Genomic DNA, 143,724 nt, shown 5'->3' on the forward strand with positions numbered 1-143,724 from the left:
TTGAGGCTGCAGACACTGGATGAAGAGAGCCTGCATACACTTCTGTGTGAGGCAGAGGCCATTATTAATAGTCGGCCAATAACCAAAGCGTCCAGCGATCCAAATGATCTGGAAGTACTCACTCCCAATCACCTGTTGCTTCTCAGGAACAAACCATCTCTTCCTCCCGGACTGTTCGACAGGCAAGATCTCTACGCAAGAAGAAGATGGAAGCAAGTGCAATACATGGCGGAAATATTCTGGAAACGATGGGCAAGGGAATATTTGCCGCAACTTCAAGAGAGGCAAAGGTGGACCCGTCCATCTCGCAACTTTTTGGTTGGAGACATTGTGCTTATTGTTGACGATACAGCCCCACGCAACTCTTGGATTACAGGGAAGGTAATCCATACCATCTCGGACAAGGCAGGAATGGTGCGGCAGGTTAGGCTCAAAACCAAAACGGGTGTACTGGACAGGCCCATTACGAAGATTTGCCTTCTGCAGGAATCGGACTGAAGTAATCAGCTGCAGAGACTGAAGTTTGTGTACTTTGGCTCCACAAGTTTAATTTGGTAATTGTGTAATAGAGTCACAATTAGGGGCCGGTATGTGGGAGCCAAGTTAAGATAGTTCATATGTTTAGTAGTTATATTTCGCTGTTGTTAAGCTTGCTTGTGTAATTAATAATTTAGGAAGTAAATGCATGTTTATGGTGGAACTAAAATTATTTTATTGCTGTGTTGGTTTGGTTACGTAGTACCATGAATACATGTGCCTTAAGGACTCGTGTTTATAGTAAAATCCGGGCTTCACGGCTGTATGCAAATTAGCGCATGCGGTGCGGGAGGGGGGAGAGAGAAAAAGGAGTTAATACGGTATAAGCTATACGCGGCAGCACGGTAGAACAGAGCCACACGGTTTTCCTACCGTAGTAGGTTATTTTGTTGAGGAAGTTTGAAGTTAAACCTGACCACTCCTGTAAGACGCAAACTGTGGAATAAATTTTTGTTACAAGTTTTTACATCGGAGTCCTGTGGAGTTCTTTTTCCTCTTCAAACTGACCTACGCGAGTGAAGCACGGGAAAACTGGTCTCACGGCTTGTACATTTTGTATTTCAGGAGATGAAGATATGATAGCTATGAAAAGAATTATAACTTAACTATACAAGTCAGATGTCTTGATGCGTGCTCAATCATCCAGGTAACAAAATCCCAAAAAGTTATTTCTGTTCATCTGGACGTTGCCATGAGAGAAATGTTTCATCACTCACCCACTTGACCTCTTCAGTCTCAGCTGACTGCAGATTTTCTCAACCGTAAAAACAGTACATTTGAATAATGACTGAAACTGGCACCACTGACTAACAATGACATCAGTTTCATGATCTGTTTATAAAGTTCGGGAAACCTGCAGTCAGCTGAAACTGAAAAGGTCACTTGGCTAGCTGTCAACAGTCTGGTTAACAGCTAGCTGGTCTGGAGTGCACTTGCAACATATGGCAACATGTTATTATAGCAACCAAATTATTTCCATTATTTCCTTCACGCAAGATCTCACCCCATGGGGTCAAAATAATCACAAGAACAGTGAGCAAAAATCTCAGAACCACACGGGGGGACCTTGTGAGTGACGCGCCGAGAGCTGAGACCAAAGTAACAAAAGCTACTATCAGTAACACGCTACGCCGCCAGGGACTCAAATCCTGCAGTGCCAGTTGTGTCCCCCAGCTTAAGCCAGTACATGCCCAGGCCTGTCTGAAGTTTGCTGTAGAGCATTTGGATGATCAAACTCTACATGCCGTGTTTGGAGGACAAAGAATGCTGAGTTGCATCCAAAGAGCACCATACACCATACCTACTGTAAAGCATGGGGGTGGAAACATCATGCTTTGGGGCTGTTTTTCTGTAAAGGGACCGGGACGACTGATCTGTGTAAAGGAAAGAATGAATGGGGCCATGTATCATCAGATTTTGAGTGAAAACCTCCTTTCATCAGCAAGAGCATTGAAGATGAAACATGGCTGGGTCTTTCAGCATGACAGTGATCCCAAACACACCGCACGGGTAACAAAGGAGTCGCTTCATAAGAAGCATTTCAAGGTCCTGGAGTTGCCTAGTCAGTCTCCAGATCTCTCCATAGTAAATCTTTGGAGGGAGTTGAAAGTCCGTCTAGCCCAGCGACAGCCCCAAAACATTACTGCTCTAGAGGAGATCTGCATGGAGGAATGGGCCAATATACCAGCAACAATGTGTGAAAACCTTCTGAAGACTTAAAGAAAACATTTAACCATTTGAAGGGTATGTAATAAAGTACTGACATTAAGTTTTGTTATTGAGCAAATACTTATTTTCCACCCTGATTTGCAAATAAATTCTTTAAAAATCAGACAATGTGATTTTCTGAGGGTTTTTTTCTAATTCTGTCTCTCATAGTTGAGGTATATCTATGATGAAAATTACAGGCCTTGCTCATCTTTTTAAGTGGGAGAACTCGCACAATTGATGGCTGACTAAGCACTCTTATGCCCCACTGTAGCAGTGTGGAAGATCTAATGCAATTTTACAAAGTTTTGACCATCTTAAAATAAAACCAAAACAGCATGAAATGCAGTGGTGAAAGTATTTTTCAACTACACCTTAAATGTAGTTTGGTGAAGTGTGAACAGGAGTAAATGTGTGAAAACAGTCACCCACGACCACTGGAGGCTTTACACTTTGCAAAAGTTATGACACAACACAAAGAAATTAGTGTACAGTTTGTTTACTACAGTTAAAAAAAGCAAAACCAAACAAAACCACTGAGTAGAAACAATGTAATGTAATGGTGAGAAATAGATGCTGACACAGTCAAACACAAAAATCCCCTCTGATCTATTAATACTCTCCTGTAACCAGTGACTTGAGTGGAGGGTGCAACCTTTAAAGTAGCCAGCTCACAGCAGTTGACTTTTGTTTTGAGTCCTGTGGTGAATAAGGTGAGAACAGGTTTCCACTGGTGGAAACTTGAGACCTAGCTTGTATACAGGAAGACTGGCCTGCGGCTTCTAGGCCACAGTGTGCTCAAGTTCAGAGAGAAGCAAAGAGTCAAGAGAAGCCATTTTGTGTATCGCGTGTTACCTCATTAGTGGCAACAACCCTGTTTAGAAAATGTCTGAACGGAGTAGCACGTTCATGTTTAATGCAGTGGGAGATGCAGTATTGAAGTAAATACCATGTTACATTTAGCTTTCCATGAGCTGAAGCATTCCTTTATTTACTTCGGCAAACACTTAACAGTGTTTTAATCACTAAATGTACTAGATACTGTTTAACATTATTTATAGTGAAGTGGTTTATAAAGTGATGAAATAAAACCAAGAGATGGACATCATAGACATCATACTGTTGATGTCTATCGACCAGTGAACAGTCTTAGGCGTTCCTTTACCAAGGCAATCACTTATAGCAGTTAGTTATAAGTGGTTGCTATGTTGCTTGAATTGTGCACTGGCTTCTTGAGATTATCCAAATGGGTCAGATGTCAGTTGCCTCATTTCAATCATGTGTACCCATAACCAACTCAAATGTGTCCATTGCAAAACGACAGGTGACTATTTTTTTGAAAACAGACATTTACGTCCTAAACTACTTCAGAAATTTGCTCTTGAATCATCAACATTTCTGATGCTGCTAAGCTAATCAAACCAACAAGACTCCTACTCCCACCCTCGCTATGGGCCACTGTGAGATTTTGGTATATTGTGTGGTATGTGGTATATTATTTCTATGTGATTCTTATTCTAGTGCAGAGCTGTCAAACATATTGCCTGACCTGAAGGTTTAATCTAATCCACCAAATAACTTTACAAAGTGTAAAAATTAAAGTTACACTGCTAACAATGCCAATTCAGTGAAAACACAGCTTGTCCCGCTGCTAGACCGTACCAACATTACCAAGCAGGGATGTAATTTTTTTAATTTCCTCATTTCTTCTTCATTTGTGGGTTATAACAAAGTTAAATGCTATGTTTGTTTGTTTTTTAATTACAAAAATTTACCTTTTGAAACTTTTGTGAAGTTGGATATAACTTTATAAAGTTTTATATTTTATACATGTAATCATAGTTAATTGACTTGATTGAATTGATAGAAATATTGTTGGAATTGCAAATAGAAATTGAATTGTATAAATATATATATATATATATGAACCATGCAATCTATTGCTAAGGAGAGAGTTTATTTTGACTGTTTCCAAAATAGGACCTTCAGACTGACTGGCCAATCAGACACAGTCTTCTCTGTGAAGAGTGGAAAACGTATACAGATTGTGTTCATTCCTCACAGCATTTGTTGCACGATGACACCTCCAACCTGTGCTTTGTATTTCATCTGTCTGTTCGTGGCAAATATGGGTAAGTTGTGCTTTGTACCTTGTTGTTGTTCATTTTAACCTAAAACCAACATGTTTGCTTGCCTCATTCTTATGGTGGAAGATGCATATTTTGGATATTTATTACATTTATTTTCACATTTATGTGATTTGTCTCCTCATTTTCTCCTCAGCTCATACAGCGCTCTTGAAAAATACAGTGTTACATTTTAAACCAGCCCATGTTGGGGAAACTCTGACTTTGGAATGCCAATGTGAAGACAAATCAGCAGTGATGCTTTACTGGTATAAGCAAACTTTAGGAAATAGACCAAGGCTGATGTCTACATACTACAAGCACAGTCATGATGGTACTTTTCACCATCCCTTTAACAATTCACGTTTTTCACTGGGTACTGGAAACCTACTGAAGATATCAGATTTGAGAACTTCAGACTCAGCTACTTACTACTGTGTAATGAGCAATTTGTATGACTTTAAATTTTGTGAAGGCACAATTGTCAGTGTAAAGAGTTCAGATCAGAACATCCGAGCTTTAGTCTACCAGTTGTCATCTGAAACCCTACAGCCAGTGCACTCTATGGTTCTGAACTGTACAGTACAACCTGGGACCTGCGATGGAGAACAAAGTGTTTACTGGTTCAGAAAGTCTGAAGCAACTCTTCCAGGAATCATTTACACCAATGGAAGCAGGAATGATCCCTGTGAGAGGAAACCCAACACACAAAGTAACACCTGTGTCTACAACTTGCCGATGAAGAGCCTGAATCTTTCTCAGCACTATTGTGCTGTGGCCTCATGTGGACACATACTGTATGGAAGTGGGACTGCAGTGAAGGGTAAGTAACTTTGTAGGATTAGTTCCTTAAAGCATAAAAGTAGATCTAGATATAATACATACAAGCCATCAATAATAATGATTCTTCAAAAACAGATTTTCCAACTAGCGCTGCTGGGAGCCTTTCTTATCTGACTCGCTGTCAAATCATCCCAGCTAAAAACAATGACAGCTCCCCGAAAAGTGGACAACTGAATAACCATTAAAAATGAATTGCCTGAGGATGCTGGAGAAACCAAAGGAAAACATGCAGGTTCAGGGAGAACATGTAAACCTTTCTGTTGCAGACAGAAAGGTTCCTGTTTTTCAGCAGGTTTAAATTTCTTGCTGTGAGGCATAACTGCTGACCACTTCACCGACTTGCTGCATCCATATTAGCTGGAGATAATTGTAAAATGCATTTTCATGGATACTTTGGAGTTCTGTCCTATATCAGCCTGAAGTAAATTTCTTTAATTTGGTATCTTTTTGTGATAATCATGATTAAGACCAACAATTTGCAACAACCACTATCAACCAGTAGAAACAGGCATGTTAGTACTGTTTGAACGTAGGTATTGTTTAAGTCTTTTTTTCCTAAACCAGAAAAAAAAAACTAAAAGCACGGTCATATTTGTTGCTCTCTGCAGAAAAAGCAGAATCTCTTCTCTTGGTGCATTTCTTCAGTGGAGCCTTGGCATTAACTGCCATCCTGACTGGTTTTCTGGCATTCACGTTGTACAAACTGAGCAAACAGCACAGGTGGTGCGCAGGTAAGTGTTACTCTTTTAAGGCAACATTAAGTTTTCATCATCCTGTTCCATTGAAATCAAAATAATGTTTTAATTTCTTTTGTAACACCTTCAGAAACTTCTACAACTAGCACAGAGGTAAGAATCGTTTTCTACTATAAAAATTAATAATAGCATAGCATCTTTATTCTTTCTCTCCTGTAAGCTGCCGCAGCCTAGCTCGTTATTTGTGTTTCCTGTCTCATCTTATACAATGATGGTGGACCATTTTTTCTTTTTTTTTATCACCAGTTACATCAAGACAGTGAATACAAAGAAAACCTTCATTACGCTGCTTTGCGCAACCACAAGACTAACAGATCAAGAAAAAAAACAGATCAAACCCAGAGTGAGTGTGTATACTCCAGTGTGAAGGAACAGAGGTGAAGAAGTGGACCAAAACTGTCTTTATTTAAGTTGCTCTGGAGGTTTCAGAAGAATGTACTTTAAATTTGTTTGAAATTGTATAAATTAAAGGTTTGCCTTTTATTAATAAAAGCTCTTTGAAAATGTATTTGGGGGATTTTGCATGAAGTGACCAATGCTGTTTCAACACAGAATGATGATGGTGCATGTCAACAACCAAGCTCAACATTTGAAAGAGAAGATTCACATTCACAGCTGTGCATTCTGCCCCCTCAACACACTGCATGCAAAATTAGCCAACGATGCTTCAGTGCTGCTTAACTGGCATAACATCTACTAAATACCAGGTCAAAGTCATTATGAGCAACTCTTGGTGGGCTATTTTTCAGTTTGCTACACAGAGAAGCATCTTTCCTCTTGCTGATGTGTACCATCAAAAAGAAGAGATGCTGTTCTTTCGTCTCTTTGGAGTTAACAGTAAAAAATACTCTGTGGTTTCACCAGGATGTTGTAGCATCAGTAGTTCACAGAACCCCGAGGTTGACTTGTTGTCTCATGTAAAAACAAACAAAAAAAAGCACTCTGATGTGTGGTTTATGAGAGCCATGCAAGAGAAGCACTTCAACATAATGTTATACTGGCCTAACATTGTATTGTAATGACAAATGAACTCCACAAGGCAGGCGGCAAATATAAGACATGATTTAAAAATAACCTTTTAAGTAAAGTGTACAAACAACCAGGGGGTACTGAGGATAAGTATCTTCTCTAAGGACACTTCAACATGCAGACAAGAGGAGGTGCAAATTAGTGGTCTATATACAACCACACTTAGACAAGCATCTTGAAATGGCTGGTTTCACAGAGTCCTGGGTAGTAGTGGCTAATGGGCAACAGACGTTATCATAAAAGATTATATTATGGTACAATATCAGTACACTGGTGAAAGTTTCCTTGGAATTTTAAGTAACCTGTTACAATTATGAAAGCAGATTAGCAAAAGATGCAGTGCATGTTAAACTTTCTTTGTAAAATAGACCTTAAAAGGGAACCCAAAGAACAAAGCCAGGAAGTAAAAACACAAGAAACAAACCCTCAAAAAAGAAAAAAGAAAAAAAGGAGGGTTTGTAACAGGGAACCACAGAAGAAGATACAAGGATGGTGACAGCTGTTTGCACAATCTCCATGATTTCTACATGTGTAGAAACACGTGTTTCTACATGTGTATCCAGTGATTGTGTTTTGGGTTGGCGTTTAATTATAGGTTTCAGGAGGGTTACTTTTGATATGCAATATGTTACAGATTACTATTTATCCTATTAAGAACTTTTAAAAGACAAGGGTTCATCAAAGTAATGTAACTCATGACATTTGATTCATTGCTTATTGAAAGAGTTTCTAACAAATTCTAGGTGCAGTGGAGCATATATTTAAGCACTTACCACAAATGGGTGGACCTTTTCTAAGAAAAAGAAATCACCTAAACCTCTGTGCGCTGGTGAGGTTAGCCAACAGGTCCTGTCACACAGATATTACGTGTAAGGTGTGAACATACATTAGGTCAAGTCTTCTAAATATTTCTTGACATGTTTTTTCTACTTGTTGACTCTAACTATAGAAGCAGGATACTTTTATAGACTCTTTGCTGTTAACAGTAAAAATGCCTTGTGGTTTAAGCAGGATGTCTCAGCATCTGTGGCTCTCAGTATGCTGAGGTTGATTTGTTGTCTGTGCTAAAAGTCAGGTGAATGCAGTATATAGTCATTAGAGTAAAAAAAGCCTTTTACAATTCTGGCTTATGAGAACCATGCATTTAAACCATTTAGCCATAATGTCATTCTGTTTTCTCCTGGCCTGTTCTGCAGTATCCTAAATGACCTTAGATAGCAACACTATGACAACATTATGGCGCATGGCAAGCCAGCATTTCATAGATGTGTCAAACTAGCTTCTATATAATGTGCAAAACACAAAAATGGAAAATTTCAGTAAAAGTATTTGGATCCATTGTAACATGATGTAATTGGTTAGTTACCAGCGTAATCTGACTTTCCAACCTTTAAGTGTTCTTCAGAGTTGGCTTTGAGGTAGTTCTTCTTACAGTTTGTTTTTTCAGCTGCTTCCCCTTGATAGGAGGTGTACAGTGGGTAAGTTTGGAGTGGACGTTTCTATGTGTACCTAATGGTCCTTTAGTAACTGGCTTGTTCGTGGTATAGATATTCCAGAAAGTTAGTCTTTCAGTTTTGGTGAGTGGAGTTCTGTTTTTGTTTCATTCAATCTTACTTTTTTAAATTTCCTAAAGTGATAGACACAACTTGCTATCCAAACTTGTTAGTATAACATCAACATCAGCATACAGAACCTTTTGGTTTCTTTCCCCAAAACACTAACTTGGTGGCTGCCAAAATGCTAACACTGAAGCTTTTCATGATAAATACAATGAAAATGTTTTCAGTTTGTTCATCGGACACCGGACACATCTGGCTTGGTTTCGCACTGGTTAGCCCTGCGAGGCTGAATCTGTTATAAGTGCTGTCACTGACATTTCAGTAAGTCAGATCTGCTGTGTGGAAGATGAAGCTTGAAGCAGTGAAAATGATGGTTTACATTCTTAATGTATTCCAACTCTGGTCTCTGTGTAAGTTACAAAAGTCCACTCATAATATCTTTTTATTTGGCACTATATACATAAAACTGATTGGTATGCTACTTATTCCTCTGCTTATTTCGGGTGAAGCACTGTTAAGTGACATCTCTCAGCCTATTTCCTTTCAAGCAGTAAAACTAGGAGACAGAGTGACCATCACGTGTCACATTCAGCATGATGCACCAAGAATGAGAGTGTGGTACAAACTGACCACTGGCAAAAGACTGCAGCTAGTGGCTTCAACAGATACTCTGTATAATCTGACAATATTCAAAGAACCGTCTCAGAATTTTTTTGTAAAATCTGAAAGCTTCAAGAGTCATCTGACCATATCCAAGACTATACAGGGGGACACTGGTACATACTACTGTGGAGTGTTAACACTAAATAAGTCTGAATTTGGACAAGGAACCTTTCTCCTGATTAAAGGTATAAGTGTTTACATTTCAAAAGTTTTTAGTGATTCATTTATCTTTTTTTCTTTCTCTCAAATTGACTACAAAGCTAATAACTGGGTCAACTGTTTCTTTTCCAAGGTACAAACCTGATCAGTGAGTCTGTCATCCATCAGTCAGAGTCCCAGACAGTGCAGTTAGCAGACTCTGTGACTCTCAGCTGTTCAGTTCACTCTGCTCAGTGTGCACCAGAACATACTAGTATCACATGGATGAAAAATTCTGAGAATTCTGCTCCAGAGATGATTTATTCATCTAGAAATGAGAACACATGTCAGATGGCTGAAAGTGGAGAATTGATCTGCGTGCATAACCTCTTCATATGGAACCTCACCTTGGACGATGCTGGAACCTACTATTGTGCTGTGACTTCATGTTTGGAAATGGAACCACAATCAAAATTCGCAGTAAGACGTGCATGTTTGTATCAGTAAATCTAACATACCTAAGCTGATGTAATGTAAATATAATTATTTATTTCTTCTTTATTCTTCTCTCATTAATGAGATGCTCGTGTCAGGGCTGATATCAAATTACATGATATCAGCCCTGCTTTTATTGCATTGATGCTTTCAAATATTATCCTTGGGATAGCCACTCTTCAACTTGCATGGGCACATTGGAAGAATCACGGAAAAGACCTGTAAAGTATGTAAAATTATACTTTATACTGAACGCTCTCTCTCTCTCTTTATCTATCCAGCTGAAAGGCTAAATGTTACTTTATAGTACATAATGCTTTCATTCTATATGTTCACATTTCAAATATATACAGTAACTACCACTGATTGTCTACATCTTTGTTTACAGTACCATCCAAATCTGATGGATCTCCACAAGACAGCCAAGTATTGCATGAATGTTTTTTGTATCTTTTGTCATTTGTTTATTCTGCAAGTTTTATACCCTAAAGTTTTCTTAAAAAGCTCGTATTATTCTTTCCACATTAGTTAGATACCTTACAACCTAAATGCAAACTGCATATACCAATGATTAGATCCAAAATATACTATACTCAGTATAAATGTGTTAGATTTAGCCTTTAAATAAGAGGTCCAAGTGCATTTACCAAAACGCTTAACTAAAAACTATAGTTAGTCTCCAAAATCCCTGAAATCACTCAAAATCTTTAATTCAGTGATGATGAATAAATCATCAGCAGTAACAAACATGATTCCTTGACATCATGGAAACTGGAGTCATCAGTTTTTAGAAACTTTCTCAGAATAGTGGACTTTTGTGTGTCTGTTAAATGTCTTTACAGACTCTGTCAATCAAGTTAATCTCTTGAGATTGAGATTTTCAGAGCATAAAGCTTTAAATTTCTTGTCAGGAAGACAGAGCTTATATTTCCTGCTTTGTTAGGTGGAAGATTATTCCCTAGTAGACAGTGTATTATAATCATTGCAATGGTTTATTCTCATACAAAGAAAATTGGCATTTTGAAACATGAATTAAAGGTTGTGAGAGAGGTACACCTCTTTGCACGTTATTATCTCAAGATCATTCTGGCACTAGGTGTCTCTCTTTTCTTTTCTTTTGTGCTATATTTTGTCATGCAGGAGCTAACTGAAGATTCACTGGCTGCACGAGCTTCGCTGGTTTGGTGTGGGCTTGGTGTGTTCAGCTCCCTCCTTCCTGCTGCTTGTCTCTATGACTCTCAAACACACCTACAGCATGCTCTTTGGCTTTCTTGATTTTGCTTTCTACATACACTGCCACCTATCTATACATGCATATGCATTACACTGCTGACTTTATTTAGTGTTACTGCTGTAAAGAAATTCCTGTTTGCTCCTGTTTGCATGCATAAGCTATTTTGGGAAATGCAACCTCAGAGTTAAGAATTTGAAAAATGTTGTGAGCATTGTGCCAGATTTGTGGCCATAGTTTTCAGTCCTTTTACATAATCAAAAACAACGTAAATACTGGCTTTATAGTGCAATATGTTAGCTATTTGGGAATAAATCGACTTACTGCTATGCTATTACAGACAGGGGATTTCAAGCATAAAAGTGTTGACATTTTATTTGAACTATAACTACATGAGAACCAATGGCGCTTTACCTCATAGCTCATAAAATAAAATGTGAGCTGTTGTTTCTCTTTGTCCAAGCAGTCAGAACATGTGTGACGTATCTATATAAATTTCATGTTTTTTCAGAGTAGATCTGGAGTCATCTATGCTTCAGTGTCTTCTGCTCCCAGAATTTCCACCTGCAGATCTCCAGTGAAAAACAGTCAGGACACAGTGGTTTATTCTGATGTCATGGTCTGCCAAAGAGACTGAAAGACCTGAATCGAAATAAACCAGGAAAAAAAAAGGTTGGATTTGTACCACTGTGACTTGGAAAGCTTCTTACAGAAGTATCAGCAAGATTATATTTTACATTATGCTTGCATCTGAAAATATAAGGTGCTACTGCACTTTGTTTATGCATTTACGATGTATAATGAATTTAGGTATCAGTCTCATTTCTATATGTTATGTCGTCATCAATTTTTTGTGCGCTACATATAAAAAATAATGGTAGTACTATAGTGATCTTATCATAGTCCTAGTCAAACGTTATGTGCCTGTTTCAAACTCCACATTCACTCTATTCTTACATATCGGTGGTTTTAAGCATGATATGCAATACAATGACATCTCCCCTTCTTAGACAATGAGTAAAGACAAGTAAGCTATGTATTTGCTTAGAAACTTACTGATTACTAATTAACTATTACTGTTTGCAAAGGATTCTCAGTCTTAAAAATTTAGCTCTTTGCATTATTTTGCTGTGTGTGTGTGTGCGTGCTTATGGTTTGTGAATTAGGAATGAAGGAGGTTAAATTCATTTACTAAAAGAAACAAGTCAAACAAGAAATTTCAAGTTTCTTGATACTTCTTTATTTTTAACAATTATTAAACAACAAACATATTATCACTCCAGTTACAACTATATGTGTATACACAGGGATGGTCAACAAACTAACTACACACTGTAGAGCACTTATACAGTCATGTAAAAAATGAATATAAATGAAACATGAGCAAACTCTAACACAATGTGAAAATGTAATCAATCTTTATGACAAAGAATGTATGAAATCTATAATACAGATTTTAAAATGCCCTATGTCTGGGTGGGTGTTACTAATTGCATCCAATTTTTAAAAAGGCTTTACAGTAATAAACTTATATTCTAAAATTAAAAATTTACAACAGCTTTATTAGTTTGTTCTGAGAGGAAGAAACATGTTTATGGGAACTCTGTTTCACTTTTTTCATGTTATTTTACACAAAATGTGGATAATTTAGATTTTCTTGCATCTTATTCAGAATTAATCTCTGTAAACATGTAATTTCTTTTAAATTATAGTCTTTTGTTTTATTTTGTTTGTTTGTTTATTTTTATGGCATCGTATTACAAGAATTAAATACCACTGAATGGTAAAAATATTAAAATGTGAAATTTGATTTTGCTACTCTTTCAAATTCAGGATTACATAAAAAACAGCAACAAAAGAAATATTATCTTTTAAAAAAGTATTAAAACAAATATTGTGACTGGATGAGTACATGAACATGCTGACACCCGTTCATCTCTTAATCTATTTTCTTCTTGAACAAATAAACTTGTGTTTAAATTTTGCATAACACAAGTTTGCTGAATTAACAGCGTTTTCTGACAAATACACAAATACACGAGGGTAGAAAGAACAAGAGAATCCCGGCTCTAATGATAGAGAGCCACACCAAAATTTTTACCTCAGCATCTCGGTCTTTAACATCATTTCTGATGATAAGCTTGCTTCCATTACCAAACAGTATCTCCCCACAGGAGGACACCGCACAGTAATAGGTTCCAGTATCAAAGGAGCTAAGGTTCATTTTATGCAAATGGTACACACAGCTCTGTGAAGGAGACTTCACAGAGACTGGTTTACTTGTATTTATATGTGTGTGAACAATTCCTGGGTGGGATCCGCGTCTAAACCAGTAGACACTATGTTGTTCGTCACAGGTTCCAGTGTGTACTGTACAGTTGAACATCACTGAGTCGCCAACCTGGATGGTCTTAGATGCTGGTTCTTGGTCAATTGTCTGGTGATTAGCTCCTGAAAAGAAGAGAAAGTAGTTGTCTGTGGCATTTTTTGTAGGTCTTGAATGTATATGCATGTAATAATGATCATACTGTTGATGATCTTCCCAATCTACCCCCCCCCCCCCCCCCCCCCCCCCCAAAAAAAAAAAAAAATTAGCAGGGTTTCAAAGAAAAGGACACTGCAAAATAAAACAAACAAACAAACAAAAAAAAGCACAAATAACGGCAGGTAAAAAATATACTCGCTAACTGGCTAGATGAAAAGATAAAAAATAAACCAAATGCACATTAGGCTAGACTGAATAGAAAAGGGTGATAAGGCAAAGGTGAACCCAAATAAAAAAATAATAAGCGGAGAGGACAAAAAACAAAGGAGGTAAGTAGAAATATAAAAATCCACATCAGTGACTAGATTTGAAAATTAAGCAGTAAGTAAACAGAAAGGTAGGTGAAGAATAAACAAAGGAGAAGTAAATATTTGAACGACTGTTTTTTAGGGTAAATGCAGAATGATTGTCAGCCATTCACACTCACATTCATATAAGGTGATAAATAAGATGAAATATCCCATGTTTATATACCTGAAAATAAAAACTCTTTATAATAATCATTATTAATCATTATTCAATATTAACCAACATCTAATCTGGTTTATATTACAGTTGCTTTCTGATGGAGCAAATGTTAGATAGAATGCGCTTACAGCAAAAATTGCGCATTTGTGAATTTCTGAATGAGGCAAGTTGTTTGAAGCAGCAGTCCCCAACCCCCGGGGTTGAGAGTTGAGGCTCGTGTGTGAAATTTATGGTTTTCAGGTTTTTTTTGGTTTTTATCATTAACTTGGTTTTCCTGGTTCTTTTCCCGTGTGTTATGAATAAATATTCTTTTTTTTTGTACCGGTACTGGTTTTATTTTGTTGTATTTATCTGCAACACCTTAAAGGCCAGTCTGTGAAAACATTGTCGGACACAAACCGGTCCGTGCGCAAAAAAGGTTGGGGACTGGTGATTTAAAGCGATTTGAGTGCTCAGTTACAGTAGAAAAGCTCCATATAAGAACCAGTCCATTTACCAGTTATAATATTTAGACAATAAAACATGAATCTTTTTGGATGGCAAGGATTTTCAAAAAAGAAAATAAAAAATGCAGCCAGTTGAGGTCATTCAGATAAGGCAGACCAAAGACTCAATGGAAAGAGTAAATCTTTTGTCTGGTTTGTGAAGGCCCCAGTGTCCCCTTGGAAGAGCTGGAGGGAGTGACTGGGCGGACCTGGCACATCGGCCCTAGACTCTAAGCATGGGAACGCTAAAGGAACATGGAATAAAAGGTGTTCATGAAAAATAGAAGCAAAATACCTCGGACACTCAGAAAGATCCCTTCTCCAAATTCCACCATGTTAGAGTGTGAGCTCCCGCAGTAGTATGTAGCTGAATCTGAGAGGCGGACACCAGAGATTTGCAGATGATTGGTCCCTTCCTTCCTTTCCACAGAGAAACGAGGGTTCTTCTCCAATGTGTGGAGGATTTCAGATGGCTTATCATATTTGTAAATTGTAGAGAGGAGCTTAGGTTGGCTTCCTAAGAATTGTCGGTACCAGGAGAAGTGCATCGCCACTTGGCTTTCATAAAAGCACTGCAAAGTCACGTTGTCCCCAATAGCAGCAAATCTCACTCCAGTGTCCTGCTTGACTGTAGCTGACTGGATCACAGCTGACAGATGAACTGTGTCAGAAAAATACACATTGTTAAAAAAGCATAATCAGGTATGAAAATATAACCCTATACATGAATCTTCTACCCAGACACTTACATATCCCACAGAGGATGATACAGAGATGCATCTTTTAAGAGGTCTTGTCAACTGAAGATTTGGAGGAAAAGAGCAGCCAACAGCATAAAAACTGGGTTACTCTTGATTGGTTCTTAAAAGGGTCACCCCGTGTGTTGTTTTAAACTTCCGTCTCAGTGTCATAGAAAAATAAATCCGTTTTACAGCAATGCCACACATGTCAAATACAGAATATTCTACATTTCTCCACTTTTTAAATAGTCATGCAGTTATATTATCTATTTAAAAAAATAAAAAATAAAATAAAATAAATATGTGGAAGTCTTTTTTGTAATACCTGACTGTAACTATGTATATGAGACAAAACACCTATATTTGAGAAACAAATTTATATTTAAGTCCTCGTGAAGTCATTTGTATACTAAACATTTAATATTGTTTGTCAGTTATATGTAGTTATATGCAGTTTAATTGAACTTGACACAGAGAGCAAATTCAAAGTTCTTTTCAGACCAAAAAGAATGATGTCCTAGTGAAAAGTTGTTCAAACTGTTCAAAACATCAGTAAAACTGGCTAAATATTTACTGCAGTGGAATTCAGCTCTTCTTAAGTATACAGAGATCTGGAGTGCCTCCTAGAGCTAACAAGCTGAAATGTGTGGTGAGTCAGGTGGTCGTGTTGCTGAGATTGACTCATAGAGGCAGACTATGATCTCAAAGGATCAGCTGACAAAGAAGACTCTTGGAGGTCTTATAGAGTATTAGAAGCTGCATCCACAAACAGAGCTATTTGTGATATAAACGGTCTGATTTTCTAACAGACCTAAATTTGCATATATTCAACTAGGCCTATAAACCCTTTTCCCATTTTCTTCCATGTATATAGCATTATATGTTTGATATGAATGCTCATATCAAACATATTTCAAACATAAGTTTCATAAAATGAGATTATTGAATGTAAAAATGCTCCTTCCACTCCAGTGTTTTCTACCTGTGAGCAAGAACTGATCTCCCTAAAAGAACAGAAGCCCCACATTCAGGTCAGTTTTCTGATTAGAAAAGGCAGCCACTCCCAAGAAAATTTGCAGACTCATTTCAGACGGTGGATGAACCAAGGGCCTATCAGATAAATACAGATTATTTGGTATTAAAGAATAAAATACCAGAGCTAGAAGTGAGCATAATAATTTGTTTTTAATATAACTGATAATAAATTTGTCATTTTTTCATGAAAGCGTGTAACGTAACTTACTGGCCCCATTAACATGCAATTCCTGGTCAGTCTCCCATTCAAACACACACATCAGCTAAAGGGTTCAGTGTTTTTTATACATCCACTGTTTAGTTAAGTGATATAACTTAGACATGACAAGGAAACAGAGGTTGTGATAACTACATTAAAAAAGAGCTGAAAAAAAGAACATGTTGGAAGACTTTGAGTTCATGAAACACGAGATAGAACAGAATGAACTATTAAAAAGCGTTCTTACTAACAAATATTGAATAAACATTAGTGCCTCAGAGCGTTTGTGGCTGTACACCTTTGACCCCCTCCATACTGGGCACTGGTATCCCAAAAGGCTACATAGCTGACTGAGTACTATTGACACTATGCAGCTTTGGTAAGTTTGATAATGATCAGTAGTAAACAGAAAGAGGAAGTATTATCATCTACTTGTGTAGCAAAGAATGGATAACCTGAATCTTTATGAGGACAAATGAGACGCTCATGGGCTGCAATAAGAAGCAGAAGCAACTATTTGCAGTTGGACATAAGTGGAATCAGCTGGTTTCTTAGCGCGTGGGGGGAGTACCTAAATAAGAGTCTTACATATCTTCAAAACAACTTCTCTTGCCAATAAAGCACAGCACCAGATTCATGTTTATTGTCTCACTTTCTGGTGTGCTGTTACTTGCACACAAGGCGTCGATAACTCTTCTATAAACCTGCACGAGTGTGAATGAATTGCTGCCTGACATTTTGAACGGTACTGATGAAAATAGGCTGTGTAGATTCAAATCTTCTGGCATGATGTATTCAATACCACACCCCTTTCTAATGAAATGAAACCCCCCTACAGAACATAAAGTTTCCTGACTGTAAGACGGTTACACGCAGAATGAGGAGGTTCACTTTAATAACAGCAGTGGTTTTCTGCAGCCGCAGTAAGTACAGTATATCATTATCATATATCATTATTCTCTACATGTGAAGAAAAATCTCATTTAATGTTAAACTAATGTAATTCTCTCTGTCCGGTACATAAATAAGTGTTATGTTGTATCTGTTTTTTGTTTCAGGCTGGATCTCAGCTTCTGAGTTTCAGACTGTGGAGGTCCAGCACGGGGACGAGGTCACACTGCAATGTTCCAACATTTCTGCCTATCCAACGCAGACAGACTGGTTCAGAGTGGTCAATAAAACTAAGCCCAGCTGTGTTTCTTCTATGTATGGATCTGACAGCGAAGCGTCATTCTGTCATGGATTTAGAAACAGAAATTTTAATATGAGTTCCAACGTCTCTTTTGTCTTCCTTCAAATCAAGCGAGTGGATTTATCTGATGCCGGGCTGTATTTCTGTGGATTTTACATCAATGGGCACACAGTCATTTCCAATGCAGTTGAGTTAAGAATTGAAGGTAAGCTTTTGTTCATGATTTAGATATTTTTGTTTCGTTTCTTCATCATGTTTAACATGAAAACATGTCATGCAATCACAAAATGTTATGATAACGATGATTCTTTACAGGCAGTGAAACCATTGAACAAGAGGATTTTAATAAGACTGATCGTAAGATTGATTTTTTTGTTTCAAAAGACGTTTTTCAGTTTCCATTTAGTTACTTCACTATCATTAATAGTACATCTAAAGCAATCAGGATGATTTGAAAATTATGTTTTTATCTAATTATTTTTGTAGAAGAGCCCAGTGGAACGACAAACCTCATAATCATCGCCCTTGGAGGTCTGACAGGTCTGCTCACTTTAGTCGTTGTTATTCTGGTTCTAAAAATCTGGAAATCGCAAAAAGGTGAGGTTACTTACAAATTATTTCACTCATCTTCTAAACTGATTAACCTGTCCAAAACAATGTATTTGGTTGTTAATAACAAGCAATAATTTTCGGTATTTCCATTTAGCTGCTGGAGAGCAAAAAGAAAATAACAAGGTAAACTCACTTTTTGAGTTTTTCTTCTTTTTTTTCAACTGACAACTGTTTTCTGTGATTCAAAAGCTTCATTGAAATGCATAATTACTCTGTGAATAGCCTCGACCTGTTGCATCATAGAGTAAACTCAAGCAAGCAATTGTAATCTTTTATTTTCTTTAACTTTAAGTAATATCAGAAACATAGAAAAACTTAATAACTCCAACAGGAAAATTATTTAGTAACAGTTCATCTAGACTAAATAAAAAGTTATTTTTTTTTGTTTGTTTTTTTTTAAACAGGCAAAACCTATAGTTTGCAAAACTCAAATTATAACTCTAAAATGTAATGTGGGTAAAATGCTAGCTGAAGCGTTCACTGTGAAGAGTTGGTCCTTATGACATATTTCCTGTCTGGGAAGCTTTTTAAACACGCTTATTTTTCCAAAAGGACTTTTTTTTTTACTTTTTCTATCAAAACCTGAGTGTCTGCTGTGTGTGATAGTTTTTGAATTATAATTGCAAACTGTAGAATGCTTCAAAAAAAAAGAAAGACAATAATTTGTACTGTATATGTGGTTTCTCATTTATATTTATATTTACCTCTAAAAATCTCACTCTGAAACTCACATAACCCACAAATCCACCTTGATTGTCTCATGTAGTGTTTAACTAAATATCCTGATTTTCAGAACATGACTTCAGACAACCTGAACTACGCAGCACTGAATTTCCAGAAAAAAGCCAAAAGAAGCTGCAGGCCTGTGGCGCAGAGAGAGCTGGAGCCTCATGTTGTGTATGCTGCTACAAGATAGACTGAGGAAGCGCCTGGAGCTCCAGCTCTGAACAGAATATTCCTTATTCCTGTTAATTTTCTGATGATTTTTTTCTTTTTGTTTGTATGTGTTGTGGTTCACATAAATGTCTTACAAAGTAACTAAATAAATGTGCATCCAGTCCATGTTTGCATCCCTCTGCTTTTTTGTTATTTTCAGGTGATTTTTTGAGATAAAAAAATACAATTACAAAAAAGCTTTAAGTGATTATAGTGAGTGAGTCAGAAATGAGAGTGATGTCTGTTGACTTCCTCGTGGGAGAATCTAATGGTCTGCTGTGGGTGGAGTGACATACATATGTCAGTCTGACGTCTGACAGGAAGAAACAGCAACGTGTGGTCTGGGCGCAACTGAGGTGACAATCATGAGGCTTCGATAGTAAAAAATGCATTAAAAAAGTATAAAAGCAACATAAATGTGATCTATTAAAACCAGTGGCTATATTTATACATCTTAAATACTATAAAATAATCACAGAATATTCCAGTGCCCAGAAGTGACTATGTGCGAATACTATGTGAGCCAAAAATAACATATTCACCCGAAACCACAAACACACAGTTCCCTTTAAAGGATATGCCAGTCTCATCTGACAATGTTAAATCACTTCACTCATTGTCACATTACTTCTGTGAAGGTAAACATGTAAAGTATCTATGCTTCGAAATTATGCAAAGCGAAGACCTTTGTCCATAGTCTGGTCAAGAGCCGAATATTATCAGGTATTCACTGAAATTGTTTAGCTTGTCGTAGTGAAGTAGATTTTGGGTAGGCTTTTACATGAGGTGGCTGTAGCTCAGGTGGCAGAGCAGGTCAGCTACTAACCAGAAGGTTGGTGGTTCGATCCCAGGCTGCTCCTGTCTGCAAGATACTAACCCCAAGTTGCTCTCCGATGCGTTCATCGGAATGTGTATGAGCGGTAAATACTTAGCACCGAAGAGTTCAGGAAAAAAAAGTGCTTGTGTAAATGGGTGTGATTTGGTGAATGAATTAGTTGTATAAAGTGTTTTGAGTGCTCAGAAAGTAAGTAAAGTTTATTTATTAAGCGCTTTTCATAGACATGTAGTCACAAAGCGCTTCACACAGAGATTAAAATAAACAGAACAATAAATAGCAAAATGCACAATATACACAATATAGAATTTAAATGTAAATTAAAAAATATAAAAATATAAAAGGCATTGGTCAACAGAAAGCTTGTTTAAACAGTAAAGTTTTTAACTGTTTTTTCAAGGATTCCACAGAGTCAACCAAACGTAGTTGTAGAGGTAGACTGTTCCACAGCCTTGGTGCCACAGCCTGAAAGGCTCTGTCCCCTTTCGTCTTCAGACGTGTTCTGAAGTAGAGTAGAAAAGCGCTATATAAGAACCAGTCCATTTGCCATGATGTCCGCGAATGCAGCGCTAACATCCACACCTTCCCAGCTGATAATTATAAGAAACAGTTGCACTTCACTACCACACGGAGCACTTGGCATTCTTTTCACATCCAAGGTGGCCGAGAGCGTAAGATGGCTAAGCACTGCAGAGCGGTTTGATTTCTTCAGGAAAGCTGCTCATTTTAATATAGAGTATTTAATAGAGAGTGGATTGTGCCACTGCTGCTGTCTTTTGTAGTCTTGTTGTCATTTTATAAACTTTTATGGATTGGCCTTGACTGACTCCTGGTTTCATTGTCTTTTACTCTGAATTGTTTGATATATTTTAATCATGCTTTTATAAAGAACTGTATCTTAGGGTGTATTTGTTTCGTTTATCTCTTTTACTGACTTGTTTAATGTTTTATATGTTTTGTTGTTTTGTTGCTTTAGTGGAGGTACGGCCGCTTGCTGTGGGGCTAGCCACGTGAAGTGGAATACCCCCCTGATGCATGAGAGTGTACACACCGGGAATAGGTAGATTTCACCATTTAGATTGCAGTGTGAGTGACAGTGAGGTTTGCAGTGGAACACGGGTGAGTAATTGGTGGCACCCTTGGGCACCCACTCTCTGTAGGTTGCCTCCTCAAGTAGCCGGTCTCCACCATTTTGTTTAGTTATTCTATCGAGCTTCTATTTTACTAGGGTAGCACTGTGGCAGCGAGCCTTGTCGTTTTAATCATTGTTTGTTAATAAAGTGTTTTAATTAACAGTCTTGCATTCTCAGCCTTGCTACCTTAAGAATTTCTCTGATTTTACAGTTCTATGCTTTTAGTAGTTTTTCCTAATGAATTTTGATTTGTAAAATTGATCTGCCTCACCTCTGCTTGCTAATACAAGCCTGTGGGCTTTGGTAGCTAGTATAACATCCACATTGGCTATAGAAATCTCTCGTGGGGTGTAACTCCGTCCCCAGGTGGCGTTGTCAACATGCCTTAGTCACCTTCACTGGTTATCCTCCTTCGCGCCACCACAATGTGAACAAAAAACGACATAGAATAAAGGACTGGTATTCTTATAACTAAGAGCTCAAACAGCAGGTTAAGGACCTACTGGAACCACAAAAGTCATGGTAATAGAGTAAAAAGGTCATATCTGTACAAAATGCAAAGCAATATTTTCAAGACTGCCCATCACTGAACAGAGGTGGTGGCTTACAACACCAGCTGTCAGCCACTTACAATGCACTCTTATGATCCCTTCAAATTCAATCTCTTCTTCATATCTTGCCTCCAGTAACTTTAACAGGTGACATGATGAGGTGGGGCAAGGTCTCACAGACGTTTCACCCTTGACCATGAGTGATGGTAATTGCCTTTTTTCTCATCTTGGCTTATATGATGCTTCACATGACCAATATTGGGTCAAGGATTACGTATACATAAGAATTTATAGCCTTTGCTCCATACTTTGTTGAAGGACCTTTGACAGCAAAAGTCTTTCTGAGAATAATGCTACAAGGATGCTTGGCTCCATCCTGTTTCCACCGATTCTATCAGATATTGCCAACATGAGAGAAGAAAAGGTTATTACTCAGGGAGGTGACCAAGAACCTGATGGTCACTCTGGGATTTCTCTGTAAAGAGAGAACTTTCCAGAAGAAAAACTATTTCTGTAGCACTCCAGCAATTAGGCCTGTATGATAGTGACCAGATGGAAGCCACTCCTCAGGAAAAAGCACGTGACAGCCTGCCAAATGTTTGCCAACAGACACCTGAAGGACTCCCATAGCCTGAGAAACAAAATTCTCTGGTCTGATGAAACAAGGACTGAACTCTTTGGCCTGAATGCTAAGCGTTATATCAGGAGGAAACCAGGCACAGCTGAGCAATACTATCCCTGCAATGAAGCATGGTGGTGGCAAAATTATGTTGTGGGAACTGGGAGACTTGTCAAGGTCGAGGGAAAGATAAATGCAGCAATGTACAAATTCATCATTGATATTAACTTGCTCCAGAGCGCTGTGGTCCTCGGACTGGAGCAAAGGCTCATCTTCCAACAGGCCAAAAAACTTAAGCAGAAATCCAAGACAAGAAAGCAGTGGCTTCTGGACCACTCTCTGAATGTCTTTGAGTAGCCCAGCCAGAGCCCAGACTTGAACTCCACCGAATGTCTTTGGAGAGATGTGAAAATAGCTGTGCACAATCCTCCCCGTCCAATCTGATGCAGCTTGAGCTTGCCAAAAGCGCTTCAAGTATTGAGTATTGAGGAATACTTGTGTACATTTCATATTTTCTATTTTGAATACTTATGTACATTTTGTAGTGTCCAGTGTAAGTTTTGGACTGATAGGCAATGGCTCCTCACCATTACATAAGCTCATTTGTCATTAATCAGATGAAAGGAGCGGCATGTAGAAGAGAAATGTGAAAATGTCCTGTGTCACTAGATCAAAGACCACTACTGACGATAAAACTCTAAGACAATTTAGAGCTGAAGTTTGGATTATAATACGTTATAATACATGATAAATGGGATCCTTAATAAATGCACCAAGCATAAAACTAATGCAGCCTCTTCTTGCTTTCTTTTAGACCTTTAAGGACTAGAAACGCATAAATACTTCTAACTGCAGAAGCTGCTGACTGGATTTTTAAGTATTTGTAAAACTTTCTGAAAATCTTAACTCAAGCAGACATAATGTAAAATGATAAAGTGGAACTTTTATGTTACTGGATATTTGCTTAAGCTAAAACATGCAAAGCTATTGCATTGTATAGGGCGGCACTGGCAAGATGAAACACAAAATATAAAACCAACACACACACACACACACACACAAACAAAAGACTCCCCGCCCCTCTTAACCCCCATATAAGAGCTGTGTGATACAAACTATCCATGCAGTTACAGGATTAAACGCATGATGAGGAGCTTCGTCTTGAGCACAGCTTTATTTCTCTCCAGCCTCAGTAAGTACTGGCACCTCAGTACTCTCAAATAATGGAATGAGTAAAGCCGGTAAACAGATGTAATTGATGTTGTTGACCTGTAACACTGTAGGCTCAGACATAAACATTATGTTCTTTCATTACAGGCTGGATCTCTGCTTCAGGTTCTGAGTTTCAGACTGTGGAGGTCCAACTTGGTGAAGAAGTCACGTTGAAGTGCTCCAACATTTCGAGTCATCCAACACAGACAGACTGGCTTAAAATTATCAACAGGACTAAGCCCAGCTGTATTGCTGCTATGTATGGATCTCAGGGCAAAGCTTCATTCTGTGATGGATTTCGAAATGGAAAATTCAATATGAGTTCCAACAACACCTCTGTGTTTCTTAAAATCACACAAGTGGATTTATCTGATGTTGGGCTGTATTTCTGTGGATTTTACGTGAATAAGCATACGGTCATTTCCAATGCAGTCGAGTTAAGAATTCAAGGTAAGCTTGTAGGGAGGACTTTTGTCTTCCAGGTTAGTTTTATGTTCATACGTAATCCAAAATCAGCTCACAGACAAAAAGGAAATCACAAAATATTATAATAGGCATTTTTCTTTACAGGCGGTGAAACCAATGAAGAAGAGGATTTTAAGACTGAAAGTAAAATTATTTTATGGCTTCTAAAATTTTGCTTTTCATTGTGCTCATAGTTATTATCAATATTATGTTTCAATCAACCCGACTAAAGTGGATTGATGGGTTTTTGTTTTGATTTGTTTTTTGCAGAAGAGTCTGAGAGAATCACAGACCTGATAAGCATCATCCTGGGTAGTCTGGCTGGTTTACTCACTATAGTGATCATTATTCTGGTTTTAAAAATCTGGAAACTTCAAAAAGGTACATATGACTTTAATTTGTTTCACCTCCTTTTGGCAGGTAAATCTTGTACCTCCTCTTGTACGCTGGCAATAATGAACTAATGACACTTTTGTATTTGGTATTTAGTGGCAGAACAAGAACCAAAAAGCAACAAGGTAAATGTTTATTTATTTTTTTGTTTTTACTGTTGTTTTCTTTTTCCTTAGAATGCCAAACCAATATGTCATGATATATTAATGTTGGAAAGAGAAGTGTCTAAGAGTTTGTTAAGGCCCTGGTAACTGTAGAATTAATAATGTATACTTTATTGATCCCCGTGGGGAAATTGCTTGTTTTTCTCTGCATTTGACCCATTCACTCAGTGAAGCAGTGGGCAGCCACCAAGCAGGCGCCCGGGGAGCAGTGTGTAGGGACGGTACCTTGCTCAAGGGTATTGCAGGGTAGCCGTTCAGTGGATTTGAACCCCCAACCTCCCAATTATGGGGCAACCACTCTATCTACTGAGCTATCCCTGCTCAGTAGTTTCCTTCTTCTGAAGATTTTTGTTTTCTTCTCTGAAAATGTTTTTTTTAAAAGACATCTTTACCTAGTTAGATAGCCACATTAGTTCCAATTTCTGACCTATGTTACTGAAGCTAAACTCTTTTTTTACTGTATAATCTAACTGAATTGTGTTTAACACTGAACAGCACAGATGTTCTTCCAGTATGGTGTTTTAGTATTAAACTCTAAAAATCACATTTTATGTAAAATCATTTTTGGTTTAACCTACATATCAGCAAATGCATGATATATATGTAGCAAACTCAGCTGTGTACATTTCTGGTTTTCAGAATGTGAGCTCAGACGATCTGAACTACGCAGCTCTGAACTTCCAGAAAAAAGTCCAAAGAAGCCGGAGGCCTGTGACACAGAGAGAGCCGGAGCCACATGTTGTGTACGCTGCCACCAGATAGACTCGTGCTTTGTGATAACCTGCAGATAAGGTTTTGTTTTGTGGAGGATATGGCAAAAAATAAAACAAATAAAATTTGCATTCAAGTTGTGTTTGTATCTTTACTTTTGTGTCATTGTCTTTTTTATTTGTCCACCTTTTGTTGGAGAGGTAAATCACTACACTTAACGTATGTTGATGAAGGAGAAGTCAATGGTCTTACACCGATTGTGAAACTTTCTTTTGGGGAGAGTCTAATGCTCTGTTGTGGGAGAATAGAAATACATTTTAACAGGAAGAGACAGCACTGTGTGGTCTGAGCCCAACTGAGGTTAAAATCACAAGGTTTCCAAGCCCTTCAGGAAGTGTAAAGGTGACATAGTTCTAATTTAAACCGGTTGTTATGTTTAGACATTTTGAGAACATCAGAATTTAATTCAGTAACATTTGTCGCATGTAATTTACTGGATATTACAATGAATTTCCAGTTGCAGAGAATTTAATCCTGAAAAAGCTGCCTGATGTGGCGGGAACAGCTGCTACTAGGAGTTTTAGTGGCTCAAAGCAGAGATCCTGTAACTCTTCACTGTCTCTCTCTCACTGCCATACTTTATCCTAAATGTTTAGGGCAGAGTGCCACATATTTCCTGTGCTCTACTTGTATTTTTATTAAAAAGAGGAAGAACACTGTACAGTTTCTTTTTTTACATGCAGTCAAATAAATTTTTACAGTAGGAATTTGCAGTCTTTTAGACTTTTAGCTACATTTTTACACAATAATTGACAGAGTAATGAAAACCTCTCTGCCTGTTTGCTCTGTTGGGGTAAAAGACCCGGGTTTGACTTTTTTGTTGTTTTTGTTCTGTTGTTGGTTTTCCTGCTGGTGGTGTAATAGCATTTCTGCTTACCAGGTGTATGATTGTCAGCCTCTACTGCACATCCAATGTTGAACTGCTCTTTCAGTTTTGTCCTTATATCCCAATGTATCTGATCCATCTGACACTACTAGACATTATTGGACCTCTGTCATAGTGTGGGTCTGGTTGAACCCACAAATCAGATTCAATAAACAGCGACTGTTGGACATAGCTGAGGTCTAGTTGAGGACAGTTTTTAGGAGTAGTTGATGGTTTTTGCAACTGCACACATTGACAATTGGCAATTTTCTGGACCAAATGACCTTTAAGTCTTAAATGGACTGTTGTTTTTCTTTTACTCAGCTGATTGGTTCTTGCTATAATATGAATTCTAACAGTTGTCAAATAGTGCTGTCAGCTGTGTACCAACCTGACTTGTGCACCACAGAAAAAGAGAAAACTATTTCAGGTGACTACATCATGAAGCTCACTGAGAGAAGGCCAAGGGTTTGCAATGTTATCGACAAAGCAAAAGGTGGCTACTTTCAGGAATCTAAAATAAAGCATATTTATTTATTCATGAGATATTTATCAATTGTTTCTTTGCTACATAATTCCAAATTTCCTGTTTCATTTGATGTCTTCAGGTTGTATCTACAATGTAGAAAAGAGGTAAAAATAAAGAAAAAACATTAAATGAGAAGGCGTGTCCAAACTTTTGACTGGTAGTATACTATACTGTGTATAGTAAGCCATTCAACTGGTCCAAACTTTTTATTTCTGAAAGAACTGTTTCTTTTGTTTTTTCAATCTTTCTCTCTTTTTACGTTCCTTCTTTGTTATTAAAATCCAGCATGCCAGAGTCAGCATTACTCCTCTTTCCTCTCCTGACAAAGCCTTAACTGGCTGTCTAATGTGATGCCAGCCCACAATTTGCACCTTCTGGGAAGGCTTTTACAAGGTTTAGGTGTGTATTTATGGGAAGTTTTGACCATTCTTCCTGAAGTACATTTGTTAGATTAAGAATTGAACAAAGACAATCGGAAGCACAAGAGTCCAAAAAGACCCCCAAAGGCAGTTCAGGTGGTCTGCAGGCCACAGAGCAACATTCAGAGGCTGAGGCCTCTGAGGCCTGATCTTCGGGTTTGGCAAGTCGCCATCATCAGAAACATGAAGCCTCGTGTGGCTTGACAGGAGAATGTTGACAACAGAGCCACAGGTAGCTTAGCAGTAGGGTGGGTTTTGATTATCGATTTATCGATTAAAATCAATTCTAGCTTGGATAACGTGATATCGATTCATTAAAATCCTGAATCGATTTTTTTATATAAATTTATTTTGCCCGAAATGCCAGAATTTCAGGTTAAACCTCACAAAATTTCAACAACCACCAAAAAGCTAAAACAGTGAATGAGAGCAGGTACACGGATTCTGCACAAAGACGTAAACACAAAGCGCGGACCCGCCGACGCATCAGAATCAGTGCGATATCGCCTTTCTCATCCGACGGCACGGACATGGTTGGGGCTGAAAGCCAACAGCTCGCTGATTCTGATGTTTCGGCGGGTCCGCGCTTTGTGTTTACGCCCTTTTTACGCTAGATTCTGAAGCTGTGGGTTTTATCTCTCTCCAACCAGCAGCAAAAGAAGATCCAAACTACGCTTCACATAAACATCATCATGAATTCCCTCTTACTTTTACTGTTTTGCTTCCACCATGATCAAATCACACTTCATGCACAACTCTCTCTCTCTCTCTGTACTTCAAGAACAGTTTCCCATCTAAAAATCTGTTGCCTGCATTATTCGCTTGCTTGTTATGCACAAGCCTACCATTGTTTACAGCGCTGTCGGACGCTGTTTTTTGTTTCCTTTTACTTACTTCCGAAAAGAAAGCCTCATTTCTGCTGTTTAATACTGAACAAATTTAAACTTTTTAAAATTATGCAAAATTGCAAAATGCTTAGCTGTGTCTCTAATAAAAGCTCTGTAACTTTGCTCTGCTTCACGTCAGCAGCATCAGGTAACGTTCATATGTTGATTAATGGTTTTCTTTCATTTTTGATCTACTGCAGAATATTTTTATAAAATCCCAGGCCAGGAAAATCACCTTCATGTTTTTCTGTGTTTTATCCTCAGCTACTTTGACACAAAGGCATCTGCTGTGATGCTCACACCTTTGATAAAGTTTTACAAGTGTCAGCTTTCTTTTTATTGATATAAAAATATGGAAATGTACTGATGCATGATCTGAATTATAATATTTCTTACTGTCTGAGGCAAAATTTCCAAGAATCGAATCGAATCAAATCGAATTGAATCGAATCGTGGATCAAATCGATTCGGGACCTTGTGAATCGGAATTGAATCGATTCTAGAAATCAGTGACGATACCCAGCCCTACGTAGCAGGAGGCCGGTGTCAGTGGGATATAGAATTGTTCCTGGACTGCTAGGACTACCCCTTGTCACTGATTTTTTAAATATTTTTTTATGGACAGAATTTCTAGGCATAGCCAAGTGGTAGAAAGATTCTGCTTGGGTAGTTTCAGAATCTTGTTTCTGCTTTGCGCAGATGATGTGGTTCTGTTGGTTTCAGCAGGTGGTGGCCTCCATGTCCCGCTGCAGAAGTTGCGGGTGGATCTTGCTGCTATATCATCTTAAATTGGTCATGTGATTTGCATGAATCTTCTGTCACCTTTGCAGGGTTATTTGCATAATTCTGATTGCAAAAGCTGACAGAAAGTATGGGAAAACAACTACAGGGTTAAACAGCTTTAAATAATTTCACAACTTTAGGATATATAAAATAAAATTAGCTTTAACTTAGGTCTAATGAATGCAAACATCATATGTGAAAAGTATATTAAATTTTAAAAACACTATTGAGCCCCATTTTTGTTTTCCTTTATATGCTGCACCAGATCATAAGAGACTAAAATAGGATACTTGATCAAAAAATAGATAAAACACTGGATCCTAAGAGTGTGAATATCCTAGCACAAAATAATAAATAAACAAACAAATAAACAAACTACAGTAATGTTGTTTGATATTAGCCAATGCTAAAACATATGTAAATGCATTGCATTGCCTTTGTAGTTCATTGGCAAGATGACAAACTAAATCACTCCGCCCCTCTAAACCCCTTTATAAGAGCTGTGTGGTTCACTAACTGTCCGAGCAGTGACAGGATTAAACAACGATGAGGAGCTTCGTCTTGATAACAGCTTTGATTTTCTGCAGCCTCAGTAAGTACTGGCACATTACTACTCCCAGCTTAAAATAAGTAATGGAGTGAGGAGCACAACAGAATTTAAATGTGATTGTTAGAAAGCAGTGACGTAATTAAATCAAATGAAAAGTTGTTGCCCTGTTACAGCGTCTGTTGTACCGTACACTTTGAGTTGAATCTCATTTTGTCTTTGTTGTTTGATTCAGGATGGATCTTTGTCTCTGGCTCTGAGGTTCACACTGTGAAGGTCCAGCGTGGCGAAGAAGTCACACTGCAGTGCTCCAACATTTCCACAAGTCCAACACATACAGAGTGGTTCAGAGTGGTCAACATGACTAAAACGAGCTGCATCTCCTCTATGTTTGGGTCTCATGGCCAAGCTTCTTTCTGTGATGGATTTCAAAATGGAAAATTCAATATGAGTTCGAATGTCACTTCTGTCTTTCTTAAAATAACAGAAGTGAGTTTATCTGATGCAGGGCTGTATTTCTGTGGATTTTACGTGGATGTGCATATTATTATTTCCAATGCAGTAGAGTTAAGATTTGAAGGTAAGCTTTCCTTAGTAGCAGAACAGCCTGATGAGACTTTCAATAAGAACTGGAAGTCACAAATTATTATAATACCCATGTTTCTTTACAGGTGGTGAAACATATGATGAAGATTTTAAGGCTGAAAGTAAGATTATTTTCCTGTCTCTAAGCATTTTGATTGTTGTTGAGCTCATACTTCACCCAGACTGAAATATTCCACTCCATTTATGTTTGTAGAAGAGCCTGAAAGATGCATAAACCTGATGAGCATCGTGCTGGGTGGTCTGACTGTTTTACTTACTATGGTGGTCATTGTTCTGGTTCTAAAAGTCAGGAACCTACAAACAGGTAAACTTGGCTGTAATTGTTTCACCTGCTATAGAAAACTGAAACAAGAAGATAAAAAATATGTTTGTGAAAATTAACTCATCTCAATTTTGTATTTGCTGTTTAGCTACAGAACCTAAGGATGAAGAACACAAGGTAAATGTGTTTTTACTCATATTGTGTGAACTGAATGTCATGATTTAAAAAGATGCATTTAAACATGTAGTTATTCTATGACTAATATCAACCTATGGCATCCATATGTCTTTTCTTCTCATTAACCACATTCATCAGTATCTGACAGAAATTTTAAAAAGTAAAAAAATAATCCCAGCAGAAAAAAATCTTGATGATAGCTGCAAATAAGTAATAGTTTAGTTTAAAAAATTATACACAAAAATACAAGGAGTACATACACCATTATGATACATTGTCTGCAAAATTAGATTTCTAACACCAATTGTAACTTTAAAAGTTAGTGTAGAAAAAATTATAAATATATTATAAATATATTATCTTATTATTATAAATTATTCTTCTAAAGTATGTCTCAAAATAAATGCTTCTGGTTGGTTAGAAGTTATTTTGTTGAGGAGGATAAAAATGTCTGTTTCTGCTCTGCTTTTCTTTACATTACAGCTAGTTGTGTGTAGTTTGTGAAATCCACATGTAACCAGTAAATCAGTTGCAAAACAGTGTTTTAAAGAAAATTAATGCAACCACTGTAAGACGTTAGAATCATTATTGATTGGGATTCTTGTTTAATTCAACTAATAAAATCTTACTGAAATATATGTCATGTAACTCACAAATCCAAAAGCCTTTCATATTTTGTTGAACTCATCTGTTTAAAAAAGTATTTTAATTTTCAGAACATGAACTCAGATGATCTGAACTACGCAGCTCTGAGTTTCCAGACAAAAGCTAAAAGAAGCCGCAGGCCTGCGACACAGAGAGAGCCGGAGCCTAACGTTGTGTATGCTGCCACACGATAGACTTAGGAAGAAGAATTAGTTCTTATTAATATAACCTGCTGATATATTTCTGTGTGTGTGTTGTGGGTGACATGAATCTTGGAAAAAAAATAAAACTGTGAATAAAATTTGCATTCAAGGTTGGTTTTTTTTTCTAAATCTCTGCTTTGTGCCTCTTTGTTTTTCCTATTTGTTTACATGTTGTCTGAGAAGAAAAACGTAGACATGATAAAGAAGTTTCATATAAGAAGATTCAGAAATAACTGATTAATGCAATTTTCTCAGAGTCTAATGGTCTGGAGGAGTCAGATAGTAAGAAAAGCACAGTGTGGTGTGAGCAGAGCTGAGGTGAAAACCACAAGGGCTCTAAAATCAGAGCTCGTGGACGATATAACAGCAACAGAATAATGATCGATCGATTCAAACTAGCTTTCTGTGTTTACATGTCTTAAATATATCTTCAATGTCTTTTAAATTTCTTAGACTACTAGTCAAACTTATTGGGCAATAATAACAACTTCCCTCATCATTTTATTACACGAGTTGCTTCACTTTGATACAATCCTAATCCTAAGCTTAGAGATTAAACACAGAACGTATTTTGGCCATATTATGAACAAGTTTTTAATTTTAAAAATATCTCAGTGTTCTCAGTGATGTTCTTTATCAATGATTAGTGTCATCACATAATCCAAGTCTTAGGGTCATAAAATATCATTGAAATTCATGGAGGAGTTGCTGAGACATCAGATCAACATAAATGAAAAGCACTGTGAAAATAGATTTAAAGTCAGGGCATCACCAGGTCTGGACTGGTAATGTGGCTTACTGGGCATTTTCTTGGTGGGCCAACACACTTTTGGGCCAATGTACTGGACGTACAAGCACTGACAGTAACCCATTCCTTCTTTTTAATTACTGACACTGGACACTACCTAATCAAATCTCTTACGCAGCTTTTAGAAGAAGTGATGAAAATGTAGAGGTGAAAGGTGACAGAAAACAATAAAAAGAAACTAAACTAAAAATAGATTCAGCAAAATGTACAAAATTAACCTACATGTTAGCTGTCAGTGCTGTCAGTAGTACCAGCTACAGCTAGTAACCTGGCCTCACAGTCACAGGATGCTGCTGTATTGAGAGAAATATGTCTCAAAAGGGTTACAAATATGCAAAATATGATCCATAAGTGTAAACTAAGCTTTAAGAATGTGTACAATTATTTGTGTGCAACTTCTGAACACTGCCAAGCACATGCTTGAATCCACCCACAAATACGCAGCAATTTGGCTACACGTAAAACTATTGTACAAATGCGTACATCCAAATCGGAAAATAAATACTGCTAATTTATGCACAATTTATTAAATTCAGCTTCATAAATCCAACCTTTCTGTGTGTATAAATATCTAGGTTGAGGCGCTATCACTTGGTGTTCACTCTCTCTGTGGTAGAGTATCACTTCCTGTGCCTTTTCCATCAAACGGTAGGGTGTTGGGTAGCTTATCTGCGTAGCAGTGTAATCTTCACGTGCTTCACCTGTAGCACACTCTCTGTGTATTCACTCGTAAATGTTTAGTTACAGTATTCACTCACTGTGTCTTTAGGGTTTTGCTAGCTTAGCTTAGCTCATAGCCGACTCGCTAGCAGCATGACCTCTTTACCTGTCCCTCCTGCACTTTGCTGTTCATGTGTCAGATGTTTAGTTACTCCTCAGCCTCTAACCACTTTTCCCCACTCAGCGACATACTTGACGGAGATCAAACTTTGATTTTTGACAATTCTGTTCTGAGACAGGCAAAGCTAGAGACACCAGCAACCATAGTCTATTTTCTTCCAGGTGCCAGAGCAGGCGACATTGATGGAAATTTTGATGGGAAAACTATTTCAGGTGACTACATTGAGAAGCTCACTGAGGGAAGGCCGAGGGTTTGCAATGCTGTCAACAAAGCAAAGGGTGGCTACTTTCAGCAATCTAAAATGTAAGACATATTTAGAGTTATTTATCAATCTTTTCTTTGCTACATAATTCCATATTCCAAACTTTTGACTGGTAGTATACACATAATATGTGTATGCATGACATATACATTCTTTTTTTTTTTTTTTGAGTGATCATGGTGGGCTGCCAGGACCAAAAATGCCAGGGCCGATTTTTTGTCCCAGTCCAGCAAAGGGTAATCACTCAGCAAATAAATAACCATTACTCTTAATCTGAAGCTGTTTAAAAGCTATCCTTAAATATTTTATTGAGCAAAAGAAAAGAAAATGAACTGTGGTGAGTAGCACTCCTCTAAGAGCATGTCTAAGAGACTATGACATCTAACCCAGTGTATCAGGGGGGTGGATGCTTTAACACCTCCACCTGTTGTATGGAAGATGCATTCCCATTTCTGACAAAGGTGGAAAAACCACATTCTCATCATTCCACAAACCAGAAGTTACAGGAAGTACAATGAAAGCCATCAAAGCTGAGAGGTTTCAAAAGCATCTGGTGAGTTCTCACTTTTGTAGGATTCAGTTGTATTAAATTGGATTAAACCCACACCTTTTGGCTTCTCCGAGCTTGAGCTTGAGTAAAAAAAATAGATAAAAAGGGAAGTGCTGCATGGCTTTAAAAATAACTTTAAACAGGCGATTATAAGTGGGACAAAACAGCCCAATAAAATCAGTCCTTTCAATAAGTCTAGAATAAACTTTTGGTATCTAAATGTAGCACAAACTGAAACCACAACTTTAGTCAATGCTTCCCTGAGAGACACACAAAAATGTTTAAGCTTATTCCTGGTCCCAAACTCAGTTATTTCCACTTAAAGTCTGAATATTCCCTCTCCAGTCAGTCTTTTCTGTCAGAAAATATAAACTGTAAACTCTGTCTCTGCCTCAGTGTCTTTTAGATCCTCAGTTGTGGTCTCATTATGACAACATGCTTAAAATCACAGTTTTAAGGATTTGGTCTTTGTGTAACTACAATGCTGTGTGAAGAACCATGTGAAAAACACTAAAACAGGTATGGAGTCACTATGAACTAAAAAAGAAGTTTAGTAGTTGGTAGGTATGAATGTCCATTGAACTTTTCGTAATTCTTGTCTGTAACTTTTAAATGCTGTTGGATAACCAAGCCTGCTAATGTTAGCATTCATAACATAGCACTACCCCCTCCTGTCTAAGTGTTGTCACTTGTTGGGCAAAAATACCAGCATAATTAAAATGCTAATGTTAATGTACAGAAGTTCCTTGAACTGAGCTACAGTAAAGTTTCATGACTGTATCACCCAGAAAACTAAACCTGCTTTTGCGTCCTTCAGACAATATCACATTTTACCTTAGGCGTACACACACACACACACACACACACACACACAGTTATATAATGTACCTTGGCTAAACCATGTACTGGTTTGAAACAGGTATGTAACCAGAACACAAGTTTTTACACTTGTTTTACATGTAAAAGTTAAAGAAAGACCAGAGTGTGGACCTGAAATTTGAAAATGTTGGTGAGCCTTACCAGAACACATATCAGCCTTTAGAAAGAAACCCTACAAAACTTTACCCAATATGAAATTATGATACTGCACGTGAACTTTTCTATGTCACCCCAGATGTTTAGAGACACTAATTTAAGGACACTAGTTTAAAACCGTGAAAATTTCGTAGGAGATATTCTTTTTGCATCTGAAGAGCATGTATAAAACCTTTATGTATCCTGTTGATAACAGATGAAACTCAATTATATGCAGAGGCATTGCACAGTACCGATAGGTCATTGGCAAGTAAAAGAAAAAAAAAAACAAAAAAAAACCTCCACCCCTCTAAACCCTCTATAAGAGCTGCGTGTTACAAACTATCCGAGCAGTGGCAGATTTAAGCACACAATGACGAGCTTCATCTTGATAACAGCTTTGTTTCAGTGCACCATAAGTAAGTAGTGGTACCTTACTACTCTCTACTCCAAATTATGCAACAACTAACCTTCCAGGATTTCAATTTGATTATTAGGACAACGCAAATTCATTAAAACAGTTTCACTGTTATGGTATCCTGGTGCTGCGCTCTCTTGGATGAATCTTGTGTTTGTTTCAGGCTGGCTCTCTGTCTCTGGTTCTGAATTTCAGACTGTGGAGGTCCAGTCTGGTGAAGAAGTCACACTGCAGTGCTCCAACATTTCCAGAAGTTCAACGCATACAGAGTGGTTCAGAGTGGTCAACAGAGCTACGTTGAGCTGCATTGCCTCTGTGTATGGCTCTAATAGACAAGCTTTATTCTGTGATGGATTTCAAAATGGAAAATTCAATATGACTTCCAACAACGTCGCCGTCTTTCTTCAAATAAAGCCAGTGGATCTGTCTGATGCTGGGCTGTATTTCTGTGGATTTTTCTTGGACTATCATATAATTATTTCCACTAGGGTAGAGTTGAGAATTCAAGGTGAGTTTTGGTTAAAAACCTTTCTCTGCAACTTTAGTGTTTTTCATCATGTCATGTGGAAACACAATAAATACAAACAGCAAATCTTAAAATAATACAACAATCATGGTCACAGGTGGTGAAACCAGTGAAGCAGAGGATTTTAAGACTGAAGGTGAGATTCCATGATGAGTGGAAAGATTTTAATTTTCACTGTTCAGTACGTTCAGTATCTTGTAAAAAATATATCTTAACCACACCTTTTAGAAAATTGCAACAGAATGACCCAACCATTGAGCATCATCCTCCTGGCTGGTCTGACTGGTTTACTCACTATGGTGGTCATTATTCTGGTTTTAAAAATCAGGAAACTTCAAACAGGTAAATGTGGCTATAATTTGTTTCACCTACTCTCGCTGCTGATCAACAAACCCAAAGCAAAGTACTGTGTTGGTAATAAACTAATTACAATTTCATACTTGGCCTTTAGCTCCACAACAGCAACCGGAGCAAAGCAGTGAGGTAAATCCATCTTTTCTGTATATATAAAATCTTTATGATTTAACAGAACCACTAAACCTTTAATTATTCTATGAAAAACCTCGACCTTTAAGCAATAAAAAATAACTCTAAACCGTTTATTTTAACGAACAAAAATGAGTTGTATTAACAATATAACACTATTAATCCCAGCAGAGATATTGCTTAGTAGTTGTCACTTAAAACTGTCAAAGTTGTAAATTATAAAAGAATAAAGAAATTGTATTGTATTATATATAATCAGTTAGATTGTAAATGAAATGCAATAATAATAAAATGCTAGTTATAACTGTGTCTGCCGAAGAAATAGTTCTTCTGTTTTTAGAAAGCAGAAGCATTAGCATGAAGTTTGTTAAGTCAAAGAAGAAGAAAGGAAGACTTTCTTCCATGTTGTTACAACACAAAGCAGCCACCATATTTTATTGAAGTTTCTATATGTGCATAAAGCAAACTGCTATGAATTTGCTATTTCGAAACTCAATATAAACTGTAAGTGATAGTGATGGCTTGGGTCATTCCATCTCCACTCAATGTTTTTCTGTATATGATAATATGGTGACTCTATAGTCATTAATCTGAGTGTTACAGATTCAAACTTGCATATGTAATGATGTTATGTATATCTGGTATTATTACTGAGTTATTATAACTCCACCAACTTTTCATATTTTTAACAAACACATCTTTTTAATATAGCGTTCACCTAAATTCTTTGATTTTTCAGAATATGACTTCAGGCGATCTGAACTATGCAGCACTAAGTTTCCAAAAAAAAGCTAAAAGAAGCCGTGGACCTACTGGACAGAGAGACCTGGAGCCACATGTTATCTATGCTGCCACAAGATAGACTCACAGGATAGCCTTTGTCTGCCTGACTGCAGTGAATTAAGAATAAATAAAGAATAAATAAAACTTGCATTTGGGCCATGTTTGGGTACTCCTTATTGTGTTTCTGTGTCTTTCTTATTTGTCAGACTTTTGTCTGAGTGGAAAATGTAGAGCTTAGTGGTCTAATAGAGTCTATATAACAGTGTGCTGTGAAAGAAGCGAGATACACACATCTATGGTCTGACAGGAAACAACATCACAGTGTGTGACAGTACAACTGAGGTGAAAAGCCAAAGGTGCCGTGGGTGTGTAATATTCAATGGAGACGTTATTAGGTAAAGCTAGCTCTGAGCCCTGTCGGCCTTAACTTTTTTGTGGCATTCTACAAGATGCTGGAAACTTTCCTCAGAGATTTTGGTCCATATTTACATGAAAGCATCACACAGTTGTTACACATGTGTTGACTGCACATCTATATGCAACTCTCCTGTTCTACCATATCCAGCAGTGCACAACTGGATTGAGATTTGGAGATGGAAGAAAGCATTAATGAACTCACTATCATGTTTAACAAACTAGTTTGAGATGATCTGAGCTTTTTGTTGTAGCATATTATCCTGATAGAAGCAGCCATGAAAAGATAGGTGGACTGGACATACTGAGATAAGCTGTGGTGTTCAAATGATACCCAGTTGATACCAGGCATCTAAAGTGTGCCTAAAGAAAATATCCTCAATACCATTACACCACCAACCACAGCCTGAATCCTTAAATGAGGCAGGATGTATTAATGCTTTCATGTTGTTTTTATCAAATTCGGACATTACTATCAAAATGTCATAAATGGAACCAAGATTCATTAGACTGGCAAACTTTTTCCAATATTCAGCTCAAGGTACTTTATGCCTAGCTGAATATGAGCAAGCAGCAGTGCGAAGGAGAAACTCCCTTTTAACAGTAATAAGCCTCTGTCGACCAGGCTCAGGGATCTGCAGCCATCTGCAATGACAGGTTGAGGGTGAGGTTAGAAAACAGGACAAAGACATGCTGTGGAAGAGAGCTACAGAGTAAAAATAACTAATGACTAAATCCACAGTGGTCTATATGCATATAGAGAGTGAACAAAAAACACTCATGCATCATGGGAAACCTCCCCAGAAGTCTAGGCCTATTGCAACATAGCTAACTTGGGATTCAGGGTAAAATGATAAATATATGCTTCATTAAGAAGGAAAGTCTCTCACAGTACATGGTATTCACTAAGCAGCCCCAACCCCACTTAGCTTCTGAGAGCAGATGACATCAGACATGCACATGTGCGTATGTGATTGTACATTTTTCCCCTATAGAATGTGGGTTTGTTTGACCTCAACTCTGCGATGAGGCTCCACCGAAAAACACCAAGAAGCAGAAGGCCTGCAATAGAGTCGATTCTCTATGTGCATGATGGTAAAACATGTATGTAGTTAAGTCACGGTCTACATTTTTGTGTCCGTTTTTCTGCCTTAATTTGTTTATGTTTTAGTGAAACAAGAGCATACAAAGTTATTCATAGGGGGAGTCAAAAGGTCTTTGGGGGAGGGAGGTGTGAACAAAATACTCGTCACTTTACAGGAAGAGAGAGCACAGTGTGGTCTGAGCACAGTCAGAAGGTTCAGGAGGAGGTTCACAGTAAAGTTTAAGAACAAGCAATGAAACTTGAACTACTGGGTTTTGGCTAGATAACATCAGCCTTGGTATTTTTACAGAGTTTAGAAAAAATGTGAAAAATTATATATGTATATATATATATATATATATATATATATATATATATATATATATATATATATATATATATATATATGAAAATGTATGTATGGAAAATTTGGCAACCAGGTATTGCAGGGAACTGACTCATGCTCCTCCTCCTGTTATTTTCCACTGTGGTGACAGCACTTTCTGTCAGATGAAAGGCGAGCCTTTTTCTTGCCTGCATCAGAAGGATAAATAAATAAAGTTGATCTGAGTAACTTTGACCACGAGTAGAGGCTAGTTTCACTGTTTTCAAATTTGAGGGTGTTTTTGTTTGACTGATACTTCTTTTTCATTGTTTTGCTTCATCTGTTTTTCTTCATGTTCCTTTTTATCCTTATTCTGAATGTGCATTATGCCATGTTAACATTATGTGTGGTTACATGTGGTTAGAAAAATTCCAATATTATGTCGCCTGCAAAGAGAACAAGAGGGGCGGCTGTGTGGTGCATGATGTGTCTTTAAAGAGTGGATGAATACTGTTGCAAGGGCGTTCAGTGTATGTGTCTAGGTGAGGGTGGCCATTCACACTCACATTCACACCTATGGGCAATTTTAGAAATATCAATATAACCTAACCCTACTAACTGCATGTCTTTGGAAGGAAGTCATAGTACCCAGAGAGAACCCACGCAAACACGGGGAGAACATGTAAACTCCACACAGAAAGGCCTTGGCCAGGTGGTGGAATCAAACTCAGGACCTTTTTGCTATGAAGCAACAGTGCTAATCACCACGCCACCATGCTGCACCATTCATCAATGTATTCCTTTTATAATTTTAAAACTCAAGATCATGTAAGCTTAATAAAAACCCCTCAGGGAACCAGAATATCTCCTTGTGCTCCGAGCTGCTAGTTGTTGCAATGTTGTAAGAAACAGACTCTATCAGGAAACGTTTAACTGTCAGCTTTCTGTACGATAACCATCGCCACAAAAGCCTCGATGTTCCCAGAAATAAAGTCAATGGTTAGTGTGACTAGTTAGCGAAGATGGTTGCTGAAGTAAACTAATCTTCCCTGTGCTGCATAACCAAAAGGGTTCTTGAGAGCTTATTGCGGAAATGTGAAATACATACACAACTTGAACACAACACTATGAAATGTATGCAACTTTGCAAAGATGTCAAACAATTATACAGGCAGCATGACAGCAGTCTGCATGCTTCTTAACAAAGAAAGAATTTAAGCCTTAAATATTTATTATTTTGGAATAAAAACACTAAAATGTTATCAATACTTTATCAACATTTGTGAACCCAATCTTTGTCCCATTTCTGCCTCAGCCAATCAAAGCATGCCGTTATCTGTGTTGCAGATATCAGAGCTCTGCATTTGCATTGTATAGGTAGGTCAATACTAAGATGAAAAAGAAAAGAAAAAAACACTCCGCCCCTTTAACCCCATTATAAGAGCCGTGTCATACAAACTATCAATGCAGTGACAGGATTAATCACATGATGAGAAGCTTCATTTTGGGGACAGCTTTGTTTCTCTGCAGCCTCAGTAAGTACTGGCACCTCTGTACTCTCAAATAATGGAAAGAGTAACCTTACAAAATTTAAAAACTGGTCTTTACACGATTGGCCAGAGGGGCCGATGGCGCGATATGGCAGCCTCGCTTCTGTCAGTCTGCCCCAGGGCAGCTGTGGATACAACTGTAGCTTGCCTCCACCAGTGTGTGAATGTGAGAGTGAATGAATAGTGGAATTGTAAAGTGCTTTGAGGGTCTCAAAAAGCGCTATATAAATGCAATCCATCATTATTATTATTATTATTAAAGTCAATGTAATTAAACACATATAGCTTATTGTGCTGTTGCCCTGTTAAAATAACTGTAACACTGTAGGCTCAGAAATAAACATCATGTTCTTTCATTCCAGGCTGGATCTCTGTTTCAGGTTCTGAGTTTCAGACTGTGGAGGTCCAGCTTGGTGAAGAAGTCACCTTGGAGTGCTCCAACATTTCGAGTCATCCAACACAAACAGACTGGTTCAAAGTTATCAACAGAACTAAGCCCAGTTGTATTGCTGCTATGTATGGATCTCAGGGCAAAGCTTCATTCTGTGATGGATTTCAAAATGGAAAATTCAATATGACTTCCAACAACACCTCTGTGTTTCTTAAAATCACACAAGTGAATTTATCTGATGTCGGGCTGTATTTCTGTGGATTTTACGTGAATAAGCATACGGTCATTTCCAATGCAGTCGAGTTAAGAATTCAAGGTAAGCTTGTAGGGAGGACTTTTGTCTTCCAGGTTAGTTGTATGTTCATATGTAATCCAAAAACAGCTCAGACACAAATAAGAAATGACAAAATATTATAATAGCCATGGTTCTTTACAGGCGGTGAAACCAATGAAGGAGAGGATTTTAAGACTGAAAGTAAAATTACTTTTCTGTCTCTTAAAATTTTTGTTTTCCATTGTTAGCTAGTTATTATTATTGTGTGCAATTTAACCAGACTGAATTGGAGTGATGTTTTATTATAATTGCCTTTACAGAAGAGCCTGATAGCGCAAACCTGATGAACATCATTCTGGGCTGTCTGACTGGTTTACTGACTATAGTGATCATCATTCTGGTTCTAAAAATCTGGAAACTTAAAGCTGGTAAACTTTGCTTTAATTGTTTTGCCTCCTCTTTTATGCTGAATGATAAATTAAAGCAACATATGATAGTAATAATGAACTAATCACATGTATTTGCCATTTATTTGCAGAATCCTAACCAGAAAGCAACAAGGTAATCTCTTTTGATGTGTCAACTTAATGATTTGAAAGTTTATGCCATACCAGATTATTAGAATCATACAAAATGTTATTAACCCCAGAAGGGTGTCATGAAGCCCTGTGTGGCAAGCAGGATTAGGACTCAAGGTGTTGCAAACTCAAGATGCAGGACTTGGCAACACTAAACTCCAAACACACAGCTGTATTGTTGGTTAAAAAAGCGACAAAAACAAGAGGCAAAATACCAAATAGAACAGTAACCAGATATAATGTAGGCTGAATAACTGGAAGGACAACAGACAGAAATAAAGAGAACAGAGGGAGAGGCAAATAATATATACATACAAGGGATAACAGGGGAACAGGCCACAGGTGGAAACACAGCTGACACTAATCCAGGCAAAAGAGAGAAGGGAAGCAAAATTGAACATGATATACACGAAACAGGAGACTATCAAAGTAAAACAGGAAATAGCACATAAGGGGAGAACACAAACCAGTTCTGGGGGGGGGGTGTGAAACAAAACAATTAGTGGTCTGTACAGGAACTGAACAGACAATAGATATTTTATCTCAGGAGTTCTGGAGGGTATTTTATTTTCAGTTGTCTTAGGAATACAGGAATCTGATCTTTTATTTTTTTTTCTTTTGGCTCTGGAACACACATTTTTTTCATGTTGACAGTCTTGAAATCCTCAAAGGTGGAAACCAAAGTCTCAGTTTTCATTTCCTCTGGCACGGAGAAAGAAAAAAGAGAGTGGTGGGAGCGCCACTTCCTCCTCGATGAGGGAGCGGTGGAAGTTTAAGGAGCCGCGTAAAGAGAAAGCAATGAGGGTGCAGCTGTGGCAGAGGTGTCATGGTCCTGGGTCCTGTAACCCAGTGTTTTGAGTTTCCTGGTATTTTGGTTTTTCATTTAGTTTCATGAAGTTCGTTTAGTCATAAGCTCCAAGGTTGCTCAGTTATAGTTCTTTGTTATTAGATCCTTTTGTGTCGTCACCCTCCTGTGTTTAAGTCTCCCTTGTTGGTTCGTGTATCTTACCTGTCATCTTTCATGTCTGTGGGCTTCATGTTATCAAGTTCGTGTCATGTCTGCATCTGTTTACTGTTTATTTTGAAAGTCTTGTTTCCATGTTCCATGTGTTTTGTTTTACTTCCCCTGTGGTGTCATTATGTTCATTTGCACCAGCTCTTTCCTCATGTGTTTCCACTTCCTTTGATCCCTTCCGTGTGTATTCAGTATGTGTGTTTTCTTTCATTCTTCATCAGGTCATCTGTGTTACCTCCCTCCACGTCTTATCATAGTAGATTCATAGTTATTATAGTTGATTCATAGTTCTCACAGTTTAGTCACAGTTATCATAGTTAGTTTTTTTCCAGTTTAGGTCTCAGTTTAGTTTTCGCTACTGCTCATATAACTTTATTTTTGTGTTCATGTTTACAGCCTAAATAAACAGCTCGCCTTTTGTTTGAAACTTAGTTCCATCTCCTTCCCTGTCCACTGCTTCATCACACCGGCATACCCCCGCTGTGACAAGAGGCACTAAACGACTTTAAACTCAGAACTAAACCGTAAAAGGCTTGAACTTAAATCATTTTTTTAATGCAAAGAAAAGAATTGTGAATCCAAGATTAAATTTTAAAAGCTAGGTCAAAGATACAGGACCATGACCATACAGAAATAAATGGTTGCTGTAGAATTTTTTTTCATATATGTGTTACAAACTCAGGTGTGTAACTATCTGATTTTCAGCACATGACCTCAGACCTTATGAAGTACACCACTATAAATATCCAGAGAAAGGTCAAAAGAAGCCGCAGGCACAGTCAGTGCTGGAGATGCGTGCTGTGCATGTTGCCACCAGACAGATTCAAGAAGTGGAAGTCATGCTTCATATTGATAATTTGTTTTGTTTATACTGTGAAACTTGTTTATAAAAAATAAATAAATAACATTTGCACTCAGGCTGTGTTTGTACCTATTTCATGTCTCTGTTTTTATTTGTCCAGCATTTGCTTGAGATGCTGTTTGAGAGGAAAGACTAGGCTTCAAGGTTGTTGATGAACAAGAACTCCGAGTCTATCTGACACTGACTGAAATTTCTTTATGGGGAGTGATGTATTGTAAAGTGATCGCTACAGTGATTCATCTTTAGAAACATGAACAGGTAGAAACAAAGGCTGCAGCTCTCTATCTAGTTCTGCTTCTCCGTCTATATTTATCAAAATGTGTCAGACAACTGTTAAATGTTGCCTTCTGCACCCTCTAAGATAATGCTACTTGTGCAGCTACAGCTGCAATGCTATTTTTGTGATAACTGGTTTGCTCCTGCACTTACAGAAGGGCCTATTAGCAGTTTAATGCTCTCTACATCTCAACACTGCTCAGTAGCTTGTTGCCTGATGAAGTTCACCTGTTGCTGGCTTTGCTCATTTGACAAGGTGCTGGGCTGAGGTTGGCATTCACTTGGCTTTAGTGCCGCTCTGGGTTCTTGGCTAGCATGCTGTCGGTGCAGATGCTTGCAAACAGCAAGCCTATACACTGCACTGCTATTATCTTCCTCTGACACACAAACTAAAGTACTCTGATGCCACACCATTGCTAATTCAGCTGCACTGCCCCATATTGAATCCAGAGCATGTTTCAAGATTCTGGTTTCGACTTTTAGAGCTCTCCATGGACAAGCACCAGCTAACATACTTATTGTACATCATACAAGACTAGACAAAACTGAAGGATATAAAGTTTTTCCCACGATGGCCCCCAGACTTGCGAAATCTCTCCCACTTAGTTTGAGAACTGTGGTTTCTTGGGTGGCATATTTTTATCTTTTAACTTTATCTGCCAAAAAAGCAGCCTAGTGTGGCGACACTGATAGCTGCTACCAGGGTTTTTGATGACCCACTGCCTGGCTAGACCATTTCTACATGTGAAAGTCTGGACAGGTTGAAAGAGACTCCTTAAATATGTGCTGCATGGATGAACTGAAATAATGATTTTGCGACATGACATACTTTTTCTTTTGGGGGGTTTTTGTTCTTTTTTTGTTTTTTTACAACAGCAAAGCTTTCTTATCATCATCTCATACCTACCTGTCTTGATTCTGGGTCATTTTGACCCAGCATTTTGTGACATTTTGTATTATGGCTTATTATTTAAGGTTTATGTAGTTAATCCTGAGTTTATTCCATGTTAGTTTCTTGAACACTTAGGTTCCCCTTGTGTATTTGTCCTCTGTGTCCCTCTTTTTGTGTTTGGTGTATTTGTCCGTGTCTTGTGTCTTGTTTCCCTTTTCTGTTCCCATGTTCCTCTCCTTGTGTTCCTTCCTGTCTCCCCAGTTTATCGTGTTTCATGTCCAGTTGTCACAGTCAGTTTTATTTTGACAGTCTCATGTTCCATGTTCAACAAATTTAGTTTTACTTCTCCTGTGGCGCCTTTCTGTGTATTTATGCGTGTTTCCCTCTGTGCTGCTTTGTAATCTCCCTCATTCCCTGCCGTGTGTTCTACCTGTTTTTGGGCCGTACCTACGGTACCACTACAATACCGTACCTATCAATTGTGTGCAGAGAAAATTATGTATCAAAAATAACATTTAGTGCAAGCGTACACAGAGACTGTAGAAGACATCCTAGCCGGCATCATGGCACCTGTTATCACTGACTGTGGTTTCAAATTAATGTAAAGAACAAATGACACAGACTAATGTGGTTTCAGCATTTTCTTCATTAGACTGTGATACAGTCACACTGAGTAACCTCACATATCATGGTTAAACTTTTCCAGCTAAAATGTGCAGCTAGTATGTTAAAATAATTATCATGCCAGAGTGCTAAAGTAAATCTAGTGGTGCAGTTGCCACTATTGCCTCACAGCAGTGAGGTTTGATTCCCCTGCCTTGGCTGGGCAACTTCTACATATGAAAGTGTGATCAGGTTCTACCTAGCCTCTTTACCACAGACAGCTGTCATAAATTTCAGATGCTCTCTAAATCACGAGCCTCTGAAATCTAACATCAACTGGTTTTCACTCTACTTTTTTTGAAGCCAAGCCCAGAATGATCTCTCATACACTATCAGACTGTCACAGTCAAGGATAGTGAAAGTACTGACTCTGTGGTTGTTTTGGTCTGTGACTGTAAATTTTTCGCCTACAGAATGTGGACTCTGTTGACCTGAACTCTGCAGTGTTGAGACTCCACCCACAAACACCAAGAAGCAGAAGGCCTGCAATAGAGACACAAATGAAAACTCATGTTGTTTATGCTGCCAGTGCATAGAGCTGATTCTCGGTGTTCATGATGGGAAAACGTGTTTAGTGGTTTAGTCTTTATAACCCTTGACTAAACATTTTTATGCCTTAATTTGTCTTTATCTCAATAAAACGAGGGCATATAAAGTTACTCATAGGGAGAGTCAGGTGGTCTTCGGGGGGAGGGAGGCATGAGTGAGATACTGATCACTTCACAGGAAGAGACTTCACAGTGTGGTCTGAGCACAGCTGAACTCACAAGGCCTCTACAGTCAGTAATAGTTCACAGCAAAGTTTAAGAAGAGGCAGTGAAACTTGAGCTACTTGCTTGCTGCAAGCTTTGAGGAAAAACATTGTAGGAGTCATGAATAAAATCATTGGAACAGTAGGAATTTGCTGATTTCAAGACAACAATGAATAAGAAACAAAGAAAATAAAAAATCCTGCAGCAGTTATCTCTTTGCTGATGGAAACGATGAAATCACAGATTTAATACTACATAAGTTGTACTAAAGTTACGTCATCTAAATTTATTTTAACTTCACCAGGTTTAAGGATTTTTTTTCATTTTCCTCTATTACAGCCTGACACAGTCAGTGTATATCAACAGCTTTCTTGCCTGACCATGTTCTTGAGCACATTCTGGCGCGCAACAGGTCTTGTGCACCTCCCCCTGTTATTTTCCACTGCGGTGACAGCACTGTTTATCAGCCGAATTGAAAGCCACAGAAACGCTAGCCTTTAAAACCACACGCAACAAATGCTGTGTTGTTTTCACACTTACTTACTTTACTTTATTCTTTCTTTGCATGCATCAGAACAACGTATATAGTTGATCTAAGTGACTTTAACCATGAGTAGAAGCTGGTTTCACTGTTTTCACATGCATTTACTGATAGGGTTACTGAAAGGTAAAGGGCTCTAAGAGAACACATCGGTGAGCAGAACTTCCCTTTGTCAAAATGCCTCTTTAGTGGTAACTGACTTGAGGTGACAAAAATGCAACTCAGTTAAGCACTCATGTTCTCTGAATGCAAAAAACTGTCCTAAATGGTCTACTGTGGGAGGTGCCTGTGTGAAGGTGTGGCATCTTAGGCACCGCCCTTTATTCTGTGGAGCCACTGAAATGCTTGCAGCTCACTCCACTCAGCTGCATGTATTGTACAATCCACAGAATGAGACGCATTTCCATATTCAGGTAGGCAGGAAGTGAAATGTGTTGACACTCTTCCTTCCTACTGGTCAGAAAAATGTAGTTATGATGATGAATAGATAGATAGATAGATAGATAGATAGATAGATAGATAGATAGATAGATAGATAGATAGATAGATAAAGGCTATAGGTGTGCCCTTAAAAACCCACCAGTAATACACTAATCATAACATGTAAAAACAAGGTAATTGTAGCTCAGGAGGTAAAGCAGGTCATCAACTCTTGAGAAGGCTCGTGATTCAACCCCTTGTTGTTCCAGTCTGCATGCCAAAGTATCCTTGGGCAATTTACTGAACCCCACATTGATTTGTTTTATTGGACCATGAATGTTGGATGGAAAGCACTTGTAGCACTTAAGTGTAGAAAAAAGTGGTATAAAGCACTTTGACACTTTTATACTCAAGGAGAGTATAAAAGGCCTAGTGTGCTAAAGAACGTGAACAAGCGTCTCTATGAGGAAGGTGCAGAAAGTTTGGCCATCAGCCTTCTGCATGAGAACCATTACCATAAAAGCCTTGATGTCCCCAGAAAAAAAAAGTGTGTGGTTAGTGTGACTGGTTAGTGAAGATGGTTGTGGAAGTAAACTGAGCTTCCCTCAAGATGTATCACCACACAAGTGCTTGAGAGTTTGTTGTGGACATCTTCAATGCACTTCACAAAATCAAGATCTCTTTATGAGTTTTATTTTTCTTTACAAAGACATCAAACGGTGATACAGACAGCATGACAGCAGTCTGAATGTGTTTTAACCAAGAGGGACCATAAGTCTTGAATATTTAGAGAGGCAAGTTGCGTATCTGCCATGGTCACAGAATACATTCAGAACATGTGTGTGTGTGCAAAAGATATTCAATAAGGAAAGGTCTTAAAATCCTTCTCTATTTGTGATAATTAATTGATTACATAAAAATTTAGAGTTATATAAACATCGGGCTCAAAAATCCACTACAATTATGGGTACATGTTACAATTAGACAATGAAAATATGAATTAGCCAATATTTTATCACTAGTTAATCAAAATCTGCATGTTTTGACAAAATCTTAAAGCGTTTAACTTTAACTACCATTGCTATCTTTTTCGTTTTTTTATTTACAGTGGGTGAAATTTAGTGTGTTTTGGACAACGACTGTATGCCAAATTGCAAAACACTTAGCTGTGTCTCTAATAAAACCTCTGTAACTTTGCTTCACTTCAGCATGGGGTAATGTTAATATGTTGATTCATGGTTTTCTTCTGTGTTTTGATCCACTGCAGAATATTTTTAAGACCATTATCTGGTATAAAAAGCCAGGCCAGGAAAATTTCCTTCATATTTTAGTTACCGTGACACAAAGACATCTGATGAAGTCTCACGAATGTCAGCTTTGTTTTTATTGTTTTTAGTTTGTGATTGCAGAGAAATAGTCAAATAATTTGGAATTAAATTTTTTAATTTACAAGGTTTAGAGGGTTCTTTTGACAGTACATATCCAATATGAATTATCATAATTATAATATTTCTGACTCCCTGAGTCAAAATGGAATCGAATTGAATTGAATAGGGAACTTGTGAATCAGAATTGAATCAGTAGTAGAAATCAGTGACGATACCCAGCCCTAGTCCAGGAGGGATGGAGAAAGTGATGGATGATTAGAAAAGAGCAAAGGGCAGAATGGCTTGGAGTACCTGATAAGACATTATTTAATAAACTGTTTTTAAAACCCGAACATTACAGCTAACAGCTGGGTTTTTTTGTTTCAGTGCAGCTAGCCAAACAATGAAGAACCTGCTAATAAGACAGAGAGTGAAAGTGGACAGTATATCCTTAATGTAAAACTTAGTTTGAAGGTCGTCGAGTTATTGGTTCTATTGTTAGTTAGCTATCATAAATAATGTGACTGCAACCAACCAACTAAACATGTTTTAAAAACTTTAAGCACTTATTTCTTAAATCAAGCTGCACAGACAGTGTTACATCTATGACAGGTTTTGAGAGCAGGGCTCTGTGGTTTAAAATAGCATTAATGCATGTGGTGTTTGATGTCCACTTTAAATACAGCAATCTGTTCTCCACAAACAAAGAACATGGTTTTGCGTCTGACTGAGTAAATAAATACTTAGCTCACACTGTAAAAAAGAACTTCTGATATGTTTCTCTCATAAATGTCTGTTCCAACGCATTTCCATTGAAGCTAAAAAGCACTGGAACAGCAAAACTGCCCCACTATGATGCCAAAGTACCCCATTCTTGTTGTGTTTTAAATGCAAACGATTTTAGGGCCCAGAAGAGGACTGTGGGAGTTTCTGAGAAGTAATTTTTTATGAATTCCTACTACACTGTGAAAATATTACAAGTTAATTGGTAACATTTGGAATGATAACATTTGGAAACTTTGTTACTGGATAACATTTGTTAGTGGATTTATAAACAGAAATGTATGCAAAAGCATTACATTGTATAGGCAGATCACTGGCAAAAGAAAAAAGAAAAATACACTCCTCCCCTCTGAACCCCTTTATATGAGTTGTGTAGTACAACATATCCATGCAGTGACAGGAATAAACACATGATGAGGAGCTTCGTCTTGAGCACAGCTTTATTTCTCTCCAGCCTCAGTAAGTTCTAGCACCTCAGTACTCTCAAATAATGGAATGAGTAAAGTCGTTAAACAGATATAATGGATGTTGTTCTCCTGTAACAGTGTAGGCTCAGAAAGAAACATCATGTTCTTTCATTCCAGGCTGGATCTCTGTCTCAGGTTCTGAGTTTCAGACTGTGGAGGTCCAACTTGGTGAAGAAGTCACGTTGAAGTGCTCCAACATTTCGAGTCATCCAACACAGACAGACTGGTTCAAAGTTATCAACAGAACTAAGCCCAGCTGTGTTGCTGCTATGTATGGATCTCAGGGCAAAGCTTCATTCTGTGATGGATTTCGAAATGGAAAATTCAATATGAGTTCCAACAACACCTCTGTGTTTCTTAAAATCACACAAGTGGATTTATCTGATGTCGGGCTGTATTTCTGTGGATTTTACATGAATAAGCATACGGTCATTTCCAATGCAGTCGAGTTAAGTATTCAAGGTAAGCTTGTGGATAGAAATTTTCTCTTCTAGTTCAGTTTTTATGTTCATATGTAATCCAAAATCAGCTCAGAGACAAAAAGGAAATCACAAAATATTATAATAGCCATGTTTCTTTACAGGCGATGAAACCAATGAAGGAGAGGATTTTAAGACTGAAAGTAAAATTACTTTTCTTAATGTTTTATTTTTCATTGTGATCATTATTATTATTAATATTATGTGTAAGTCAAACAGATTAAATTACAGTGATGTTTTATTATAATCTCTTTTACAGAAGAGCCTGGTAGTACACATGTGATGAGCATCGTCCTGAGTGGTGTGACTGGTTTACTCACTGTGGTGGTCATTTTTCTGCTTCTAAAAATCTGGAAACTTCAAACAGGTAAAACTTGCTGTAACTGCTGTGCCTGCTCTTATAAGTTGATTTAAAATTCAAAGTAAAGTATGGTGGTATAAAAGAGCGAATCACATGTTTATATTTGCTCCTTATCTGCAGAACCTAAACCAGAGAGCAAGAAGGTAAACTTTTTTTTCTTCTTATATTAGAATTTATAAGCTTCATGTTATGAGTTGAAAACAAATATCCCAAATATGATCTGAATCAGGCAAAACTTTATTACACACAGCAGGGAAATAGTTTAGTACTGTAACAGTTATATTAGTAAGACTTCTGTCATTTCTTTTAGTTCACTGGATATGATAATATTTTAACTTAATATTCAACTTGGATTCTTAATTTAGTTTTGTTTAATACTGTGCTGCCCAGCTGCTATAGATCAGGTATTATGGAATTAAAATCTAAAAATCCCATTTAACGGAAAATAATATTGGTACAACCCACAAGTGAATAAACATTTCATATATGTGTCACAAACTCAGCTGTGTAACTATTTGATTTTCAGAATGTGAGCTCAGAAAATCTGAAGTACACAATGATGAATATCTTGACGAAGGTCAAAAGAAGCTGCGGGTCTGTGGCACAGACAGACCTGGAGACACATGTTGTGTATGCTGCTGCCAGATAGACTGAATAAGTGGAGCTCATGCTTTATGATAATAACCTGCTGATGTAGTTTTGTGTATGTTTTGTGGATGACATGGCAAAAACTGGCTGGCAAAAAATAAAAATAATAAAATTTGCACTGAAGTCTTTGTATCTTTACTTTTGTGTTTTTGTCTTTTTTATTGTGCACATTTGTTTGAAAGGAAAAAGTCTATGCTTCAAATGTGTTGATAAAGCAGAAGTCATACAATGGTCTAATGCTGATGAAATTTTCTTCCGAGGAATGTTTCATGGTCTGCTCTGGAGAAGAGCAATACATATTTCCTTGATTGCAAGCAATACACAGTGTTGTCTGGCAGCAACTGAGATGAGATTTTTGAAGTCAGAGCTCTTGAAGAAGCATAAAGATGGCAAGGTTGTGATTTAAACAGGCTGCTGTATTTTTACATTTTATTAATTAAATCATAATAAAATATTATTTAAAGGTTTAATGTATGTCGTTTTCTGCAAATTGCACCAAATTTAATGCCATAAAAGCAGCCTGATGTGGCTGTGATAGTTGCTACCAGGTGATTTGATGGCTCAAAGTAGAGATTGTGGTGCCTGAGCTCCGACTGTGTCCTGTAACTCTTACCTGTCTCCTCAATGACTGGGACTCTTAGCAAAGAATCCCAGTCATTTCTCATGCTCTACTTTTTTTTTTTTACTTGGTGAAAACAAAATGCAAAAATATGCATCATCTAGTTTTTTTTTAAGTATTTGATGTAATTTGAGTATTTCTGGCTTTTAGTCTCATTTCTGCACAGCAATTGACACATAATGAAAATTTCTCTGCACGTCTTTCCTCAGCAGTGCACTGCTTCTTTGTTTTAAGAGATCTTATCTAGATCTTATCTTATGTTGTTGTAACATCTCAAGCTCACATTTTTCAGTATCACAAAATGTGAACCAAAGGCAAACAGAAGACAATTCTGTAACCCAACTAATAAACAGAAGAAAAGAGTTCAACAAAAAGGGCCTCTTGATGCAACTAACTTGCCTCAAAGTGTTCAATATTTATTGTGTATAATAAGTTTTTAAAGCTGTACATGACATTTATGTCTCTATCCTCAATCACCCTAACCTGCTGTACATCTCTAGCCAACATTTACATGTGGGGCCCATATGGTTTGGAAATGGGCTGAAAAAGGGACCCATACAAGATTGACCACGGATCTGGAATGGCCCCATGTTAAATGTCCATATAAGTGTTATGTTTTGGAAAATCTGGGCACTAAATGAGCCCCAACTGGGCAAAGTACACATAAACCCATCCGGGCCCCATCTTTCAAATTTTGTTGGTACCATTTGGGTACCACATCAGCTAAAAAGTGGGTTTTAAGTGGGATTGTACACGGGTTCTATAATGGCCCCAATTTTATAAACTCATATTGGTGTTACATTGGGAAAATCTGGAAACTAAATGGGCTTCCACCCACCCAAGTGAGTCCGTGAACTTGTCTTTTCCATTTCCAAGCAAGTTAAGTATTTCCCATCTTTGACCCAGGAAGGACCTACTATATGTGCCCACTTTGGATTGCCCATATTGGTTTAATGTGAGGAACCCAAGTGGAACCCATACAAAAAGCCCATTTTGAGCCTTTACAAGTCCTTTACGGTTTCCTTAGTGTACAGCCTCACATACAAATCATCTTTTGCCTTTTCCTTTGCAACTTCTCTCTTTACCAGTCTACATGTGTGCACATTGTTCCAAACGTATGTATCATCTTATGTTCCTCCCTCTTTGTGTATGTTATCACCACAACCTTTTTTATCCACTGCTATCTGGCAGTCTGCATTTCTTTTCTTAACACTATACCTACCCAACACCTCCTCATCACCCCCCGTTCTGTTCGCCTGTCCATGTAATTCCATAATTCCTCTCTCTCTTCCTATTGACATCCATCTTTTGGGGCAGGCACACTGAAAGCACCCCTTATACTTCCAGCTTCAAACTCATATACCCGTCTGACACTTTTGTCACATCCACAACACTATTAACATATTCTTCTTCCTTAAAGATTACCATTACCTGATATCTCTTCCTATCTAGGTTATAGTAGAGCAGGTTGAACTCAGCTCCAGTGTTACTGGCATTGCTTACCTTCCACCTGGTCTCCTTGACAGACTACCTACCTTCCTTCTCTCCATCATATCACCCAGCTATCTCATTTACCAGTCTAAGTCCCTATATTTAAAGTTCCTTTTTTCTTGCTGCCTCCTAGCATGCCTTCCCTCTTTCTTCTTCTGTCTTCAGCGAACTGTACCCTGTTGGCCAACAACACAAGAGGTAGTCTTATTAACAAGTCTGAGCTACGAATTCTATTATGTAAAATGAAAAAACAAACCCAGACCCCCTTCTTCTAGCTCTTAGTGGTTTTCTTGTATATACCACACCAGACATTAAAACTCCAAGGGCTTCTGAGGAGTTGGTCTTTTTCTGAATCTGTGACTCATTGTTAAGCTATGTTCGAAATAAATAAATAACCTTTATGTTTGAATTTGAAAGAGCTAAAATATATGCAAATATACTGTATTACATTGGCAGGTCATTGGAAAGATTAAACAAAAAAAAAAAAAAAAACACCCCGCCCCTCGAAACCCCTTTTTAAGAGGTGCGTGGTTTACTAACAGTCCAAGCAATGACAGGATTTAACACATGATGATGAGCTTCTTCTTGATAACAGCTTTGTTTTTCTGTAGATTCAGTAAGTACTGGCAATTTACTACTCTCAGCTCCAAGTAATGGCATAAGGACCCAATCGATTTATAATTTGATTGTTAGAAAATAGTTAAGTAAATAAATGAAATGAAACGTTTTTGCCCTGTTACAGCGTCGGTTGTACCGTACACTTTGAGTTGAATCTCATTTTGTCTTTGCTGTTTGTTTTAGGCTGGCTGTCTGTCTCTGGTTCTGAATTTCAGACTGTGGAGGTCCAGTCTGGTGAAGAAGTCACACTGCAGTGCTCCAACATTTCCAGAAGTTCAACGCATACAGAGTGGTTCAGAGTGGTCAACAGAGCTACGTTGAGCTGCATTGCCTCTGTGTATGGCTCTAATGGACAAGCTTTATTCTGTGATGGATTTCAAAATGGAAAATTCAATATGACTTCCAACAAAGTCGCCGTCTTTCTTCAAATGAAGCCAGTGGATCTGTCTGATGCTGGGCTGTATTTCTGTGGATTTTTCTTGGACTATCATATAATTATTTCCACTACAGTAGAGTTGAGAATTCAAGGTGAGTTTTGGTTAAAAACCTTTCTCTGCAACTTTAGTGTTTCTCATCATGTCATGTGGAAACACAATAAATACAGCAAATTGTAAAATAATACAACAATCATGGTCACAGGTGGTGAAACCAGTGAAGCAGAGGATTTTAAGACTGAAGGTGAGATTCTGTGATGAGTGGAAAGATTAAAATTTTCACTGTGCAGTACTTACAGTATCTTGTATAATATGTCTTAACCACACTAATCACACAATTAATCTAATTCATTTTTTTATAAGAGTCAAACAGAATGACACACCCACTGAGCATCATCCTGGCTGGTCTGACTGGTTTACTCACTATGGTGGTCATTATTCTGGTTTTAAAAATCAGGAAACCTCAAACAGGTAAATGTGGCTATAATTTGTTTCACCTACTCTTATAAGCTGATCAACAAGTCCTAATAAAAATATTGTGTTGGTAATGAACTAATCACACTTTTATATTTGGCATTTAGCTCCACAACAGCAGCCAGAGCAAAGCAGTGAGGTAAATCATTCTTTATTGCAATTTTAAAAGGTTTACGATTTAAGAGGAGGATTAAATGTGTGATTAATCTAAGAAAAACCTCAGGCTTCAAGCAAGGAAGAAAATCTCTCCTCTTATTGAGGAAAAATGTAAAAGCAGAGTTTCTGTCAAAGGTTACAAGCGCCACATTGTCACTAAATCTTTTTTAGACATCATTCATTGCAACATATTTTCATGTTACACATGCAGCCTGTTGCCCAGTTTCTTGCTAACATCACAGAAACTCAGAAACAAAGTAGGTCCAAATGATATTCACTGAATTTCTGCATCAATCAAGTGATTACATGATGATGTAATGTATATAGTCCGTTTTACACTGCTGGTATCACAGTGACAGCAATCAGACTGATTAATCTATTTATCACAGAGAATATTGAATTAATGAAATGAATTTGACTTTGATCTGGGCGCAGACTAATGTAGTGTCTGCATTGTCTTCATTAGACTGAAATACAGTCACACTGAGTAACCTCATGTATCATGGTTAAACTTTTGCAGCTCAAATGTGACGTTTGATTCTCCTGCCTGGCTGGGCCACTTCTACATATGAAAGCCTGGTCAGGTTCTACCTAGCCTCTTGACTACTGACACCTGTGGTAGATTTCAGATGCTCTCTAAATCACAAGCATCTGAAATCTAACATCAACTGGTTCTCACTCTACTTTTTTAAAGCCAAGTCCGATTATCTCTCATATGCTATCAGACTGACACAGTCAAGAATAGTGAAAGTACTGACTCTGTGTTTTTTTTGGTCTTCACCTACAGAATGTGGACTCTGTTTACCTGAACTCTGCAGCGCTGAGACTCCACCCACAAACACGTAGAAGCAGAAGGCCTGCAATAGAGACACAAGTGGAAACTCAAGTTGTTTATGCTGCCAGTGCATAGATCTGATTCTCCGTGTTCATGATGGGAAAACGTGTTTAGTGGTTTAGTCTTTATAACCCTTGACTAAACATTTTATGTCTGTTTTTCTGCCTTAATTTGTCTTCATATCAAATAAAATATGGGCATATAAAGTTACTTTATATCAAGAGTCAAGTGGTCTTCAGAGGAAAGGAGGCATGAGCGAGATACTGATCACTTCACAGGAAGAGACTTCACAGTGCGGTCTGAGCACAGCTGAACTCACAAGGCCTCTACAGTCAGTAATGGTTCACAGCAAAGTTTAAGAAGAGGCATTGAAGCTTGAGCTACTTGCTTTTAACTAGATAACGTCAGGCTTTGTACTTTCACAGACTTTAGAAAAATATTCCAAGACAGTAATATGTTTTATAATGAAATGTAATTGAAAATATATTTTTTGATCCTGCAAACTTTGATGAAAAGCAGTGTAAGAGTCACCAATAAAATCTCTGGAACAGTAAGAATTTGCTGATTTCTAGACTACAGATGATTAAGAAACAAAGAAAATCTTGCAACGGTTATCTCTTTGCTGATGGAAATGATGAAACCACAGATTTAAAAGTACAACATTACTACCACATAAGTGGTACTAAATGGACTAAATTTATTTTAACCCTGACACAGTCAGTGTGTATATGGGCAGCTTTCTTACTTGACCATGTTCTTGTGCACATTCTAGGGTGCAACAAATCTCATGCATCTCCCCCTGTTATTTTCCACTGCGGTGACAGCACTGTGTATCAGATGAACTGAAAACCACACAGACACTAGCCTTGAAAACCACACGCAACAAATGCTTTGCTGTTTTCACAGAAATGCGTTGCTTTCGTTCTCCTTTTTTTGCCTGCAACAGAGGAATGAACAAAGGTGTGACTTTAACCACGAGCAGAGGCTGGTTTCACTGTTTTCAAATGGATTAACTGATAGGGTTTTAGAGATTAAAAACAACTTCATAACATAAAACGTGAGTGAGCAGCAGTACTCTTTGTCACAGTACATTATTAGTGCCAGATTAGCTTGAGGTGACAGAAACACAACTGAAATAACAACTCAGGTTCTCCGAACACATGTTGTGACCCTAACTGCACTATCTGGTCTAATGTGGGAGGTGCCTGTGTGGGGGTGTGGCATCCCCATCTTAGGTACCGCCCTTTATTGTGTGGAACCAGTGACTCCATTTAGCAGTGAGCTCTGTTAGTTAAGCTATAGATGGACATTATTATTGTATTGTACAATCCATAGAATAAGACACAGCAATAAAAACACAAGCTGTAAAATCAATAAAGACAATAAATTAACATATACAACTTCTTCTGTTTACAGTAAGACACAGCTACAAGGCAAAGTTAAAAAGCTGATGACCGGTGACTTTTGAATTATTATTCACAAGTAGGAGATTTTGAAAATAACTTCATAAGGCAGCCAGTGTAACATTGCCAACAATGGTTTTGTCTACCAGTCAGGTGATGGTGCAGCAACATCAGCTCCAATCCTGATAATGCCGTGCCCAAGCCAACATATATACAGAAGCAGCAGTTATCCAGTTTGCATGTGATTAAAGCATAGATACCTATGTTATTCAATTCAATTCAATTTCATTTAAATAATCACAAGAATTGGCATCTAACCTGTGGGACACACTGACAACATTCAACATCAACCCTTTTCAAACTCATGATCCTGTCTGACACTCTCCACAACACTAGTCACACATTCTTCCTTAAAGATTACTATTACTCTAAGGGCGATCGTGGCTCAAGAGTTGGCAGTTTGTCTTGTAAGCGGAAAGTTGCCGGTTCGAGCCCCGGCTCCGACAGTCTCAGTCGTTGTGTTCTTGGGCAAGACACTTCACCCGTTGCCTACTGGTGGTGGTCAGAGGGCCCGGTGGCGCCAATGTCCGGCAGCCTCGCCTCTGTCAGTGGCTGTGGCTACAATGTAGCTTGCCGTCACCAGTGTGTGTGAATGGGTGAATGACTGAATGTGTAAAGCCCTTTGGGGTCCTTAGGGACTAGTAAAGCGCTATACAAATACAGGCCATTTTACCTTTTTTTTTTTTACTCCATTTCTCTTTATATCTACAATGTAGAACAGATCAAACCCACCTCCAGTGAAAGAAGAGCATGTGCAAAACAGGTGTAGCTATTGCAGTAAACAGTGTGTTAGATGGATGAGTTGTACAGGGAGATAGCCACAGGCAGGAATGATTTCCTGTGTCGTTCAGTGGTGCTTTGTGGTAATCTTAGTCTCTCACTGAACGTGCTCCTGTGGCTAGCCGGCACGTCATGGAGTGGGTGGGAGGAATTATCCAACACTGTCTTTATCCTCGATAACATTCGCCTCTCCATCACCACCCTAAGAGAGTCCAGCTCCATCCCCACAACATTGCTGGCCTTGCACATCAGTTTATTGAGTCTGTTATCATCAACAACCTTCAACCTGCTGCCCAAGCATGCAACGGCGTAGAGGATTGCACTGGCCACAACAGACTCGTAGAAAATCCTGAGCATTGTCCAGCAGATGTTGAAGGACCTCAGCTGCCTCAGAAAATAGAGTCGGCTCTGGCCTTTCCTGTAAAGCGCTGTGGTGTTTTTAGCCCAGTCCAGTTTATTGATATTGATATTGATATTGATATACCTTTATTAGTCCCACAAGGGGAAATTTCACGTTAAGGCTGCCGACCTATTGCACGCAATGGCGGCGCCATCGTACCCTCCGACCATATATACATTACACAAAAACATCACATGGGGAAGACAGGTCAGAGAGGTATAACAATGGAAAATGCACCACATGAGGAAAGATAAGGAGAAAAAATAACTCCCCCCAGACTGAGCTCCAACAGGGAGATCAGTTTGAGAACAGAAAAAAACACCTCTGCACATAGCACATGAAAAAACTCTTAATACACCAAAGAAACACATGACAAGCAACAGGGGTGGGTAAAGGGTGAGAGACAGCCAATGTAGACAGTACATCCGGGCCTGCAGCCTATGCGCTGGTCTCCATGATCCACTGTCAGCATCGGAAGGGAATAAGCGTCGAAGGCGTTTGGAGGGGGGAGGGGGGATGAGTGTATATCTGCATGTGTATATATACATGTCTGTGTGTGTGTCCAGAGTTCAGCTGAGACAGTGTCCTTCGCCCTGCCAGGCTAAGTAAACAGTCTTCCAGCCAACCCAGGTGGCCTTGCATAGAATGGGAAGAACAGTCTAAACACAGTCGTTATCAGGGTGTTGTTGTTCAGCTCCAGCCTTGAGACCGCAGCTGGCGCCGAAGGGGTCTCCGCATGAAGTAATGGTGGTTTTAACTTTAGTGCGAGCCAAGCCAGCTCCGATCAGCAAGAACCCTGTTATCATGGTTCCGAATAGGTAGATATCTTCAGCACTCAGGCTCACCCGAGCCCAGACTTCTCGTTGAGAAAAGGGTGTCAATTGCATTCAGGGACCAGCTGATCAAATCCATAATTCCTCTTTTAGGTTTTAGAGAACAGACTGTGAGAGAGTGTTCCAGGGAAAGTAATACAAAAAACACGAGACTAGACAAGGACACAAGAGGCTAAGCAGGGAAGCTAAGGGAGAGGAGAGGAGGAGGAAAAAAAGGTGTGACCGCCTTCGCCAAGAGCAAGAGAAGAATTTATTATTATTATTTATTGTCAATGTATACTACGAGGTATTTATAGTCATCTAAAATGTCAACATTGACCCCCTGGATTGAAACAGGGATCAAGCATTAAACTCCTTACTCTCAACTCCACAGGACACCCCCCTTTCTTCTTATTTGTCTTTGGCCAACTGTAGCACAGTTTCCACTTGCACCCTGTTGGCCAACAGCATCAGAGGTGGTTGTTGTTGTTAACTTAGACCCAAATATCTAATACTGAAATTTCATTCTTGATGAGCTGCAAGTTTGATTTGGTAAAGCATTCTGACACAATCCTACCAGTCTGGGCTTGGAACTGTCAGGGAGTAGGCTGGCTATTGCCCTTTGATTTTTTTTGTTACTAACTCAATTATTTGAATTATTTTAGGGCTTTAACTTGAAGTTGATGTTTTTTTAATTGTCAGTCAGCATATTTACATGTCTACATTCCACTATGTTGTCATGCAGCATGCTTACCGAGCTTCAGAATATTAGCTGATGAACTTAGAACTCCAACCTCTCTTTTTAATGCAGTAACATCCAGCTAGAATGAAAACAACATGATCGTGACCGAAATCATTTACTGAGTCCAGAAACTAGTGGTCACCAATGGTGACAACACAATGGTGACATGTACATACAGTCAGTTTCTAATAATCATGGGTCTGACCACCCATGATTGAAAGCTGAGTTTAAACTCAGCTTTCATTTTCATCTCAGTTAAACATTTATAAACCATGAAAGCATATACAAAATAATAAAGTTTATAAAGATCAATGTGCCACTTTCAACTAGTAATTCAGAATAAAGACCTTCCTATATATAACATTTATAACCATTAAATAGAAAGATCACAAATGTATCTTTTGCTGTTTATTGTTACATAAACAAGTAAATGTAACTATAACTCAAGTTTCCACACCAGCTTCACATGTAATCAGAAAAGCAGTTTAAAAAGTCTGAAAAAGAGGCTGAATTTCATACAGAAATCTAAAAATGTTAGATGGTGTCATGTCAAGAATGAGCACAAGAATCAACAAGAAAACAGTAAGACTTTAAACAGCTTTACAACTTTAGGATATAAAGTTACTTCCTCATCTCATCTCTATGAATGAATCTAAATATCATCCTTGGATAACTGCCAAAAAAAAGTGGCAGACCTCTGTAAATCCCCCCTTTCCCTTCTTTTATGTATCACACCAGACTTTTAGGGACTAAAATAGAATATTTGCTCGAAAGTCCAAGAGTTTTTGAGGAAGCTCATTGATAAGTGTCTCATTATTTGACTCTGTTTAATATGTTCTGAAATGGATGTAACATGGAATTATAAGTCTGTGAGTCTCGAAGCTCAGAAATCATAAGTGAAATATTTTCAGTTATCTCATAGTGAATAAAGCTAAAATATCTACAAATGCATTGCATTGCTTTGGCAGGTCATTGGCAAGATGAAAAAAAAAAAATCACCCCGCCCCTCTAAACCCCTTTATAAGAGCTGTGTGGTTCACTAACTGTCCGAGCAGTGAAGGATTAAACACACAATGAGGAGCTTCGTCTTGATAACAGCTTTGATTTTCTGCAGCCTCAGTAAGTACTGGCACATTACTGCTCCCAGCTTAAAATAAGTAATGGAATGAGGAGCACAACAGAATTTAAATGTGATTGTTAGAAAGCAGTGATGTAATTAAATCAAATGAAAAGTTGTTGCCCTGTTACAGCGTCTGTTGTACCGTACACTTTGAGTTGAATCTCATTTTGTCTTTGTTGTTTGATTCAGGATGGATCTTTATCTCTGGCTCTGAGATTCACACTATGAAGGTCCAGAATGGCGAAGACGTCACACTGCAGTGCTCCAACATTTCCACAAGTCCAACACATACAGAGTGGTTCAGAGTGGTCAACAAGACTAAAACGAGCTGCATCTCCTCCATGTTTGGGTCTCATGGCCAAGCTTCTTTCTGTGATGGATTTCAAAATGGAAAATTCAATATGAGTTCGAATGTCACTTCTGTCTTTCTTAAAATAACAGAAGTGAGTTTATCTGATGCTGGGCTGTATTTCTGTGGATTTTACGTGGATGTGCATATTATTATTTCCAATGCAGTAGAGTTAAGATTTGAAGGTAAGCTTTTCTTAGTAGCAGAACAGCCTGATGAGACTTTCAATGAGAACTGGAAGTCACAAAGTATTATAATACCCATGTTTCTTTACAGGTGGTGAAACATATGATGAAGAATTTAAGACTGAAAGTAAGATTATTTTCCTGTCTCTTTGTATTGTGATCGTAGTTATTTCACTATTGTCAGTATTATACCTGAAGTACACAGCCTGAAATGTTTCAGTGTAATTTTTTTGCAGAGTCTGATAAAATGATACACCTGATGAACATCATCCCAGGTGGTCTGACTGGTTTACTCATTATACTGGTCATCATTCTGGTTTTAAAAATCAGAACACCTCAAACAGGTAAAGTTGCTTGTCAAAGACAATTTCTATGGTTGCTAAAAATGAACTAATCACACTTTTATATTTTCAATTTAACTCCAGATCCCCAACCAGGAAACATCAAGGTAAATGTGTTTTTACTCACACTGTGTAAATTGCATGTCATGACTGAAAAGATTCATTAAACCTTGTAGTTATTCTGTGAATTATATCAGCCTGAACATGTTTTTCAGGCAAGCAAGCAATGTTGTCCTATCATTTCATTCATTTAGCTCAGCTGAAAAGTACGTGAATAATCAAAACATGCATGCAGGGAAAAGACTCAGTGATACATAAAAATAATAGCTGAATTTGAAAAAGTATAATTTAGGGTGGCCGTAGCTCAGGAGAAGGTCATCTACTAGCAAGAAGGTTGGTAGTTTGATGCCCGGCTGCTCCAGTCTGCATGCCAAGTATCGCAAGTTGCACTCTAGTGTGTTCAATGGAGTGTTACATAGAAAGGCAGAAAAAAAAGTGAATGACACAAATTGTTTAAAATGCTGAGTAGAGTAGAAAAGTGCTGTACATAAAGCCTTCAAATTAAAACAGTATTTAAACCCATTATTTGGAATCCAAGTTTCATTATTCATCTTGTTTTCATATTTTATTTTAAAACTCTTAAAATGTCACTTTAAATGAAATCTTTCGTCATATAACCCACAAATCCACTATTTCAGATTTTATTAAACTCTAATGTAACTAAATATGTTGATTTTCAGAATAAGAGTTTAGATGACCTGAACTACGCAGCTATGAGTTTCCAGACAAAACTCAAAAGAAGTCGCAGGCCTGCGACACACAGAGTGCTGGAGTCTCATGTTGTGTATGCTGCAACACGGTAGACAAAGAAGTGGATCTCATGCTTTATGATACTAACCCACTGATGTAGTTTTGTGTATGTGTTGTGGATGATGTGGCAAAACGTACTACCAAAAATAAAAATAACAAAATTTGCATTGAAGTTGTCTTTGTATCTTTACTTTTGTGCCTCTGTCTTTTTTATTGTGCATCTTTTCTTTTAAGTGTGTTGATGATGGAAAAGTTAATGATCTGACGCTGATTATGAACTTTTCTTATGAGGAATGTCTCATGGTCTGTTCTGGGAGGAGAGGAATAGACATGCTGATATATATTTTTGACACGAGTCCTTGGAAAATAAAAACATTTTTTCCAACTTTTCATCCATTGCTTTATTTCTCTTTGTCCACCTTTTGTGTGAGAAGAAAAACAGGTATTAAAGTGTAAATATAGAGGAGAGTTCAGAAATGACACTGATGACTGTGAAAATGTCTCATAGGGAGAGTCTAAATGTCTGCTGTGGAAGGAGTCAGGTAGTAAGGAAGAGAGCACAGTGTGATCTGAGCAAAACTGTGTTGAAAATCTAAAGTTGGAGTTTCTTAAACAGTATAAAAGCAACAGAATTACGATCTATTTAAACCAGCTGCTGTGTTTCCACATCTTAATTGTTTAACAATACAATAATTCAGTGCCTTGAGGTATGAGCAAAGAATACCATTTCCCTCCATCAGTCGCATCTGGCATTGTCAATCACTTCACAGACCATTACATTGCACAAGCTTTTTAAAATTCACACAAACATTTGTTAAAAATTAAACAACAAGAACAGATTTTGCTAAAGCATGAACACGTTTCTGATTTTAACAATCATTTAATGAGTTTTTTTGTCTGACATCATGAAACTGAGTCTTGTCTCGTTGTCAGTAGTAGAATATTTGACATGTTGGTTATTTATTTGTGCGAAAAATAAGCAACTGGGTGGTCTACTTATTGAGCATGCTCAAGAGCACAGTGCATGTCCCTACAACACTGAAATCAACTGTCAATGGAGCCGAGCATTGGGAGCAAAACGGGGAGGAACTTTGACTTCTCAAGAGCATGCTGGTATGGATGCTGGTAAGTTCAATTTGGAATTCAGGAAATGAATTAATTTGTGGATGACTGGTTATGCTTATCTGTTTCAGTCTGAATTACAGCTGAGTCTAGGTATTGAAGTTGACAAAGTATTGGCTCTGCAGGAGCGATATAATTTCAGCATGTTTTGTGTGTGTCTTGTGAGGATTGCTGATAACATGGTTAGTTTCAGCCTGCTGTCTGAGGACTTTATATAGGCTATAAGTTGTAGGTGTACCAGATAATACCAATAAGGCAAAAACCTTGACAGCTGTCTGAAACTCTTGTTTAATCACAAAATTATGCAGATGTTCAAAAAAGAAGAAGAAGTTGAAAGAAGCAAATACATTTCTGAGTTTTTTTAAAGTTTCCTCAAAAAGTTTAATCTTTCCAAGATTGCAGTTTTGTTCTGCACAAACTGAGATTCCCTGAGCCCATTAAAATATCAGTAAAGACCACCTTACTGTTACAAATGCAAGATGAGTGGCAGGTTAGAAAAATTGAAAGGTGTATGGCAAACCAATAATTGTATAAGGACAATACAGACACAGGAGTAGCTCACAACTGTGTTTCTCTGCACAAGATAAGACTTGTAAACATCAATTTGCACCAGTTATTTACAATCAAGTGCTGTGACAAAATCCAGCTACCAACCTATGTTAGAAGTTCTCCAGTATTGTAACTTGAGTAATAAAAGTCATCTGTCTGCTTTCCTGTTTAGTGTCACAGGTAACTACAACTAGATATCAGGTTTCACATGCACCACACAGCTGGAAGACCCTAAAAAGAATCTGTTGAACGAGGGACAAAAGTGAAAATGTTTGCAGGTCTTTGGTGGGATGGAGAAGAAAAGAAACACTCCGCCCCTCTGAACCCTTTTATAAGAGATGTGTGTTAGAAACTATCAAAGCAGTGACAGGATTAAACGCATGATGAAGAGTTTTGTCTTGATAACAACTTTGTTTCTCTGCCTCGGTAAGTATTGGCTTCTTGTTACCTTGTAAATTGTTAAATGATTGTCATTAAACAAAACTAATTGACAATTGTCCAGTCACAATAAGTTTAACACTGTAGAGACAGAAATTAATTTTGTGCTCTTTCATTTCAGGCTGGATCTCTGTCTCAGGTTCTGAGTTTCAGACTGTGGAGGTCCAGCACGGGCAAGAGGTCACACTGCAATGTTCCAACATTTCCGCCTATCCAACGCAGACAGACTGGTTCAGAGTGGTCAATAAAACTAAGTCCAGCTGTGTTTCTTCTATGTATGGATCTGACAGCGAAGCTTCGTTCTGTCATGGATTTAGCAACAGAAATTTTAATATGAGTTCCAATGTCTCTTTTGTCTTCCTTCAAATCAAGCGAGTGGATTTATCTGATGCTGGGCTCTATTTCTGTGGATTTTACATCAATGGACATACAGTCATTTCTAATGCAGTCGAGTTAAGAATTCAAGGCAAGATTGGAGTTAATGATCTATTTATATGCTTCTATGCATTTGTGTAATGTTTAGTTTTTCTCATCAATTTTATTTTTACAGTAGCATGAAATGAGCTGAAAGAGTAACAGAATATTATTATGCATAAAAATAATTTAATGGCCATGGTTCTTCACAGATACGGATGAAACAAATGATGGAGTGGAATTCAATGATCAAGTGAATGGAGTGGAAGTAAGCATCTTTTCCTTTCTCTTAAAAGTTAGGTTTAGGTTTTTAATTATATTAATATTTGAAATGAGTTCCAGGGTAACTTTGTTTTTTTTCTTTCCTTCATTTCATGCACATGGATTGTCTGTGTTTCTGCCTGTGTTTCTTTGAACTTTCCATAAATAAGCATCTAATCATCGCTAATAATATTATTGATCAACATTATAAGATAATACACAATAACACAGCTATAATAAACTTCAGTTTATAGGTTTGAAGTGTCTTGACAGAGAAATTAATGCGCTTTAAAATAATTTGTAACAATTCGAAAGTCCCTGTGGAGTATCAGCTGTCTGCTGAAAGCATAAGAGGCCCAAGAGAGTGGTCTTAAATTTCAGTTTACATTAATTTTAATTCGCTATATTTGTAATAGTCATAATACAAAGTAAAATTACATTTGTGGTTGCTTTACAGTGAAAGTGACTTTGATTTTGGTCATTATTTACAGGTTTTTTTTTTTTAATTAAAGACATAAACACCAATAATACAAATTAATGGAAGTTTTTACATATAGTATTCAGTGTACTCAGTATGAATATTCATAACCATAACCATTACTAATAATAATAAATCATGAACTAAACAAATAAACCCAAGTGTTTTAAATATGTAATAACGTTTGTTTTACCTGTTAGGTTTGGACTAATAAATAACCACATGAGTTTTGATATTTTGATTACATTAAAACTATCTAATCTTTTTTTAAAGGCATTTCCTGTTTTGTTATTTTTCAGTGTATGGATTTGTATTTGAGTTAGTAAATGTGACTTTTTGCATGAAAGCACATTAAAAAGTCTTTTGCAAATACAAGTTATTATATATATTATAGCATTTTAACAATATATTTTATCAGTCAATACTGTTTGCTGTTGCAGAGTCCAGCCTTGTGCCTGTGGTCTTTGCCACACTGGCTGTTTTCTTTGTGATGGCTGTCGTTGGTTTGGCTGTTAAGATTGCGCCGCTTTTTTCAGGTACATACAACAAGTGATTTATTAAGAGTTATTACATATGATACCATGACTTTAAACACTCAAAATGTAACTTTTTATAATATCTTTCAGCAGTGGACAAAGAACAGCATACTCCCAGGAACAAGGTGACGCTTTAAAAAAAATGCAAATTACATTTACTAAAAAAGCTAAGAATAGATCACTTGTGATTATGATGCCGTGTAAGAAATAATCATAACCACTTCAAAGTCTTCAAATATCCCAGGCCACTAAGGTCAGTGCAGAGCAGCATTGACAATGTTAGAGAAGGTGATCCAAATAGCATATTGAGTGTGAACGGGCTGGAATTATCATTATCATGGCTCTTTGTACCCTGCTGGAGCACTATGGTGCTTGGAAACTTTTTGCTTGAAATCTCTTACATGTTTCATTTTGCTCAGTTTTAGTTATATAGCAGCAAATCAAAACAATGGTCACCTCAAATTAGGTTGCAAATTAGGTGCAACTTTTTCACTAAATGAAAAAGTTGCACTTTGGAGATACATTTATTTCACACGTGCAGCTTATTGCATTGCTCCTTGTTGACCACGAAAGGACGCTCTGTTGTAAAGTTACAGCAGCATGAATTGTATATATCATATAGTCATAAATTCACTTAATGAAGTGTTTGAATCCAGTGGCTGGGCTCTTTCTATGTATGAAAGGAAAGCCTAGCCAGATCTGGTCCAGTGATAACTGGGACAGATTCCAGGTGCTCTACAACCCTGAATAGGATAAGGAATGGAAAAGAATTGAAGAAAAGCTCTCTTATCTTATTTTTATGTTACATTTTTTCTGTTCTGAAGATATCTACCAACCACTAAGAAGCGGGTAGCCCTGGGTCCATTTTGTGAAGAAAATACTGTACCTCAAACACCACATTTAGCGTGAGTGGACACAAAGTCTGAAGTAGAAACCTGGAGTTATTGTAAAGCGAAGTTGATAGTCCCAATCCCTATTATCTCTATCTGAAGGTTTCAAATAAATGTAATGAATGAATGCCACACTTATTTGGTAGTGTATCACTCAGAGGTACATTTAAAACAAAAATCATTTGGCTCTCTTTCTGTCTTTTTTGGCATCTAGCCTAGAATAATCTAGCATATGTTAAGACTGTTGCAGTCAAGGACAGTCAAAGTACTGAGTCTGTGGTTGTTTTGGTCTGTGACTGTAAATTTTTCACCTACAGAATGTGGACTCTGTTGACCTGAACTCGGTAGTGTTGAGACTCCACCCACAAACACCAAGAAGCAGAAGGCCTGTAATAGAGACACAAGTGGAAACCCATGTTGTTTATGCTGCCAGTGCATAGACCTGATTCTCTGTGTTCATGATGCAACAGCATATTTAGTGGTTTAGTCTTTATAACCCTGGACTAAACATTTTTTTGCCTTAATTTGTCTTTATCTCAATAAAACAAGGGCACACAAAGTTACTCATAGGGGGCGTCGGGTGGTCTTCGGGGGGAGGGAGGCATGAGTGAGATACTGATCACTTCACAGGAAGAGACTTCACAGTGTGGTCTGAGCACAGCTGAACTCACAACGCCTCTACAGTTAGTGAAATTTGACTTTCTGCTTTAGTTTGCATCAGCCTTTGTACTTGTAGACAGTTAAGGAAAAAAATATGTAAATATGGTATGCTTTGATGAAAAAAAAACTGTGACTGATGAATAAAGTCACTGCCAGAGAAAGACTTTTCACTCATGACAAACACACACACTTACGAGGACATTATACTGCCTCTGTTTTATCCAAATTTAAAATGAATGTCTTCATATGTGGCTCAAATTTTTCTTAGAAACAAAAATAGGCAAAAAAATCTGGTGATTCTTTGTTTTGGCATCCATCAGCTACCAATATGTCCAAATATCAGGTCAGTTCAGGTCCTAGGAGGTTAAAAAGAACGCTGTTGTTTCATTTTTGATGCAAATGATAAAACAATAAATTCTGTGGCAACATCAGTGTTTTTGCTAGAATTATTTTGTGTGGGTATATCCCTTCATATGTTTTTAGATATGTTCTTTAACTAGATTTGTTGAAATTGTCATTTTTTTAGTTGCCTCTATTTTATACTGACAAAAGGTGCAAATAAAGACACAGCCAGTGTTTATATGGGCAGCTTTCTTCCCTGACCATGTTCTATGTGCAAAGCTTGGCAAGTTTTATGCACTTCCCCCTGTCTTTTTCCACTGCAGTGGTTCTGTGTATAAGCCAAATAAAAAGCCACAGAAAGACTAGCCTTTGAAACCACAAACAAGACATCCTGTACTATTTGCACACAATTGTTTTTTTTCTACATTTTTTAACAGCCTGTTTTTTAACTAGCAGGTTCCTTTGTCAAAAACTACAAAGTACCAAAGTGACAGAAAGGCAACTCAAATTACCACTCGTTTTTGTCTGAATGCTTGCTGTAAAACTAACTCCTCTATATAGCAATGTGTCATTTGTGAATGATCAGCTCTAAGAGCCCATCTGGATAATCACATGCAAAGACATACTGGCATCGTACAATAAAGTGGAAGAAGGAAGTGGGGCAGATGCTGGAGTGGAGCTCATTTCCCTTTCATATCAGATATTCTGTTAGATCTGAAGAGTCAGCATGTCTACCCCTTACATGTATGGGTGCCCAAATCCATGACTGATGATGGTGAAATCGATCATTATTTGCTGGCTGTCCACCATAACTCCAGTTGCAAGATTCTCTCTTTGGGTTCAAAACACAGATGACCGGCAAAGGAGTGAACTCTTGGTTGTTGGTCATACTGGGCTGACAGATACTTGGTTCTTTGCAAGCTTTTGCTGTTGCCGCGGTGGCAGTGGCTGCCCAATTGTGGAGTCTGCAGATCATTATTAAGTACTGATTGTTGCCAAACATACACTTGCACTTGTTCTGTTGGGTTGGGTTGCTGCATGTTGTCCAGCTGGGGCTGTTTTGGATGTTCACTTTCTTGTGCAGAAATTTCCCAAACTTGAGCCTCAGCTAATGCAGCTGCAGCTGCTTTCTGTGATTTGAGTATGTATAGATTCGCATCCAGATCTGCTTTCCTTTTAAGCTGTTCAGCCTGTTTCAGGATGTTATCTTTCTGCTTGTGTAGCAGATTTCAAATGGTAGACTGCCTTGTGATGACAAACAGGGACTGGTTGCAAAATAAGGCTTTATTTCACAAAAGACAAAATGCAGCAGTAAAATCAGTGGACACACACAGCAGCAGACCTCTCTTCATCCCAGTGTGGGCCACAGTATATAAAAAACATACAAATATCAAACAATGGTGTGGTTTCTCTCAACAGCAACATCAAAATCAAATGTAATAGTGGGTTAAGACTGAGACAAATATGAAGCAAAGGATAAAACACATAAATGGGTGGTAAAAGGCTGCTGGTTACTATTTTCTTTGTTCAAAGAAATCAAAAGCACTTTGGGGATCTTTAACCCTCAGAACTAATGCTCAATAAAACAAAATACACCAAATTTAAACTTATAATTTAGTACAGGGAGAGGAGCCACAGGAAATGTGCCTTACCTGCGTGAAGTCCATACGACTCTGGCTGGGAGCCCCCACACATGCAACATCATTAATGCCCTACTACAACAGTGGCTACTACAACAGTATATAGGTGGACCAAAAAGAACGGGACAGGTCTCGGGTCTCGTTTCCAGCATTTTGTCCATCCTTTCTTTCACAGAAATATGACTGATGCGGATGCAGGTGTGGCAGGACAGGAAGAATAAAAGCTAGATCAAGTGATGCGTTAGGTAATGATTTATTTACAGCTACCTTGAGGGCTAGTAGTATTTGGCTTTTAAGCTTCATGTTAAAGTAATACTTGGTTCAGCAGAGCTCTGACTCTGGGTCTTCACACAGTGCTGAAATGAAACCTGGAGTTCTTACTTTCTTCAGTAATTCTTATTTTATTCAACAGTAAGCTGTCCTGGCTTTATGGGCTTCTTAGCTTTAGGGATGCTTTATAATACTTTGTACAGAGCAACGAAACCCTCTTCTTTTTTTTTAAGCAAAAAATGAATGAAATAATGCTATTTTCCTTCAGTCTCTCTTCTTCAGTCATACCATCCTTAACACTGGCACCCTTCAGGGCTGTGGTCTCAGTCGACTCTTATATTCAGTTTTCACACATGACTACAATCCCATTCGTAGCAAAAATTTCATATATAAGTTTGCAGATAACATATCCATGTCAGAGATGATAATCAACAACAATTCAGCAACATACAGAGAGAAGGTCCAGGCCCACACATAACCTGGTGGAGAATACCTAACAGTGGCTTAGCTTCCTTCACCTGCACCAATCACAGGGGCCTGGCTGGTTACAGGGTTGTCAAGCGTGCAGAGCTGGGTCTTCAGTTAACTGAGTGTGATCTCCAAAGGTACAACCAGACTAAATTTATAACAGGTATCATTATTAATAAAGGAGGCCAAGGAGTAACTAAATATTGTTACTAAATTGTTATGTAAAGGTTTGTAACTAAATGTGCTACACAGATTAGAAAAAAACACCACTGTGTGTAGCAAAGGAAGTGACATGACAACACTGTGATCCAATAGCACGTCACCACCGAGAGGAAGTGGCTTGATGATTTTTAAGCCAAGGTACTGCAATGTGTTAACAGGTCACTGACAGGATGAAAAACTAGAAACACCTCGCCCTCTAACAGCCTTTGTAATAGCTGTGTGGTTTACTAAATGTCCGAGTAGCAACTGGATTAAGCATACAATGGGGAGCTTCACCGTTATAACAGCGTTGTTTTTCTGTATTCACTGTAAGTATACTGGCATCTAATGATTCTAAGTCCAAGATATGGATCCTACCAGAATTTAAATATTTTTGGAACCCTGTGAAAATGATTACAGTTCATTTAATTCTGTTGTGCTAATTTTAATTTGTCTGCGGTGTTTGTTTCAGGCTGGATCTCTGTCTCAGGTTCTGGGTTTCAGACTGTGGAGGTCCAGCCCGGTGAAGAAGTGACACTGCAGTGCTCCAACACCTCCAACCATCAAACACAGGCAGACTGGTTTAAAGTGGTCAACCAAACTAAGCCCACTTGTGTCTCTTCTATGTTTGGATCTCAGGGCTCAGCATCGTTCTGCGATGGATTTCGAAATGGAAAATTTATTATGAGTTCCAACATCACCTTTGTCTTTCTTCAAATCAAGCAAGTGAATTTATCTGATGTTGGACTGTATTTCTGTGGATTTTACACAAATAAACACACAGTTATTTCGGATGCAGTAGAGTTAAGAATTCAAGGTAAGCTTGTGGGGTAAAGGCTTATTTCTTGCACATGATTTATCATCAAATTTTTATGTATGAAGTTATACCATGCCTACAGGAAATGGTGAATCCAATGACGAAGTGAAACTCAGTAGCCAAGGTATGGTTAATTTTATCTCTCTAAAATGTTTTTCTTTTGTCACTTTACTCTAGTAAACTGTGACCTGTTTTGTAGCATAATTTTCATTCCTAAAGTAATACAAGTGGATTAATATGCCTTTGCACTTTATTTCCTCAAATTTCAAAGAAGTAAAAATTAGAAACACATTCACAGTAACACATACATGGATGAGTAAAAAAAGGATCTAGTAAAAATGTATTTATATATCACCTTTGAAAATAAAACATAAAATATTTAATGAATATTTAACAAGACAACTGAAACAAGAAAACTGATGTAGGAGCCACTTTTGTGTTGTTACCTTATATGTGCTGCTAGGGGTTAATGTGTTTTACAGTATGATGTGTTTATGGGACCATATTTAAGGTAGATATACGTAATTGGCGCCAGGTGTTATTGGTAGAGATGGCACGATACCACTTTTTTACGTCTGATACCAATACCGATATCATAAATTTGGATATCTGCCGATACCGATATGAATCCGATATATATTGTGTTTTCAATAAAACTGTTTTTTTAACATCTTTCTGCATTTTCTATAAGTTCATACACAAGTTTAAATAAACAACAACACTAAAGCTATTCTGTTATACCTGTATGCAAAAAATACACTGCACCCAAAATATTTCATAGTTCCGCAATACTGATCAATCTAATAAACTTAAACCTACTCCATCCTCCCTATTCTGGTATTTTGAAGAGTACTTAGCAGAAATATTAAGCAACCTAACTAATAGGGTTGCAAACTCCCAGCAAAAATCTTTTAAAAAAAAATACAAAACCACCCTCCACCTCATGATGCTTAATCAGCGTAATCAACTTTAATAATTAAAGAGATTCAACATCTTTCTTCAACAGAATTGCAGACTGCACAGATCGTACCTTCCCAAAGGAAAAAGTACTATAGCTTACTAGGGTATATTAGACTTAATAGTTACTATATACAGTAATGGACTTCTATACATTTTACATCAGATTAAAACTTTGGGTGTAAGATTCAGATAATTATTTATTAAAAGCTAGACATTTTAAATGAAAATAAGAAAGAAAAGTATGTCTTTGTGCCCCCTGTTTCCCTGTTCATGCCCCATTTGCCCCCCCTGGCTAAACTTTGCTAGATCCGCCCCTGCACAGTTACCAGCCGTCAGCTGCGTAGAAAAGTAGAAAGTAATATTAAATAAATTCTAACAACAGCTTATCAAGCTTAAACGTGCTGCTGTTGTTCAGCCGCTGGTTTCCTCTTTCTGGTGCAAAGTGGGCGATAAACAAACAAGAGTGTCACGGCGGGGTGCGCCGGTGTGAAGAATGAGGTAGACCCAAGAGCAGACACGATGGAGACAGAACTAGGTTTCCAAAATAAAGCAAACCTTTATTGTGGCTGAAGTCATGACAAAAACACTAGGGAACACTAAAACTGGGAAAACTAAGTAGACAGAACACTGTGTAAACTAGAAGGCTAGACACTCTGTGAAGGTACTTTGAAAAAACTATAAACACAGAGTAACGAAGCAGGCTATGAAGCACAGTGTCGCAAAAAGGGAAACTACAAAAACATGAGGTGAGGATAACAGACGATCTGACGCTGACTGAGTGGAAACACACAGGCTAAATACACATAAGGAATGATCAAAGGAAGTAGAATCACATGGGGAAAACAGCTGATCACAATTAACATAATGACGGGACACGAGAAACTAAATACAATAAACACAACACACAAGCTCTTTCAAAATAAAACAGGAAACATAAGGAGACACAACCATGACTTGAATCTTACAAACAAGGAGAACTTAAACACAAAACATGGTGGAATGTAACTCGATAAGCTGAAATGAAACTAGACTAAAAAGAATAACAAAACACCAAGAAACTCAGAATACTGGGTCACATGACCCAGGGCCATGACAAAGAGAGACGGACTCGCATATGCAGTATACATACTGCTCCGACGTGCTACGGTTATGAGCCGAGTTATGCCATGTCGCAAGATTTGTGAGGTGCTTTTTTGATATTTAATGGATCGGATTACATTTTTTATTTCTCTCCGATATCCGATCCAGTAATTTAGGTGAGTATCGGACCGATACCAATACGTAATATCGGATTGGTCCATCTCTAGTTATTGGTAGGAAGAAGAACGTACTGTTGTGATAAATGGTTTTGGATAAAGAAAACTGTGTTCAAAAACAAATGCAACTGAAGGAATACCATAAAGATGTTAAATGGACAAGATAAGTATGGCTGGAGTTATTGGACTTGGTTACAAGTTTCATTCATAACAGTGGCACTGCGTCACCCCCACCAATGAACACCACAGTGGCTTCAACTGTGGTCTTAGCCTCTACAACAGAGAATAAAATAGTATAACAGATATGTCATGTAATGACAAGTATTTAGAAAATGCACTGATGACTCTGTGAGCTGTATGTCAGACAGGTCATTCAGAGTCCTGGGCAAAAGATCTGTTTAAGAGTGAGTATGCTTAAAATAAGTTTCAACGCATACAGAACTGGGGTGATGTAATTCCATGTCTTTCAGTGTATTTATTTATAATCTTCTTTCCATATAAGTAAATACACTTATGGATCTGATGGTCTGTCTCTGTGTAGCTTAAAGCTAATTAAGTTACTCTTATAATCAGGCTCGGTTAGTCATGATCTTATATCTGTTATTGCCTATGTAGTGATTTGCTTTAATTAATTAATCCCATGCCAATATTATTTCAAGGAGACCGATGCATTAAACAGTAGTTCACTAGATTTAGTTCAGCACTATTTAAGTTTTGTTACTTATTAAGTTATATTTTTTTTCAACAGTTATTGTACAGGTCAGCGTATCTAAAATCTTATATTAGACTATCAAATTTGGATTATATGATTTTATCATAAAGAGTGTAACAGTGTAACTCAATGTGTTGTATATTTGCCATTTAAAGATAAACTAAGCATCTGTTTTCTATGCTTTAAAACACAGCAATAATCAACCAAATAAACCCACATATTTTGTTTCAAATACATTTGCTGTGTAAAAATATTTAACATCAATTTAGGTTACTTCATTATTAATTTTTGATTGACCAAGTGTATTACATCTTTTTTAACTATCAAATCCAAATGTATGAAACTTTTATGTGCAACTGAAATACATAATCCTAACTATTCAATTCAACTAAATTTTTCAAATCAATTTTATTTATATAGCCAAATCACAACAACAGTCACCTCAAGGCGCTTTATATTGTAAGGTAGACCCTATAATAATACATACAGAGAAAATCCCAACAATCAAATGATCCCCTATGAGCAAGCACTTTGGCAACAGTGGGAATGGAAAAACTGCCTTTTAACAGGAAGAAACCTCCTGCAGAACCAGGCTCAGGGAGGGGCGGGCATCTGCTGCGACCGGTTGGGGATGAGAGAAGGAAGACAGTACAGAGGACATGCTGTGGAAGAGAGATAGAGATTAATAACAAGCATGATTCAATGCAGAGAGGTCTATCCGGTCTTTAAGCGATGATGTAATGAATCCTGCTTCCGGGCCCAAACGACTCCACGTTTAATAAGGCTTTTGTGTTCTTTGCATGTTTTAACGCTTTATTTGTTGTTCTATTTAATCTCAACAAGCCCCCAAAAGCAGTCAGTAATCACTGTCGGCCCCTCTCGGTTTTTATTATCGCTAATCATTTTAAAGCTCAGTTTTTAAAACCTTACGATATAACTACAGCTCAGCCCATGCAGCAGTGTATTGATAACTAAGCTCGTACAACAGTACGAGCTTAGTTATCAATACATAGATTATCTCAGTTGTTCTTCCGATTGAAGTTCAGTCTGTTTACAGCATCCTGCCATGCGATTGCATTTGTCCCGAACCTTCGGGAACCCTCACCTTAACTTTTATCGAGTGGAAAAAAGTTAGCGTTCATCCTCCAGCTTCACTGTTTATATTATGCTAACATAGCTGTGTCGCTAGCAATCACGTAGATGCAAACTAGCGAGCTAACTTCCTGCTAACTTCTAACTCTGCTAAATTTCTTAAACTCCGTTTTCGTGGATGCCTGGATGTTAAACTTAGAGCAGCAACGGTGATCATTTTATTACAGATGAAAGGATTTAGACAGTTTTTAACTCTCAGTGATGCCACAGTTAGGGACCTGCAGCAGAGTTTGAGCCCAGGCACGGCTAATGACCTCTGACTTAAAGACCGGATTGACACATAGTGAGTGAGAAAGTTGACTGAATAGGAAATACTCAATGCATCATGGGAATCCCCCAGCAGCCTATGCCTATTGCAGCATAACTAAGGGTGGATTCAGGGTCACCTGGCCCAGCCCTAACTATATGCTTTAGCAAAAAGGAAAGAATGCTCTAATAGGGTGATGTGGTACATAAGGTCATTAAGGTATTTATGAGTATGTTATTATGTGAGGAGGAGGGAAGCCAATACAGGAGAAATCTGCTCTCTCTTTGTAGTCCCCATCAGTACACTTCCTGCAGCATTTTGGATTAATTGAAGGCTTTTCAGCAAGTTTTTAGAACATCCTGATAATAATGAATTACAGCAGTCCAGCCTAGAAATAACAAATGTTAAAAAACTAGTTTTTCAGCATCACTCTGAGACAGGATATTTCTAATTTTAGAGATGTTGTGCAAATGGAGAAGGCAGTCCTACATATTTGTTTAATATGTGCGTTGAAGGACATATCCTGGTCAAAAATCTCTCCAAGGTTCCTCACAGTGTTACTGGAGGCCAAGGTAATGCCATCCAGAGTAAGAATCTGATTAGATACCATATTTCTAAGATTTTCAGGGCCGAGTAAAATAACCTCAGTTTTATCTGAATTAAAGAGCAGAAAGTTAGCGGCCATCCAGGTCTTTATGTCTTTAAGACATTCCTGCAGTTTAACTAATTGGTGTGTGTTATCTGGCTTCACGGATAGATAGAGTTGGGTGTCATCTGCATAGCAGTGAAAATATTTGCTACGTTTTCTAATGATAATGCCCAGGGGAAAAAATCTATAATGTAAGTAGAATTGGTCCTAGCACCGAACCCTGTAGAACACCATAATTGACCTTAGTGGGTGAAGAGGACTCTCAATTTACATGTACAAATTGGAGTCTATTAGATAGATATGATACAAACCACTGCAGTGCAGTACCTGTAATACCTACAGCATGTTCTAATCGCTCTAATAGGATATTATGGTCAACAGTATCGAACGCTGCACTAAGGTCTAGCAGGACAAGCACAGAGATGAGTCCACTGTCAGAGGCCATAAGAAGATCATTTGTAACCTTCACTAAAGCTGTTTCTGTGCTGTGATGAGCTCTGAAACCTGACTGAAACTCTTCAAATAAGCCATTCCTCTGCAGATGATCTGTTAGCTGTTTGACAACTACTCTCTCGATGAAGTTTGGTATGAAAGGAAGGTTCTTCTTTCTTCTTCTTCTTTGAGCAGTTTTGTAGGAATGCGGTCTAAAAGACGGTTTGGAGGAAGTAATTTTTGAAGTTAACTCAGAAAGATCAATTGGAGAAAAAGAGTCTAAATGAATATCAATGGTACTAAAGGTAGCTGTAGATAATATTACATCTGTGAGATGATTATGGGTAATTTTTTCTCTAATGATTAAAATTTTATTTGTGAAGAAGTTCATGAAGTCATTACTAGTTAACGTTAAAGGGATGGTTGGCTCGACAGAGCTCTGACTTTTTGTCAACCTGGCTACAGTGCTGAAGAGAAACCCTAGGGTTGTTCTTAATTTCTTCAATCAGTGGCGAATAGTAAGATGTTCTGGCTTTGCGGAGGGCTTTCTTATAAAGCAACAAACTATTTCTCCAGGCTAAATGATGATCCTCTAAATTTGTGACACGTCATTTCCTCTCCAGCTTACGAGTTATCTGCTTTAGGCTACGTGTTTGAGAATTATACCACGGAGTCAGGTACTTCGGATTTGAGGCCTTAGTTTTCACAGGAGCTACAGTATCCAGAGTCATACGTAGTGAGGAGGTAAAATTATTAACAAGATAATCAACCTCTGTTGGAGTAGCGTTCAGGTAGCTGCTCTGCTCTGTGTTGGTACAGGGCATTGAGGATGATAACAGTGGGTGGATTATATTCTTAAACTGAGTTACAGTGCTTTCAGAAAGACATCTACTGTGATAAAGTCTACTCTCCACTGCTGTGTAATCAATTATTGTAAATTTAAATGTTATCAGGAAATGATCAGACAGCAGAAGGTTTTCAGGAAACATTTAAATGTTCAGTTTCTATGCCAAATGTTAAAACAAGATCTAGAGTGTGATTAAAGTGGTGGGTGGACCAGGCTTTCTCCAGAAAGTTTCCCAATTATCTATAAAGCCCACATCGTTTTTTGGACGCCACTTAGACAGCCAGCAATTTAAGGAGAACATGCAGCTAAACATGTCACTCCTGGTCTGATTGGTCTTGTATTTGCAGTTGATAAACATCCACTTAAACAGTTTGGCGTGCTAGGGTAACTTTCTAATACCATTTAAATACCTTTTCAATCTTTACTGCAGAAGAGTGTAATGGAAATACAAAAGCTGTCACTGTGATGTTTATCAGCATGGCTCTTTTCTTCATGATGACTTCTGCTGCTTTGGCTATTAAAGTCAGGCAGCTTCATGCAGGTACAGAAACAAGTGATTTATTAAACATCCTCATATATCTGTAACAATCATGTACAAACTTCTAACTTTTTACTTTGTGTTTTAGCCTCAAAGAAAGAGCTGCATCTTGAAAGAAACAAGATGGAGCACATTTTTTGTTACTCAAAAGCTGTGTTACAGGTAATTTATAACTGTGATAGCCTTTATATTAGAAAAAAGGAGTAATTTATGTATATATATATATATATATATATATATATATATATATATATATATATATATATATATATATATATATACATGATTTTGCAACATTAACCGTGTATTGCCAGCATTTGTAGGACTCATTCTGCCTTTTGATGTTAGATTTCTTCTACTCTTTTTAGAGCTTCATCAGATTTTTCTGTGATATCTCTGATTTAAGTAGATGACACTCAAGTAAAGCAATTTTGTACTTGTTCAGCAGTATCACTCAGATATGCAGTCAGTCACGGCTTTTTAAAAGTCCAAAATAATCTGTTTACAAGGCACCAGACTGTCATGAATAAGATGGGTGCAATAACAGTCTCTTTTTTTGCTTTTGTATGTGACTCTAAACTGTTCATTTGCAGGATGAGGGCTCTCTTCACCTGAACTCTGCAGCATTGTGGTTTCTTGCCAAAATAAGAAGCAGAAGGCCTGCAATAGAGAGAAAAGTGGAAACTCATGTTGTTTATTATGTTGGCAGATAAAGTGCGTTCTCTGTGTGTACAATGGTGTTTTTGTTATGGTTATTTTGTCCTAATATGTCAGCTCTCTCCTGAAAAGAAAAAGACAAAGGCTAACTTGATTTGTCACACACAACTGAAACAAGGTCTCTACAGATATATGTGATGAAACAATGGCATCCTGAATGTTTCATTTAAAACAGGGGTCTCAAACTCGTGACCCGGGGGCCACTTCCATGTCACCCCTACCTTGATGTGAAGAAACCTAATGCAATTTGGTCCTTGAACTTACTTTTTTTTTGTTAGGGTGGATTTGTTTGTTTTTGAGTGCAATGTTAAAATAAGTTCTTAAAAAAGCAAAAAAGTCAATGACTATGAAGTCAATATGAGCCGAGAGTACAAACATGTTAAGTGATTGGCTGTGTTAGTTTAGTGAGAGTTATTTGTAAAGAAAATAATTTTCACTTATTCTGTTGTAGTTTTTGTAGTTTATATGTATGATGGGTCTGTCTAGCACAACCCCACCGCTGGAACGAGAAAATTCTACTACACAGCAAAGCAAGACACAAGTAGGCAAAGTTCTTTGTGTTACTCATGCATGAGGGAGAGAACCGGACGAGCGCCGTTCCTTCGCTTGACCTCAGTTGCTCTCGTCTGCTCCCTCGTAACACTGCTCTTTATTGAGGTTACATGAACATGCATAGGTTTATTAACATATGACGTCTTACATAGGTATACATGTGAACAAAGAGTTGTGTAGGTAAGTGTGTGTGTGTAGGTAGGTGTGCGTGTGTGTGTGTGTGGGGGGGGGGGGGGGGGGGGGGGGGGGTCAAGATGTGACCCTGTGAAGACTCCCCAAAGCTGGAGCCAGGAGTCTAGCAGTCCATCTAAACAAAGGGCTCTTATACCAAACCAGATACAGAGTAGGTGTCCTCCTATACCATAAATCAAGAAGAGAAGATATAACCTCTCTCATGACCTAAAGCTGTGTGTGCATGCCAGAGTGCTCTGGGAGGCACACAGAGTCTCCACAGACTACTACAGATCAAACCTCCATTATTATGCAATTGATTATACAACTCTAAGCATATATGAGTAAATATTTCTAAGCATAAATGACAATCAACAATATGAACCTGACAATGTAGTTTTTGACTAGAAAGAAATAGGATAAGATGGACAAAGGACCCAAAAATGAACAAAGTGGTAAATAGACTGATTCTCATATAGCACTTTTTTCTACTCTGCCAGAGTACTCAAAGTGCTGTAAACAACATGCCTCATTCACCCAATCACTTCCTTCTATAATCAAGTGCAATCTAACCAACATTCACACTCTGATGGCCACATCGGAGAGCAGTATTTAGTTAAGATTTTGCCCAAGGATATTTGGCATGCAGACTGGGGAAGCCAAGGATTTAACTACCAAACTTCCACTCAATAGCTGATCTGCTCTACCACCTGAGCCACAGCCACCCCAAAGGGAGGCAGAAGACATAAATACACAGAAGAGTAATGAGGGAAGTGGAAACAAATAGCAAACACAGCTGACACAAATAAACATGATGCCACAAGGGAAGCAAAACTAATCACAATGAGAATGGAAAACGAGACTGTGAAAGTAAAACAGGAAACATAATGAGATGTAGAAATGACAACACGAGCTTGAGAATAGGATGTGGAACACGCAGACATGAAATACATAACAGACTGGGAACACAAGGAGAGGAAAGTGGGATCAGATAAAAGGGATAAGGGACAGACATAACTAAAAGTATGGCGGAAAAGAGAGAATTAGACAGGAAACGGGAAAATGACACAAGCGAGGGAGCATGGAAGAAAATATTAACTAAAACCTAAGACACACTAAATAATAACACGAGAACTTAACATTATCCTAGTACATCATAAGAACTCAAAAATACAAAATAAACTCACATTGCCCAGCACCCTGATAAGTGCGCTTAATCAGCATGAAGTCATACTCTGCCTCTTGTTTTCCCTGGGGTTTTTTTTGTGAGTTTTGCTTGTTGAATGTTTCTTTTGTCTGCCCCTTTTCGCTTTGCCTATTACAAAGACTGTCTTCCCGTATGACTGTATGAAGGAAGCTGCCATATACTGGCCTTTAACAGACTGGATTAGCCACTTTTTTAAAAACTTATGGCTCCAAATTATTCATTGAGAGAGCTATAGCTCTGTTCAACTCAAACAAAAGCAACAAGAGTCAGAAGACATGAGGGAGGCTAAAATTCATGTTGCTTAAATTACCAACAGATATTAGCTCTGTAGTGTTATTTATAAAAATTAAACAAACAACAAATGTTTTACTAAAATCCATATATCTATCAAAAGTTACATTTTTATGGTTTTTTCTTCAGTTGTTCTTCTTCTGATTTTCATCTGAAAGGAACCTATTATTAACCTATTATTATTAAATGTGTGGTGAACAGAAACAATGGAACCTGATGACTGTCATACTTAGAGTGAGAGTCAAATGGTCTGAAGGGGGAGGAAGAGAGGGCTGAGTGAAATTACTTATCACTTCACAGGAAGAGACAGCACAGTGTGGTCTGAGAGCAGCTGAAATCACAAGGCCTCTGCAGCCAGTAATGCCATAGTGAAACTTGGCCTACCTATTGTTTGGTTTTTATAGGAACAAGACAGATGTTGCAGGTAATGAACAAAGTCTATGCAACAGTAAGACTTTATCAATAATAATAAATATCAGATGTCCTTATTGATTTCAACAGAAGTGCTCCTTGAAAAAGCTTTCCACTTGCTGATGTACTTATGAATATTACTTAATATTATTTCCAGTATCAAGTAAATAAATGTATGTATGAATGACAAAGAGGATAGCTTTCTCGCTTGATATCTGCACATGTGTAGCGGCCCACCCTATTTTCTGCTGTGTTGACAACACTGTACAGTGAAACCCACATACAGAAATAGCATTAACTGCTTTCACAAGTTTCACATCTTTCTTTTGTTTGTTTAAATCAACTTCTTTAATGCATGTAGACAAGATCAAAACAGTCAGTTGAGGTTTAAGTATCACAATGGGGAGGAAAGGTGTGACATCCTTCTGGTGAATAAAAAAATGGATCCAGTAAGAGGCTGTACCCTTACTCTTAAAAATACTTGCTGATAGTAGAGTTTTGAAAAAGAATGAGGAGATTGGGTTCAGCTATCATAAGGCAACAGTAACTAAGCATGCTTCTCCACTGCACTTAGTGGTAATAACACACTGGTTATAAACACTACAGTACATGAAGATTTGCCCTACATGTAGTTCATGCAGTGTTCACATCCCAACTGTGTACAGCTACACCTTCCCTAGCAAACAGTTTTACCTCTGAAAATAGGTTTCTGCTTTCTACCATTTCCCTTTGTTATTAAGATAGGTACCAATTTAAATTGTAAGTGTCGCACTAGACTTTCTGACCATACCAAAAAAGAAGAAGAAAGAAAATGGCATTGGGTATTCATGCAGAATGTTACTCTTCTTTAGAAGTCAACTCAGACTTTTAGCTGAGGTTAATTTTTTCTTTGTGTCCCATTAGAGGTTGTTTAGAGTACAGGGTGGGCCATTTATATGGATACACCGTAATAACATGGGAATGGTTGGTGATATTAAATTCCTGTTTGTGGCACATTAGTATATGTGAGGGGGCAAACTCCTCAAGATGGGTGGTGACCATGGTGGCCATTGAGAAGTCGGCCATCTTGGATACAACTTTTGTTTTTTCAATAGGAAGATGGCCATGTGACACATCAAACTTATTGGTAATGTCACGAGAAAAACAATGGTGTGCTTGGTTTCAACGTAACATTTTGTTAGTTATTTACAAGTTTCTCTTTGTTCACAACGTGTCGTAGAGGTTAACACGTGAGGAGCGGATCGATATTGTGTTGATATCTGGTGAACGCAGTAACCGGGTCATTGCAGCAGATTTCTACGAGACCACCCATCTCCCATGCTACAGTTAGAAAACTGCTTGCTAAGTTTCGTGAAACTGGTTCAGTGTTGGATTTGCCAAAATGTGGACGCAAGAAAACTGTCACTAATGAAGAAACATCAGTGGCTGTCCTAGCTTCATTCAGCAAGATCCCACAGCGTAGCACTCGCCGCATGTCACTGGAGAGTGGCATTAGTCGAAAATCCCTTCAGCGGATATTAGCTACTCACAAATGGCACCCTTACAAACTCCAGCTACTGCAGCATCTCAACGAGGATGACCCAGATCGGCGCACAGAATTTGCAGAATGGGCAAAACAAAAATTGGAACAGGACCCTCAGCTCACGCAGAAGATTTTGTTCAGTCATGAGGCAAAATTTTATGCGAATGGTGAAGTTAACAAACAAAACCACCGCTATTGGTCTGACACTAACCCACATTGGATGGATCCCTCCAAGACTGTTGGAACAACAAAAGTGATGGTCTGGTATGTGGGGTACAACAATAGTGGGTCCATTCTTCATCAATGGAAACCTCAAGGCCACTGGATATTTGAAATTGCTACATGATGATGTGTTTATGCACTGAAGCTGGCATGTTCCCTGAGTTTTTCCAGCCAGATGGTGCACCAGCACATTATGGGTGCCAGGTCCGAGCATTCCTAGATGAACAGTTTCCTGGAAAGTGGATTGGTCGTCGTGGGCCAGTTGAATGGCCCCCAAGGTCTCCCGATCTGACCCCCTTAGATCTTTGGGGTCATCTGAAGGCAATTGTCTATGGTGTGACGATATGAGATGTGCAGCACCTGAAACTACGGATACTGGATGCCTGTGCTGGCATTTCTCCTGCTTTTATAAGTGGTCAGAAACTTGCAAATAACTCATGAAAGAATAAAGTTACATTGAAACCAAGCACACCATTGTTTTTCTTGTGACATTACCAATAAGTTTGATGTGTCACATGGCCCTCTTCCTATTGAAAAAACAAAAGTTGTATCCAAGATGGCCGACTTCTAAATGACCACCATGGTCTTGAGGAGTTTGCCCCCTTACATATACTAATGTGCCACAAACAGGAATTTAATATCATTAACCATTCCCATGTTATTACGGTGTATCCATATAAATGGCCCACCCTGTAGATTACTCTAAAGAAATTAACATTCCCATGGCAGTTGATTTGCATTGTTACGCCAATGTCCAAATCTCTCTCATTTTTTCTTAATTGTTAAATTGCTTTTATTTTTAATATTTGTTTTTTAATATTTTTAATGTTTGTCAATGGCTTAAATGATTTCAGTTGTCCGTTATACAGCAGGCATGTTTTATTTAAATGTGCTACATAAATAAAGTGTTTTCACTTCCTGCAATTCTCAGTGTGAATGTTCATATGCAGTTAAAATAAGAAGCGTAAACACTCTGCTTTAGAGACAGTGATTGTGTTGTCAAGACATTTTTTTCATCAGAGGTGTAAAGTTGCCATAATGTTTTATTGTCATGTACAACAGCATAACATCCTCACAGAGTGATGCTGAGAAACGAGTTCATGCATAGATTACTTCTAGGCTGGAGAAGGCTGGATCAGGATGACCTAAAAGTTTCCTGAAAAGCCCTTCAGTTGATCCAAAATGTTGCAGTGAGGGTTCTGACAGGCACTAGAAAGAGAGCATATGGTAAGTTTAACTGTTGAATGTTGTCATTGTGTTTCTTAAATTTGTAGAGTCTTAGTTCAATCTATAGGATCAAGACATTCCTTTGTCCCTGACCACCTCTCCAGCCACTCTGTGCTGGGGGAGGTTTTATTGCAGATACATATTATCTGAAAGATCTGTTTCTTGTGTTGTAAGCTTCCTGCTTTTATGACCCTTTGGGTGAGCAGGAGGTCACACACACACACACACACACACACACACACACACACACACACACACACACACACACACACACATTCTCACATGCATACACATACACACACATACACACATACATAGTGCCTTGTCTTTGTAACCAAGAGGGGTCTTACGAGGGGAGGTGCTTTTGCTGTGATATTTTTGCTGTGTGTGTATTGTAACAGTTTGTCAATAAATAGCTGCGAGAGAAGCTGCTCTTGGAAGGATTTGGGTTTGGAGTCAGGTGAGGAGCGTGAGCTCCAAGAGCTGGTTCTGACCCAAAACTTCCCTCGTTAGCGAGTTGGTTGTTCTGTTCTGTTATGTCTTGTGTTCTTCATGATGAATAAGTCTCTAAACTAGCGGGGTATGTGGAAACACAGACCCAACAGCATATTTCTCCCATACTGGCTTCTCTTCATTGGCTCCCTGTTAAACCCTGAAGTTAATTTAAAATCCTTCTACACATTTTCAAGGTCCTAAATAATCAGGCCTCATAGTGCAATATCACCATATAGAGCATGTCGCTCTCACACTGCAGGCTTACTTGGAACCAGCTCCCAGTTTTAATTTGGGAGGCAGACTCTGTCTCTACTTTTAAGATTAGACTGAAAACTTTCTGTTTTTATAGAGTTAATAATAAAATAATAATAGTAATACATTTTATTTCAAAACCCTCAAAGACGCTGTACACAAGCAACAACAACAACAAACATAACAATTTACCAAATAATAAGGATAAAACATTGAGCAAATAAATAAAATAAATTAAACTAGCAGGATGGAAAAATGTATGTGGAATAGGTTAATGTGAACAGGTGAGTTTTTAATGTGGACTTAAAAAGAGGGAGGGAAGTGATGTTTCTTATCTCAGGAGGAAGGGGGTTCCAAAGATGGCGGGCAGAGAACTCTAAAGTAAGAGGGATGGGGGTGCGCAAAACTGGAGGGTTAGTTATACTGCAATAGGTCTAGGCTGCTGGGAGCTTCCCATGATGCACAGAGTTTTTCTTCTTCACCCACCTTTTTCACTTACTATGTGTTTTGTTAAATTCTCAATTCTTTGATCTTTAGGCTGAAGGAAGAACAACACTCGGTGTATAAATGCTCAGTCAACAATCTCTTTATTCCATATTCCAAACAAACACAATGAGCATTGAAACGTCTAGACGGGAGATGTGGACAGGAGGGTGTCCGCCAGATCTCGAAGTGTCTGACCGTTTCTCACAGTCTTATAGCTTCGGCCCCCCTCCAAACTAAGCATTCACATTCTTTCTATCTTACGGCGCCTAAGTGACGGCCTTGCCTTCCTATTTTATCTCTTCCTGATGAGATGGGGCAGAAAACCTCTACAGTATGTTCTGTTCTCTTTGTAATCAGAAAAGAAACAGCATTTCTAATAACTGAGCAGTATAATGCATCATAAACAATGTAATTCATTCACAATAAATCAGCAGTCTAATGTAATACAAATCAGTCTATTAAATGTAATAGTTATCACCTTCTTCTAAGTCTTCTAATAATGCAACCTAAAACTACATAATGATTTCACAATTTTTAATAAGAGGTATAATGTGGCATAAGATGGTATAATAATCTCACAGTTTATTATAACAGTTAGTTGCAGTTAGTTATTATTAATCACTGACACTTCCACAGTGTCAGTGATCATTCCTTTGCCCTGTCCTTGCCCCTCACCCCCAGCTGGTTGCCGTAGATAAATGGTGAATTGACTGATTCTTATATAGCACTTCACAATCTGCCTTTGGTGGCTTTTCGGCTAGCAACTGTGACATTAAGCAGTCATCTCATTGTTTTGACACACAAAACAAAACAATCGACAGCACTACACGCAATTAAAGAACACACTTACACTCCAAACATGCTAAATGTCACAAATCTCTCACATCTCAAAACTCACCATCTCTCTCTCACCTCCGTCACTCCCACATCTTTCCCCTCTTCCTAAACAACCAACTGCCACATGTTCTCATATAATTTTTGATGGTAATGGTAAATGGACTCGTTCTTATATAGCGCTTTTCTACTCTTCTGAGCACTCAAAGCGCTTTACATAACTTGTGCATTCACCCATTCGCACAAGCACATTTGTCTAAGTGCTTCTTTTTTAGCTAACATTCACACACATTCATACTCCGATGGATGCATCGGAGAGCAATTTGGGGTTAGTATCTTGCCCAAGGATATTTGGCATGCAGACTAGGGGAAGCCAGGAATCGAACCACCAACCTTCCGATCAGTAGGTGACCTGCGCTACCACCTGAGCTACAGCCACCCCTTGATTGGTTGTCATATTACATTTTTCCACCAATAGGAAAGGGATGGGGTCTTTTTGCTCGCAAGAAAATGCTTCGAAAATGCTGTTTTTAAAAGTGATTATAGTATACAGGAAAAAACATCACATACATTTTTCATAAACCCGTGGTTCACACAAGGCTTGGACCCAAATGCAGACTCAGTGCACACAACTGAGTGACTGATCTCAGGTCTGTCCAATGAGAAATGGGTGTTCGTCTCCCTTCAGCCAGTGACACCATTCTTCCCAGGCTAGTTTTATTGCCAGGAGCTCACTATCCCCCATGTTATAATTCTGCTCCTTGGGCAGGCAACAGGAGAAAAAGGCACAATGACTGGAGTTGACCTTGTGGCTCTGATCTTTGAGACAATACTGCCTCCTATTTGAATTGGTTGGACAGAGGCTACAGAGGATTTGCAGCCATTTCAGCAGGTTACAAGGATTTTCTGAGAGCTGGAAGCAAGAGGGCAGATCATCAGTAAGTGGTAAAGAATCTCTCCACTATGCTGAAATGGGCAGTCATTGGCTCAGGCTTAAAAGACGGAACTTTAGTTTGGTCTTTTTCATAAGGTGGCTATTTTGCACTGACCCTGCTTCTGCAGTAGGTTTTTTTCTGTCTTTTGTAGGTGGCATTATATTAATGAGTCTCATTTTCAAAGCTGAAATAAACTGACAAATCTTCTTCTTTAAAATAAGATTAAATTTTCAACTACTGTGCTTGTTAATCATTATATGTAGGGTTGCATTTTCTGACAATAATCAGACTCAGAATGCTTTATTAATTCCTAAGAAAATTATGTGGTTACTTATCATGATTCGGCTGTGTGGCAAGCAGGAGGAGGAGGAGGAGGAGAACTAGGAAGCGCAGAGGAAAACACAGAGCCAAGAGACCTCATGAAGGTTAATGACACAACAACAAGCAGGGGAAGACTGAGGACTAAAATACACCGGAAGGATAACAAGAGGATGGGAAACAGGTGGAAACACAGCTGAGACTAGTCAGACGTAAAGAGACAGGGGAAAAGCAAAACTTACAACACTGAGCAAAGGACACAGGACTATCAAAGAAAAAAAGGAAACAGGAGACAGACACAAAGAGGGGAGACAGAGCGAACATGGAGCACAGAGACAAGAGTAACAAACTGCAACACAGGGACACGGCTGGCTGGGGAGACACAGGAGACGCTAGAGAGGAAACTAAAGAAGAGGCATGAAACACGGGAGACACACAAGGGCAAAACCAAAGAACTAGGACGAGAATGAAACAAAGAATATTAATAATCAAAAAAGATAAACACTCAGGATGATGAAGGTTACTATTGCTCCAAGACAACAAGAACAGTAACAGACTGAACTAAATTAAATATTACAATATTACAACATTTACAAAGTATAAGAAAGAGCTCTTATATATACGAGTAGCTCAGTTATAAATGTGAGAATATGACAGAGGTGAAATCTATATGATTGACATTTTGATATAGAATAACTTCAAAATAACACTTTAAAACTAAACACGTACATCATCACTCTATGACATAAACACATTTAGCTTTGAAAGCAACACAAAACTCCCACCTCTATCACACTGTGGCACCCTTCCTGGTGAACACACCATCTGCGGACATTGCAGGGCAGCAGTCATGTGAACGATGATGAACGTGATACAAGCTTTAGCTCTTTCTTGTTTCTGTAAGTTTGCTCTATTACTCTTTGACATCATTAGTTAATCTAGCACTGCATTTTAACCCATAATAATTTAAACACATTTGCTTATTAGTAACTTTACAGGTTTAGCCTCATGTTCTTTTGAAGTAATTAAACATCTCATTGTTTCCACAGTTTCAGGCTGGATTGCTGCCTCAGGTTCTGAGTTTCAGACCCCAAAGGTGCAGGCAGGTGAAAATGTCACTCTGCAGTGCACCAAGACGTTCACATATGACGTTTTGATCTTCTGGTTCAGACTGGTCAACGGAACCACGGCCAACTCTATCGCTGTTAAGCCAGTGTCTACAAATGTTAAGTACAATGCTGAATTGCAAACTGGAAAATTTGAAATGACACAAAACACCTCTGATGTCTTTCTCAAAATCAAACAAGTGGATGTGTCTGACTCTGGGCTGTATTTCTGTGGATTTGTCTCAGAGGGACGTCTAAATTTAAGGGTCATGCAATTAAAAGTTGGAGGTAAGATTGTTGTAAAGTCTTTCTCTCCTCGTTCTTTGGTTATTGCTCTTTCTGTTTATATTACATTTGCAATGTAATTATTGTCAACACGCTGTATACAAAGACTATGGTGGTTATATATTAAGATAAATATATAAATGAGGACTAATAAAATCAAGGCTTTATCTTTTAATAGACACTGATGAGCCTCAGGATGACATGGACTGCATCTGTCAACGTAAGTTAACATTTCTTTTATTGTGCAGATGATTAGAAACATGTGAATGTAAAATAAATTTCAGCTGTGTCGCTTTTTACCTTTATTTTTGTATTAGAGACTCACGAAGTAGCAACGCTGACGAGTGTCACCCTGGGTGTTCTGTCTGTTTTCCTCTTAATGCTCATCACTGGTCTGGCTGTTCAACACGGGAAAACAGGTACTTTTTACTTCAACTCTGTCTTTCTCATATTTGGCGAAACGTCAACTATATGAAAAAATACAAATGTTGTCACAAAAACAATAAGAGCAAAGTCTTAGCTTTTAATGTCACTGTATTGTTCACTTAATTGATGATCATGTCTTTAAATTATCAGCTAAAGAACAAGAAAATACGAATCCAGAACAATTTGAGGTGAGAGCCGTTTTATACAGTATGCTGTAATGTTTGAATATTCTGATGCTTGCACCTTTAAGCCAGTTCAGTTATTTTATATCTGTACTTTTAATTACAGAATCTGGACCCTGGCACCCTGAAGGATCCAGCACTGCAATCAGCAGTAAAAAGACGCGGGAGGCCTGCAGCACAAAAGCAACCAGAAACTCATGTTATTTATACTACCAACAGATAAACTCATTTCCCTGTTTGACCGGTGCTCGTGCTGCTTCCTGTTTTTATTTCTATTTCCTCCACTTTGTTGAAATAAATGGATTACACGGCGGTACTTTCCTGTTTCATATTGTGGCGGGTCAGGACTGTTTGGGTTTTGTTTGACAGCTACGTTCTGTTGTTCCAGGCAGCGTTACAGTTGCCATGGTTACAGGGCGATGCACTCTCTCTGCGACTGTGTGTTTCCTGGGTGAGAGAGCGCCTTGTTGTTGTTGTTGTTGTTGTTGTTGTTGTTGTTGTTGTTGTTGTTGTTGTTGTTGTTGTTGTTGTTGTTGTTGTTGTTGTTATGCTAAGCTATGCCGAGCAGTTTGGTTAGCAGCGGTGTGTTTCTGTTGGAAAATAAACGGCTGTGCTCCCTGGCAACTCAGGGTAGCAAGACCAAACGACACCTCTGTCTCCTCCTTGTCTGAGCTCGCCACAATATGTTTGGCTTGTTTCCTCCGACACAATAAGTTCCGTTGGAGCAGCCTTTCAACGCCTCTCTCTGTCTCTCGCCTCTCTCACAAGCAAAGTTGACCCAGACAACAAAGTAAAGCTATTTTTCGGCTACGAACCCGACGTATTTGCCAGAGGTCCCTTTACTATGGTTCGAGGCCGCAGACCTTCAGTAATAGTAATAAATCACACAGCAATAGTACATTCATGTAGTTGTAAAAAGCATGATAATATATTAAGTAATCCAAAGTATTCAGAAATCGTTACTCTCATTGAGTAACGTAACGGAATACGTTACAAAATACATTTTGGGGCATGTATTCTGTAATCTGTAGTGGAATACATTTTAAAAGTAACCTTCCCAACACTGATTACATAATGTCAGACTTTGCAGACTTTTAGAAGAATAATTACAATTATTTAATGAAAGTGATTAAAACTGCAGCCATGCACCCTTCGAAGACAAATAAATGGATAAATGGATAAAGTCTGCACCACAGGAAGATTTCAGCACTAACAACAAATATGAAATGACTTCATTAATTCAAATACTAAGAGAGACGTTATTTATAAAACTCTCTTCTTGCTGGTGTAACCGGTGTGTTTCTGTGTTGTGTCTGACAAAGAAAGGTAAAAGAAAGAAAGACCTCCAAGTAAATAACTTGCTCGCTCCAGCTCCTCTCCCACAGGGGAATTGTAGAAAAAGGGGAGAGGCCAAAGGGGGACAACTTATTTATAGGGTTGCACCAAAGAAGAAGAAGAACAATGAGGAGGGGCTCTAACTGATAATGAATATAACTACAGGCTTGAAGGTCCTAACAGTCAGGTATAAAGAACACATTTTGTGTAATTATAACAATATGTAATCTATGACTGGGTTACACTGGTGTTATATGAGTAACGCAAAAACAAAAGTAATTAAATCATTGGAGCTATGGTATAAGGTATGTTTGTCTGAAATTAATTCCATCAAGTTTTATATAAAACACAAAACTGATTTTAGTTTGAATACACTGACATTTGTAATTGTTTCACAGTTTCTATTATCTTGTATGAGAAAAGGGGAAGTTTTCTTTCCTGACATTTGAACAAACAGAAAGTTTGTAGCAACACTGTGTATCAAAGGCCTTTAGCGTTGCAATAAAACCAAACACAAAAATAGTGTAACTGCTTTAACACAAAAGTTTCACATCTCTCTTTCAGCTGTTTAGGTCAACTGCTTTAATGCATTTGAAAAGGGTGACATGCTTTCAGAGAAAAAAAAACAGATGCAGTAAGAGGCTCTACTCTGAAGGCCAGGCTGGTTTCATTTGACAGAAAGCAGCAAAAACTAAGTTTGACCTCTTTGAGTCTTTTAAATTGTTCCTCATACTCAATGAGCTTGTAAAGGTTAATCATCACATTACCGCAAGTATGTGTCAGACTGGGTAAGGCATGTGATGTAAAAAAAAATTGACTAAGAACCAAAATCAAACTGATTTTCAGATATTTATTGAAAGATTGTTGAAGCCGTTGTAAAGACATCAATACCTCATGAACAGTCTTATCACAAGGATTAACCAAAAAGCAAAATTATAACAGCTCCTTTATACCCATTGTGTGGATACAGTGGGCATAAAGGATCTTTCTTTTCCATGGTTGGGAATTCTTACCATCATGCTGATGCTGGCGGTGGATTTCCACAGGTGCAGACCCACCACACTGACACCAGTGAACATCCGGGGAACTGACAGTGGGATAGTGGACTGATGCTCATTACAGGAATGGTCAGAGCAGACTCTACCTGCTCAGGAAGCTTTTGGAGTGTAGCAGGTGCTCCTGAAGACCTTTTCTGACTCTGTGGTGGCATCAGCCATCTTCTATGCTGTCTGTTGAAACAGCAGCTTATCTGCAGCTGAGAGGAAGTGGTTGGATAAGCTCATCAGGAAGGCCAGCTCTGTCATGCCCAGTGACTCAGTGCTGGTGGTAGGAGACAGAAGACTGGCAAAAAAATCATCAATGTCTGCACTACATGCATGAATCTGTTGGAGACCTGGAGAGCTCCTTCATTGACAGACTTGGACTTCATAATTATCACTGCTCCCAGCAAACACATGACAGGGGGAGATGAAATAATCAGTCACATTTATCTCTGAAGGAGTAAATACACCCTGTGGGGGTTCAAAGCATATTGGAGGCCTCGCAAAATCACTTGTGGGAATGAAATGACCACAGAGTACTGGAATTTAAGATGATGAGTCAAAATTTGTGTGGTTGATATGACAAATGAACTCACAGCAGTAATTGTTATTATTATTAGGGTTGACCATTATAAGTAGGTCTAGCTGCCATACAGAAAATGCACTAAGAATTTATTAGTGAAGTAGCTGTGAGATTCACATAGTGTAGGCACAAATTTATTTGGATAAAATTTAGGACTAGAGAAGAAGCTGAAACTCTCAGAGAGAAAGCACCTTGAGTGATTCTTCAAGCCTTTCCAGTGTTTGTGTTTATGTGGATGTTGATATATGTGAAAATGATCACAAATCACAGAAAACACAACACAACTGAAAAACCTCTCAGGTCACACCACCCTTGTTGTTTAAACAGGTATTGTCTGTGTTCAACTGCTGATACCTGGTAACAGACTTTTCCCCCGTGTGTCACTTAGTTGGAGCTTGATAAGCTCTTGTTGGGGCACTTTTTCACCCATCACTCTTACTTTTGTTCCAACGCAGCTGTAGATTGAAAAGGCAAAGCACGTTGATCACCCTTGTTGTCTTCCTCAGCATCAGTGTGCAGATCTTTAAAACTCTGAGTAGGTTTTGTGGTTCTGGAATCCTCTTGTAATGGCTGGTATGAATCTTAAGCGGTGCAACTTTGACTTTAACCTCAGTCTGGGTTCACGGAAGTATCTGGAATCGTCTTTGAAGATCTCTTATCAGTTTTCTGGTTTGTAAGGGTGTGGGGGTTTTTTATGTACATTGTGCCTTAACCTGCTGTTTCAAAACTGGTGCTGAGCTTATCTGGAATTCGCCACTTTGGCCCGGACTGTTGGAGCCTCCAGCTTCTGGCCCAGCAATGGGGAGGTGTCGTTCTTGGTGGCCGCCTGCGCATCCAGCGGTGCCGGTGTCGTGGGTTTAGGGCCACCCGCGTATCCAGTGTTAGCGGCGGCGCAGCAGCCATGGAAGTGCACTAGGCTCCCAGGTGGCTTGGCCGGTGTCATGCTGCATCTCCCCAATCTCGGACTGCGCAGGTCCTCCGGGCCAATTGACCTCAGGCTCAGGCCGAGCAGCCCTCTGTGGCACGTGGACCTCCATCTCCTCGCACAGCTCCTCCACTGCTCTCAGCTGGAGCAGCCCCTGGCACGCCTCCTCCACCACTGGCTGGTCCAGTTCTTCATCTACCTCCGGCTGGAGCAGCTCCTCCTCCACCTCCGGCAGGCGTGGACCCTCACGCACCTGCACCTCCAGTGACTTCGTGACAGGCCGCTGCCAGACACAAAAGGAGTGCGGATGGGTGCAGCAGCAGGCTGCAAACTAACTTCTTGTTGTTTCTACTGCTTCAGGCTGGATTTTCTGTCTTGGGTTTTAAGTTTCAGACCACAGTGGAGTGGGTGTGATTGGTTGTCCATGATGGAGAACAGTTTTTTCAGTTACCTCCTGTTCTTTGTAGGTTGCATTATTTGATTATTATTTGATGCATTCTTTAAAAAAATTAAATACAAGTACTATGGCCCCTGAAGTTGTAAATCAAATGGAAGTTGAAACCCAACTTTATCATATAACAGCATGTCTTTTGTTGTCATAAAAGTGTTGACTCAAGGACTGTTTGACTTTTACTATCTGTCATGGTTCCCATGACAGATAGTAAATGTTTCTTAGGTCTCATTTGATATTTTGTTTAGGTTGCTTGTTCTTCCTAGTTTAAACATTTGTTTTTCTAGTTCTTAGTTTCTTCTTCATTTAATCTGTTCCCTTTTGTGCTCTGGTTGTCTTGGTGTCGTTTATGTTCTTCCCAGCCTGTCATCTCTATCACCCATGCCTGTTTCTTCCCCAAGTGCCAAGCCTGTGCGTCTTGGTTTGCGTGTTTCCTGTTTTATTTTGACAGGCTCTCATCCTGTGTTCAGTTTTGCTTCCTACTGTCCTCTTAGTCTGATTATTTCCAGCTGTGTTCCCTGTTTTCCTCTGCTTATTGTCGTGTCATTCCTGTTCCAGTGTGTTTCCTTGTTCCCCTTGTTTCCATCGCTACTCCTTGTTTTTAGCTTTTTGTTTCCAGTTCTTAGTTTCTTGTTTTAGAGTTTTGTGTTTAGCTATGGTTTATAACTTTACAGCAATAAAACTCCCTTCTTTTGGTTCTACCCTTTGCCTGCCACACAGCCAACCCTGACACTATCAGCATTTTAACAACAACCAGCTTTTTAATAATGCACGTTTTTAAAGCTGAGAAAAAATGAAACATCACTCTTCTTCTTCTTTAAAGTAAAGACAAAAAATAACCTTGCAAAAAACCCTTTAAGACTAAGCACGTGTATCATGACTCTGTGACCTAAATGCATTTAGCTTTGAAAGCAACACAAAACTCCCACCTCTATCACATTTATCACACTGAGAGCACCCTTCCTGGTGAACATACCATCTGCGGACATTGCAGGGCAGCAGTCATGTGCACGATGATGAACGTGATAACAGCTTTAGCTCTTTCTTGTTTCTGTAAGTTTGCTCTATTACTCTTTGACATCATTAGCTAATCATTTATTGCATTTTTAACCTATAATAATTTAAACACATTTGCTTATTAGTAACTTTACACTAACAAGTTTAGCACCATGTTCCTTTGGAGCAATTAAACATCTCATTGTTTCCACTGTTTCAGGCTGGATTGCTGTCTCAGGTTCTGAGTTTCAGACCTCAGAGGTGCAGGCAGGTGAAAATGTCACTCTGCAGTGCAACAAGTTTTCCAGATATGAAGTTCAGACTTTCTGGTTCAGACTGGTCAGGAGAACCACAGTCAACTCTATCGCTGTTATGGCTGGTACAAGTGTTAAGTACAATGATGAATTTCAAACTGGAAAATTTGAAATGACAAAAAACACCTCTGTCTTCCTCAAAATCAAACAAGTTGATGTGTCTGACTCTGGGCTGTATTTCTGTGGATTTGTCTCAGAAGGACGTCTAAATTTAAGCGTCATGCAATTAAAGGTTGGAGGTAAGATTGTTGTAAAGTCTTTGCCACCTCATTCTTCGGTTATTGACCTTTCTGTTTATATTACATATGCAGTGTAATCATAGTCAACACACAAAGGTTATTGTGGTTATATATTAAGAAAAATACAGAAATGAGGACTAATAAAATCAAGGGTTTATTTTTGAATAGACACCGATGAGCCTCAGGATGACATGGACTGCATCTCTAAACGTAAGTTAACATTTCTTTAAAGGTTGGAGGTAAGATTATTGTAAAGTCTTTGTCTCCTCATTCTTCAGTTGTTTCTCTTTTAGTTTATGTTACATATGCAATGTAATTATTGGCAACACGCTGTATACAAAGACTATGGTGGTTATATATTAAGATTATTATAGAAATAAGGACTGATAAAATAAAGGCTTTATTTTTGAATAGGCACCGATGAGCCTCAGGATGACATGGACTGCATCTCTAAACGTAAGTTAACATTTCTTTTATTGTGCAGATGATTAGAAACATTTGAATGTAAAATAAATTTCAGCCGTGTCGCTTTTTACCTTTATTTTTGTATTAGAGGCTCACGAAGTAGCAACGCTGACGAGTGTCACCCTGGGTGTTCTGTCTGTTTTCCTCTTAATGCTCATCACTGGTCTGGCTGTTCAAAACATGAAACTTCAAAAGGGTACTTTTTAACAGCTACAAAATTGCTCTTATAATCTTTACTCTTCACAAATGTATAATTGGTTCATGAAATAGAGTAACACTATGTTGTTTTTTGTGGATCAGCAAATAAAGAAGAACAGAATCCGGACCACAGCACGGTGAGTCAATCTAAAAATGTACTTTTATGCTCTGATTGGCAGCACTTAAACAAAATGTGCTTGTACAGCATTACAGTGCCAATTACATATCATATAAAGGGAGAAATAAGATTTTTGGTTTGTATGTTCCAACTAGCTGTTGACTAATTGTCTTCTTTCCTTTAGAAATGTAAGATAAACACTCCATTGTTATTGCTTATATTTGTCTATAATTATAATTAATATGTATATAATACTTATAATAAATGAACACTGATTGTGCTTTTCACAGAATCATGGATCTGATGAGGTGAACTATGCTGCAGTGACAGTTCGACCAAAACCAAAAAGAAGAGAGATCGAGCCGAATGTGATCTATGCTTCCACCAGATAGAATCAGCAGGCGACTTGAACTGACTGATGATGTTATCATGACTTATTGGGGAAATGAAAAACTCTTGTTAAAAAAATAAAACTAACTTTGCTGTGACGAACCAATGCTAACTGAATTTTCGTATGTGTTTTCCTGTTAATTCTAAGTATTTACTTCCACCATCAAAGTCTATTTAGCCAAACAAACATGTAACGTGATTGTTAATGAAATGGAAATCTGCAAAAACCCGAATGGAAACAGTCGATACTTGGTGACTACAAATGTTCTTGAAAAATAAAGACTACATTCATGTGGAACATGGATATAACTGTGACTGGACACTGTATGTATTATCTTATGCTTTTATATGTCTTGGTCAACAGACAGAACAATGCAAGATTATACTTCCTCTTCCTGCAAAAGACCTTCTGTTTTTTATTACTGCTGACTACACATTCATATGAAACATTTCCTCTGGTTGAAACCTTGCTATCTATGCAGATAAAAATTCAGCTGAGTTTTCTCAGCTTGTCCTTGCTGTCGGTGACTTAGCAAGAGTTCTGGCAGCTTCGTTTTTGTTTGCTGACAATTAGCCTCAAGATCAATAAATTGGTGATGGGTTCTCTTGAACTATTTAACTTATTGTATTATCAATCATAAAAAACTGAACACTGGCTATGATTATTCAAATCAGATTCATGGCTCTGACAGCCCAAAATATGCTGCAGCGACATTTCGACCAAAAAGAAGAGAGATCGGGACAGACACGATCTATGCTGCCACCAGACGGACTCACTATGTAACTGGAAATGATGCTGTATCATATTAATGATCTGATGCAGCAATTCTAACTCTGCAGTGAAGAAACAATGCTACTGTAATTGTACATTTTTATGTGCTGTTTTATTAATTCTCAATGTTTTATTGCTCACTTAAAATTTATGGAGGTTGAAAACACAAAAATGCGAGGGTGGCGAAAAACAGAACTGAGCCTGAACCTAAACTGGGAAAACTACGCATAAAACAAACCTGAAACCTAGAGACAGAAAAGGAGATGCAGGGAGATGTAGACAGATGCAGAGAAACCACTCAGGATGACGGAGGGGGATAACGCAGACGAACCAGCAACTAACAGAGGAACACGCAAGGCTTAAATACACAGAGGGTGACGAGGGAATGAGGCACAGAAGGAGGGCACAGCTGGGAGTAATCAGACATGACTGGACAGGGGAAACGTAAAGTGAACACACTGACATCAGACACGGACCTTCAAAGTAAAACAGGAAACACACACGCAAAGACACAGACTCAGAGACGCGGGCTTAACACAGAGACCTGACTACACTAGAGGGGATGACACAAAACAGAGGGAGCACAGAATAAACACTGGGAAACCAAAACACAAACAGTCATGATTCATAATAAAATCAAAAGCAAAAGCACAAAAAACAAAAACACTGGGTCACCGACCCAGGACCGTGACAATATCACCCATGTTGCATATTGCTTTGATATTCATTTGTACATAACATTGATTCCTGCTGTAAACATGCTGCAAAATAACAGCACAATTCTGAAGTGTTCAGTAGTGGTCATTGCTTTCCAACAGTCATTCATTATAAAGTGTTTCATCTTTATAACAACTTTACTCTCCTTAAGCTTCAGTAACTTTTTGTCATGAATTATTCTCAAATGTATAAATTCTCCAGTGCTATTCAGGAATTGTTCATGCATCTTTTGGTTAGTTGAAAGTAAACTGTTTGTTGCTTCTGCTTGTTTCAGACTGTGTATCTGTGTCAGCTCCATGTGGACAACAAACTGAAGCGCTCAAGAAATCAGTACATATGAGAGCACGAGGGTGGGAATGGATGATTGTATTTGTGTGTGCCTGTATGTCTGTGTCTATATGTCAGGTTGGGTATCAGACGCAACCTCTCTAGGGACATCTCAGGCCCTCCATGGTATGGAGGCCTATCTCCCCCCACCACTTCCCCTGCCAGTGGCAGACGCCCTCAGACATCGGTGCATTGGTGGTTCTTTGTGTCCGGGGATGGGCGTCCAGGTACACACCGGCTCACTCCTTGGTGGCAGCTTGTCGGGGCCTGGAGCCTGGGGCTCATTCGGGCCACTTCGGGGGTGGGGTGCCCTCAGCTTCTCGGCCTGGGGCTCGGTCACTCTGGCACAGCTGGCTGCCGGCGGAGCTCATGGGCACGTCACTGCAACCCCCCCCCCCCGGCCTCTGCTCCGCGGCTGCTGAGTGACCCCTCATCTGGGACTCTCCTCAGCTCTTTCTGGGATAGTGGCGCGGCTGCCCCTCTGTTGGTCTTCCTTGGTCTCTTGTGTTCTGAGGACCTCTGGATGTCTGGAGCCTGGATCTCCTCCATACCTGCTTCATGCCCTGGAGGACGGGGCTGTGGCTCCCCACACCCTCTAGCAGATCATTACATGAATGAACCTTTTAAATACAAGCGCGCTCATGCTCACAGGTGTACACACGGGTGATCACACACACAAACTACACCCTTTTTGGCTCCTACCTCAAAGCACACTGTGCGCTGTCGCTCTTACGTGCTGCACAATAATGTTTAATATTTAGTATTTACTGTTATATTCCCATAGATCATCGTGATGTTGTTTATTATATTGCTCTTCTTTTTCTTTCTCAACAGGTGATCCAGGTGATCGATATATGTATTTTTTGTCTGCTTATTTTGTTGGTTTTTGTTTTTTGCCCTTTATCCCCGTCCCTCTTCCCCGCTGTTTTTCTTTCCCTCTTTCTTTCCCCCCTTTCTTTTCCCCAGTCAAGTCTGTCCCGTATTTAGCAAGTGAAAATAAAGTAAAATAAACAATAAAAGGTGAATCAAATAGACCATTACGGCAAGGCTGGGATGGTCCATTTGGTAAAGTAAATCAGTTGGGCATCTTTCTTCGCCTTTAGACAATAATTCTGATGGCAAAAGAACCAAATGGGACAGGCGAAAAAAAAAGAAGAAGTAGAAGAAGAAATCAGTACAAACACACAAACTGCTTGTGTGTAGTTTGTCATAGTGTATCTGCTTGCAAAAGGTACAGCTGCTGTATTTCCCAGGGAGAGAAAAAAGTGTGAGATCATTTTACTCAGAGATGGTAAATGGCCTGGTTCTTATATAGCACTTTTCTACTCTGAGAACTCCAAGTGCTTTGTACAACTTGCCTCATTCACACATTCAAAAAAAGCACTTTTTTTATAAGCTTCCTCCAGGTAAGTGCTTTCTATCTAACATTCATATACATTCATACATATACACACACACAGAGCAACTCGGCCAAGGATACTTGGCAGAAGAGGAATAAGTGAGGTTATGTTTAAAGGTAAGGATGCCTTAGTGACATTGGATAATACATCATTTTTAAATCACTTATTGAATCTTTACAGTATGTGAAGTTACATCTTTTTCATACTGTAAAACATCCAAAAAACAAACTGAGGTGTATACTTACTCTGTATGAGAAAGAAGCATGTTTCATGTTTCTTATCCCATAGTCCAGCCAATAATTCGTATACGCAGCTAATCAACGTCGTTGACAGGCTATGACAGCGTCCTTATGTACCGACACCGGTGTTTTAGCTAGCAAAGCGGCGTGGCTGATGTGGAGTGAAGCCACGTTAAGACAACGTGTACAACCACTGGAGATGTGAGCAGGACAGACGAACAATTGACGGGAAAAGTGTGGACTTTATACCAGTTTTCAAATTGTGTTGATAGGCCACGTAAAACCAGAGTTATGATAAAAATATATGCAATGTTAGGTTTTCTTCCTGAATACTATCGTTGTTTATATTTACTGCGGGAAGAGACGGTAAAAACGGCGTTTTATAAGAAAAAAGGCTCGAAAGCAAAAACAACCCCCCACCCCCCTCTCTCTTTCCTATTCGTCCAAAAAAGTACCATGTCGACCAATCAAAAAATGGTATGGCAACGTGGCATCTAGTTGTTAAGAAACGGGGGGAAGTTTTAGGAGTGACTGTGGTGTTTTGAGATGTGAGAGATTTGCGACGTTTAGCGCAAATCTTGTGTAGTTAGTGTGTAGTGTAGTCAATAGTTTTGTTGTGTGTGTCAGAACAATGAGGCAACTGCTGGATGTTACAGGTGTTACAGGAGTGATACATCTCCTGCTGTCAGGCCTGCAGGTATCAGGCTGTTGTTCTCCTTTATGTCATAGTGGACAGAAATTATTTTTTGGAGTGGCACAAATAATTTGTGTGGCATCAAATTTGATGCAGAACAGCTGATTGTTCTGTAAATAGTTTGAAATGTTTATTTAAAAACGCCTTGGCTGCATTTGAAAAAAATAGCTGCAAAAAACTTTGTTGTTTCCCAAACTGAGTTACTTTTTTGAGGAGTAACTATATAATTAATTGCCCAACATTGGTCATTATATACTATATTTTACAGACAGAGTTACAGGACTCTCTCCAGGACCACAGACTCATACTCATAATACAAGTCAGAGCTTTATAAAAAAGAAAAGAAAAAGAAAGTTGTGTTTTCAAAATTGGAGTTCAAGTTATTTTTACTTCCAATAGTGTTAACATACTACACAGGCCAATGGCTAGATTTATTTTTACATTTTCATTGTAAGTGGGCTAAAGCAGTTTAAAAGTAGTCTAACATAAATGTAAATGCTGTAATTTGATTATTTTAATAAACCATGTAACTTGGATGGATTCGATGCTGGCGTGACCACAGTGCACACGTCTGATGTCGCTCACAGTGGTCCAAGGGACCGCTCAGGGAGTTTGTGTGTTCGCTCAGACACATGAAAAATTAGAGGGAACATTGGTAACAACAAGTTTAAAATACTCTGCCAGGGGTCCCAAATCAATAGAGAAAGAATAAAAAGGTCTGCTACGACCAAACACGATCACCTCTGTTTGAATGAATTACATTTTAAAAAGTTTAGGGCCATCAAAGTTTTAATATCTTCTAGACATGCCAGAAGTGGTTTAATAGACAAGCAGAAATATCTTTCTGCTTCAGAGGCATCTTTCTATGGAGGACCACAAGAGCCACGCGCATCGAAATAAAAAATTCTGTGCTTAATTTTAATAAACTGATTTTAAAATGCTTTTCAAGTCTTCATTTCAAAAATTTTTTTCGAATTGCACTTTAATAAACTGCATTTCAAAAACCTTTTTTGAATTGCACTTTAATAAACTGCATTTCAAAAACCTTTTTCGAATTGCACTTTAATAAACTGCATTTCAAAAACCTTTTTCGAATTGCACTTTAATAAACTGCATTTCAAAAACCTTTTTCGAATTGCACTTTAATAAACTGCATTTCAAAATCCATTTCCCTTTCCTGTTCGCTCAGGGATTAACATGTGGATTAGCAGTTGGATTAGCAGTTGGATTAACAACTTCATTTTAAAAATCCTGCTGCTATTCAAATTAGCCACACCGTGGGATGTAAGGAGCTCTCTGATTGGTTGGTCAGACACAGGCTGTCTGCCAGCCTGAATTTTTCTAGCTCATAGCTTCGCCCTGCTAAGAAGCGTGTGTGCTTGTACAAAGGCCGTTCAGCCTCGGGATTTACACTCGGTTCGACACGGATATGTGAAGAATGAAGGGACCCTGCAGCGAAACGGAGAGCCCAACATCTGACTGAGTGCCTGTTTACGCAGTCTGACCACCTGTTGAAGGTAACGTGCTAACATGGCTAACGCTAGCATCACCGCACGTAGCCCCGTTATTTTAAGGTCATCTTAGCTTATGAAAATTTTACGTCGCAGCTGTACGAGCTAGCTACGTGTTTTGTAAGCTGCTGTGCTCTTCACAAATAAAGCTGGAAGCAGCTCAGACTGTTAGAACCAGCACTGAGCCCTGTTACATTTATACAGTGTTAGAGCAATGGCTGCAACCTACAGCCTTTAAACTAGCGATTAAAATGCTGACAGTAAACTCGTCAGTCCAGATGTTACCACATTACTCTATGGTACTTAGAGTTAAAACAACTGAGACAGGCTGATTAAAATAACAGCTGTCAGTTCTCATTCCTTATATCAAGACTGGAGATCACACTACTGATTTCAGTTCATTTAATATGTGAGTGCACAGATTCATTCTCAACTGGACATAAATGATGATCAAAGGTTGTATATATGATGAAGTCATCAAATCTCAGCCTCTAACACAGTGCGCTGAATCTTAGCTTTGAATGTCCAGTATATTCTAATCAGTGCAATGTAAGCATTCACTGAACCTACAGTATCTACACCTGTGTGGCAAATGTGTGGTAAAGATACAGATAATGAAATTTAATTATTAATACAATATACATCATGAAAAATGAAAGCTGAAATTGATTCAGTTTAGTACTTTTCTCTGTATGCTCTGTGATTATAAAGGCCTTAAATTCTGTGATATATACTGTAAATGATTTTCACAGAGGTCTTAAAGTACTTAAATCACTGCTGATAGTCTGGTTGTTTATATTTTCACGTTTTTGTGTCTGTAGGGCTGTTTGATGACGATTTGGACTCCTCTGGGAGATGAGGACACACCCACATCTGTTCCATACTCCAGCCATTGATGGTGTTACAGCTCTGAGTCAGCTTTAGGCCATCAAATGCACACACTGGAAAACCAGCGCCTGGACTTCATGCAGGAGAGACGGCCTCAGTGATTTAGGTTCATAAGCGAGTTCAAACATTTCTGGCCTCTTATCACTTAGATTCCTTAATCTTAAAAGTGAATGCATTTAAAGCAGGAACTGCACACCTAGCCATCAGAAGTTTGGCAGCATGAGTACTGTAAAGTTTTGTAGGGCCCTTGTTAAAAATTCCACAAGCACCACATTTGTCATATACAGTTCCATTTTGTACAGTACATTGTTGAAATTATAAACTATATATTCTAGTTATCCACTTGTCAGTAATTTTTGAGTAAATGGATGTCAGTGATAAATCAGTGGTGATTCACCTGCAAATGTTTTTAACAAACTTTGTTTTTTTGTAGAATTCATCAGCAGCTGTGAAGAGATGTATTTGAATATCTTCTGGTTCCACTTTTCCTTCCCAGAAAGCTGAGGATGGCTGATTTCTGACAAGGACACACACCTCAGTGCTTATCATGGGTGTTACATCCTCTTTGCCGTGATTCCAGAGAAAACGAGAGAGCAACGACCACTCATTAAGACCAGACAGAAATCTGTCCCTTTCTGGCAGCTGTGAAAACTTCCAATAAGAAAGTTTGCATTCTTAGAACAATGCTGGGTCGTGTGTGATGTGTCATATGAGGATATTACATTTTGACTTAATTCTGCTCAATTAAGTGTTTTGATTGTTGATCCAATATGGCAGCTTTGTGTTGTGCAGCAAGTTAAAACCCATTGTCCTCACGAGCACAGCATCTAACAACTCTCCTTAAAAAAGTCGATTGACTTTAACTGGACACAATGGTTTCCAGTGGGAGATACATTCATCACTCATCCGTGACACTGGAGAAGTCACCTGAGTGAGTGATAAAACAATTTCCCATGGAAAATCCAGAGGAACTAAACTTTGTTGTTGTTTCTTTGGGCTCAATTTCAGCTCTAGGAGCATCTCTCAGAAGAAAACATTTTGCAAATAATCAGATAAAAAGATTGTTGAACCAGGTGGCATTCTCTGGAGTTTAAGACCAAAACTGAACTCAAACAGTGAATTGACATTAGACTGGAATTCATAAGATGAATAGAAATACTGCTGAAGCTGAATGATTCATTCATGTATATATATATGACTTTTTTTTTCCCAATTCACCAGGTCTGTAAAGTTCAGTATGACTGTGGTACATGATACAAAAGAATAAATACAGAAGAATAAAAACTTTATGTGAATAACTTTACTCTTCCTTAAAATAACTCATAAAACAAGTAAAAGTACAAATGTGTACAAGTTAGAGACTTCCTCAGTAAGTTTACACTCTTTTGGAGTGATTTTAATTGTGTGTTAAAGAGAAAGAGATTAGGAGGTGAGGTAGAGGATGCAGAGTCCATCATCACTGAGGCCGTCTCTCCTGCATGAAGTCCAGGTGCTGGTTTTCCAGTGTGTGCGTCTGATGGCTGACTCAGAGCCGTAACACCATCAATGGCTGGAGTATGGAACAGATGTGGGTGTGTCCTCATCTCCCAGAGGAGTCCAAATCGTCATCAAACAGCCCTACAGACACAAAAACGTGAAAATATAAACAACCAGACTATCAGCAGTGATTTAAGTACTTTAAGACCTCTGTGAAAATCATTTACAGTATATATCACAGAATTTAAGGCCTTTATAATCACAGAGCATACAGAGAAAAGTACTAAACTGAATCAATTTCAGCTTTCATTTTTCATGATGTATATTGTATTAATAATTAAATTTCATTATCTGTATCTTTACCACACATTTGCCACACAGGTGTAGATACTGTAGGTTCAGTGAATGCTGAAATTGCACTGATTAGAATATACTGGACATTCAAAGCTAAGATTCAGCGCACTGTGTTAGAGGCTGAGATTTGATGACTTCATCATATATACAACCTTTGATCATCATTTATGTCCATTTGAGAATGAATCTGTGCACTCACATATTAAATGAACTGAAATCAGTAGTGTGATCTCCAGTCTTGATATAAGGAATGAGAACTGACAGCTGTTATTTTAATCAGCCTGTCTCAGTTGCTTTAACTCTAAGTACCATAGAGTAATGTGGTAACATTTGGACTGACGAGTTTACTGTCAGCATTTTAATCGCTAGTTTAAAGGCTGTAGGTTGCAGCCATTGCTCTAACACTGTATAAATGTAACAGGGCTCAGTGCTGGTTCTAACAGTCTGAGCTGCTTCCAGCTTTATTTGTGAAGAGCACAGCAGCTTACAAAACACGTAGCTAGCTCGTACAGCTGCGACGTAAAATTTTCATAAGCTAAGATGACCTTAAAATAACGGGGCTACGTGCGGTGATGCTAGCGTTAGCCATGTTAGCACGTTACCTTCAACAGGTGGTCAGACTGCGTAAACAGGCACTCAGTCAGATGTTGGGCTCTCCGTTTCGCTGCAGGGTCCCTTCATTATTCACATATCCGTGTCGAACCGAGTGTAAATCCCGAGGTTGAACGGCCTTTGTACAAGAACACACGCTTCTTAGCAGGGCGAAGCTATGAGCTAGAAAAATCCAGGCTGGCAGACAGCCTGTGTCTGACCAACCAATCAGAGAGCTCCTTACATCCCACAGTGTGGCTAATTTGAATAGCAGCAGGATTTTTAAAATGAAGTTGTTAATCCAACTGCTAATCCAACTGCTAATCCACATGTTAATCCCTGAGCGAACAGTAAAGGGAAATGGATTTTGAAATGCAGTTTATTAAAGTGCAATTCGAAAAAGGTTTTTGAAATGCAATTTATTAAAGTGCAATTCGAAAAAAATTTTTGAAATGCAGTTTATTAAAGTGCAATTCGAAAATGTTTTTTGAAATGAAGACTTGAAAAGCATTTTAAAATCAGTTTATTAAAATTAAGCACAGAACTTTTTATTTCGATGCGCGTGGCTCTTGTGGTCCTCCATATCTTTCTGCCTCTGAAGCATATTCCACAAAAATGACGTCACTTACGGTTTCGGGCAGGTAATGGCGGACATCAGACAGATCGTGCTGACATTTATTCCAACATAGGAAGACTTATGAACAGCTGATCAGATCGGCAAAGCGTGTTTCTGGAACATTATGTTTTTGTTGCTACAAATGCTTTTTAGACAATTTTTGCAAAGCCATATGTGGAAGGAAACCGTGACCTAGGACAAGCTGAATGCATAAATTGGAAGTACACTTCCTCCGGTTTCATATGCAAAAAAAATAAAATATTGCGCTAGCTTATGTGGTTGCAATTCTACCGGGATTTAAAAATAGTTACGTAAAATGGAGCGTGCCCGCTCTGACCAGCCATAAAGGGTTAAGCAAAACTGGGAGGAAGATCCAAAAAAATTATATTCAATACATTCTGAACCTGAGACCAAAAAGAAACACAAGGTCCGCTCGGACCAACCACGATCACCTCTGCTTGAATAAATTACATTTTAAAAAGTTTAGGGCCATCAAAGTTTTGATATCTTCTAGACATGCCAGAAGCAGACAAGCAGAAATATCCTTCTGCTTCAGAGGCAGATAAATCTGCTAGTGTCACATCTGCCATATAGTAGAGAGAGTGTGGACCCTAATGCAAACACTGACAACATACTTAAACTGAAAACATGCCTTTAATTGAGGCAGAGCAAACATACAATAACTAAACTAACAAAACCTAAACAGGAAAGGAAAATATCATTAATATGGCCTGTATTTGTATAGCGCTTTACTTAGTCCCTAAGGACCCCAAAGCGCTTTACACTACATTCAGTCATTCACCCATTCACACCAATTAGTAACCTTTAAGAGTGCTGACTCAGCGCTATGGAGGTTTTTTAAAATCTGATTGTCACAGGATTACTTTCAAGCTTGGGTTCAGATTCATGTTAATGTTTATGTTTCATGTCACTGTTGTCATAGTTAATCCTTGCTTCCCCAGTTTAGGTTATATTTTAGTTTCGCCATTGTCTTTTGTTTCTACGTTTCTCTGTCAGTCATAATTAAAGGCTTGCTTTTTGTTAAATTCAGTTATGTCCCTTTTGTTTTCCTGCTCTTCGTTCTGCACCACAAACACACTGGACATCCTGGTAATAACACTACAGCTCTAAAACTAATCAGCATTATCAGGGTTAGCAGCCTAATTAAAGGAGGGTACGATAACTGACCTTTTTGCTTACATTTAATATATTCTTATTTTGTGCTGTTTGAGTTTTTCTTGACCCTACTGGCAAACATCTGTATTTAGAAAGTGATAACCAATGTTCCCTCTAAGCTGCGCACGTGCGCAATTGCGCACTGCTGGCATGGTCTCTGCGCACAGAAAATCTGTGTTGGACACAAAAAAAAAAAAATCCAACCTGAATTGAAATAAAAATTAAAACTTCAACAATTCTGTTTTGCAGTGTGAGTCAGTAAGTGACTGGCTGCTCCTATATGGGATTAGAACAGATGCCACCTTATCCCATAGTCCAGCCAATCACGCGATTCACATCACAGCTAATCAAGGTCGTTGACAGGCTATGACAGCGTCCTTATGTGCCGACACCGGTGTTTTAGCTAGCAAAGTGGCTGATGTGGAGTGAAGCCACATTAATGACAACGTGTACAACCATTGGAGATGTGAGCAGGACAGACGGAACAATTGATGGAAAAAGTGTGGACTTTATACCAGTTTTTAAATTGTGTTGATAGGCCACGTAAAACCAGAGTTATGATAAAAACATATGCAATGTTTGGTTTTCTTCCTGAATACTATCGTTGTTTATATTTACTGCGTGAAGAAACGGTAAAAACGGCGTTTTATAAGGAAAACGCTCGAAAAGCAATCTCCGCCTGTGAGCAAAACCAAAAAAAAACCCCACCCTTTCCTATCGGTCGAAAAAAGTACCATGTCGACCAATCAAAAAATGATATGGCAACGTGGCATCTAGTTGTTAAGAAACGGGGGGAAGTTTTAGGCATGATGGCGGTGCTTTGAGATGTGAAAGATTTTGTTTTGCGTGTGTCAGAACAATGAGGCAACTGCTGAATGTTACAGGTGTTACAGGAGTGATACATCTCCTGCTGTCAGGCCTGCAGGTATCAGGCTGTTGTTCTCCTTTATGTCATAGTGGACAGAAATTATTTTTTGGAGTGGCACAAATAATTTGTGTGGCATCAAATTTGATGCAGAACAGCTGATTGTTCTGTAAATAGTTTGAAATGTTTATTTAAAAACGCATTGGCTGCATTTGAAGAATATAAATAGCTGCAAAAAACTTTGTTGTTTGATAACTCAGTTACTTTTTTGAAGAAGTAACTATATAATTAATTGCCCAACATTGGTCATTATATACTGTATTTTGCAGACAGAGAGTTACAGGACTCTCTCCCAGACCACAGACTCATACAAGTCAGAGCTTTATGAAAAAAAAAGAAAGAAAGAAAGTTGTGTTTTCAAAATTGGAGTTCAAGTTATTTTTACTTCCAGTAGTGTTAACATACTACACAGGTCAATGACTACATTTTTTTACATTTTCATTGTAAGTGGGCAGTCTAACAAGTAGTCTAACATAAATGTAAGTTTGATTATTTTAATAAACTCGTCTGATGTCGCTCACAGTGGTCCAAGGGATCGCTCAGGGAGTTTGTGTGTTCGCTCAGACACATGAAAAATTAGAGGGAACATTGGTGATAACTGAAATAGATATTCATCTTGGGAAATGAAGTGCAATTAAATGAAGATTAAATTAAATTTGCTGTTACTTGTTAACAGTAATGTGTGGGTTCATGTTACTATCTACAAAATGGCTGAACAGGAATGAACACTGTCTTGAGAGAGCCAGTTTGAAATGGTTTAAGCAAAACATGACACTCCGCCTCTATCGCATTCACAGTAGGAAACTGAGAGCAACCTTTCTAGTGAACACATCAACTGTGGACTTGCAGAGCATCAGACACACAACGATGAACTTCAGCTTTATAACAGCTTTAAGTCTCTGTAGCTTCTGTAAGTATAGTTTATTACCCTTAACTTCATTATTAACTTATTATTGTTTGTTGAACCCATCATCAACTACATTTGCTTATTACTAACTTTACTATTTAGAGATATCGAATTCCCCATCATGTTATCTTACAGTAAGTCTCTAAAGAACATCTGTTTGTTTGTTTTGTTCCATTGTTTCAGGGGGGATTTCCATTTCAGCTTTTGGTTTTCAGACCACAAAGGTCCAGCCAGGTGAAGATGTGACTCTGCAGTGTGCTAACAACTCCAAAATGGACTATATGACTTTCTGGTTCAGATTGGTCAACAGTACCACAGTCCGATATATCTCTCGTTTGGTAAATTCTAAACGTGAGGCTACATACAGTGATGGATTTCGAAACCGAAAATTTGAAATGACAACCAACATCATAGCTCTTTTCCTCAAAATCAAGAAAGTGGATCATTCTGACTCTGGGCTGTATTTCTGTGGATTTCACTCAGCTGGACGTCTGCTTTTCAGTGTGACACGTTTAAACGTTGGTGGTAAGATTATTGTATTATTGTTCTGTAGACTGTTATTGTAGTCTTTGGTTTGTTTTGGTTCCCATTGTTTGAATATTTCTTTTTCTAATTATGCTACACTTCCTGCATTGCATATACAACATTGTGGATTTTCTATAATTTGATTATTATTGAATCAATAAAAAAACAAATTCAGTGTCTTGTTTTTGAAAAGACACCAATGATCCTGCAGATGACATGGACAGCAAATTTAAACGTAAGATTTTCCTAAAAATGTATTTTATTGTGCACATGATTTGAAAGCCATAAAACAATTTTGGAGGTTTTAATTTTCTGCATTTTTCTAGCAGAAGAACCTGACGTTGTAGCTAAGCTGACGAGTTTCACCATTGGTGTTCTGTCTGTTTTCCTCCTAATGGTCATCATTGGTCTGGTTGTTCAAAACAGGAAACTTCAGCAAGGTACTTTTTAAAACCTGCAACAGCTTTTCTTGCATTTAATCTTCATATTGTGCACTATTGAACAGAGAGAGTAACTGTGGTGTTTTTGCCTCCTAGCTTTTAAAGAACAACAAAATCTGGACCAAAGTGAGGTGATTAAATTTAAAATGTACTTTTGTACTTTGACAAGGCCCAAACAAAACTAGCTCATATACCACAAACTAACGTTTGATGTGTTGCTTTATGTATTATAGAAAATCTATTTGTGTATGTCTGTATGTTGTATTGCACATGTTCTACTAAGCAAAACTTAATGGATGTTTATCCATCATATACTTAAAATAATTAATCATAAATAATAATTACTTTATAAGGAATTAATATTCATTATGACTGTTCTTTTCACAGAGTCGAGACAATGATGACTTAAACTATGCTACAGTAACGTTTCAGCCGAAAGCAAAAAGAAACCAAATGGGGTCAAATGTGATCTATGCTGCTACCAGATAGTCTCTAGTTTTTCTGCTTTTATAGTGGCACTTTTTTGGTGCATGGTTTAAACACAACTAAGATGAAAATCCTGACACCTGTTAAGTTGCATCTTTCTTGTTACAGAATCTCTAATGAAACAGTAAATACCGCTTATATTTCTGAACAACATAGAGTATTTCATTGTGGAACCTGGATGTAACTTTGAGTTGTATATTGTTTATATCATGTGTGGAACCATATGGGAAAAGCCCATATGGTACCAATTAATACAAACACATGAGGTAGCACACAGCACTGTTTGAGTTAGATATATATCTGTGTTCATGACTGGAAAGATTTAATGCTGTCTTATATAGTTTGACTCATACACTTTGTTTATGCCTAGCTTGTTAAAAAAAATATCTTTCTATTTTTGCTTAAAAAGTTTAAACATGCTATGTTTCTGTGTTCTGTTGCAAATAAAATGCAGTTTTATGAGGTTTGCAAGTTATTGTACACTTTTTTATTTATATTTGAAACATATAACTTGGTTTAACATAACTAACATAACTGAAACATACTAGTGCTGTCAAAATTAACGTGTTAACGCAAATTAATCCTCCATCATGGTCAACGCGATTAAAATTTTTAACACAATTAACGCATCTGGAGTGCAGAATGACTCAAAATCCCTGAAATGTTACTGTCAACGCATTTCCAGCAGTTTGTCCAAGTACAGTTTCCTTCACACATGCGCAAATGGGCAGTTGATCTGGTAGTGACGGGCAGCTGAACCAATCAACTCAGTATTGAAGATGATAAACGCACATTGGGAAATTTCGATGGGAAATTTGAGTATTAAAAAAATTACAAGACGGAGCAGTCGACCGACATAAAATATTATGCACATTGTGCAAGAAGGAATTTTCTTTTCACCAAAGCGCTTCCAGCTTGAAATATCACTTTGACGCGAAGCATATGTTAGTCGGAGATGCCGCTAGGACTTTGAGTAACGCGTCACCCAGCTTGCGACAAACCACTCACGGAGCATCGGGGACTCAGTAAGTCTACCACGGTCATATTGACTGACACAATGCCAAGTGGATTGCAACAAACTACAGACCTATTAATATCGTTGACAAGACGCGCTTTACATAGCTTTGATTCCTCATTTCAAGGACTTGAAGTGCCTCCCCAAGACTGAAGGAGAAAACGTGGATAAATAAAAAAAAATTTGTTAACATGAATGTTCAAGATGTTCAATAAACATGTTAAGTGCGTATGTTTTCTCTTTTTTCTCGAGTCTGTTTGCTCATGCAAATTCTGTTTGTTATTCAAATTCTGTTTGAATTTAAGCATACATTCTTTGTTTTTATTCTGAATTAACTTCATTATATTGCATAAATGTCAGTTACAAGCTTAAATATAAAGTTGAAAAAATATAATTGCAACCAGGATATTGATCAAGTAATTGCGATTAATCGCAATAAATTACAGAAATTATATGATTAATTACTTTTTTAACTTTTACTTTTCTTTTCTTTTTTTTTACTTTAAAAAAAAAAAAGTATAAAGTGACCTTTTATCAAAAACCACAAAGAGGGTTTTTATCAAAAACTGTTGTGTATGCTGCCACTACATAGGTTCAGGAGGGAAGTGAATTGCTGCTCAGAGTGGAACAAATAAACGTAAGAATGTTTTGCTCAGATTTGAAAGGTATTGGTATTGGTGAGAATTACTCTGATAATTTTATCAATGTTGCAAGTAGCTTTTTCAAGAAAAACATGTTTAAACTTTTGAAATGATTAAAAAAAAACATACTAACTACTGGAAAACTTAAACATCAACCAAATACATCAACACTCTGAGAGTTTACTTTCATTTATTTTGAGCTTACAAAAAGGGAAACAGCCTCAAAATGCCTGAAAACATAAAAGCACTTTTCTACTCTAAACACATTTTACAACAAGCCATACTCACACATTCATACAGTATTTTAATTTTTGCATCTAAGAATAAACATTTGCACCCGACAGCATGAAGACTGAAGGAGTCGAAAACCTTCTGAACAGTAAATGATTTACTCTGCCCCCAAAATAAAAACCACTATGGCTGTGACTGTTGCTCGGGATCATATCCAGTCCCTCTGCTGTCAGCTTAGAAATGAGAAATTTAAGGCTAGAGTGAGTGACGGCTAACAGCTTCACTTCAACAGTCGGATCTAATCATTGAAAAGTTTATTTATTTATTTATTATCAAAGTTATAATGAAGTTGTCAACACTGAGTCAGGTACACATTACATGTTAACAGGTGTGTTGTCTGAAATGAACTTAAATGAAAACACAAACTATTGACACATACAGTACTTTCAACACTTTCTTTGGTTGTCTAAGTGGCCATAATCACAGTGAACCAGTACATTCTCACATACATTTCCTTCTCCTTGTGGTTGTGCTGCTTATTTTCCTGTAGTATTTATATTTTTTGTGTGACCAATCTGAAACAGGCTGCCCCTTTACTTACCTACACTGTTACTGGAGCACAGTTCAGAGCTGCAGTCGTACTGCGTGCATCACGATAAGCCTGATAACTGCATTTCTCTGTAGGTAAGTCCAGCTGTTTTCTTCGATACAACTGTTAACATCTCTTCAATACAGCAAACAGCAATGAATACTTGGAATTTCTTTTATATTTGGTGTATTTTTTGATACTTGTAGAATTATCAGGTCTCAGTCTCATAGTTTCATGGTGAAGTCATACAGCAATGTACCGACATTAGTTCACCTTCATAAGAGAGTTTCAAAAAATGCCAAGTTTAACATCAAACACTGTATTGTGTATCTCAAAGTTAAGTAAGTGGATGCTTCTGAATCAGGTCTGTAGAGTTCAATAATGGGAATAACTGTCAGGAGAATCTAACTAAAGGTTCAAGGTAAGAGTTTTATAAAGTCCTGTGTGTAATCCTTCTACAATTATACATCTGTGTATATTTTAGACATTTTACTCACAAATAAGAGAGTGTTATGGTGTAACGTGCGCAAATCTGTCTCTGTTCTATGATGTCATCAGAAAGTGCATGCTATTGTTTGGGGAAAAGACTTCTCCTGTCCTCTGCTGTAGTGACAATTGTCTCCCTTAAGATGGTCTTTAAGGGCATTGTCGGTATGTAATTCTGTTCTATCCTTACTAATGAACAAAATCTACTTGAAGAAATGTGATTGCAGTGTTTGCTTAATACAGTGGTTCCCAAACTTTTTTTGCTGGGCCCCCCTTGTTTTACAAGAAAAATGTTCGCGCCCGCGCACATATTTTGCTCCATTGCGGTTTCTTTCACACCTCAAACATTTAGTAAACAATTAAGCAAATACAAGTAATCTGCAATAAATTACAGGTAGTAAGAAAATAAACTACTAACTCTTTTACGCTACGTCCACACCTACACGGGTGTTTTTGGAAACGCAGCTGTTTCGTCAACACGTAAACGGCGTTTCGAATCACCGAGAACGGAGATTTTTTAAAATTCCTGTTTTGCGTTTATGTGTGGACGAGGAATACAGAGTTCGTCACGCAACTCAAAGGTATGTGCCTTTTTTCACGTCACGCTGTGCACCATGTTATTGTTTACACGAGATGAATTGCAGAATAGCAGATAGAGACGAAATACTGTTAATCTGACTATCTTCAGGTTTTACACGCTTACATACACACGCAGTTACTGTCCCTCAATTTAGAAAGTGTAATAATGTGTAATAATATTAAACATTGCTATAAATACATTTTTCAATCCCTCTGCAAAATGGGTTCAAAAACATAAACAACTGTTTGTCCGATTTGAACAGGGGAACAAATCGTGGCAGGATCAGCCTGATATTATTTGTATCCCACTGTAACTTTACTGTATAAAGAGCTAACATCTCCGAAATGTCAGGAGTAGTTAGTCATTACAAGGTGTTTGTGAACTAAAAATCAAGAATGTGGGATACTGTTTGCCCGTGATTTGAACAGCCCAGCGCTGCTCCCGATAAAGGGAAAACCAATTCTGCAGGGAGACCTACCTCGGCACTTGTGCAGGTGAAACCAAAGGGCAGATATGCTTCACCAGATTTTCTAGTCTTTGGCTTAGAATGAAGTTGTTTGGAAACATATTCAGCGATGCTTCATCTCCTGCTTTGCGTTTGCGTAGGCGCCCCGTGCTAGCAGTGTCCAAGGGTTGGTTTTTTTTTGTTTTTTTCCCCTTTTCATGCCGCGCCCCCCCCACTGCAATGGCTCTGCGCCCCCCCTAGGGGGCGGGCCCCACACTTTGGGAAAGTCTGGCTTAATAGAAATATTTGTAAAGAGATGATTCTCTAATGCTTTTGGCTAAACAAGTCATTTGTACTGTTATTGTGTATTTGTCCTTGTCCATGATTTCTAAGAGCATTTCATGTTGTTTTCTCAGTTTTACCCTACTTCAGCTGGCCTAAGTAAAGGGCGTGAAGTCAAACCCTCTTGTCTGCGTGGTCATTTTGAAGAGGAGTGATAGGTTTGTAGCTTAAACCTATTCGCTGGAACGTTGAAGACAATTTAATTACACAGCAAAGCAAGACCCGAGTAGGCAAAGTTCTTTATGTTTCACGTGCACGGGAGAGAACTGGACAAATGCCGTTCCTTCGCTTGACCCCAGTTGCTCTCGTCCGCTCCCCCGTAACACTGCTCTTTCATTGAGGTTACATGAATATACATAGGTTCATTAACATATGACATATACATGCACACAAAAAGTACCTTGCCTGTGCGTTTTGTAAGTGTGTGTGTGTGTGTGTGTGTGTGGGGGGGGGGGGGTCAGAGTGTGACCCCATAAAGACTTCCCTAAACCTGCTGGTCTGGAAGTCCAGCAGTTCATCTAAACAAAAGGCACTTAGCCTAAAACTAACATAGACACGTTTATCCTACCATAAAACAATAAGAGAAGGTACGACCTCTCCCATGCTCCCAGAATGTGGGTGTGAATGCCAGAACACTCTGGAATGCACACAACGTGTCTCTACAGACTACTAAGATAAAACCTCTATTAATCTACAACTAATTATAAAACTCTAAGCATATATGAGTAAATATTTCTAAGCATAAATGACAATGAACAATACAAATCTAACATTTCCCCCCTTTTGAATGCACAGGGTTAGACTACTCAAGACTTTATTTACAGAGAGAGAACGTGGCTAGAGCTAAGAATGTCAGCAGAAAGTAGAAAAAACGTTTGTCACTGAGTGGCTGTTCTTGGGTCTGTCCAAATGAGAAACAGGTGTTCGGCTCCCTCCAGCCAGTGATGCCATTCTACCAAGGCTAGTTCTATTACCAGGAGCTCTCTACCCCCCACGTCGTAATTCTGCTCCTTGGGCTGGTGACGGAAGAAGAAGGCGTACGGCTGGAGTTTACCTTGTGGCTCTGACCTTTGAGACAATCTGAATATCTGATGAATTACTTACTGGTGTCTGGGTGGATCACAGTGGGAGTGGTTCTAAAAAGCTGCTTTAATGCTTTGAAGGCTGTGTGGGCCTCAGAAGACAAAGTGAACGGTACCTTAGTGGAGGTGAGACTGGTAACTGGAGGGGCTACTTGACTGTAGTTCTTGATGAACAACCTATAGACATTTGCAAACCCTAGGAAACATTGGAGTTGTTTCCGAGACTCAATGACTGGCCAATCCTCCACCGCTTTGACCTTCACCAGATCTGTCTTCATCTGCAGAGGTTGCAGAGAAAGAGGGAAGAAATTTGCATATGGTGTGTCTGGATCTCACCAAGACCTCACAACTCTTACCACAACCAAGATACTCAGAGCCTTCTCGGAAAGCTCCAAGATAATATCGAGATGGCTGAAATGTTGACTGAAAAATACTTTCACATTGGTGAAGATTTGATTCCTATCTGATAACCTCATTAAGAGCTTAGGGTTTTACTATGATGCACCCCTCAAGCACACTGACCAGGTAGAACAGGGTAGGAAGGATGCCATCGATGACCTGGAATCTACTGACAAAACTAGTCTCCCTGGCAAACCGAACCACTGGTGCTTCAGGACCTTTTCCTTTTTCCACGTCTCATGTGGCCATTAACCTCATATGAGGTTCTGGTCACCAAGTTGGAGAAGCTGGAGCGGCTGCTTAGCTATGATATATTTCCATCTCCAAAAATATTAGCCAGTGGTATGGAGGAGATCCACATGCTTGCTTTACTCGTCACCATCAACACTGAAGTAGACATTGGTTAGCCAAGTGGTACACAGGACTGGTAGCTGCTGGAGGACCTGGGCCAAAAACTGTACTTCCCACCTGAGATTGTCTACACTAACCTGAGACCTGACATTGTGCTATGGTGGGCATTACTCCAGTTTGTTTACATCACTGACCTTACTGTACCATGAGATGATGCACTGGAGGAGGCCGATGAGCACAAGAAGCTAAAATACACGGAACTGAAAACAACACAGCTGGAAAGCAAAGGTCCAACCAGTTGAAATTGGCTCCAGAGGGTTTGCAACCATTTCAGCAGGTAAGACTTTTCTGGGAGTTGGGAGTGTGAGAGTAGATCCATCAGCAAATGGTGAAGAATCTCTCCAGAAGTGATGATAAAGGCAGTCATTGGTTCTGGCTAAAAAGACGGAACTTTAGTTTGGTCTCCATCGTGTAAGGAACATAAACACTTGCCAGACTTCAGACAGGCCTCAACTGGGTAGATGGTGTTTTGGGGGTGAACCTGGGACACTGGGATTGACCGCTAAACCTTCCGGAGACGTGGTGGGCTTATCAGCGAAACATCAAGGAAGGAGGGCGCCCACTTGATAATCGAAAAAGACGCCACCACTCAGTCGACAGCTCCATAGAGTCCAATTTGCAGGTTTCATGTATACAGTTTAGTGATATAAATAATGTACCTAGTCCTTTAAACAAACAATAAAAAACATGTAATTGAATTTAACTGAACTGAATTAATTCAATGATAACTTTTTATATATTTATTTTTTCCAATATTAGCACTTTGAACAGTATTATTTCCATCCATAAGTTAAATTTCAGGCAATCATTTCATAAATTTTGATAATTATCTCAAACTTGGCTGTACAGTGGTTTAGTTATTGCCTCACAGCAAAAAGGTCCTGAGTTCGATGCCACCACCTGGCGGGTGGCATGTTCTCCCCGTGTTTGCATGGGTTTTCTCTGGGTCCTCAGGCTTCCTCTCACAGTCCAAGGACAGTTAGTGGGGTTAGGTTACTTGGTGAATGTATGTTAGTGTTGTTTGTCTGTATGTGTTAGTCCTGTGACAGACTGGCAACCTGTTCAGAGTGTACATTGCCTCTCGCCCTATGTTAGCTGGGATAGGCTCCAGCTCCCTTGCGAAACGGAAAAGAATGGATGGATATCTTAAACTTTCAGGTTGGGTTTCTTGAAATTCCTTCTTGCCCAGAAGTTTGAGTGAGTAAATAAAAATTGTGAGATCCCTTAAAGCTGATGAGTGTTAAGCTGAGTTGTCTGACTATTTTCCTCTTAACGATCTGCGCTGGTTTGGTTGTTTAAACAAAGAACATTCAGACAGACACTTTTTAGATCTACAACCTACAAATGGAAAAAATATAAATGTTGCTGCAAAAAACAGACCAAAGTTTTATCTTTTAATATCACCACATGGCTCTGCTAACTGATAAGTTATACTGTCTCTTTAGATTAGCAACTAAAGAACAAGAAGACAAGTATCTGAAACAACAGTTGGGGTCCATTTTATATTGGTTTTAATGTTTAAATATTTTGATGCTTGTACCATTAGTCTAGTTCAAGTCAGTGTACATGCTTTTATGGAATTTAGACTCTGGCTCCGTGAGGAAAGAATAATCTTCACTTTTTTCAGGATGGAGGTCTAGAATGGATATCTACATCTGCCAATATAGTCCTTTTATGACTGTGCATAATGTCCATGTCTCATCATTCCCTTTTTTATTTCAAAATTCATTGCCATGTTTTGTTGTAGCCAGTGTTGGGTATTTAAAATATATTTTAAAGTACTTTTCCACTGAAAAAGTAGAGTAACTAATTACTGTTCATTTTTAGGTATTTTAAATACAGTTACTTACAATGTACTTGCGTTACATTGTAAGTAACTAAACTCGCTGAATATCATTATTTAATTTCATAAATTTATCTTCTAAAGGTAAAAATAAACTCTGCCGCTCTAACATCGCTGTAGTGCAGCTGCACGTCATTTCGCGCCAGTTTGCTGCATAGTCGTATTCTACAGCGGAAGACGTCGGACTCGGCTGAAGCGTGTGGCTGTTTTACGAAATGGACATATTCCCGTCTCTTCACGTTTCTGAAACAAGCAGACAAGAACATTACAGCAACATGTAAGCTATGTGCTGGGGAGAAAAAACTATCGGCTGCTGTTAATAGCGCGAGTAATCTACTGAAGCGCCTGACACAGAGCATAGACGAACACTTCTGAGTGATCCTTGTTCATCATCCATGGATAACACCGCAGCAACTCCTGCTAAGCAGCAAAACGTGATTTTACTTCAGCAGCACAGAAAGCGTCTGAAGGTGAGCTTAAAATATGACTGCAGGCTACATAGCTGGACTGGCCATCGGGCATACCGGTCATTTGCCCGGTGGGCCGATGGTGATCTCCCTCTGTTTCTACTTTAATCATGAAACTGATCAGTGATCAGCTGATCAGCTTTTCTCTCTTGTTTGGTTATCGCTCTGAATCTTACAACAAACGTTTTCATCTGATGTAAAATGTATAGAAATCCATTATTGTACATAGTATTTTTTTAGGGTCCCATCATAATTTCTTCAGAAGTAGCTAAGTACTGTATATGATGCCAGTATTTTCCCACATTTTCTAGATACTGTACCAGTACTGTGTGTGAAATGCCATCAAAAAGTCAGTTAAGTTTTTCTTTCTCACCTGTCTCTCTGTCTCCTTTCACTTTTTAAAGGTTGCCATGTTAGAAAAAATATTTTGCCCTGCCATGCTGTTTATTGATGTGGCAAATGAATGGTTTATGAAAATATATCTAAATCTGTCATCAGTAATCAGTAATGATCATGTCTCACCTCTAGTCTTCTCTGTCTTACTTTCAGGTTTTCACTATGTGTTGTAGATAGTTCAGGAGGTTAACTCGACCAATACCAGAATAGGGAGGATGGTGTAGGTTTAAGTTTATTAGATTGATACATTTATACCAACAAGACAGTGTACATCACTGTGACAACAGCGTTTGTTTTCATTCAAAGGCTTTATGGCTTTTCCTATAATACCTGGCGGGCCGGTCTCTAGTCAAAATGCCTGGGCCGATTTTTTTTGTCCCAGTCCAGCCCTGCCAGGCTACATTGTGGAACAGATGCTACCGCTGCGTACTGTAGCGTGTCCGTCTTTAAAAAAATTTATTTATTATTTAAAGAGTTTAATTTCTATTGTTTGTCCACTCAAGGTTTATAGGGATTTTAAGAAGTATTTAGTTAAATACTTATGTAGTACTTAAGTTACTTTTCTGACACAGTAATTAGATAAGTATTTTAAATACAATATTGACTAAGTAATTAGTAATAGTAATTAATTACTTTTTTAAAGTAACTTACCCAACACTGGTTGTAGCTAATACTAATTTCTGCTTATGTTTCTGTTTCTTGTCCATTTTCTGCAGCACCTATGTTCCTCATCTGACATGAGAGAGTTAATATAGCAAGCAGGTCCTCAGCTAGTTTTTAAACTTTATCTCAGCACTTCTTCTACTAATTATTTAGCACAGTGTGACACTTATAGCACAGTCCTGTTTTTATTTCTATTTCCTGTCTACTTTCGGCTGCATCTGCATCCCATCAGCCCCTATTTGTTTTGTTTGCTACATAGACTGCCTGCCACTGTATGCAGGAAGCTGCTGTACACTGTCCTTTAACAGACATGATCAGTGTCACGGTTCTGGGTTAGGTTCTACCCAGTATTTGGAGTTTATTATGTTTTGGTTTAATTTTGCATCAGGGATTGTTTTCTTGTTCTCTTGTTGTGTTAATGATGATGATTGTGATTATTATTAGAGTTCTATGTTTCTGTTTATTTGTGGTTAGGATTTGTGTTCTCTTGTTGTGTGTGGGTTTAGTTCTTTGTGTCATTTTCTGTCTGTCTCTGTGTCGAGTCTGCGTCTTTGTGTTATGTTCTTGTTTCCTGTTTTATTGTGAAGGTCTGCGTCTCATGTGAGTGTGTTCAGTTTTACCTCTGTCTCGTCTTGCTGATTACTCCCAGCTGTGTTCCCCACCTCTGTGTAATCTCCCTGTGTTTCCCTGTGTGTATTTAAGTCGCGTCTTCTGTGTTTGTAGTTGCTGGTCTGTCTGTGTATCCTCCATGCTTTATCTGTGTGTCTCCCTGCTGTCCGTCGTCTGCTACCTCCGTTCATCCTCTTTCATGTTCAGTTCCTGGTTTATGTCAGTAGTTTAGTTGTTCTCAGTTTAGATAGTTTTCGGTCCCGTTTGCTGTTTTGTCCTTTTCATTTTGTGTTTAATAAACCACCCTCACACCTGTACTACTGCCTGCGTTTGGATCCTCCTTCATTTTCCACACGGCTCACCTCACTCGCCGTGACAATCAGACACTTTTATTCAGTATGTGATTCTAGATTTTTTTTGTTGCGTTTACCTCAACCTCGAACCAACAGGAGACAGAGAGCCTGCAGTTGAGAGAGACGTAAAATTCATGTTGTTTAAGCTGCCAGCAGATAGTAACTTTTACAGCATAGTTTAAATAGAAGCTGTGAAACCTGATCTACTTGTTTTGATTACATAATGTCAGACTTTGCAGACTTATAAGAATAATTAATTAATTATTTAATAAAAGTGATTGAAACTGCAGCCATGCAGCCTTTTTTTAGACAAATGTTGCAGGTAACAAATAAAGTCTGCACCACAGGAAGATTTCAACACTAACAGCAAATATGAAATTACTTTATTGACTCAAAGAATAAGAGAGACGTCATTTACAAAACTCTCTACTTGCTGATCTTATATGAGCAATGCAAAAAACAAAAATAATTAGATCATTTAAGCTATGGTATAAGGTATGTTTCTCCGAAATTCATTCCATAAGGTTTTATATAAAACACAAAAACGGATTTTAGTTTGAATACACTGACATTTTTCATTGTTTCACAGTTTCTAGTAACTTGTATGAGATAAGCGGACGTTTTCTTTCCTGACATTTGAACAAACAGAAAGAGTGTAGCAACGCTGTGTATCAATAAATTGAAAGCCACTGAAAGGCCTTTAGTGTTACAATAAAACCACAGAAAAATAGCTGAACTGCTTTCACACAAAAGTTTCACATATCTCATTTTCAGCTGTTTAGTTCAACTGCTTTAATGCATTTGCTTCAGATCAAGAGTGTCAGTCGAGTTTAAACAAAACATCAAAATCGGTTAGAAAAATGTGACATGCTTTTAGAGAAAAAACTCTTATCCAGTAAGAGGCTCTACTCTGAATCAAAATGCGTTGTTAGCAACAGAGTTTGAAAAGAAAGGCCAGGCTGGTTTCATTTGACACAAAGCACCAAAAGCTAAGTGTGGTTATCACTGCACGTTTTGAACTTCACATGAACTTTTATAACTTCCATTTTTATCATGCAGTTCTCACATTAAGACTGTATACAGCTACTCCTTCTATTGAAACCAGTTTTACCACTAAAAATACTTCTACCATTTCCTTTTGTAATAAAGATAGCTACAACTGAAAATAGTAAGTGTCATACTCAACTTTCTGAGCATACCAAGTACACAATCTGATTACTCAAGCAGGATGTTGCTCTTCCTAAACAGCATCTTTGAGTCAGATCAGAGTTTTACTTTTAAATTGTTCCTCATTGTAAATCAAACAGAAGTTAAAACCCAACTCCATCATATAACAGCATTTCTTTTGTTGTCATAAAAGTGTTGACTTATCTTAAGTCAAGGACTCTTTGACTGTGACTATCTGTCATGTCAATTTTTCAACAATGGCTGCAGCTACATAGTTGTAATATTACTCTTTCTGGGTCACAAAATAAACTTTTAAGATATTTTAAGAATGTAGCTGTGTAAACTGTGTAAACGGTAACAACTGTAACAACTGCCAGCATAAACTGAAACATCCTTCCTCTTCTTCTTCTTTAAAATAAAGACAAAAAAATAACCTTGTAATAACACTTTAAGACTAAACACGTGTATCATCACTCTATCATGTAAACGCATTTAGCTTTGAAAGCAACACAAAACTCCCACCTCTATCACATTTATCACACTGAGAGCACCCTTCCTGGTGAACACACCATCTGCGGACATTGCAGGGCAGCAGTCATGTGCACGATGATGAACGTGATAACAGCTTTAGCTCTTTCTTGTTTCTGTAAGTTTGCTCTATTACTCTTTGACATCATTAGTTAATCTAGTAATGCATATTAACCCAAAACATTTGCTTATTAGTAACTTTACACTAACAAGTTTAGCACCATGTTCCTTTGAAGCAATTAAACATCTCATTGTTTCCACAGTTTCAGGCTGGATTGCTGTCTCAGGTTCTGAGTTTCAGACCTCAGAGGTGCAGGCAGGTGAAAATGTCACTCTGCAGTGCAACAAGTTTTCCAGATATGAACTTATGACTTTCTGGTTCAGACTGGTCAGCGGAACAACAGTCAACTCTATCGCTGTTATAACAGCATCTAGTTTAAATGTTAACTACAATGTTTTATTTCAACCTGGAAAATTTCAAATGACAAAAAACACCTCTGGTCTCTTCCTCAAAATCAAACAAGTGGATCTGTCTGACTCTGGGCTGTATTTCTGTGGATTTGTCTCAGAAGGACATCTAATTTTAAGTGTCATGCAATTAAAGGTTGGAGGTAAGATTGTTGTGAATCTTTGCCTCCTCATTTTTCGGTTATTGCTTTCTGGTATGTGACTGTAAATTTTTCACCTACAGAATGTGGACTCTGTTTACCTGAACTCTGCAGTGTTGAGACTCCACCCACAAACACCAAGAAGCAGAAGACCTGCAAAAGAGACACTCATGTTGTTAATGCTGTCAGTGTATAGAGCTAATTCGCTGTGTTCATGATGGGAAAACGTGTTTAGTGATTAAGTCTTTATAACCCTGGACCATTTTTGTGTCTGTTTTTTCTGCCATAATTTGTCTTCATCTGGGTAAAACAAGGGCATATAAAGTTACTCAGTGGAAGAGTCACGTGGTCTTTGGGTGGAGGGAGGCATCAGTGAGATACTGATTACTTCACAGGAAGAGACTTCACAGTGTGGTCTGAGCACAGCTGAACTGTACAGTCAGTAATGGTTCACAGCAAAGTTTAAGAAGAGGGAGTGAAACTTGAAGTACTTGTTGTTGACTAGATAACATCAGCCTTTGTATTTTTACAGACTTTATAAAAATATTCAAAGATAATACTGTCACGGCCCTGGGTCGGTTCGACCCAGCATTTTGAGTTTCTTATGTTTTGGTTTATTTTGCATTATGGACTAGTTCTTACTCTCTGGTGATACTGTTTTGATTATATTCTGATTCTTTAGCTATCCGATGATGATGATGATGACGATGACGATGATGAGTATTTCTGGTTTAGGTTTTGTTATCTTGCCCTCATGTTTAGTTTAGGTTGCCTGTGCTTAGCCTTCTCTGTCCGTATGTCCCTCTGTCTGTCCATGATGTCATTATGCTTGCTTATGATTCTGCGTCTGTGTCTCTGTCTGTCGTGTGCTTCCTGTTTTATTTTGTAGGTCTGTGTCCTATGTCAGTGCGTTCAGCTTTGTGCTCTCCCTGTCTCGTCAGTGTAATCAGCGTCAGCCGTGTTTCCCAGCTGTTTCCTCTTCGCTCCGTTCACCTCTTGTATTTAGTGTCTGTGTCTTCCCCTACTCGGTGTCGCGTCGTTAACGTCTGTTCACCCTCGCTTCCTCTGTGTGTTCCGTTTGCCAGCCTGCCAACCTGTCTAGTTATTCTGTTCTCCCAGTCTAGTTAGTGTTTTTTCTGTTCTGCTTCATACCAGCAATAAAGCTGTGTGTTTTGAGTTACTTCCGCCTCTGTGAGTCCTGCATTTTGGGTCCTCTCTTCCTGCCTGCCTACACACAGACATGACAAATACAATGTTTTATAATGAAAGATAATTGAAAATATATATTTTTTCAATCCTGCAACCTTTGAAGAAAAACAGTGAATAAGTCACTAATAAAATCTCTGGAATCTCTTGAATTTGCTGATGGAAATGATGAAACCACAGATGAGTTGTACTAAACTGACGTCCTCTGAATTTATTTTAATTTCACCAGCTTTGGGGATTTTATTTTTATTTTCCTCTATTACAGCCTGACACAGTTGGTGTATATATCAACAGCTTTCTTGCCTGACCATGTTCTTGTGGACATTCTGGCGCGCAACAGGTCTCGTGCACCTCCCCGTTATTTTCCACTGCGGTGACAGCACTGTTTATCAGCCGAATTGAAAGCCACAGAAACGCTAGCCTTTAAAACCACACGCAACAAATGCTGTGTTGTTTTCACACTTACTTACTTTACTTCATTCTTTCTTTGCGTGCATCAGAACAACGAATATAGTTGATCTAAGTGACTTTAACCATGAGCAGAGGTTGGTTTCACTGTTTTCAAATGCATTTACTGAAAGGGTTAGGAAAAAAAGGGCTCTAAGAGAACACATCGGTGAGCAGCACTTCCCTTTGTCAAAATGCCTCTTTAGTGGTAACTGACTTGAGGTGAAAAAAATGGAACTCAGTTAAGCACTCATGTTCTCTGAATGCATGTTATGACTTTCACTGTGCTAAATGGTCCACTGTGGGAGGTGCCTCTGTGGAGGTGTGGCATTCTCATCTTAGGCACCACCCTTTATTCTGTGGAGCCAGTGAAATGCTTGCAGCTCACCCCGCTCAGCTGCATGTATTGTAAAATCCATAGAATGAGACACAAGCTGTGTCTCAATTCAGGTGCTGCATCCTTCAGAGGACCCGGCCTACTTGGACCGAGTCCTCCAATGACCAAGAAGGCCAGAAGTGCGAGGCTGTGAAATGGGACGATCAAGCCATCAGATTTGCGTCACCTGTCTCGGTGGATTTTAGGGAGCAAAGAGTCATCTGCTCTTTGCTCCCTAAAATGTAACACGACATTGGAGTAAATTCTCTTCCATCTCACACTTCTGTTTAATAAGTTTTCTGTTTGAAGTTTATTCAGCTGTGTGAAAACTATAACTTTAATCTCAGCCAAACCGATTTACTCTGGAACAAATAAAACACTGATAAACACCAAACAATAACATTTTTAAGTTACCTAAGAGACTTACATATCGTGTTTAACCTGAATTTCCCAGAGGAACCCACCCAAGGGATTAATAAAGTTTCATCTAATCTAATCTAATCTAATCTAATAGAGAAAGACCACAGGGGGTCTGAAAATGATGTGCCAGGAGTCTAGTGTTCTCGCTGGCTTTAGTGAGCCTTGATCTCCTAGTCAGGTATCGAGCAGGTGGTTAACAGAAGGAGCAACGAGCAATAACAAAACAGAACATGGAGTCCAAAAATACAGTTCTGGGGGACGACCTGGAAGTCGGCAGCTCAGGAGTAGGTGACACAGTTCTGGGGTCCGGCCACGTGGAAAGCGGCGGCGACACAGGCGAAGGAGATCCGGAGGCCGGCCGCGCGGAAGGCAGGGGTGGCGACGCAGGCGAAGGAGGTCCAGAGGTCGCCCACGACTGCGATGACGCCGTGGAAGCCAGAGGCGATGGCGCTGCAAGCGACGGCGTGGAAGCCGCAGGCGGTCACGCTGCAGGCGACAGCGTGGAAAGCACATGTGGTGGTGCTGCAGGCGACGAAGGCTGGACGGGCCCCTTGGACACTCCAGCGGAGACAGATGGCTAAAGCGGTCCCTCAGACCCTCCAGCGGAGACAGACGAAGGCTGGACGGGCCCCTTGGACACTCCAGCGGAGACAGATGGCTAAAGCGGTCCCTCAGACCCTCCAGCGGAGACAGACGAAGGCTGGACGGGCCCCTCGGACACTCCAGCGAAGACAGACGAAGGCTGGACGGGCCCCTTGGACCCTCCAGCGGAGACAGACGGCTAAAGCGGTCCCTCGGACCCTCCAGCGGAGACAGACGAAAGCTGGACGGGCCCCTCGGACACTCCAGCGGAGACCCACACAAAGCCAGTAGGCATGGAGACCTCTGGCAGACACAAAGGTAACTGGAGCTGCGCAGGGCACTGGCACTGCCCAGGCACTGCTAACACGGTGCAGTTCTTAGGGGGCTGCTTAACCTTCAGGGGTCCAGAATCAGCTGGGGATTGAGACCTAGCCTCTGGGCAGGCCCTGGAGTGAGTAACTGTACCTAAAGTAGCTAAGTCGTGAGAAACACCCAGGGTGGGAATGAGACTTTCTCCCTGCATAGAAATGGGTGGCTGAGTGGCTGACAGAACTAAAGGCTGAGCTACAGGTAGCGGGGGCTCTGGAGACTGAGCTACAGGTAGCGGGGTCTGGGCAGCTACTGAAGGCTGAGCACTGTGACAGCACTGAGCAGCTCCTTAGGTGGCAGGCTGCGGCACCCACAATGTGGGACGGGTTTTTTACAGGTCTTTCCTCCCCACTGCTGTCAGACTCCACAACAAAGACTTCAACTGACCAAACACTCATATCCACGCTAAGTGCAATACTCTTTCTGGCACTGTTGTATTATACTCATATTGTATATAGCATTTGTATTCTATTTTATTCTATTTTATTCAATTGTATATAGTATGTTTTTTTATTCTATTCTATTGTGTACAGTATCTTATTGATATCTTATTCCAGTGTTTTTCTCTAATTTTTCTATGCAACTTTGCACTGTCCACTGCTGTAACAAAACTAATTTCCCACGCGTGGGACTAATAAAGGTTATCTTATCTTATCTTAAAAACACACTCCGTCCCTCTGAACCCCTTTATATGAGTTGTGTAGTACACCATATCCATGCAGTTACAGGATTATACGCACGATGGGTGGCTTTGTCTTGAGCTTTATTTCTCCTCAGCCTTAGTACGTACTGGCACCTCAGTACTCTCAAATAATGGAATGAGTAAAGTAAAGCCGGTAAATAGATATAGTTGATGTTGTTGTCCTGTAACACTGGGAGACCCGACTGAAGTCGAGTGTTGTTCCGCCCACTTGACCTCCGTCGGACTCTTAGCCAGGTTCTCTGTAGCGCTCCTTTTATTGTGGTTACATGAATATGCATACAGTGTTGGGTAAGTTACTTTAAATTAGTAACTTAGTTACATTACTAGTTACTTCTGTCAAAAGTAACTCAGTTACTTCAAGTTACTCGTTACTTTCAAAGTAACTAGTTACTAGGGAAAGTAACTTTGATTTTACTCAGAATTCTCTTGTTAATGTGTTGCTTCCATGACTTTGCCAGGCTTCTAGCTTGCTTACTTGCCACAAGTGCACTGTGCCACCTACCAATAGAAAGAAAAATATAATGTGCATATTTCCACGAGAGAAATCCCACGCCTGGACCGTCGTTGACTGCTGCCATGAGTCTAGCCTGCGTCACAGCGTCATGTGCGCTTTTTACATCCAACACGAAAACTGCAGTCGTGGTGCTTTCGATTGTACTCAGAAATTCTGCCTTCCGAATAGGAAGATGTAGGCAACACCAGACTGCAGATAAGCTGCATACAGAGCTGGTTTGGGACAAAAAATCGTCCCAGGCATTTTGACTAGAGACCGGCCCACCATTATAGGAAAAATCATAAAGCCTTTGAATGAAAACAAACGCTGTTGTGACAGTGATGTACACTGTTCTGATGGCATATATGTATCAATCTATCAATCGTTTGTTGTAAGATTCAGATAATTATTTTTTAAAAGCTAGATATTTTAAATGAGAATAAGAAAGAAAAGTATTTCTTTGTGCCCCCCTCTCCCTGTTAATGCCCTACCTGGCCCCCTAGCAAAACTTTGCTAGATCCGCCCCTGCACAGTTACCAGCTGTCAGCTACTGGTGTTATTTATCTCTCAGAAACAGTTCATAACTTCCCTTCAACTCATTCATGTCACCTAAAAGGTAAACCTGTTTCTCCATCACCTGTTCAGCTCTGATGATTCAGTAAGGACATCTCCTGGTTTCATCTTCATGTTTCCCTCTCACCACATATCCAAACCGACATCATGACCAGCAGCTTTTACAGCTGTGCCTCCAGCAAACATCAGCTGATACTAGAAACAACAGCTGATCAAGCTTAAACGTGCTGCTGTTGTTTAGCGCGACACCCGCTGGTTTCCTCTTTCTGGTGCAAAGTGGGTGATAAACAAACAAGAGAGAAAAGCCGATCAGCTGATCATTGATCAGTTTTCATGACTGAAGTAGAAACAGGAGAGAATGAGAGAAGAAGAGGCAGCTGTGCAGCTCCAGCTTTGTGTCTTTTTCATTGTAGCTTTTCACCTCAATACGTAACGCGTGATATTTTCTCCGAATACGAGAAGACTCCATTTTTTACGGGATGGTTGGCAACTCTAATAATTAACCTTATGAATAAAATAAAGTTCACTATCAGTAACATCATAGCACCCACCCAGCTGTATAGAAACTCTGTCATGCCAGCTAGTACGCAGTACGGAAAAAGTCAGAATAGCGAAAATAAACTTCACCTAAACTTGGTTTATATCTGACCCAGATAGACTGCAGGTCATAACTTCTTACCTGAAGTTCAGTTCACACTCGGACCGGCGGCCGCCTCGGGTCTCTCTTCCTTCTGCGTCCCCTTTCTCTCATCCACCTGCTGGCCTCCACCATTTGCTAATGTTACTGAATCTGTGGAAGCTCCGCGACAGCCACCACACGAAGTAATGAGTAACGACCCTATCTAAATCCCAGTAACGACTAACGCGTTCCTGATTTTGGCATAATAACTAGTTACCGTGCTCGTTACCACAATAATAACGTAGTTACTGTAACGCGTTACTTAATAACGTGTTAGTCCCAACACTGTATGCATAGGATCATTAACATATGACATCTTACATAGGTGTACATGTGAACAAAGAGTACCTTGTCTGTGTGTCGTGTGTGTGTGTGTCTGTGTGTGAGGGGGGGGGGGGGGTCAAACAGATACAGAGTACGTGTCCTCCTATAGTATAAATCAATAAGAGAAGGTACGACCTCTCTCATGACCTTAAGATCTGTGTGTATGCCAGAGTACTCTGGGAGGCACACAGAGTGTTTGCAGACTGCTAAGGATCAGACCTCTATCATTATGCAATCGATCATAAAATTCTAAGCATATATGAGTATATATTTCTAAGCATAAATCACCCGAACTTGACAACAAGAAAACACATGACAGACATGAAACACATGAAGGGCAAGGGAGACTAAAACACAAGGGATGAAGACACAAAAAGACCTAACAAACAGAGAATTAAAGGCTGAGCAACTTAAGAGCTTAAGAAAACTAGATGAGCTTAACATAAACAAAATACAAGAACTCTCAAGTCTTAACTAATAATTGCAAAAACCAGAACTTAACATTTCTTCCATAATAATAAGAAATACACAATACATAATGAACTCAAAGCAGACGCAACAGTCGCATAAGTCACTCAGAGAACATAACAATAATGATTAACAAAGCCTCAAAAATACACTAACGCAAAAACACTGCAATAACCCAGGTATCATAACAAGTACACAATGACAATATATTGAACTGGATTAAAAACCCAACAGCAATGTAAAGGAAAAAAGTGTTGAAACAGATATAAGGTAAAATCATATTTCAAATATCATTCTACAATATATGTTAAAGGTATCTCAAAGCACTAAAGAAGCTAAAATATATGCAAAGACATTGCATTGTGTTAGCAGATCTTTGACAAGATGAACAAACAAAAATACCACGCCCCTCTAAACCCCTTTGTAAAAGCTGTGCATAACAAACTAACCTTGCAGTGACACATTAAAGGCACAATGAGGAACTTCGTTTTCATTTCTACTTGTTTTCTCTGCAGTCTCAGTAAGTATTGGCACCTTCTTACTCTTAAGTTATAACTGCTACTGTTATAAAACAATAAATTAATTAAACCAAATAATCTGCTGTTGTTATCCTATTACACTAACTGTTCATTGAGATTATATGTGTTCTTTTAGGCTGGATCTCTGTCTCAGGTTTTGAGTCTCAGACTGTGGAGGTCCAAGCTGGTAAAGATGTCATACTAGAGTGCTCCAACAGTTCAAGTCTTCAAACATACACAGAGTGGTTCAGAATGGTCAACAAAACTACCAGCTGTATCTCCTCAATGTTTGGGTTTCATAGTCAAGCTTCGTTTTGTGCTGGATTTAAAAATGAAAAATTTAAAATGAGTTCCAACATCACCTCTATCTTTCTTACAATCAAGAGGGCAAATATATCTGACGCTGGGCTGTATTTCTGTGGATTTTACATCAATAGACTTCTAGTCTATTATAATGCAACAGAGTTAAGAATTCGAGGTAAGCTTCTGTTTTTTATGTTGATATGTAAAAATGTAGAAACTTGAAAGTAAGAGGTTTTTTCACTCTTAAAGATTTTACTTCTAAGTTTCATTTTTAAACTTAATATAGCTGTAATAACCACATTAAAATGTTTTCATCTTAATTATTTTAGAAGAGCCTGATAGAATGACACGTCTGATGAGCATCCTGGGTGGTCTGACTGGTTTACTCGCTATAGTAGTCATTATTCTGGTTCTAAAAATGAAGAAACTTCAAACAGGTAAATTTAGCTATAAGGTGCTGCACTTCCTCTAATAAGGTGGTTGAGAAGTCATTTAGCCATTTAGCTGTGCTTGAGGAACTGCTTTCATTATATTCTCTGTAAGATGGTCTCTGTAAGATGGTCTCTATAATTAGATTTAACTGAAATGACAAAAAATCTGGTCTCATTTGGTTCTATATTCACATATACATTTCAGGCTGAGTTTTATGATTGTTTATTAATACTTTATTTTCTTTAGCTGAGGTTAAAGAAAATGAAAGATTCTATTTTATTCTTTCTTGAACTTTCACTTTGATGCCACAGACAGTGTTGTTCATCAATGGCATGTTTAAATCCAATTTAAAATCATAGCATACAGTTTTCCTATGTGAGAAATGCTTTATTTTGTTTGTTTCTTGAATGCAGTTCCTTAAGCACCGCTAAATGGCTAAATGACTAAATGACTTCTCAACCACCCTGATATTTCCACCATTGAAAACCATTCTAAACCATCTTCGTAGTAATTCCCACTCCCACCACATTTTACTATGATGACACACTAACATTCTTAAATGTATAATGCATATAGTGATGTTTTTTACTGTTTGTAAGCTCATAAAAATTGATGAATGAAAAAAACAGACTATCATTCCTTTTATGTGGAAATCAATAATAGTCAAAGAAAAATATGGCACACAGAAATAACGCGTCACTGTGTGCAATTTAAGTCTGTAAACTGATTGTAACATTTTGCTAACTTTAAAATTCATGTAGAATCAAGAGCAACTGTGAGTATAACAAAGCCTATAAACAACCATACTGTATATTCAAAAACATGGGTACATATTCAAATTTGCAGTACTTTTTGAGTAGTTGAGTACTTTTGAAAAGTTTCAAGTATATTTATTGAATATTTCTGGAAGCTAAAATATATGCGAAGGTATTGCGTTGTGCTGGCAGGTCATTGGCAGGATGGAAAACAAAAACACTCCGCCCCTCAAAGCCCATTTATAATTGCTGTGCTACGAACTATCTTTACAGTGACACATTAAACACATGATGAAGAGTTTCATCTTGATAACAGCTTTGTCTCTTTGCAGTCTCAGTAAGTACTGGCACCTTATTACTCTCAATATTACTCTCTTAGTTACTTTGATTAGCATTACTTACTTTGGTTGATTAGATCACATTACATTAAAGTAAGTAAACCACATCTATTGATGTTACCCTGTTACAGTAACTGGCCATTGGGCTCAAAAATATACTTCATGTTATTTAATTTTAATCTGGAACTTTGTTTCAGGTTCTGAGTTTCAGATTGTGGAGGTCCAGTCGGGGGAAGAAGTTACACTGCGATGCTCAAAGATTTCCAGAAATCTAGTAGCGACGGGCTGGTTCAGAGTGATCAACAAAACTAAGCCCAGTTGTATTTCCTCTTTGATTGAATCTTGCAGTGAAGCTTCATTCTGTTATGGATTTAAAAATGGACTCTTTGAAATGAGTTCAAATGTTACCTCTGTCTTTCTCAAAATAAAGCAAGTGAATATATCTGATGCTGGGCTGTACTTCTGTGGCTTTTACACAAGGGCACACACAGTATTTTCCAGTGCAACAGAGTTAAGAATCCAGCGTAAGCTTGATTTTTCTCTTTCAGTTCAGTTTTTACATCATATGTAGCACTGACATGGCTTAAAAACAAGAAATCACAAAGTTTTCTTATCTCTGTTTTTCTTTAAGGTGGTGGCTCCAATGATATAGAAGATTTTAAAACTGAAAGTAAGATTTTTTTCATTTTTTTTATTCTGCACATAATGTATAATGATATTTCTACAGCAACCAGATGGAAAAAGTTTAAACTAATTCTTTTTGTAGAAGGGCCTGATAGAGTTACATACCCGATGAGCATCATGCTGGGTGTTGTGACTGCTTTACTGACTATAGTGGTCATTATTCTGGTTCTAAAAATCAGGAAACTTCAAACAGGTAAAATTGCTATATGTTGTTTCACTTACTCTTGTAAGCTGATTCGCAAGGCAAATCATGGCTGGTAATAAACTGTTTATTTGGAATTTTAGCTGCACATGATGAACTTCAGCCAGAAAGAAGCACGGTAAACCCCTTTTTTTCCTTCTTTCTTTTTTTTTTATACAAACGTTAACTGTATGTTGTTATTTAAAAGTTACATTTAAACATGCATTAAGGAGGGGTTAAAGTTAAAGTAGGAGGGAAACAAAAACTCAGAACTTCTTCTCATATATTTAAATATTAATTAATATTTACTGCTCCTTGTGGATTTAGCCAACTAAATTCAACAAGAAATAAACAAATGTTTCACAAGCTTTATACAGAATTTGTATATTTCACTTTGTTCGGCAATTATTTAACAAAAACTTACGTATGGATCTGATATTTTATTTAAAAACACAAATAATTTTATAAAATCAGGACATAAATGCAATAATTTATAGTTTGTAAAATTTCACTTACTCAACAGACCTTACGTTTGAAAATAGCATCTCATCTTGCTCTCATGTCTTGTCTCTTACAACTTTCTCCATTTCTGTGTCACAAATTTTTTTCTCTCCCTGCTAAATACAGTAGCTGTACATTAAAAGTCGGACACATTTTGTGACAAACTTTGCATAAACAGTTTGCATTTGGTAACATTTATTGAGCTGTTTGAAAATTTGAATTTGAAATTACCTGCCACATGAAAAAAATTAATTACTCCTCTTCTAGTGATAGCTAGATGGTGAAATAGCTATGGGGGGGGGGGGGGGGGGGGGGTGTTTTACAACATGAGTTGTATAAATGATACAGCATTTAAATATGATTTTCAGAATTTGAGCCCCGATGATTTGAATTATGCAGCTCTGAGTTTCCAGACAAAATCCAAAAGAAGTTGGAGGCCTGCGACACAGAGAGAACTGGAGCCTCATGTTGTGTATGCTGCCACAAGATAGACTCAGCAAGTGGCTGGAAATGCACAGAATTGAGAATTTTAAGAGTTGAACTCATGATTTATGTTAATATGCTGATGTGTTTTTGTGCATGTGTGGCAGGTGTTAGGACACCTTGAAAACAAACAAATAAATAAAATATAATATACAGATTGTGTTTACATTCACTCTTTGCATCTCTGTGTCTTTCTTATTTATGCGACTTTGTTCTAATAGGAAAAAGTCATATACTGAAAGATGGTGATGGAGGAGGAGTCAAAAATGCCACAGACTGTCAGAGTTTAATGTCCTAACCTGCAAAGAATGAGGTACATGACAGGAAGAGAGAGAGAGCTCTGTGTGGTCTCAGTACAACTGAGGCAAAGATTATGCAGCTTCTAAAGTCAAAGTTCAGCTGCAGCCATAGAAGGCTGTGTTCCATTTGAAAGTGCCATCACTCTGTCTTGAATTCAAACCCTGCTTTGTTATAGCTGTTGATGACACACATGCATACACACATATATATGTAACGCACTTTACCTAACCATGACAGTGCAACTTCACTGAAACCTTTAAAATATCTGGTATTTTAAAATTAACGACTAATTCATATTGCTCATTAAAGTAAAGTTTTAGAAGGCACTTTGCATTCATTTATTCGTTCATTCATTCATTCATTTTACCTTTTACCTTAAAATTTCATTGCAATTTCATGAATAAGATTTACCTGCTGCAGGCCTGATAGAGAAACAGGTGGATGGTACATTCAGTGACAGGTATAAATATTCACAGCCATCTTTTCATTTATATGCAAAAATCCTAATTAGATTTAGTTTGCATTCATGTTTTTAAACCAAATGTTGAATAAGTCTATGATAGAATGGAGAGCAGGGTGGTCATTGCCTTTTCCCCAAGCATCCCAGAACAGAGCCCAGTCCCACCATGACCCTGGGTTGATACACGGTTATAAAATAAAAGGACTGATAATATAAATATTATATAAAAATCTGGTTATAATACAAATTCCGGGCAGCATGGGCACAGTGGTTGGCACTGTTGCCTCACAGCAAGAAGGCCCTGAGTTCAACTCCACCATTAAGCCAGGGTCTTTCTTTGCAAGACATGCAGTTAGTGGGGTTAGATTAATTGGAAATTGCCCATACATTCACACCCATGGGGTCACATAAACGACTCCCCCCCCCCCCCCCCCCCCCCCCCCCCACGCACACAGACAGTACTCTTTGTTCACGTGTATACTTATGTAAGATATCCTATGCTAATGAACCTATGCATAGTCATGTAACCTCAATATGAGTGCGAATGGTTGTCTGCGTCTATGTGTTAGCCCTGCTGGGGACCTGTCTAGAATGTTCCCTCCCTCTTGCCCTATGACAGCTGGGATTGGCTTCAGCGCCCCCTGTGACCCTTAAAAAGATAAGCAGAAGCGAATGGATGGATTGATAATACAAATTCCTAGATATTTGTTAGATCCTGCAAGAGTAATAAGGATGACAAGACTTGGAAGAAAAAATGCCATACTCTCTAGGACTAGGCTCACTATTTATGATGACAAATAATGTAAATGTATATTAGATTTGTCAAGGTTCGGTGGGTAGAAAGGGGAACCAAACACTGGACTCTTCCGAGAGAAAACAGTGAATTTATTTAAAATGATTGATACAATACTGGTCTGGACCGGTGTCACCTGTGACTAGGGATGGGTACCGGTGTCCGGTGCCATGATGGCACCGGTTCTGACATAAACAGTAGTAACCAGACCGAAAAGCAGCGCACATTTCGGTGCTTTATTTCGGTGCTTTTTTTTTTTTTCCTGAGCCAATTCTAGCCAATCATTTTACGTTTCCGAGGATAGTAGGCGGGCCCAGGTGCGTACGTTCTTTTAGAGCAGAGCTACAGATTAAAAATGCCCAAGGCCAAGCGGTCAAAAGTCTGGCTGTACTTCACAGCAAAATATGCAAACTCAGCAGCCTGCAACAAGTGCTTTAAGGTGATACTGTGATACTGTCAAAGGAGGTAACACCTCGAATCCGATGAAACACCTGGCGACGCATAGCGTTTTTTTTTTAAAGCCGAGAAATGCACCGTATTTGATAGCTTGCTGCGAGACCTCACACCGAGCACATCTTCTTCGGGTGTGGTGCCTGTTATCGGACCTGGAGTTAGCAACATCCCCCAAAAACTCGAAGAGGAGAGTCCTGGCCCCTAGCCCTGCCAGTGTAGCAGAAATGATGACGGATGATGATGGCAGTGAGTAGCTTAATGTTGTTCGTGTGTAATTTACGTTGAGTAGGCTAACCACATTATTAAATTAATGCATGTAAGGTGAACTAGCAAACACCGTCGTAGTTACATGCGGCTGTCTTCTTGTTTGATGGCAGATACTCCCTTCACCCTGGCCAAAAAGGCTAAAATGACCAAAGAAAAAGTGGAAAACAGTTAAACATGAGAGTTTTTTGGACAAAGTTTGTGTTTTTTCCATTGTTTAAGCACTGCTTCCAGCCAAGAGTGATACCATATATGCCCTATAGCTGAAGAAAAGGCTTACATTGTTATCTTTTTACAAAAAAAAACAGCTAAACATGAGAGGTTTGTGTTCTCCATTCTTTAAGCACCGGTTTGAGCACCGTTTAAGCACCGGCACCGTTTCAAAAGTACCGGTTTGGCACCGGTATCGGATAAAACCTAAACGATACCCATCCCTACCTGTGACAGATGAAACAGATTAGGAATTTTCATGTTGATTGAGGAACGATGATGGCTTGAATTTCACATGGACCGATGAGCCAGTTTTTTTGGACTCAGTCCAAAAACGGGAGCTGGAAGCATGTAAATATAATAATAACCACTGCAGCCAAGAAGAGTGCCTGACGAGCCCATTTGTAAGTACGCTATTAAGACTCGACTGTACACTGTGTTCGTGTTTTCCCCCGAAAACAATAAGTTCCGTTGCAGCAGCCTTTCAATGCCTCTCTCTGTCTCTCGCAAGCAAAGTTGACCCACACAGCAAAGTAAAGCTATTTTTCGGCTACGAGCCCGACACGGAACCCGCCGTATTAGCCAGAGGTCCCTTTACTATGGTTCCGCGGACCTTCAGTAACAGTAATAAATCACACAGCAACAGTACATTCACGTAGTTGTAAAAAGCATAATTATATATTAAGTAATCCAAAGTATTCAGAATACGTTACTGTCATTTAGTAACGTAACGGAATACGTTACAGAATACATTTTGGGGCATGTATTCTGTAATCTGTAATGGAATACATTTTAAAAGTAACCTTCCCAACACTGCACATATATATGCAGTTTTAAGAAAGTTCACTGTGACCTTGTCAGTAAGCTATTGCTCAGCTACAAAGGAGAGCTGGACACGTGCAGCTTCTGTTTTTGCTCGTGCTCTGTCGGCAGCAGTAGATGATGACGTAAGCTAGGTGGACCAAAAAGAACTGGACACTCTTGGTCTCGTTTCCAGCATTTTGTCCATCTTTTGTTTTACAGAAATATGACTGATGCGGATGCAGGTGTGGCAGTACAGGAAGAATAAAAGCTGGGTCAAGTGATGCCTTAGGTAATGATTTATTTACAGCTACCTTGAGGGCTAGTAGTATTTGGCTTTTAAGCTTCATGTTAAAGTAATACTTGGTTCAGCAGAGCTCTGACTCTGGGTCTTCACACTGTGCTGAAATGAAACCTGGAGTTCTTACTTTCTTCAGTAATTCTTATTTTATTCAGCAGTAAGCTGTCCTGGCTTTATGGGCTTTTTAGCTTTAGGGATGCTTTATAATACTTTGTACAGAGCAACAAAACCCTCTTCTTTTTAGCAAAAAATGAATGAAATAATGCTATTTTACTTCAGTCGCTCGTCTTCAGTCATACCATCCTTAACACTGGCACCCTTCAGGGCTGTGGTCTCAGTCGACTCTTATATTCAGTTTTCACACATGACTACAATCCCATTCGTAGCACAAATTTCATATATAAGTTTGCAGATAACACATCCATGTCAGAGATGATAATCAACAACAATTCAGCAACATACAGAGAGAAGGTCCAGGCCCACACATAATCTGGTGGAGAATACCTAACAGTGGCTTAGCTTCCTTCACCTGCACCAATCACAGGGGCCTGGCTGGTTACAGGGTTGTCAAGCGTGCAGAGCTGGGTCTTCAGTTAACTGAGTGTGATCTCCAAAGGTACAACCAGACTAAATTTATAACAGGTATCATTATTAATAAAGGAGGCCAAGGAGTAACTAAATATTGTTACTAAATTGTTATGTAAAGGTTTGTAACTAAATGTGCTACACAGATTAGAAAAAAACACCACTGTGTGTAGCAAAGGAAGTGACATGACAACACTGTGATCCAATAGCACGTCACCACCGAGAGGAAGTGGCTTGATGATTTTTAAGCCAAGGTACTGCAATGTGTTAACAGGTCACTGACAGGATGAAAAACTAGAAACACCTCGCCCTCTAACAGCCTTTGTAATAGCTGTGTGGTTTACTAAATGTCCGAGTAGCAACTGGATTAAGCATACAATGGGGAGCTTCACCGTTATAACAGCGTTGTTTTTCTGTATTCACTGTAAGTATACTGGCATCTAATGATTCTAAGTCCAAGATATGGATCCTACCAGAATTGAAACATTTTTGGAACCCTGTGAAAATGATTACAGTTAATTTAATTCTGTTGTGCTAATACTAATTTGTCTGTTTGTTTCAGGCTGGATCTCTGTCTCAGGTTCTGGGTTTCAGACTGTGGAGGTCCAGCCCGGTGAAGAAGTGACACTGCAGTGCACCAACACCTCCAACCATCAAACACAGGCAGACTGGTTTAAAGTGGTTAACCAAACTAAGCCCACTTGTATCTCTTCTATGTTTGGATCTCAGGGCTCAGCATCGTTCTGCGATGCGAAAATTTATTATGAGTTCCAACATCACCTTTGTCTTTCTTCAAATCAAGCAAGTGAATTTATCTGATGTTGGACTGTATTTCTGTGGATTTTACACAAATAAACACACAGTTATTTCGGATGCAGTAGAGTTAAGAATTCAAGGTAAGCTTGTGGGGTAAAGGCTTATTTCCTTCACAGATTTGTCATTGAATTGTTATGTATAAAGTTATATCATGCCTACAGGTAATGGTGAACCCAATGATGAAGTGAAACTCAGTAGCCAAGGTATGGTTAATTTTATCTCTCTAAAATGTTTTTCTTTTGTCACTTTACTCTAGTAAACTGCGAACTGTTTGTAGCATCATTTTCATTCCTAAAGTAATACAAGTGGATTAATATGCATTTGCACTTTATTTCCTCAAATTTCACACAAGTAAAAATTAGATACACATCCACAGTAACACATACAAATGAGTAAAAAAAGGATCTAGTAAAAATGTATTTATATATCACCTTTGAAAATAAAACATAAAATATTTAATGAATATTGAACAAGACAACTGAATGAAGAAAACTGATGTAGGAGCCACTTTTGTGTTGTTACCTTAAATGTGCTGCTAGGGGTTAATGTGTTTTACAGTATGATGTGTTTTGGGACCATATTTAAGGTAGACATACGTAATTGACCCTGTGCAAGAGAAAATGCTAACTTCCTGGTTTGAGACCGGATGTGGGGTTGTACATTTCCGGTAGCTTTACTTTGCGGTCAATCGCTACTGCGAAGATATACTCCAAAATCATGTCCAAAACTCGAAAACGGAAAGATCGCGTTAAGTTACAAAGAGCAGAAGGTGGGAACACTCACCACTGTTGTGTCATAAAAAATCTCGTGATCAATTTTGACGTTTAAAGAGTTTAGATCGATCAGTTGTTTACATCACTCAACACAAGCAGAACTGCATTACTGCATGCAGAAGACACATCGTCCACATTCAGAACTAGAGATGGCACGATACCACTTTTATATCATAAATTTGGATATCTGCCGATACCGATATGAATCCGATATAGTGTGTTTTTTAATCAATAAAACTGTTTTTTTAATATCTTGCTGCATTTTGTATAAGTTCATACTCAAGTTTAAATAAACAACAACACTAAAGCTATTCTGTTATACCTGTATGTAAAAAATACACTGCGCCCCAAATATTTCATAGTTCAGCAATACTGATCAATCTAATAAACTTAAACCTACTCCATCCTCCCTATTCTGGTATTTTAAAGAGTACTTAGCAGAAATATTAAGCAACCTAACTAATAGGGTTGCAAACTCCCAGCAAAAGAAAATGGGGAACCACCCCCCACCTCATGATGCTTAATCGATGTAATCAACTTTAATTTGATGCAGGGTGAAAATGCACAGAAATAAATTATTTTTCAAGAATAATTAAATAGATTCAACATCTTTCTTCAACAGAATTGCATAATTCACAGATGGTACTTTCCCAAAGGAAAAACTACTAGCTTACTAGGGTATATTAGACTTAACAGTTACTATATACAGTAATGGACTTCTATACATTTTACATCAGATTAAAACTTTGGGTGTAAGATTCAGATAATTATTTATTAAAAGCTAGATATTTTAAATGAGAATAAGAAAGAAAAGTATGTCTTTGTGCCCCCTTTTCCCTGTTAATGCCCTATCGGCCCCCCTGGCTAAACTTTGCTAGATCCGCCCCTGCACAGTTGCCAGCCGTCAGCTATGTAGAAAAGGATCCTGGTGTAGAAAGTAATATTAAATAAATTCTAACAACAGCTTATCAAGCTTAAACGTGCTGCTGTTGTTCAGCCGCTGGTTTCCTCTTTCTGGTGCAAAGTGGGCCAAAAACAAAGAAGAGAGACAGACTCCCGACAGAAAAGCCGATCAGCTGATCATTAAGCAGTTTCACGACTGAAGTAGAGGCAGGAGAGGGAGAGAGAGAGAAGAGGCAGTCGCTCCATATATCGGTTGTTAAGCTTAACGCTGGAACGCTTTACAAACATTCAGAGATGAACTTACACACTTGCTTTACTTCTCTCTGGGATCACTTCCTCGGCCGCTCTATCACGCTAGCATACTGCTCCGACGTGCTACGGTTATGAGCAAGTTTTGTGAGGTGCTTTTTTGATATTTAATGGATCGGATTACATTTTTTATTTCTCGCCGATATCCGATCCAGTAATTTAGGTCAGTATCGGACCTATACCGATACGTAATATCGGATCGGTCCATCTCTATTCAGAAGCACATCTCTGTATAGTGACTGGTCTTATGATTTAAACAGGCAAATATTCAGCATTCAAACTACAGGTGAGGAATAGTCAAACCAGATGTTTCCCCATTATGTCGATATCAGCTAGTCAAGTACACACCTACACAGCATGTTAACAAACCATGAAAAAAAGCCACACAAAAAAATGAACGATTGCTGGTAGGGGTTTCTATACATTAGTATTTACGAAGGGTGTGTTGTGACTTACCTTCAAAATTACAGTGGTCCCTCGCTATAACGCGGTTCACCTTTCACCTCGCTGTTTCGCAGATTTTTAGTGCAAGTTTGCATGCTTTTTTTTTTTTACGTCACATTGTGTCCTGCGTCCTGATCGCTGCAGACGATCTCCTCCGTGACGTCTCTCCTGTACAGTACAGAATCGCTGCATCGATCGCTAGCAGTGTGACTCTGAAGTGCAGTACTGTATGTCCACGATGTCCACGCATCAAAAAATAAAACTGGCTACTTGATTTCACCCATCGCTGGTTATTTTTAGAACATAACACCTGCGATAAACGAGGGACAGCTGAGAAATATAACATTTGAATCCCTTTTCTCTTTTGCTCTGAGGCGCGGGGGAAAAATATCGACAAGTCGATGAGCATCATTTACAGATATATTCGGTAAATGCCCAAGACATCAATAGAAATGTAAATCGCTGCTTGATTCATTCATTTGCTTAACTTGTTTTGGACCGTAAACAAAGCTCCCCACAGGAGTTTCCGCACCGGAAGTAGCATATGCTAACGTGCACATAGTCAATAGGCGCCAGGTGTTATTGGTTGGAAGAAGAACCAGTTTGTGACTGCTGTGATGTTTTTGGATAAAGAGAACTGTGTTCAAAAACAAATGCAACTGAAGGAATACCATAAAGATGTTAAATGAACAAGATAAGTTCGGCTAGAGTTATTGGACTTGGTTACAAGTTTCATTCATAACAGTGGCACTGCGTCACCCCCACCAATGAACACCACAGTGGCTTCAACTGTGGTCTTAGCCTCTACAACAGAGAATAAAATAGTATAAAAGATATGTCATGTAATGACAAGTATTTAGAAAATGCACTGATGACTCTGTGAGCTGTATGTCAGACAGGTCATTCCAGAGTCCTGGGCAAAAGATCTGTTTAAGAGTGAGTATGCTTAAAATAAGTTTCAACGCATACAGAACTGGGGTGATGTAATTCCATGTCTTTCAGTGTATTTATTTATAATCTTCTTTCCATATAAGTAAATATTATTATGGATCTGATGGTCTGTCTCAGTGTAGCTTGAAGCTAATTAAGTTACTCTTATAATCAGGCTCGGTTAGTCATGATCTTATATCTGTTATTGCCTATGTAGTGATTTGCTTTAATTAATTAATCCCATGCCAATATTATT

The 143,724-nt window shown here is 38.5% G+C and overlaps 10 protein-coding genes and 1 pseudogene across 10 annotated transcripts; 10 read left to right on the forward strand and 1 right to left on the reverse strand.

Annotated features, from left to right (window-relative positions):
- The first annotated feature begins 4,348 nt into the window (after positions 1-4,348).
- LOC134624077 (uncharacterized) lies at positions 4,349-6,349 on the forward strand. Its single transcript, XM_063469061.1, has 5 exons — positions 4,349-4,376; positions 4,528-5,193; positions 5,822-5,944; positions 6,039-6,061; positions 6,215-6,349. Exons 1-5 carry the CDS (start codon positions 4,373-4,375, stop codon positions 6,347-6,349), a joined length of 951 nt encoding a protein of 316 aa, XP_063325131.1. The 5' UTR covers positions 4,349-4,372.
- A 2,574-nt stretch (positions 6,350-8,923) lies between these two features.
- LOC134624078 (uncharacterized) lies at positions 8,924-10,077 on the forward strand (annotated as a pseudogene).
- Positions 10,078-13,088: 3,011 nt separating this feature from the next.
- On the reverse strand, positions 13,089-15,377 carry LOC134624079 (uncharacterized). The gene is made up of 3 exons (XM_065470262.1): positions 15,331-15,377; positions 14,877-15,242; positions 13,089-13,531 (listed from the first exon to the last, which is right to left on the reverse strand). Exons 1-3 carry the CDS (start codon positions 15,359-15,361, stop codon positions 13,089-13,091), a joined length of 840 nt encoding a protein of 279 aa, XP_065326334.1. The 5' UTR covers positions 15,362-15,377.
- A 1,826-nt stretch (positions 15,378-17,203) lies between these two features.
- On the forward strand, positions 17,204-19,404 carry LOC134619932 (uncharacterized). Its single transcript, XM_063465710.1, has 7 exons — positions 17,204-17,300; positions 17,394-17,478; positions 17,614-17,952; positions 18,063-18,104; positions 18,234-18,344; positions 18,454-18,482; positions 19,153-19,404. The coding sequence occupies exons 2-7, from the start codon at positions 17,433-17,435 to the stop codon at positions 19,273-19,275; spliced, it is 690 nt and encodes a 229-aa protein (XP_063321780.1). The 5' UTR covers positions 17,204-17,300; positions 17,394-17,432; the 3' UTR covers positions 19,276-19,404.
- Positions 19,405-23,579: 4,175 nt separating this feature from the next.
- Positions 23,580-25,429, forward strand: LOC134624080 (uncharacterized). The gene is made up of 6 exons (XM_065470263.1): positions 23,580-23,625; positions 23,751-24,095; positions 24,216-24,264; positions 24,382-24,491; positions 24,836-24,888; positions 25,307-25,429. The coding sequence occupies exons 1-6, from the start codon at positions 23,580-23,582 to the stop codon at positions 25,427-25,429; spliced, it is 726 nt and encodes a 241-aa protein (XP_065326335.1).
- A 4,038-nt stretch (positions 25,430-29,467) lies between these two features.
- LOC134624082 (uncharacterized) lies at positions 29,468-31,352 on the forward strand. The gene is made up of 5 exons (XM_063469064.1): positions 29,468-29,513; positions 29,704-30,048; positions 30,268-30,378; positions 30,485-30,513; positions 31,230-31,352. The coding sequence occupies exons 1-5, from the start codon at positions 29,468-29,470 to the stop codon at positions 31,350-31,352; spliced, it is 654 nt and encodes a 217-aa protein (XP_063325134.1).
- A 9,009-nt stretch (positions 31,353-40,361) lies between these two features.
- LOC134624083 (uncharacterized) lies at positions 40,362-42,441 on the forward strand. The gene is made up of 5 exons (XM_063469065.1): positions 40,362-40,407; positions 40,785-41,129; positions 41,250-41,288; positions 41,408-41,515; positions 42,320-42,441. The coding sequence occupies exons 1-5, from the start codon at positions 40,362-40,364 to the stop codon at positions 42,439-42,441; spliced, it is 660 nt and encodes a 219-aa protein (XP_063325135.1).
- Positions 42,442-49,649: 7,208 nt separating this feature from the next.
- On the forward strand, positions 49,650-54,240 carry LOC134624084 (uncharacterized). Its single transcript, XM_063469066.1, has 6 exons — positions 49,650-49,695; positions 49,821-50,165; positions 50,287-50,325; positions 50,442-50,549; positions 50,664-50,686; positions 54,103-54,240. Exons 1-6 carry the CDS (start codon positions 49,650-49,652, stop codon positions 54,238-54,240), a joined length of 699 nt encoding a protein of 232 aa, XP_063325136.1.
- Positions 54,241-61,088: 6,848 nt separating this feature from the next.
- LOC134624085 (uncharacterized) lies at positions 61,089-62,873 on the forward strand. The gene is made up of 6 exons (XM_063469068.1): positions 61,089-61,134; positions 61,325-61,669; positions 61,761-61,806; positions 61,904-62,013; positions 62,095-62,117; positions 62,751-62,873. Exons 1-6 carry the CDS (start codon positions 61,089-61,091, stop codon positions 62,871-62,873), a joined length of 693 nt encoding a protein of 230 aa, XP_063325138.1.
- An 8,415-nt stretch (positions 62,874-71,288) lies between these two features.
- Positions 71,289-79,412, forward strand: LOC134619946 (uncharacterized). Its single transcript, XM_063465746.1, has 6 exons — positions 71,289-71,418; positions 71,562-71,906; positions 71,989-72,030; positions 78,592-78,702; positions 78,788-78,861; positions 79,293-79,412. Exons 1-6 carry the CDS (start codon positions 71,373-71,375, stop codon positions 79,410-79,412), a joined length of 738 nt encoding a protein of 245 aa, XP_063321816.1. The 5' UTR covers positions 71,289-71,372.
- Positions 79,413-133,230: 53,818 nt separating this feature from the next.
- LOC135932678 (uncharacterized) lies at positions 133,231-135,134 on the forward strand. Its single transcript, XM_065470264.1, has 6 exons — positions 133,231-133,277; positions 133,458-133,801; positions 133,909-133,947; positions 134,044-134,154; positions 134,247-134,309; positions 135,025-135,134. The coding sequence occupies exons 1-6, from the start codon at positions 133,231-133,233 to the stop codon at positions 135,132-135,134; spliced, it is 714 nt and encodes a 237-aa protein (XP_065326336.1).
- The last annotated feature ends 8,590 nt before the right edge of the window (positions 135,135-143,724 follow it).

Source organism: Pelmatolapia mariae, linkage group LG3_W, assembly GCF_036321145.2.
Source record: "Pelmatolapia mariae isolate MD_Pm_ZW linkage group LG3_W, Pm_UMD_F_2, whole genome shotgun sequence".
Lineage (NCBI taxonomy): Eukaryota > Metazoa > Chordata > Actinopteri > Cichliformes > Cichlidae > Pelmatolapia > Pelmatolapia mariae.

Bases quoted from the DNA above. Each gene is read 5' to 3' on its own strand.
- LOC134624077 (XM_063469061.1), top strand. The intron at 5,194-5,821 runs GTAAGTAACTTT...TGCTCTCTGCAG, and splicing joins AAGTGGGACTGCAGTGAAGG to AAAAAGCAGAATCTCTTCTC. The intron at 5,945-6,038 runs GTAAGTGTTACT...TAACACCTTCAG, and splicing joins ACAGCACAGGTGGTGCGCAG to AAACTTCTACAACTAGCACA.
- LOC134624085 (XM_063469068.1), top strand. From the start codon at position 61,089: ATGAGGAGCTTCGTCTTGATAACAGCTTTGATTTTCTGCAGCCTCA. The intron at 61,807-61,903 runs TTTCCTGTCTCT...TAATTTTTTTGC, and splicing joins AAGACTGAAAGTAAGATTAT to AGAGTCTGATAAAATGATAC. The intron at 62,014-62,094 runs GTAAAGTTGCTT...ATTTAACTCCAG, and splicing joins AATCAGAACACCTCAAACAG to ATCCCCAACCAGGAAACATC.
- LOC134624083 (XM_063469065.1), top strand. From the start codon at position 40,362: ATGAGAAGCTTCATTTTGGGGACAGCTTTGTTTCTCTGCAGCCTCA. The intron at 41,289-41,407 runs GTAAAATTACTT...TTGCCTTTACAG, and splicing joins AGAGGATTTTAAGACTGAAA to AAGAGCCTGATAGCGCAAAC. The intron at 41,516-42,319 runs GTAAACTTTGCT...TCATGTTGACAG, and splicing joins AATCTGGAAACTTAAAGCTG to TCTTGAAATCCTCAAAGGTG.
- LOC134624079 (XM_065470262.1), bottom strand. From the start codon at position 15,361: ATGCATCTCTGTATCATCCTCTGTGGGATAT. The intron at 15,243-15,330 runs GTAAGTGTCTGG...TTTCTGACACAG, and splicing joins TATCATCCTCTGTGGGATAT to TTCATCTGTCAGCTGTGATC. The intron at 13,532-14,876 runs GTATTTTGCTTC...TCTTTTCAGGAG, and splicing joins GATCTTTCTGAGTGTCCGAG to CTAATCACCAGACAATTGAC.
- LOC134619946 (XM_063465746.1), top strand. From the start codon at position 71,373: ATGGGGAGCTTCACCGTTATAACAGCGTTGTTTTTCTGTATTCACT. The intron at 71,419-71,561 runs GTAAGTATACTG...TGTTTGTTTCAG, and splicing joins GTTGTTTTTCTGTATTCACT to GCTGGATCTCTGTCTCAGGT. The intron at 71,907-71,988 runs GTAAGCTTGTGG...CCATGCCTACAG, and splicing joins AGTAGAGTTAAGAATTCAAG to GAAATGGTGAATCCAATGAC.
- LOC134619932 (XM_063465710.1), top strand. From the start codon at position 17,433: ATGAGGAGGTTCACTTTAATAACAGCAGTGGTTTTCTGCAGCCGCA. The intron at 17,479-17,613 runs GTAAGTACAGTA...TTTTTGTTTCAG, and splicing joins AGTGGTTTTCTGCAGCCGCA to GCTGGATCTCAGCTTCTGAG. The intron at 18,345-18,453 runs GTGAGGTTACTT...ATTTCCATTTAG, and splicing joins AATCTGGAAATCGCAAAAAG to CTGCTGGAGAGCAAAAAGAA.
- LOC134624080 (XM_065470263.1), top strand. From the start codon at position 23,580: ATGAGGAGCTTCGTCTTGAGCACAGCTTTATTTCTCTCCAGCCTCA. The intron at 23,626-23,750 runs GTAAGTACTGGC...CTTTCATTACAG, and splicing joins TTTATTTCTCTCCAGCCTCA to GCTGGATCTCTGCTTCAGGT. The intron at 24,492-24,835 runs GTACATATGACT...CCATTCACTCAG, and splicing joins AATCTGGAAACTTCAAAAAG to TGAAGCAGTGGGCAGCCACC.
- LOC134624084 (XM_063469066.1), top strand. From the start codon at position 49,650: ATGAGGAGCTTCGTCTTGAGCACAGCTTTATTTCTCTCCAGCCTCA. The intron at 49,696-49,820 runs GTAAGTTCTAGC...CTTTCATTCCAG, and splicing joins TTTATTTCTCTCCAGCCTCA to GCTGGATCTCTGTCTCAGGT. The intron at 50,550-50,663 runs GTAAAACTTGCT...CCTTATCTGCAG, and splicing joins AATCTGGAAACTTCAAACAG to AACCTAAACCAGAGAGCAAG.
- LOC134624082 (XM_063469064.1), top strand. From the start codon at position 29,468: ATGAGGAGCTTCGTCTTGATAACAGCTTTGATTTTCTGCAGCCTCA. The intron at 29,514-29,703 runs GTAAGTACTGGC...TGTTTGATTCAG, and splicing joins TTTGATTTTCTGCAGCCTCA to GATGGATCTTTGTCTCTGGC. The intron at 30,514-31,229 runs GTAAATGTGTTT...TTTAATTTTCAG, and splicing joins CTAAGGATGAAGAACACAAG to AACATGAACTCAGATGATCT.
- LOC135932678 (XM_065470264.1), top strand. From the start codon at position 133,231: ATGAAGAGTTTCATCTTGATAACAGCTTTGTCTCTTTGCAGTCTCAG. The intron at 133,278-133,457 runs TAAGTACTGGCA...TTTAATTTTAAT, and splicing joins TTGTCTCTTTGCAGTCTCAG to CTGGAACTTTGTTTCAGGTT. The intron at 134,310-135,024 runs TTTTTTTATACA...ATTTGAGCCCCG, and splicing joins CTTTTTTTCCTTCTTTCTTT to ATGATTTGAATTATGCAGCT.